Genomic DNA, 144,179 nt, shown 5'->3' with positions numbered 1-144,179 from the left:
GATTTTGGAATAATATAAGTTTAAAAGAGTTTTTAAAACATTTAAAAGAGTTTGACAATATCTGAAAGAGTTTCAGTAATTTAAAGTCGTTTTAGAAATATTTAGAAATCATTTGATTGTAAACACAATATTCTTCTGTTAGACTTGTATTCCCCCCCCCCCTTAAAACAGTGAAAAATAGTAAAAATGCAGGGGTATGAACTCACCTTTAGTGAGTTTCCGGTTGTAGATACGGTGTAGTAGAGCTAAATCCACAAGTTAAAACTCGTAATAAAGACCGAATCCTAATTTATATTAATATAAAATCAAGTATAAATTAGATAGTCTAGAAATGTTTAAAGTGTTAAATAACACTTAATTATTGTAAAAAGACTTACAATAATCCTTAGAATGGTGTGCAAGTGTTTTTCATGTTCTTCGTGAAATCTAATGTATTTTGGTTTTTTCGGCCCAAAATAAGAAGATTGGAAGGTGTTTTTGCAATGAAAACAAGATCAATAGTTGATACATGTAAGATTCTAAGAAGAATCAAGTGATTTTTGTATGTTCTTGAGAGGAGAGAGGTGTTTTGGGTTGAAGATCCTTGAGAGAAAAGGGTTGATTTCGCCTGAATCTTGTAAAAATGAGAGAAGAATTTTGGACTTCTTATATATATATATATATATATATATATATATATATATATATATATATATATATATATATATATATATATATATATATATATATATATAAGTGGGTTTTCGGCTGTAAATGGTTCTCGGTCGAGAACACAAACCGAGGAAAGGGTTTTCGGTTGGGAACTCATACCGAGGAGATAAGATTGCTGAAACCGAGGAGATAAAGTTGTTTAAGTCGGCCTCGCACGTTTTCGGTCTGAGGTTCTCGGCCGAAAACGTGTTTGCAGTCCGAGGAGTTTGCAACCGAAAACAGGATTGTTGCCTTCGGTTTGCTGTCCGAAGAAAGAAAGAATAAGAAGGTTGCGAGGTTTCTCGGTCCAAGCGAGGATCCTCGGTTTTCCTTGGATTTCAACTTCTTATTTCTACAACACTTTTACTAAGTGTTTATATGTATCAAAAACATTAATTTAAATTTATTAAATTAACAAATCAATAAGTTTGACTTTAATTTGATATGTTTGACTTATGTTCACTTTTGTTGACTTTTACAAGATAGTAAATAACGGGTTGTTGCAGACAGTGTCTGAAGAGAAGGACGAACCGATCCGCCAAACCTCAAGAAAAACAACAAACCCTAAGTTCAGAAAACCCAAAACAACGAGAAAACACGATCAATCTAACAAGAAGATCACAAAAAATGAAAAATCAAAGGACTTGAAAAAACAAACCCTAGATTGACAAAGAGATCGATATAACACAGAAAAAACAAGATCGAACAGAAACCCGAACTCGATCTAAACTAAACTCCAAAACAAACACAAACAGGAACAAACCCGCTCTGATACCATGATAAAAAAACAAAACAATTCACAACATCAACATATCTTCTATTGATTGGAACAAGATCCAATTAGTTTACCTCAACTTACAACAAAAATCTCACTACAATCACACTCTCACTCTAATAAAAAAAAAGACTAAGACAATTAGACATTACAAATGACGAACAAGAATTCAACTGAACAATCTAAGAACCCTAAAATCTATATGTGAAAAATGATAAACAAACGGCAGCAAAATGAATGTGAATAAGAGCAACTAAGATGACTGAATGACCAACAAGACCTGCAACACACATTATATACTTTGGGTACAAGACTCAAGTCGGATATGGATTTTATCCATACAAAACCCGAACCATTAAAGATCCGCGTGTTTCTTTCTAAACACGAACAAGAGAACCTAGTTGCACCCTTTGACGTATGATAAACAACCAAACAGTCCTCCTGCATAAATAAATAAATACAAACAAAGAACAAAAATAGAACATATACTTTTATAATGATCTTGAATAATATGCATACTTTTAACAATATATATATATATATATATATATATATATATATATATATATATGTGTGTATATATATATATGTGTGTGTGTGTGTATGTCACACCCCAAAACCGGAACGGCGGAATCGTTTGGGGGTGGAGGACGTCATGTACAGTATCACAACAAAGCATAGTAGTAAACCAGCAACAACATCATCCATTGCATTAATAATATAATTTCATACATGTGTGTTCTGTGAAGTTTATGAGACACCAAAAATGTAAATAAAAAATAAGAGATGAGTCTTGAACGAGCTCCATCTTCTCAAAACCTGGCATCGGTACCTGCCTACTGATGACCTGAGAATACAAGTTATTTTGAAAGAGTTTATCAGCTTTAAAGCTGGTGAGTTCATAAGCATTTTAGTGTCATTGTTTGTATGAAAATGTTTGTATGTACTTGATGTATAAGTTTGTAAATGTTTGAATCTCCTAGAAAATCTATATTTTCTACTAAACGTAGCCTTCTACCAAGGCATCAAATGAAATGTATGTTGGTTTCTTGTAAGAGTGTATATTTTCCCAAGTGTGACTATCATTAACCAAAAATATAGTTTTACATTATCTTTTATGTGAAAAGGTCACAATATGAATGCAATGGGGAAATAATAAAGTACTGTAGTGTTGTATTATAGTAACTACTGCTGTGCTTTCTACCTTAAACCAATTGATATTTAAGATATGATGTGACCTGATTGTACCATACTATCGACTAATAACACGATGATGAAAGACGTCGGAAGGTATGACATTTGGCACCCGTATACTTGCAAGTCCCACTGTAGCGAATAGCAAGGTGTAGGATAGTCAATCCAGTATAGATCTATACACAAATTCACGCTCTCCCTCTAGGAGATTCTGGCTACAAATCGAGCCATGACAGGTGATGCCATGCCCCGAATTATGGTTCACATTTATGTTATTATATACTTGTATATGTAATGTATGTACTAGCTGTATTGTATATTCTCTCTGTCTAGTATGTATGTATGTTCTCTTAGTTTCTCATAATAGTATGTATGTATGTTCTCTTAGTTTCTCATAATAGTATGTATGTATGTTCTCTTAGTTTCTCATAATAGTATGTATTGACTCATGTATGAACTGACTCTTTGTATGTTTCATTGTTCTTGTAATAGTATTAGTAACTTCCTAAACTATACCTATTATAGTTTACTAGTAATGTTGTTTGTATGAATTAACATGATTGTATACCCTTGCTACCCAAAGGTATTGAACTGAATGAAGGAACTTTTATATCTATATACATATACATAATATATAACTAAGATTCAAACGACCTTCGGACAAACAACCGATACCCTAAGCCCACAACCAAACAAGGAACAGGAAGTAAGGTGAGCTATCAGTCCTAAGTCATTTCAATCCTACTTATATAACTATATCTATATAGATACACATTTGACAAAATATAAGTTTAAAAGAGTTTAATAAAAGTATTTAGCATGTAAAAGAGTTTGTGAAACGATTTGAAGTAGTTTGTTTGATAACACAGTTTGAAAAGTAAGAAATCCACTTGTTTGGTAGTTATTAATCACATGTGATTGATATGATAACTATAATAGTTCAACTTGTATTCCTCCCCCCCATAAAAGCATTTAAAATCATTTAAAAGGTTGATTAAGGGGTATGAACTCACCTGTAGTGAGTGGTTTGGATGAACAGATGGTATAGGGTGCTAAGTGTCAAGTGAAGACTTGAGCACACACATGGAGCCTATTTAACTTATAATGACACATATATGTATCTAATTAGTCAATTAACAACTAATTAAGCAAGTGGAGACACCCTAGGACATGGAAAGCACTTTGATTCAAGTGCTAGGAGTACCAAAGGGTTGCATCTAAGGGATGTATGGGCTCACATTGGAGTTTATGGCCAACATGGATGCATCATATGAGTTTACGGCCCAGAGTAATTTCCCCATGAGCTTACGGCCGTAAACACATGGTATTTTGTACCAAGTTGTGTTATAAGGTCTTACAAGTCATAATGAAGTGTTCTATGATCAATTCTAAGCCTTAGGAAGGAATAGTGGCACAAATGCACCACTTTTTAGTGTTTACGGCCCAAGGTGATTGCCTTGGCCGTAAACACCATGTTTTCTTGATTCTTTTGTTGTTTAAGGTCCTATACTCTTCTTGGAAGTATTCTAGACTTGGTTGCAAGGCTTTGGAAGGGATTAGGGTTCATTTGCACCCTTAATTAGGGTTTACGGCCCAAGGAGATTGACTTGGCCGTAAACACCTTTTGATCTTGTTTTTTTTATGTTTTCTAGGTGTAAACTAAGTGATTCAAGCATATACCAAGCTAAGCCAAGAGTACTTACAATATAGAAGCTTGTAAGGGTGTTTAAGGTCCAAGAACACCAGTGTGTGTTCTTGGTGAAATGAAGAAGACTTGAAGATCTATCAAAATGAAGAGATTTCATGGATGAAATCCTGTACAATCACTAGATATTGAAGTATATCAACTAATCAAGGAAGTAAACACTTACAATCTTGAAGATCTTAGTGAAAAATCGGATGATACTTGAGAGAGAATGAGTTCTAGGCTTGAAAGTGGTAAAAATGACTAAAAAGACTAAGTGCCATATTTATACCTTAGAGTTTATGGCCGTAAACTCCATTTTATGGCCGTAAACTCCAAACTCTTGGAGTTTTGAGACTTAAATATTGCACATTAAACTCTAGAGTATACTTCCTATATTTACCTCTTGAAGGTACTAGGCTTTAGAACACTCAAACAGGCTCTAAACAGTGTTAAAGTTAGCAGAAATAAGTCTGACTTAGATTGAAGTGAATGGTTGTACAAGATAGAAATTTCGAGTTGTCACAGTGTGTGTGTGTGTGTTTTGGTGCACTCGTTTTACGATTTACTGTAACGACCCAAAAATCAAGGGTAAAAAAATTCATTTTTATTATAGTCAAAACACATATATCTTTTAAATCCAAGTATTCCAAAAACATTGCTAATTAAAACATTTATCAGAGTTCATCCCAAAATCACATATTGCGGAAACACAGGTGTGCGTTGCGATCAAGGCGGGCCCTTCCTTTCCAAACCAATGATACCTGAAACCATAAACAAAATTGTAAGCACGAAGCTTAGTGAGTTCCCCAGAGCATACCCCACATAATCCATGTAATCCACATAACCACATAAACCATATCAATCACATAGGCCATATCAATCATATAAGCCATGCATATAAACATATAAGGATGCCATGGAAACCCTCCAAGGTCTTACACACATAATCACATAAACCGTATCAACTACACAACTCATGCATATAAACATATAGGGATGCCCTGGAAACCCTCCTGGGTCTTACTTCGGGTGCCATGGGAACCCCCCACATAGTCTTAGCCCAATGCCACATGAATCATATATACAAACATATAAGGATGCCTTGGAAACCCTCCAGGGTCTTACTCCGGGTACCATGGGAACCCCTACATGGTCTTAGCCCCAATACCTCGGGAACCCCCCCGAGGTCTTCGGTTGATTAGGTGTCTAAGCCCATAACTATAATTGGGATGTACTTGACCCGATAGTAGCATGGTCCTTTTAGGTTGCCTTCACACTAGTGACTAGACAGGATGACTGTTAAGGAGAGAGGCTGATTTGTTGTTAAGAATAATAAATTGGAGCATAAATATGATTTATTAATATATTATAAGAATAATATATTAATTAGAAGTCATGTTATTAATTAGTATTTAATCAGAAATTAATTTGGAATTAATTTTGGGATTAAAGGAATTGATTAAAAGTGCAGGGGTTGTTTTGTAATTATTTGATAGTTGAGGATATGGGCCATTGGACCACCTTATTTAGCAAGGGCCGAAAATCCTAGAAGGATCTAGGGGTTTTCGTCCAAGGCTAAAGGGTAGGAGGTCCATGGACTTGCTTAGGCCCTAAGCTAAGGAATTAGGGTTTCCACCCTGAAACCCTAGTTAGCCTCAAGTATAAATAGACCCCCTAGGCATTGGATTTTTGGCCAACCGTCAAGAAACCCTAGGAGTTTCAATTTATAGAGCAAGCCATCCTCTCCCCTTTCTCTTATATTCATCCTTTCACCAAGTATGTTTGTGAGCCATTAGAGGTACTACAATTGTGGTACTTGTTCTCAAGAGCTAAGGAAATTCAAGGAACTAGTTGTTATTACTATATAGCAACAAAGGTATGTATTCTAATCTTTTGTTTGTGTATTTCTAATTTTTAGATGCATGCTAGTGTTTTCTTTTGTGTTCATTTGTTGTACATCTAATAGTGAAAACATAGATCCAAATTAGGGTTGCATGCATACAGAGGATTGTTTGTATAAAACCCATCAGTGGTATCAAAGCCTTTGGTTGTTTGTTTTCAATTAGATTTGATACAAAATTATGAACTTGACTAATTAGGGTTTATGGAAAATAAACCCTAGGGCTTGGATTTTCGAAATTAGGGTTTCAAAACCCTAGTTTTCGAAATTTGTTAGGGTTTCTTGAACCCTTTCCTTTGGCCTCATATTTTCAATTTTAGGGTTGGTTAACCCTAAAGTTTTTGAAAATACCTTCCTCCCCAAGATTAGATTTCAAAATTTTAGGGATTAGGATAATGTAATCTTTGGTAATTATCTTATTAATTGTTTAAGTGGATAATTAAAGATTTTGAAATATCCCTTCCGAAATTTTCGAAATCTAGGGTATAAAGGGATTAGGTTAAATTAATTGTTTAATTTTATGGATAATTCTTTAATATTTAATAATTTAAATTAATTGTTTAATTTTGGATAATTATTAAATCAAAGTTTTAAGATTTAAGATTTTAAAATTAAAAGGTATTAATTTTCGAAAATTTTAAATTTGATTAAAACCCTAGTATTTTGAAATGTTTAAAATACACCCTTATACTATTATAATATTAAAAGGTTAATACCTATATATATGTATAAGATGAGTCAGTCTTACCGTTTGTAGGCCTCATTCACGAAGCCGATCTATAAGGGGAGTATAAGGAAACTGCCTATAAAATGGCGGTTGAATGGGTGTCCACTCTCACCTACCGCTTCCTTGATTAGTGGAGGGTCGTTAGTCGAACGAGTAGGATATGACAAACTAATTCCTCATTAATAAGTATAATGATCTTATAAATTAACTAAATGTTTTCATAAATTCCCAATCTTAGTTACTTTAGGAAAAATGTGAAAATGATGCTATTCCATGGAATTGCACTTTGCACTTTGTCAAGTCGTTAGTGGAGCGTGTGTGGCTAACCGGCACACTAATTTGGGACTAACAAGGGTGGCAAAGGGTAGCTCGATGTTTATCATAGATCAATGGAGTGTGTGTGGTTAACCAGCACGTTGATTAGGTGATAAATGACATCGTGAGTACCAAGCACATTTGCATGGTTATTCACACCTTGAACGTGATCCTCGATATCCCAGTCACAAACTTGAAGGGCATAATCGAGATTGAATCATGCCATTGAAAAGTTCAATGAATCTCAAATGAATCTAGGAATTTCAATTCATCTAAAACTTAATATTCTTTGTCGTTTTTCATGGTGGAAATTGGTAAATCGTTATTTAACCACCTTCAAATATTTTGCAATTGGATTATGACATCGGTCTTCTGAATTGTGAAATGTTGTGTTGGGTCATAGCCTTAATATTTAATTTTGGTGTTATATTAAGGAATCTTATCTAATCTAAACTTTGTCTCTTTTCTTTTTCAGATGTCTGCTTCGAACAACACTTCTGGCTCAAACGCTTCTGGCTCCTTTTCCCTCATGAACTTATGTGGGAGGGTGATCTTCGATGGATCCAATTTTAACGATTGGATTTTTAACATTCGCATGGTCACTCGCTACGAGGACAAGGAGTATGTCCTCGACAAAGAGCTAAAGGAGATTAATGAAGAAACTGCTACTCTCGAGGAAATCGCTGAGTATATGGCACATGAGAAGGACGCGACAAAGGTGGCGTGTATCATGCTTGCCACTATGACTGTTGAACTCCAAAATTCCTACGAGCACTACGATCCTTTCGAAATGCACCAAGACTTGATGGAAAGGTACCATCAAAGTGCTCGACAGGAAAGATATGAAATCATTGCCTCCATGATAACAACAAAAATGAAGGATGGAGAGTCCATCACGGCCCACTTGCAAAAGATGCAAAGGTTTGTGGATCGCTTGCTGAAGTTAAATGTCAACTTTGACGAAGAGTTGGCTATTGACATTATCCTACACTCTTTGCCTCCTTGTTATGATCAGTTCAGAATGACTTATCATATGAACAAGGAGGAAGTCACTCTAAGCAAGCTTCAAGGCCTACTAAGAACAGCTGAGAGTAGTTTAAAAGGCAAGTCTGTTGTACCTACTCTTACCGCTGCTGCCCCTGTCTTGGCCATTGGACAAAGGAAAGGAAAGAAGAGGAAGGCTCCTTCTAAGTGAAACAAGGGAAAGTCCTATGATGGATCCTCTTCTAGTGGGAGCAAAGGTGGTTCTGCTGCTCCTTCTTCAAATCCAAAGTATGCAGAGTGCTTCCACTGTCACGATAAAGGGCATTGGAAACGAAGCTTCCCTAAATACTTGCAGGACATCAAGGATGGGAAGATAAAGCCCACCTTCGCAGGTATTTACACAATTCAATCTAACAACTCATCAAATGCTATTTCTTGGGTCCTTGATACAAGATGTGGTTTTCACATTTGTTCTGATTTGCAGGGTCTAAGAAGTAGGGATGTGTAGCACGGGAAGATGAACTTGATCATGGGGAATAGGAAAGCGTCGCTTGTCGCCACGATTGGAGTTTATTCTTTATTGCTTATTAGTGGGTTAGGGTTAGATTTGAATGATTGTTGCTACTCGTCGGAAATGGCGAGAAACATTATTTCTTTTCACGGTTTATACAGACAAGGTTTTAGATTTTCATTTAATAATGAAATTGGTTCTATAAATGCTTTCTATAATGGTACTTTTTATTTTGAAGCATTGCCTTGTAATGGAGTATATGAAACTGTGAATGTTGTAGATAACTTAGGAAATAATGTGTTTCATATTGATTCGTCCAATGGTTTGGGAAAAGCATGCTTGTGGCATTGTATTCTTGGACATGTCAACAAGAAACACATAGCCAACTCCAAAAGGATGGAGTATTGGAGTCATTTGACCTTAGGGCCGATGACACGTGCGAGTCTTGTTTACTTGGAAAGATGACTAAGTCACCCTTCACTGACACTTGTGAAAGGGGTGAGGGATTATTGGATCTCATACACACTGATGTATGTGGACCCTTTAGATCCACCACAAGGGATGCAAACCGCTTCTATGTGACCTTTACCGATGATTATAACAGATATGGGTATATCTACTTAATCAAGCATAAGTCAGAAACTTTTGAAAAGTTCAAAGAGTTTAAGCAAGAAGTGGAGAATCAATTAGGCATGAAGATAAAGATGCTCCGATCCGATCGAGGTGGTGAGTATCTTAGTATCGAGTTCCACGACTATCTCAAGGAATGTGGAATTGTTTCACAATTGACGCCGCTTAGGACACCGCAGCTGAATGTTGTGGCTGAAAGGCGCAATCGAACCTTATTGGACATGGTTTGTTCCATGATGAGTCGAGCTTCGTTACCTATCTCATTTTGGGGGTATGCCATAGAGACTGCCGCCCATATCCTTAATCTAGTCCCAACTAAGAAAGTTGCCAAAACACCTCACGAGATGTGGACATGGAAGGTTCCCTCGTTAGCACATATCAAGGTTTGGGGTTGCGAGGCTTTCGTAAGACGAGAGACTCACGAAAAGCTCGAACCTCGTAGTGAGCATTGTATTTTCATCGGCTACCCACAAAAGTCCTTTGGATATCTCTTCTATAGACCGAGTGACAATGTTGTCTTCGTTGTGAGGATAGGGGTTTTCCAAGAGAGAGAACTCATATGCCAAGAGGACAGTGGGATGCAAATTGATCTTGAAGAGCTTCAAGAATCAAGTGATGAAGGAACCTCAACACTAGCACTCAACCCGAGGAGGAAACTCCTGTTGAACCAGTTGACGAGTCCTTACCTCTGAGACGTTCTACTAGAGTTAGCGTTCCACCTGAGTTTTATGGTCTCCATATTACTACTAAAGGTGATACGTTTATTAGTGACAGTACACTAACAAATATGGATGAACCTAACAACTAAAAGGAAACCATGACGGGCCCGAAGTCTACAAAGTGGAAAGAGGCTATAAACAACAAGATTTAGTCCATGTATGACAATCAAGTTTGGAACTTGGTTGACAATGTACCAGATCGTAAGACGGTCGGGTGCAAATGGATCTTCAAGAAGAAGACCGACATGGATGGGAAAGTACACACTTATAAGGCGTGATTGGTTGCGAAGGGCTTTACTCAAACTCCTGGAGTTGACTCTGACGAGACCTTCTCACCAATAGCGAAGATAAAGTCTATAAGGGTTATGTTATACATAGTTGTGTTTCATGATTATGAAATATGGCTGATGGATGTCAAAACCACTTTCCTTAATGGGAGGTTGGCTGAGGATGTTTACATGAGTCAGACAGAGGGTTTTATTGATGCAAAGTACCCTAATAGATTGTGTAAGCTTGAGAAATCCATCTATGGATTAAAACAAGCGTCTTGCAGATGAAATCTTTGTTTCGATGAGAAAGTCAAAGAGTTTGGTTTTTCAAAAAGCGAGGATGAGTCCTGCGTATATGTCAAAGCTAGTGGGAGTATAGTGAGCTTTCTCGTATTGTATGTGGATGACATACTGCTCATAGGAAACGACATCCCAACCTTGCAGGAGGTTAAGTCCTGGCTAGGGAAGTGATTCCGTATGAAGGACCTCGGAGAAGCTACTTATATTATAGGGATAAGGATATTGAAATAGGAGTAAAAGACTAATATGACTTAGTGAAAGTACCTACTTGGACAAGGTGTTGAAACTTTTCAACATGGAGAATTCCATGAAAGGAGAATTGCCTATCGAGAGCAATATCAAACTGAGTAAGACTCAGAGACCGAGTACGGATGCCGAAATGGCAGAAATGAGTCGAGTACCATATGCTTCCGCCGTTGGCTCGATCATGTATGCTATGACATGTACTCACCCTGATGTGGCTTTTGCTTTGAGCATGGTTAGTCGATATCAAGGGAACCCCTGGTACAGCTCACTACATTGCAGTAAAGAACATTCTTAGGTACCTACGAAGGACTAAGGACTGTGTCCTTATCCTCGGTGGGAATGATGACTTGAGAGTGCGAGGGTATAGTGACACCAGTTTTCAGACCGACCGAGATAATTTCTGCTCTTAGTCGGGCTGGGTATTTACCCTGAATGGAGGAGCAGTGACTTGGAAAAGTTCCAAGCAGGAGAGCGTAGCTGATTCAACGTGCGAATAAGAGTACATAGTAGCGAACGAAGCATCGAAGGAGGCAATATGGCTAAAGAACTTCATTGGAGACCTTGGAGTTGTACCTTCCATAAAGGAGCCTATGGAAATTTTATGTGATAACGAGGGTGCGGTCGCCTTAACCAAGGAACCGAGGGATCATGGCAGATCCAGGCATATCGACAGAAAATACCACTTCATCTGACATCGGGTAGAAGAGGGACTCCTCGTAGTAAATAGGGTATTATCAGAGGAGAACCCAACAAATCCCCTTATGAAGGGACTGAGTTGGGTTAAGCACTTGCAACATGCTAGGAGTATTGGGCTAAATGACGATATTAGTTTTAGTGATTAGATAGCTATTTAGAAACTTGTAATAGATAAATTGTAATTGACATTTGATGATTAAATAAAGGAGTTTTATTTATTAGTAATGTTACTATCTTGTGTCAATTGTTTACTATTGGTTCATTTTGCATGTTTTGACTTCCAGAATAATAAGATTATTCAAACTATCCACAGCCGATCATACTTTGGAAGTAGGTATTGAGGCAAGACTGTCATGAGTTGGCTTGTAGATTGTCTAAGCGTTTAGACATAGAAAACGTTCGCTGCAATGTTCATGAGTGCTCCTGAAATAAGATTTGAGTATTAGATTAGAACCACACTCACATGAATCACTTCATGGAATTTATCACAAGTGATTGTGAGACGATAATATCGTATAGTTTTTAAACCGAGATATATGAGTTGTTGTTTACGAGTTGGTTGTGCATTAACAATGTGTAAACGCATCAGTAACTTGATGTTATAAAATGTGTTGTTGTGTATGATTTAATGAGTAAATAGTAGAAGCATATAAGTGAAATTTTATCTGTTCCTTTTATCCTAAGTGATTAAAAGCGATATCTTGGGCCCCTCGATAATTTTGTGTTGACTTATGTGTCGTGCCCGGTTAGGACATAATTGATGAGTTCAATTAAGTTCTATGTCAAACAAATCAGAAATTGGGAAACAAACAGTTGGACAATGAGTATGACTCCATTCCATGTCTTTGTCCACATGATATCTTGAAGAATAGAGGATTGTATGATCCCTTATCTAAAGGACGTGTCATTGACTAGGTCAGAGTTCGACAGCGGCTATTTGAGAGCAACGATTGCTAATCAGATGTTGAAGTTACATTGGCAGTTATAGTTATTAGACTGATCCAAGTGGGAGACTGTTGGATTAGGTGTCTAAGCTCATAACTATAATTAGGATGTACTTGACCCGATAGTAGCATGGTCCTTTTGGGTTGCCTTCACACTGGTGACTAGACAGGATGATTGTTAACGAGAGAGGCTAATTTATTGTTAAGAATAATAAATTGGGGAATAAATATGATTTATTAATATATTATAAGAATAATATATTAATTAGAAGTCATATTATTAATTAGTATTTAATCAGAAATTAATTTGGAATTAATTTTGGGATTAAAGGAACTGATTAAAAGAGCAGGGGTTGTTTTGTAATTATTTGATAGTTGAGGCTTTGGGCCATTGGACTACCTTATTTATCAATGGCCGAATATCCTAGAAGGATCTAGGAGTTTTCATCGAAGGCTAAATGGTAGGAGTGCCGATTTCTATAGCCTAGGAGTGTCGATTTCTATAGCAAGCCATCCTCTCTCCTTTCTCTCATATTCATCCTTTCACCTAGTGTGTTTGGGAGCCAATAGAAGTACTACAATTGTGGTACTTGTTCTCAAGAGCTAAGGAAATTCAAGAAACTAGTTGTTATTACTATATAGCAACAAAGGTATGTATTCTAATCTTTTGTTTGTGTATTTCGAATTTTTAGATGCACGCTAGGGTCTTCTTTTTTGTTCGTTTGTTGTATGTCTAATAGTGAAAACATAGATCTAAAATAGGGTTGCAAGCACACATAGGATTATTTGTATAAAACCCATCAGTCTTAACATAGGATGCCATGGAAACCCTCCAAGGTCTTACACCCTAGTGCCTCGGGAACCCCCCAAGGTCTTTACTTAGGATGCCATGGAAACCCTCCAAGGTCTTATACCTAAGTGCCTCGGGAACCCCCCTCCCCCCCCCCCCCCCGAGGTCTTCCATACAAGTATCACAAAGACAATTAGCATATCACATACCACATAATCAACTAGCATACCACATACAACAATATCAACTAGAATACCACATACCACATAATGGGCCGGCCTTGGTGCCTTCGACCCATTGGTATGGTGAGGAGGATCACCTCACACTGCCGAAGTCTCGCAGATAAAACTCTAGCTGCTGGTTGACAGATTCCCGAACTGTCAACATGAAAACAACAACCAATTAATAATTGGGTTCCAATACATAACCATAAGTCCATGCTTGGGGTAAAAATACTACTTTACCCCCAACCTAGCTTGATTCTAAACCAAGGCCCAAACTCACACTCTGAAAGCCCAAAAGCCAAATAATCAACCAAGGCCCAACATATGGCCCAATTTTCCAAATTGGGCCCAAATCTCTACATGGTCTTACCTTAAGGCCCGTCCATTTACTCTAGTCCAAACACTTGGCATTCCGATGGTCCAACATCTCATAATCATCAAGGCCCAATTATGGCCTACCTATGGCCCAAATTTCCAAATTGGGCCCAAGCCTTTCCAATGGGCCTTATCCTAAAGCCCAATAATTTCCTTAGTCCATGAACCTGTTACCAGTTGGCCCATGAAGGCCCACAACAACTTTGTCCAAGAAATGGCCCAACAAGAACCCAAACCCAGTTAGGGTTTTTCACATAAAATGATTACTAGGGTTAAGTGTTCTTACTTAACCCATTAAGGACTTAATCCATAAACTCCAATATTGCCTTAAGTTAATTGCCAATGATTATTAATTAATATTTTAAGTCTAGTACATAGTTCCAGTGCGGGTCCCGATCAATTCCAAAATTAGGGTTTCATGACATTAGGGTTTTCAAAACCCTAATTAGGGTTTCCAACCGAAATACTAGTCAATTAGGTCCAAAGATTAAGATTTAGGCTGATTAGGGTTTCCCCAAGTCGGACACCACCCACTGCCACCTCAGCCGGTGGTGGTCGACGATGGCTCACAGCGGCAACCACCACCTCATGGTGGTGGTGGTTATGATTCTAGTCCAAAACATGTCCAAGCAACTCAATTAACAATCCAATCACACATAAATGAACACCGCCACCCAACACGACAGCTGGTGGGGGCAGAGGGCGGCAGCCACCACCTCACGGTGGTCGTGGTGGTGATTTCCTTGATTATTCCTGCGAAAAATCCGATTATACAACATATTATCCCAAAATAAACACGCACACAATATAACAGACGAACACATACGCTCAACCACCGTTGTGGCGGCACGCGGTGGTCGGAGGCACTAGCCACCACCTCACGGTGGCGGTGTTGTTCCTCTTTTGATTCCTGCTCCCGCAACACACACACAAACACATTTAACGCAATACAGCAATGACATACACACCAGGCTTGCGAGACGCGAACACAACCTCCCTTCACGGCGGCATGCGACGGACATGACCACTCGGAGCGGCGGTGGTGGCAATGGCACGATAACAGAATAAGATGGAGAAGAGACAAGGTGTTGCGGTTCCTTCCGAGTGCAGCAGTAGCAGCGACATAAAAGAACGGCCGCCCACTTGCGGTCCTAGTCGTCGTCGGCAACGAGAATGCGATGTGCAAGACGACGATTCACCATGGCGGCGAGGCGTCGACTGATACCGGTGGTCGATGGAACAGTGACACGCGTAGTCCATCACTCCATAACGATCTTGAGCCATTCCGACGTGGGGAAGGACGAAGGTCGACGGCGGCTCCCTTGGTAGCCTTGACTGATTGGAAAGATGAGAAAAGGAGGTGGCGGCTGAAAGGTCACATATGGAAGGTGGCGGCTGCAAGATAAATTAGGTTTAGGGTTAGGGTATGAGAAGGTGACGGGATTATATGATCCCGTCCAAATTCAAAACTTCGGCCATATTAACGATTTCAGTCCCTCCTCCTGTCATTCTTTTCAAATAAGGTCCATATATTACCATTCAGCCCCTAAGCCTCCAAAATGTATTCAATATAAGTCCAAATGATACCAAACACCCCCTGACTTCTGAAAATCTTTACAAAATAAATCTCGAAATTACACTTTAAACCCCGAAAGTCCAAATTATATTGTTTGGCTCCCCGAAACCAACACCCCGCTAAATATTATGGATTTTATGGCCATTATAAAAAAAATAAAATACAAATTTACATCTTGGGGTTCCGGGTTTATTATTTAATTACACTATTTCAAACGGAGTGTTACATTTACGGATGATCCAGTTTATTGAATTCTATTGGAATGCGAAAATTGGGGTATTACAACTCTCCTCCACTTATAAAGATTTCCTCCCCGAATTCCTACTCCTAGCGCACCTTCACGTTATCTTATCGAAGTTTATCGAGATCAACGCGTGATCTCGTCGACGTTGTCGCATCTACATGTCTCCCAGAACTTTGTTTTCTACCTTAGACGTACAACTGAGCTCCTCGCGAAGTCTTCCGAAAACCGTGAACTCGTCGGTTTAAGGTGGGTTATAACTAGTGGCGAATCCAGAAGAAAACCTAAATGATGTCCATTACACATAAAAAATATATAAAAGTGAAAAATTCTGAAAATTAAGTATTTTTGGGTTTTTTTTTCAGCATAAAAATTATCAATGAGGGGTATTTTATGTATAAATGGGTGCCAAAAAGGTGAGTTTTAGTAAAAAAAAAATTGGAGTTTTTGGAGGTTTATATAGTACTAAATAAGGCACGACCCTCTCTTAAGTGGGTCCATGCATCTCTCCACCACTGGTTATAAGTGGAGAGGATCGACAATGATTCATACGCAACCCATTTAATAAAAGGGTAAATTAGTATAGATCGTAAACGGGTAAACAAACTGAAAATTAAAATCCCAAGCCGTTAAATTTTTACGGGGTTGAAGCGAATCAGAGTCAAAACTCGCCCCATTAACAGGTCTACCAACAATTACAATAATAGAAACTATTAGTTCTAACAAAAATATTAATCATATAAACATCGTGATTTTATTTTGACAAAAAATGAAACTAAATTTTAAAATGGTTTTTAAAATATAACTTTTGACTCATAGTGAATACATATTTGTAGGTGAAATAAATGATTCACAATCAATACGACGCCCCACAATCCTACCTTTGAATTTTAATTTAGATTTTTCCTATTTGTATCTTTTAACAGTTGGCTCGAATAATGACCAAAAGGGTCCATCTCTATGTACGTACGTGTGGCCCGCTATCTATATGAACATTTACTTCCATTGTACTGGTGAATGCCAACCTTGGCAGCATTACATAGTACTCAATTTCAGATTTGCTTAACGGTGGACAATTGATGGAAATGATTATCAGTTTAATTGCATTTTGTTGAAATTCCAAGTTTTAAACAATGCGATAATTAATATTATGAATTAATCACGAATTATTTATAATTGACAAACAAACGAATGGATATATAATATTTATGATTAAATATCCAAAACGTTGTCACAAACCACCAACAATTAATCTTGAATATTTAAACGTCGAGATGTTGCAAGATAATAAATTCAATTATTCATAATGTAAAACCGACTTGTTGATGGCTGGTATTGATTGTAGAAAACTGCAGGGATCACACTCATGTCCTTAAAGGTTTTTACTTTGCATCTATCAGTTGTAAGCAACAGAGTAAAACCTTAGGATTTAATGTAGATTTATCGGTTTTTCAACAGCAATGAAAAACGATAAACTCAAAGTGAATACTCAGAAACCAGGAAGAAATCGTCGAGAGAGAGAGAGAGAGAGAGAGAGAGAGAGAGAGAGAGAGAGAGAGAGAGAGCTGTGAATGTTCGTGTCTGGAATAGGACTCCTAGGGAGTTGTATCTATAAGTGTCCAAACCCTAGAAGGAAGCAAAAAAAAAGCCTTATAGGTCGACCCTATAAACCCTAGGGCGATGCCTTGCTCTTCATGCAATCCGTTTTCTAGGCCTTCCAGAATATTCTGACGCAAATCGCGGTGCGATCCCATCGCCACAACACGATTTCCACGAACCGGATTTGGTCCAACTCTACCAATCCTGAACCTGCTAAAAATAAACGTTCCTTAGTTCACAGCGACCGATGCGTCATGCAAAGTGGCAAGTACGCCTAAATCGTGCCATTTCACACACTCGCATCATCAACTAGGCTAGGTACACATGTTTGGGCTTGGGGCATCTCTTGATCCACATAAAGCCTCTGAAGGCCTATCTAGAGAAAAGCATTATAAACCAATGAAATGTTTCTTCCCCCACCAATGTGAGATAAAGGAAAATAGTCAACTTGCTATTATGTCTTCATAATTTCTAACAATCCCCCACCAAGTTGGATAGTTTCCTTTAATTGAGATAGACGATGTCACTTGGATGTCACAAAGATTAAACCCTAGTATAATAAGGACAAACAAGAAGAGACTGATTTGATGGTATCCTTATAAGTTTAAACCAGAAACTTGATGACCTCTCTAGTTTACCACCACACATCACATTTTGTCTTTGCATTCTCCCTGAGTGCTAATATGATCATGCACTATAAATCCTTTTCATGACCCTTTAGAAGATAAACCACTAATCTTCACTTAAGGCGGCGCCACCTCTTAATCGTATATGAAAACTTTTACAACATCTTTGTTGCTTAGATGTCTCCAAAACTTTGCCAAGAGCAATAACTCAACCTCGTGCTCCACAACGACATACTATCCAACCTCACATATATATCATTAATAATAATACATTCTACAGTTAGTGACTTTGTTGTTACCCTTTAAACTTTAGAATTAGGAGTACTAATATGAAGTTGGGTTTCCATCACTAAGCAATTCTATTGTGGTTTTAGACCCATGACTCTCGTGGTAGATGACTAGATGTAACCTAATCTCTCGTCAGAGGTTTCGTAAGCGGATCTGCTAAGTTCCTACTTGTCTTGACATAGACAACTTTGATGGCACCACTCTCAATTAGTTGTCTAAAAAAATTGTGTCTCGGTCCTACATGTCTCGAATTTCCATTATATAACGCACTGTATACTTCGCCTCACTATCACAGTACATGGGTATATATGGCATTGGTATATCCCACAGACGGATATCCATGAGTATTTTTCAAATCCAATCTGCCTCTTTTCCTGTTGCTGCTAAGTTAATTCGCTCTGCTTCCATCGTTGAATGTGCTATGCATGTTAGTTTCTTTCTCGCCCAAGAAACAACACCCCCAGCGAGAGTATAAATCCAACCACTTGTGGATTTTGAATCATTGGTGTGATCTATCTAGCTAGCATCAGAATACCCTTCAAGTATTCCGTTAGATGACGAATACGTCAACTCAAAGGTACTTGTCCTTTTCAGGTATTCCAATACTCTATCTACCGCCTTCAAGTGTTCCGACCCTGGATTAACAATATACTGACTAAGTTTTCTTAAAGCAAATGCGATGTCACGTTGAGTGCAATTCTTTGCATACATCATGCTAAAAATTACACTAGCATCTTCTAGTTGATTCATTGCTTGACCAGAATTAATGTTTAGTTTCACACATTAATCAAAAGGATTGTTGAATTCCTTAATATTCAAATGTTGAAACTCAGCCAAAATTTTCTCTAAATAATGTGTTGGAAATTACGAAGGCATAATAGCAAGTTAGATATTTTCCTTTATCCCATATTTTTGCAGGGAAGAAACATTTAATGGGTTTATAATGATTTTCTCTTGATAAGCCTTCAAAGGCTTTAAATGGATCAAGAGATGGGCCAAGCCCACACATGCGCTCCTAGCCGACGAAGCGAGTGCGTGAAATGTCACGATTTAGGCACACTTGGCACTTCGTATGAAGCATTGGTCATTGGGGGCTATGCAGCTTTAGTTTTTATTAGGTTCGAGATCGGTCGAGTTGCACCAAGTCCAGTTTGTGGAAATCGCGTCATGATAGTGGTCTCGCACCGTGATTTGTGTAGGAATATTCTGGAAGGCCCATAAAACGGCTTGCTTGATGAACAAGGTTTCACCTTTGGGTTTCTAGGGTCCGACCTATAAAGGTTTTTTTTTGCTGCCTTTTAGGGTTTCGACACTTATAAATATAGCTCCTTAGGAGCCATATTCGAGACACATAAATTCACAGCTCTCTCTCTCTCTCTCTCTCTCTCTCTTTCTCTCTTTCTCTCTCTCTCTCTCTCTCTCACTCTCTATCTCTCCATCTTGGCGATTTCTTTCGGGTTTCTGTGTATTCACTTTGCGTTTATCGTTTTCCATTGTTGTTATAAAACAATACATTTGCATTAAATCCTGAGGTTTTACACTATTGCTTACAACCGATAGAAGCGAAGTAAAAACCATCAAGGACAGGAGTCTGATCCATTCAGTTTTCTACATTCAAGATAAGCCATCAACATGTTGGTTTTACATTATTGTTTCAAATTCAAATGTGTCCAATAATAGGACAATCTGCTTCTACTCCTTTCTTACAATCAGATCTGATCATGAAGGATCATTCTGATTTCTTAAAGAGACCTGGTAATCATAATAATAATAATAATAGTAATTGAATTTTATATCTTGCAACATCTCAACATTTAATACTCAATATTAATCATTGGTTATTTGTGAAAGTGTTTTGGATATTTTAATCATAAAAATTATCTATTCATTCATTTGTTTGTCAATTCTAAATAATTTGTGATTGGTCATAACACTAATTACCGGATTGTTTAAATATGAAGTCTCAAATTTCAACAATATTAAAGGTTTTTAGTGTTATAAATTTCACACTAGTCGACACCCAAATCTCAAATGCTAGTCTCCAACTCATGAACCAAGATTTTGCCAAGCTTTACCGATTCGATATTCAGAACTACATTCGTTGAGCCAACAAGTCAAGTTCATGCTTTATATGCTGAAGCTTGCTTATGTCTTAGACCCTAACTTGACCCCAATTCATGTTGATCCAATTCCTGAAGCGGGGAAGACTGTGGACCCAAAGCTCATCTATGATCTAGAAAAGAAAAAAGTACTTTCTTAGAGAGTCAAAGGAACCGTGTGTGGGTCACATCAAGAACTCACTGTCTGATTAACTCTAAAATATGTGTCGTTCAAATATCCAAGAGTGATATGGAAAGCCTTGGAACTTATGTACAAGGCACATGAGGAAGGTACTAAAAAGTATCTTGTGTCTAAGTACCTAGAGTTTCAAATGGTTGATGACAAACCTATCATGGAGCAAGTCCATGAACTCCAGGTTATGGTCAACAAGCTGAATACGCTCCCCATCTTTATACCAGAACTCTTTCAGGTTGTTGCTATCATCACAAAGTTTCCACCCTCGTGGAAAGACTTCTCTAAGAGAACGATGCACAAAGTTGAGGACTAATCCTTGTATGACCTGATGACACATCCACATTAAGGAGGAAACTCGCATCAGGGACAAGTGCGGTAAAGTCGGATCGAGTGTGCACCACTTGTTAGCTAAGGGTTGTGGTCATAAGTCCAAGTGTGGGGGACATAACAAGAAGAATGATTACATGTGTGAATGGAATGAGATTTTCTGGTTATTCTGTATGTTCAATTTCTTTATAACATAAACATTTAGCACACACTAATGTTAAAAACATTGAAACAATGCAAACTAAATAAATTTTAAAATATGACACAAAAGATTTTGAAAAATGTGAAATTTGTGTGAAATCAAAATTTACAAAGAAATCATTTTCATCAGTTAAGATAAATAAATCATTGCTCGGGTTGATTCATTCTGATATATGTGAATTAAATGGAATACTTACTCGAGGAGGAAAAAAAATTCATCACATTATGTGACGACTCTATTCGATATCTACATGTTTTCTGTTGAGATAAAAAGATGAAGCTTTTGATGCAATTGAAGTGTATAAGGCTGAAGTCGGAAATCAACTAGAAAGACACATTAAAATTGTTTGCACGGATAGAGGCGGAGAATATTTCAACCAAGAGTTTGAAACATTCAGTGAAGTGAATGGAATAAAACACCAAATAACTTCACCCTATAGTCCCCAATGGAATGGTTTTGCTGAAAGAAAGAATAGAACCTTTTGTGAGATGGTCGACTACATGTTGAACCAATCATGTCTACCAAACAAATTGTGGGAGGCAACACTAATGACTGTTTGCTATGTTCATAATAGGATCACTAATTGTGTGATTCCTACAAGTCCTTATGAGCTAGGGAAATGTAGAAAACCTAACCTAGACTATTTGAGAGTGTGTGGGTGTGTTTCCTACTATTGGACACCCGATCCTAAGAGATCAAAATTGGGATCTCGAGCTATGACGAGTGTGTTCTTTGGCTATACTCAGAACATAAAGGCTTATTGATTATTGGATGATGAATCAGATATTGTCGTAGAATCCAAAGATGAGGAATTCTTCGAGGACAAGTTGTAAAAATATGTTGAAAACTCAAATCCAATAAAATTCCCAAGCATTTCTCAAGATAATGTTCAAACTTCTCAAGTTATAGATGAACCAATGTGAATTAAAAGGGCTAGAAAAGAGAAAAATCTAGGAGATGATATTCACTCTTTCTTGAATAAAGGTACTCAAACAAAATTGAGAAGAGAGGTCATTTTTTATCAACTTAGATGATGATCCTAATACATTCATTGAAGCCATGTTCTCTAGAGATGCTCCTTTATGGAAATGAGCCATCAATGATGAAATGGATTCAATTATGGGTAATTAAACTTTAGTAGTTGGTTGATCTAACCAAGGGGAAGAGGCTGATAGGATCCAAATGGATATTCAAGAGAAAATATCATCTAGATGTATCCATATCTACCTATAAAGAAAAACTAGTTGCTAAAGGGTAAATGCAACAATAAGAGATCAATTATTTCCATACATATGCCCAATCTACTAGGATTAGTTCGATCAAAACTCTCATATCAATATCAACTTTAAAAGGTTTGTACATTTATCAAATAGAATGTGAAGACAACCTTTTTGAATGGTTATCTCAAAGTGGAGATTTACTTGGAGTAACTTGAAGGTTTCGTGATACATGGATAGGAAAATAATTTTTGTACACTTATTAAATCCTTATATGGTTTGAAGCAAGCTCCTAAATAGTGGCATGAGAGATTTGACACCACTGTGACTGCTTTCGAATTCCATCACATTGGTACTGACAGATTTATTTATTCCAAATGCACTTCCGAATACACAATCATTATAAGAGGAGCTTTTATTTTAGTAGGTTTGGGATTGCGTCGGAATATTCTGGACAACCCAGAAAATGGATTTCTTGGAGGTGAAGGCATCGCCCTAGGGATAGGCACAGACATTTATAGCTCTTCCTCTTTCTTCTCTCTCTCTCTCTATCTCTCTCTTTAGGTGATTTCTTCTTTGTTTCTTAGTATTTACTTTGCAATTATCGTTTTTCATTACTGTTGGAAGAGCGATAAATCCACATTAAATCTTGAGGTTTTAATCTGTTCCTTATAGTCGATAGAAGAAAAGTAAATACCTTTAAGGACACGAGTCTGATTCGTGCAGTTTTCTACAATCAAGCTTAGCCATCAATATGTTGGTTTTACATTATTGTTTCACATTTAAATTCGTCGAATAACAGGACAATCTACTTTTAATCCTTTCTTACAATCAAATCTAATTTTGAAGGATCATTCTGATTTATGGATGAAACTTGGTAACAATAATAATAATAATAATAATAATAATTGAATTTTTTATCTTGCATCATCTCAATGTTTAATCCTCAATCTTAATCGTTGTTTGTTTGTGAAAGTGTTTTGGATATTTAATCTAAAATATTATCTATCCATTTGTTTGTTTGTCAATTCTAAATAACTTGCGATTAGTTCATCATAGTAGTTATCAGATTGTTTAAATACCAAGTAAGAAATTTCAACATAATGAGATTGACTCAGAGAAATCTGATTGCTTGTCCTATCCACATTGATACCAATAATTTTATCAACTTCTCCAAGATCCTTCATCTTAAAGTTCGAGGATAGGTATTTCTTCATCTGTAGAATACCTTCTAGGCGAGTACCAACGATCAACATATCATCGAAATAAAGAAAGATAACGATTGTGTATTCGGAAGTGCATTTGGAATAAATACATATGTCAGCACCATTGTGCTGGAATCTGAAAGCATTCTTAGTGGTGTCAAATCTCTTGTGCCATTGTTTGGGAGTTTACTTCAAACCATATAAGGATTTAATAAGTCTACACACTTTATTTTCCCGTCCAGATATCACGAAACCTTCAGGTTGCTCCAAGTAAATCTCCTCTTTGAGATAACCATTCAGAAAGGATATCTTCACATCCATTTGATAAATGTAAAAATCTTTCAAAGCTGGTATTTCTATGAGAGTTCTCATAGATATAATCCTAGCAACTGGGGCATATGTATTGAAATGATTGATCCCTTCACGTTACCTATACCCTTTAGCAACTAATGTTTCTTTATAGGTAGATATGGATCCATCTAGATGATATTTTCTCTTCAATATCCATTTGGATCCCATGGGCCTCTTCCCCTTGGATAGATCAGCCGACTCCCAAGTTTTGTTACTTATAATTGAATCAATTTCATCATTTATGGTTGTTTTCCACAGAGGAGCATCTCTAGATGACATGGCTTCAGTGAAGGTCTCAGGATCATCATTAAAGTTAATGGAAAAAATGATCTCTCTTGTCAATTTTGTTTGAGTACCTTCAACCAAAAATGAGTAAAAATTGTCTCCTAGATTTTTCTCTTTTCTAGCCCTTGTACTTCTCATTGGCTCTTTTATAGCCTGAGAAGAAAGAACATTCTCTTGAGAAGTGCTTGGGACTTTATTGGATTTGAGTTTTCACATCTTCTGAAAACTTGTCGTTAAAGAATTTCATATCTCTGGATTCTACGACAACACTTGATTCATCATCCAGTAAGCCTTGCTATTTTGAGCATAACCAATGAACACACTCGTCATAGCTTAAGCTCCTAATTTGGATCTATTAGGATCAGGTGTCCTATAGTAGGCAACATGCCCCCATACTCTCAAATAGTCTCAGTTAGGTTTTCTACCTTTCCATAACTCATAAGGACTTTTAGGAATCACACAACTAGTGGTCCTATTATGAAGATAGTAAGCAGTCAATAGTGATTCCCCCCACAAGTTGTTTGGTAGATCTAACATCCCATTATTTTATGTTTGTAAAGTCAACCCATGTCAACCAAAGTCAACCATGGGTCAACTAAAGTCTTCTTTATTGTTTTGGGTTTTTATTAAGGTTAAAATAATAACCTTTGTTTATTAAAAATCCTTAAAATAATTGTGGTTGAAATAGGAAGGAAAATGCTTAAAAACCTAGAACTTTCGCATCTCATTCTCTTACTTCGCTTCGGACCGCAATCCTTCGGGCCGCAAAAGGATCACGGCCGTGAACTCCTCGGACCGTGAACCCTCGCAGCCGTGATCACCCTAACAGACCTCGCAGCCGTAAACACTTCTCGGCCAGCCGACTTCAGACCGTATACGAGGTTCACAGCCGTGAACCCTTCGGACCGCGAACCCTCGCATACTTATACATTTTAGCCGAATTTTCTTCACTTTTTAAACTTTCAAACACCATTCCAAGTCTTTTTCACCCAAGTATCATCAGCCAAGAACACGAAGAACAACCTCTCTCCTCAAGAACATACTCGGATCATCCTTTCTTATCATTTCAAGTGATAATTGCTAGTTTTTCATAATATCTAACAGGTATCTTTTCATGATCTTGTTATCATTCCAAGAACATCATTCAATCTTCTTATAAACCCGGTAATTTCACTAGTCTTCACGAAGAACACGTGAAGAACACGAAGAACAAGCACCTGAAAAACCTTTGAATCTTCTTAGAAACTTGTCTAGGATCATCAAGTGTTCTTCAATCATTCAAGAACATTGGGTCGTGAACCCTTCAAGCTAGGGTCGTGAACACCCCTCTCCTGGCCGTGAACACCTATCAGCTTCCCCTTTTACTTCTAACACTCCAATTTGTAAGTTATATTTACAAATTAATCCAATTTCCAAACATTCCTATGATTATATTAGCTAATTAGATGCATATATGTTATACAAATTATTATATAGGACTTGTTTTGTTGCGGGATTTCACTTGTGGAACTAAACATCCTATACCAAATCATCATTTGAATCACCCTCCAAAAGGTGAGTTCATACCCCCGTATTTTCATAGTTTTTACTGTTTGAAGGGGGGGGGGGGGAATACAAGTCTAACACAAGGATATTTGTGTTACAAGCAAACGGTTTCAAAATATATTACTAAAATGAATTTCAATTGTTATCAAATCAAATGGTTTTAAATTGTGTTAAAATGACATCAAGTCATCAAAAGTATTTCAAAATGTTAAACTCTTTAAATGATTTTATAAACTTATGTTTTTCCTCAAAAATCATATTTGTATATGTATATTTGTATAAATAAGATTTAAAAGGTTTAGGAATGATAACTCACTTCGGTTCCTTTTCCTTGTTTGGATGTGGGCTTATAGTATCGGTTATTTGACAGAATGTCATTTAAATTTTACTTATATATAATTGTATATGTACTTAAATATAAAAGTTATTTCATTCAGTTTAGATACCCTTTGTAACATGTTGAGCAAGGGGTTACATTCATGAATAGTTAGTACCAATTCAGAAAATGTACATATAAATTATAATAGGTATAATTTATGATTCCCTAGAACATTAATTCACGATTCAAGTCTACTACAGTACACCATTTTACAAGAACAAGGGTTTGATTCAAAACTAATCAAGAATATACATCTTTCATATACATGTAAAGAATACTAATTCAGGAACATACTATAAATCATTTATTTCAGAATGATTGGGTTTTCACAACTATTATACACGTAACGTCTATATGCTTTTTATGAGTCATTTGATTCAGGTTCTTTAATTCATTTAAACAAGATAGTTAAAGTCCTGACATTATAACCAGAATCCCCAGTCGAGGATCGAAACAAGTGGGTATAAATCTATATTGGGACTGACAACCCCGCACTCAGACTGCTAGTTACAGCCAGGCGTACACACCTACGAGTGACAGTTGTTATCAACAGTTTTTAACGCCTTCAAAGCGTTGTTTCAGGCCATCTAGTCTCAGTATGGTTATAATAACTCATTACAAAGATATTAACAATACGGTTAGTGTATAATTAACTAAACACGAGTACATTTTCAAAGTACTGGTTTACCAAAAATACAGTTTACAGTATTACATCTCAGTTTTCAATAACAGTTGGTGAAGCCAGGCACACTCACTTTTACAGTTTATACAAAAAGGATACAAAAACAGAACACTGGTTTACAAATAGAACTGTTTTATGTGATTAAAACTAGTTTTCATATACAACAGGAAATATAGGATTTTCTGGAACAGTTTATTTATTCAAGAAATAGAAAACATACTTTCAAACATAAATACTTGCACTCACTCAACTTTATGTTGATAATCTCTTTTCAAATTACTAGTATTCTCAGGGGAATTAGTAGGCAGGTACTCCCCGAGCTTTTGAGAAGATGGAGCTATTTTTGAGTCATGTCTTCTTCTTTTGTATAACTATTTTGGTGTTGATATACATTGATTGAACACATGTAAAAACTTTTACATATTAATGCAATGGTTGTTTGTACTTTGATTAGTATAATGCATGTGTTGTGATACTACAAATGAAGTCATCCACCCCCGAATGTTTCCGCCGTCTGATTTGGGGGTGTGACAGATTGGTAACAGAGCATTGTTTATAGTGAACTCAGTATATCAATCCATAAAAGATATACAAACTATAAATACATTGGGGCTAAGAGCTCTGACGACAAGTATAGGAAAATAATTTTTGTAGAATTATTAAATCTTTATATGGTTTGAAGCAAGCTCCTAAATAGTGGCATGAGAGATTTGACACCACTGTGAGTGCTTTCGAATTCCAGCACAATGGTGCTGACAGATTTATTTATTCCAAATGCACTTCCGAATACACAATCGTTATAAGAGGAGTTTTTATTTTAGTAGGTTTGGGATTGGTCCATTTGGACCAAATTCGATTCCTGGAAATCGTCGCGTGATGGTGGGCTCTCGCCGTGATTTGCGTCTGAATATTCTGGACAACCCAGAAAACGGATTTCTTAGAGGTGAAGGCATCGCCCTAGGGATAGGCACAAACATTTATAGCTCTTCCTCTCTCTTCTCTCTCTCTCTCTCTCTATCTCTCTCTTTAGGTGATTTCTTCTTTGTTTCTTAGTATTTACTTTGCAACTATCGTTTTTCATTACTATTGGAAGAGCGATAAATCCACATTAAATCTTGAGGTTTTAATATGTTTCTTATAGTCGATAGAAGAAAAGTAAATACCTTTAAGGACACGAGTCTGATTCGTGCAGTTTTCTACAATCAAGCTTAGCCATCAAGATGTTGGTTTTACATTATTGTTTCACATTTAAATTCGTCGAATAACAGGACAATCTACTTTTAATCCTTTCTTACAATTAAATCGAATTTTGAAGGATCATTCTGATTTATGGATGAAACTTGGTAACAATAATAATAATAATAATTGAATTTATTATCTTGCAACATCTCAATGTTTAATCCTCAATCTTAATCGTTGTTTGTTTGTGAAAGTTTTTTGGATATTTAATCTAAAATATTATCTATCCATTTGTTTGTTTGTCAATTCTAAATAACTTGCGATTAGTTCATAATAGTAATTATCAGATTGTTTAAATACCAAGTCAGAAATTTCAACATAATGAGATTGACTCAGAGAAATCTGATTGCTTTTTCTTTCCACTTTGATACCAAGAATTTTATCAACTTCTCCAAGATCCTTCATCTAAAAGTTCGAGCTTAAGTATTTCTTCATTTGTAGAATACCTTCTATGCGAGTACCAACGATCAACATATCATCGAAATAAAGAAAGATAACGATTGTGTATTCGGAAGTGCATTTGGAATAAATACATATGTCAGCACCATTGTGCTGGAATCTGAAAGCATTCTTAGTGGTGTCAAATCTCTTGTGCCATTGTTTGGGAGTTTACTTCAAACCATATAAGGATTTAATAAGTCTACACACTTTATTTTCCCGTCCAGATTTCACGAAACCTTCAGGTTGCTCCAAGTAAATCTCCTCTTTGAGATAACCATTCAGAAAGGATATCTTCACATCCATTTGATAAATGTAAAAATCTTTCAAAGTTGACATTTCTATGAGAGTTCTGATAGATATAATCCTAGCAACTGGGGCATATGTATTGAAATGACTGATCCCTTCACGTTACCTATACCCTTTAGCAACTAATGTTTCTTTATAGGTAGATATGGATCCATCTAGATGATATTTTCTCTTCAATATCCATTTGGATCCCATGGGCCTCTTCCCTTTGGATAGATCAGCCGACTCCCAAGTTTTGTTACTTATAATTGAATAAATTTCATTATTTATGGCTGTTTTCCAAAGAGGAGCATCTCTAGATGACATGGCTTCAGTGAAGGTCTCAGGATCATCATTTAAGTTAATGTAAAAAATGATCTCTCTTGTCAATTTTGTTTGAGTACCTTCAACCAAAAATGAGTAAAAATTGTCTCCTAGATTTTTCTCTTTTCTAGCCCTTGTACTTCTCATTGGTTCTTTTATAGCCTGAGAAGAAAGAACATTCTCTTGAGAAGTGCTTGGGACTTTATTGGATTTGAGTTTTCACATCTTCTGAAAACATGTCTTTAAAGAATTTCATATCTCTGGATTCTACGACAACACTTGATTCATCATCCAGTAAGCCTTGCTATTTTGAGCATAACCAATGAACACACTCGTCATAGCTTAAGCTCCTAATTTGGATCTATTAGGATCGGGTGTCCTATAGTAGGCAACACGCCCCATACTCTTAAATAGTCTCGGTTAGGTTTTCTACCTTTCCATAACTCGTAAGGACTTTTAGGAATCATATGACTAGTGGTCCTATTATGAACATAGTAAGCAGTCAATAGTGATTCCCCCCACAAGTTGTTTGGTAGATGTAACATCCCATTATTTTCTGTTTGTAAAGTTAACCCAAGTCAACCAAAGTCAACCATGGGTCAACTAAAGTCTTCTTTAATGTTTTGGGTTTTTGTTAAGATTAATATAATAACCTTTGTTTATTAAAAATCCTTAAAATAATTGTTGTTGAAATAGGGAGGGAAATGCTTAAAAATCTAGAACTTTTGCATCTCATTCTCTTCCTTCGCTTTGGACCGCAATCCTTCGGGCCGCAAAAGGTTCACGGCCGTGAACTCCTCGGACCGTGAACCCTCGCAGCCGTGATCACCCTCACCGACCTCGCATCCATAAACACTTCTCGGCCAGCCGACTTCAGACTGTATACGAGGTTCACGACCGTGAACCCTTCGGACCGTGAACCCTCGCATACTTATACTTTTCAATCGAATTTTCTTCACTTTTTAAACTTTCAAACACCATTCCAAGTCTTTTTCACCCAAGCATCATCAGCCAAGAACACGAAGAACAACCTCTCTCCTCAAGAACATACTCCGATCATCCTTTCTTATCATTTCAAGTGATAATTACTAGTTTTTTACAATATCTAACAGGTATCTTTTCATGATCTTGTTATCATTCCAAGAACATCATTCAATCTTCTTATAAACCCGGTAATTTCACTAGTCTTCACGAAGAACACGTGAAGAACACGAAGAAGAAGCACCTGAAAAACCTTTGAATCTTCTTAGAAACTGGTCTAGGATCATCAAGTGTTCTTCAATCATTCAAGAACATTAGGCCGTGAACCCTTCAAGCTAGGGCCGTGAACACCCCTCTCCTGGCGGTGAACACCTATCAGCTTCCCCTTTTACTTCTAACACTCCAATTTGTAAGTTATACTTACAAATTAATCCAATTTCCAATCATTCCTATAATTATATTAGCTAATTAGATGCATATATGTTATACAAATTATTATATAGGACTTGTTTTGTTGCGGGATTTCACTCGTGGAACTAAACATCCTAAACCAAATCATCATTTGAATCACCCTTCAAAAGGTGAGTTCATACCCCCGTATTTTCATAGTTTTTACTGTTTTAAGGGGGGGGGGGGGGGGGGGGGAGGAATACAAGTCTAACACAAGGATATTTGTGTTACAAACAAATGGTTTCAAAATATATTACTAAAATGAATTTCAATTGTTATCAAATCAAATGGTTTTAAATTGTGTTAAAATGACATCAAGTCATCAAAAGTATTTCAAAATGTTAAACTCTTTAAATGATTTTATAAACTTATATTTTTCCTCAAAAATCATCTTTATATATGTATATTTATATAAATAAGATTTAAAAGGTTTAGGAATGATAACTCACTTTGGTTCCTTTTCCTTGTCTGGTTGTGGGCTTATAGTATCGGTTATTTGACCGAATGTCGTTTAAATTTTATTTGTATATAATTGTATATGTATTTAAATATAAAAGTTATTTCATTCAGTTTAGATACCCTTTGTAACATGTTGAGCAAGGGGTTGCATTCATGAATAGTTAGTACCAATTCAGAAAATGTACATATAAATTATAATAGGTATAATTTATGATTCATAGAACATTAATTCACGATTCAAGTATACTAGAGTAGACCATTTTACAAGAACAAGGGTTTGATTCAAAACTAATCAAAAGTATACATCTTTCATATGCATGTAAAGAATACTAATTCAGGAACATACTCTAAATCATTTATTTCAGAATGATTGGGTTTTCACAACTATTATACACGTAACGTCTATATGCTTTTTATGAGTCATTTGATTCAGGTTGTTTAATTCATTTAAACGACATAGTTAAAGTCCTGACATTATAACCAGAATCCCCAGTCGGGGATCGAAACAAGTGTGTATAGATCTATATTGGGATTGACAACCCGACACTCAGTCTGCTAGCTACAGCCAGGCATACACGCCTACGAGTGACAGTTGTTATCAACTGTTTTTAATGCCTTCAAAGCGTTGTTTCAGGCCATCTAGTCTCAGTATGGTTATAATAACTCATTAAAAATATATTAACAATACGGTTAGTGTATAATTAACTAAACACGAGTACATTTTCAAAGTACTGGTTTACCAAAAATATAGTTTACAATATTACATCTTAGTTTTCAATAACAGTTGGTGAAGCCAGGCACACTCACTTTTACAGTTTATACAAAAAGGATACAAAAACAGAACACTGGTTTACAAATAGAACTGTTTTATGTGATTAAAACTAGTTTTCATATACAACAGGAAATATAGGATTTTCTGGAACAGTTTATTTATTCAAGAAATAGAAAACATACTTTCAAACATAAATACTTATGCACTCACTCAACTTTATGTTGATAATCTCTTTTCAAATTACTTGTATTCTCAGGGGAATTAGTAGGCAGGTACTCCCCCAGCTTTTGAGAAGGTGGAGCTATTTTTGAGTCATGTCTTCTTCTTTTGTATAACTATTTTGGTGTCGATATACATTGATTGAACACATGTAAAAACTTATACATATTAATTCAATGGTTGTTTCTACTTTGATTAGTATAATGCATGTGTTGTGATACTATAAATGAAGCCATCCACACCCGAACGTTTCCGCCGTCTGGTTTGGGGGTGTGACAGATTGGTATCAGAGAACTGTTTATAGTGAACTCAGTATATCAATCCATAAAATATATATAAACTATAAATACATTGGGGCTAAGAGCTCTGACGACAAGTATACTTTTAAAATTTATGTATTTTACTAGAAGTATACTAACACTCATACCTACAAGTACAGTATCACAGTCATAACAACTTAAAAGTATTTGGATGTTGGACACTACAGTGAACCCTGGGCAGTTATGTAATCATATCTGGGATTAATATAGCCTGATCAACTATATTGTTTGAGATATGACCAACATGTGTTTGGGAGTGATGGTAGTGTTGCGGCATGTCTAAAACTTACCAACTATACATATACAGAAGAACTCTAGAACAGAAAATAAAGTTAAAATACCGTAGGAGTATTTTAGGCACTATTTACTAATAACAAACATGTGAAAACAAAAGAACCATTGTGGGTAGAGCTATAAATATTAAGGGTATATTACAGTTATATATAATTAAAGTTATATAGACTTAGAATATGTGATCTAGCTTCATTTCCTGTTCCTTGTTTGGTTGTGGATTTAGAGCAGGATCATTTAATCGAAGGTTGATTATACCCAAGTTATATATAATTAGTATACACTTTGTAGTTATAGTAGTACCTAGAACAAGTGTTACAGAATTCATTATCTGTTAACTGTAAGTTTCTCTTGTAGAAACTTGTATTCTATATCTCTTATCTCTTATCTCTTATCTATCGTTACTAATTATATTCTATATCTCTTATCCCTATTCTCGCTTAGATATCAATTGCTGGATTCCATCTACACGGAGACCCGTACTTTCCCAATCAGGGAAATGGAGGATGGCTCGAGGATGAGCCAGAAGAGAATCCTGAAATCCCCTTAGATGATGATTTTGCAGAAAATTTCCTGAAGATTCTAATTCGGAATCAGAAGCCTATAATCCACCACAAGTTACCCAGAATCCCAATCCACGACAAAACTTCCAAGGCCCGACGCCTCTATGGGCGATAAACTTAGAAAGGTGGAGTAACGAACAGGGTCAGAACCATCCTTACCAAGGAGACCGAAGCTTTTACAGTTTGGACACAGGAGGCTTAGCAGACAGAGCCCTCCCAGTGTTAGTTTGTTGTGTGGCGCGTAATAATGAACAAGGAAGAGCTGCTATCAACCGAGTCATGCAGGTTGAGGCTGCTACGGGAGTCAACACCGTTCGCATTCGTAACTTAGAGGACGGTAATAATGCGACAAGAGATCGTACTAATTTCTTGATGAGAGAACTAGCGGCATCCCAGGCCGAAGTTAGGGAACTGCGAGAACGACAAAGATCACAAGACAGACGTATGTACGAAATAGAATTCTAGTTAGCTAAATCCAGGGCCGGACCTAGTAGGAAGTAGATTATACTCTACTCGTTTACTACTTACTCTTTTGGTTATAGTTAAGTCTGCAGATAAGTTCTAGTGTTATTTTTCATGTCTTTCAGTACGACCACGGAAATTTCATTTTCGGTAGGTCGGTTTAGTGTCGATGTTTTCCCAATATTTTGGTGTATTCTAGACATGTTTAACATCCAGTTTTCCAAACTTTATGTACTCAATATACCAATATAATCGACATGCATTTTCATACTCTTTGAAAAATAACCACTCAATTTCGTATTATCCTGTTGCAAGTTGTACTTGCAGTAGACTTCTATTTCCAATTCCTTACAAGATTCATATTAAACTAAGTGTTTTAGTTTAGAGATATCATATTCATGTTCATTCTTGATATCTGACTGTCTATTCATCTTATAATTCTAAAGGTGAAAGATGTCTCCACGGAGAAACCCAAGGCGTACTCATTTTAATGAAGCGCCAACACCACCACCACCACCACCTCCTCAATTTGACCCTGCCATGTTTCAAGAGGCGGCGGTCACAGCAGCCGTTGCAGCTGCTATGTCGCATATAACCACCACTGTCGCTAGTGGATCGGGGAGTGGCGCACACCTTCCAATCAGGGTGATAGTCACGGGCACCATCGGGAGTGCACCTACAAGGACTTTTCAAACACCAAACCCAGGACCTTTAAAGGGACTGGAGGAGTGATGGCATTAAGACAGTGGATCGAGAAAACAGAGGTAGTCTTCGAGATCTGCCCCTGCCCGGAGAGTAGCAAAGTCAAATTTGTTGTTTGTACCTTTGCTAATAGAGCCCTAACATGGTGGAACGGCCATGTTAAGTCACTGACCTTGGTAGTGGATAACTCTATAATTTGGGAGAACTTAAATACCATGCTGATGCGGGAGTACTGTCCGCGAGGAGAAATTCAGAAACTTGAGCAAGAGCTCTAGGGTCTTACTATGGTTGGTTCAGACATAACAACCTACACAAATCGATTCTGCGACTTAGCGATCCTATGTCCAAAAATGGTTGCTCTGGAGAGCAAAAAGATCGTGAGGTACATATGGGGGCTGTCGCCCCAAATTCAGGGAAGTGTCATTGCTTCCAGGCCTGTTACCTTTGACGGTGCCAAAGAGTTGGCACAGTCCCTTATCGACAACGGAGCCCGTCAAAACTCAGTGGTTGTTTCCCCAGAACAACCAATGGAAACAACAACAACAACAAAAATAACAACAACAGCAAGAAGAAAGCCTGGAATAAGAGAAAGGGCAAATCTTCTCAGGAACCCTCAAAGAAGCAACAATTAGTGGCGGTTCATGCTGCTACTGTACCTGTTGCTGTTCCTACTAACCCCGCACCAGCTAAGCCTTATGTTGGTAATCTCCCCAAATGCAACAAGTGCAATTTTCACCACAATGGAAATTGTCGGGAAATGCAGTTTCGTAACTGCAACAGAAAAGGGCATACTGCCTGATTCTGTAAATCACCACCCCAACCGATTAACCAAGTACCTGCCGTTGGAGTAGGTCAAGCATGCTATCGATGCGGTGATGTGGGGCATTTCAAAAGAGATTGTCCGAAAGCTGGAAATGCTGGTGGAGTTGGAAGGATTCTGGCATTGGGTCACGAAGAAGTGGTGGCAGACCCTGCGGTGGTCACGGGTACGTTTCTTTTCAACAATACTTATGCATGCATTCTATTTGATTGTGGTGCTGAGAAGAGCTTTGTGAGCCATAATTTCAAACACCTGCTAAATCAAAACTCCCAACCACTAAATGAAACCTTCACAATAGAAATGGCTAATGGGAAATCCGAATACACCAACGATATATACATAGGATGTACCCTTACCTTGAATAACTTTTCGTTCGCAATAGACCTTATGCCGGTCTCTATCAAAAGTTGCGACATCATAATAGGTATGGATTGGTTGTGCCCTAACCATGCTGACATCCTATGCTATGAAAGAGCCATTCTCTTGAACTTGCCAACTAACGAAACTCTTATCATCTACGGCGACAAACCCGGAATGAACCTTCAGATAATTTGTAATGTCCCGTTCCTGGTATGTATTTAATTCATTAAAAGGTTCATTTTATAAGAGCTACTCGACGAGTTGGAAGCCCTAACTCGTCGAGTAGATGCCAGCTTGATCGCGGGGTTTAAGTGGTCTACTCGACGAGTCGAAGCATGGACTCGGCGAGTAGGTCCACCAGGAGGAAACCCTAATCCTTAGGTTTGCTCCCTAATCCTTAGGGTTTGCACCCTATTTAAGCAACATTATAGGTCTCCACCCCAGCCCCCATCACCTCCACATCCCATTCTCGAAACCCTAGCAGCCATTGAGTGTTCTTAAGTTTTTCTTTCCATTTTTGTGTGATTTGAAGCTAGGAGAAGGAAGGAAACCCTTGGTGATTCAAGAAGAGGCAGTGGATCCAGAGATTTTGTTGCATTTCAGAACCTTTGAAGGTATAAAGCTTATAACTTGGCTTCTTTTCACTTAGATCTTCATGAAAGCTTGCTTGTTGTCACTTTTGGGCCATTTCTAAGCTCATTTTCGAGTAGTGAGAATTTGGGGATGTAAGGACTTCAGATCTAGGCATTCATGAGCTCCAGAAGCTCAAAGTTGCCACCTTTATTCGGCTATGTTTCCATTCTATGCATTTAACCTCCATTACTAGCTAAGTTTTGGTGTTTAAGCTCCATATCATCATGCATGAACGTAAAGTTAGCAACGTTACGTGTAAGGCTAACCTAGGGAGTCCAGATCTATGAGATAGAAGCTTTAAAATGGATTAGAATCGACTGAATGGATATGTCACAAGGGGGACTCGGTGAGTCGGGCCATGAACCCTAACTCCTTTTCTGATTTTGAGTAGGACCAGTGAGTTGAGGTGGTGACTGAGTGGGTTGGACAAGGCTAGGACTCGGAAGTTGAAGAACTCGACGAGTCTAAGGAGGGACTCGACAAGTTAGAGTCAATATGTCGCTTTTTCTGATTACGCTAGGACTCGGCGAGTCTGAGGACGACTCGACGAGTCAGTTCGTCCAGTCGCGATGATGGTTAGCTTGAGAATTCGACGAGTCATAGGGTGACTCGGCGAGTTGAGTCGCGAGTTTTAGGGTGTCTGAGTTTTATAACTCGACGAGTCAATAGGCCGACTCGACGAGTTAGGTCAACCGGGAAGGTTGACTTTGACCAGGGGTAAAATCTTGTACCCTAAGAAGGATTATCAGATTTTGATTAAGTGTTGTTTTGGAATTGATAGTCGGAGAGTCGCCGGAGCAGCAGACAGGGATTTCTCACTCGTTTTTCCAGCAGTCAGTCGTACGAGGTGAGTTTTTCCTTCAGTAGGAACGAGTCTAAGGCACCAATGCCGACCCGTTTAAGTAGTTATAGTATGTCGGGGTTAGCCCGATGAAGTCATATGTTTCCGGACTTCGGTTCGATGTCGGGACGGTCCCGAGAAGTAGTTATGTATGCTTGATGTCTCTGTGATTCATGCATGTTGTATGTTATGTGTTACGTTGTGTATGTGTCGGGGTAAGCCCGATGCCGGGGTGAACCCGATGCCGGGGTGAGCCCGATGCCCGATGCCGTCGGATGCTGGGGTCAGCCCGATGTCGGACAGGAGTCCGATGCCAGGTAAGCCGATGTCGGGTTCGTCCCGATGCAACTGGACGGTGTCCCATAGTTGATTTATGTGTGATATGTTATGTGTATGGTATGTGGTAGTTTGGGGGAGCTCACTAAGCTTCATGGTTACAGTTTCAGTTTTGGTTTCAGGTACTTCTGGTAGCAAAGGGAAGAGGTCGGGATGATCGCATGGCACACACCACAACCCCAGCCTGGGAGTTTGCTCTGATGTTTTGTTATGAGATTTTGATTGAGACAGATACTATGATGTTTTATGATACATGGTTTATGATTTTACTCATGACTTTGGAAGGTTTATGATTTAATAATGGTTTTTTTAAAATGAAATTTTTGGGTCATATTTTTGGGATGTTTCAAGTTGGTATCAGATCCTTGGTTTGAGGGATTTGGGCACACTCTCGATAGTGTCTGGACTCAAACTAAGGGATTGGTACGAAAATTTTTCAAAAGAAAATCATTTTATCAAAAGTACTTTAAGAAAAGAAAAGAATTGTAGATAACTGGGAGGAAATTGAAAGAGAAAAAGGGTGTTGTGCATACAATCAGGCGAGCTCAAGTAAGTACTCCCAAATTACCCATACAAGTTTATGACATGTTATGATTATCATCTTTATTAGCACATCATGCTAGATTAGGACTAAGGATCTAGGAGGGATGCCTTATGTGCCTGTTATATGTGTTTCAGCTTTATGAGAATTGCGTGCTAGTACAGAATTGTCAGTAAGATAGCCAGAGTAGTATATGCTTGATTATGTGTACTCAATGCTCGAATGCTGCTTGCTTTGTGCTTTTAGGAGTCTTAGTTATCTCTTACTAACTAGTAAATGAATATGTTACGTTACGTATTATGAGGATTAAATAATTTCAGAAGGTTAGGTCTAGCTCTAATGCGCAACTCTTGTCTGAGTACAACCGTTGTAGGGTAGGATCTCTCATTCGAATAATTATATAGTCTTAGTGATATGTAATAGTATTCGTGAGCTAGTTAGGGGGAGGTAGCAGGGACTTCTTATGCAGCTGATAGCAGAGAGTGGGTTGGTTGTTACCTTAGGACAAGCCTAGGAAGAGTTCAGTATGAGATTAGCAGTAGTAGAAGGGACTTGGTGGAGTCGAGGCAGTTCTTGAGGAAAGTACGGATAGATGTGGAAGGTAGTATGGGCCCGTACTACTGAAAGCAGAGGATCTGTACTCGAATCAACGACGGATGAGATAAGACCAAGAAACTTGTAGTGTGTGAGATCCCTCGAGTTATGTTCAGTATTCTGATATTGTTATGCTGTGTTTTTCAGAATAGTGGTTTTACGCCCTAGACCAGCTGACGACAGTTCAGGTGTTGGAGAGGGATCAGGTTCAGGCTCTAGAGCCGAGCACCTAGATGAGCAGACCAGGGAGTTTCTCTCCTCAGAGATCAATCTCGTTATACTTGAGCAGACCCCGGTGATCTTCGGTTCGATCAAGGAGGGCATTCTGGAGCTTATGGATGAGAGATTGAGTGCGTTTCATACCGAGGTGGTGGCCATGATGGGGTCGCGCACGCTCACCTTTAGGGAGTTCAGAGCATGTAGAGCTCCTGATTATCATGGGTCTCGAGACCCCATTGTGAGTACCAGGTGGTTGGAAGATGTTGTCAACGCGTTCCACACTAGCAGATGTCCCGAGGGGGACAAGGTCAGTTTAGCGTCCTGTCTTCTGAAGGACAGGGCACGAGACTGGTGGGAGGAGGTTGGGAGAGCCATTGGAGATGGCACAGTTCTAGATGCGATGACCTGGGGTGATTTCACGACCAGGTTTAGGGCTGAGTTCGCACCTGTCATTGGGGTGCATCAACTTGCTTGGGAGTTCCAGGACCTCCAGCAGACGACAGAGACTGTGGCGGAGATTACCGCCAAAATTAGGGAGATGGCCCTTCTCGTTCCGCAGTATGTGGCGGACGAGGAGATGACAAAGGCCTGATACCATGAGAAGCTGAGGAGTGACATTAGACAGTTTGTGAGCCGCGCCAGCTGCAAGACGCTGGAAGACATGATTGACAGGGCTTGGGAGAGGGAGTTGGATTTGGAGATGGAGAGGAAGAGGAAACCAGAAGGGGTTCAGTCAGGAGGTTCGGGCAAGAAGCCCAAGGTATCAGATCACAGATCTCGGAGCTAGCATAGCCACGGTCGTTGTGGCAAATGCGGCAGGATGCACGAGGGGACGTGCTAGGCGGGGAGTTCGGGCTGCTACAGGTGCGGCCGAACTGGTCATATGAGCCGAGATTGCGCAGCCACTACCACCACCACGACAACAACATATCTGATTTGCTTTCAGTGCAATCAGAGGGGACACAAGCGGTCCCAGTGCCCGAGTTTAGCAGCAGTAGGGAAGGTGGTAGCACCTTCTCCTGCCACATTGAGGATTACAGATGGCCGTCAGGGCCGGGCTGAGGCGCCTACGGGGCAGAGCAGGGCTTTTCAGCTTACTGCAGAGGACGCACGAGCAGCTACAGACGTGGTGACGGGTATGTATCTTTCTCTTATCTCTATATTTGATATTGTTTATTGCTCATGTTTATGTGTTTGTTCATAGGGTCGTTCTTATTGAACGACATTTCAGCTATGGTATTGTTTGATTCAGGGGCTAGCCGATCGTTTGTGTCGCTTGCACTTAGCAAGTGATTTAGCAGAGCTCATGGGGAGCTGGATTGCCCACTCGACATAGAGATAGCGGATGATAGGACCGTCAGGGTCGCGAGAGTTCATAGAGGATGTACGCTGCGGTTATTCGATGAGCAGTTCGCAGTTGATTTGGTTCCTATTCTCCTGCGAGGGAATAAGGTTATAGTGGGTATGGATTGGTTGAGTCCCAACGGGGTAGTGATTGATTGTGAGCTTCAGCTAGTGAGGGTTCGCACTCCTAGTGGGGGGAGTTAGTGATTCAGGGCGAGAGGCCACAGCGCGAACCGATTCTTTGTTCAGTGATGAGAGCGAGGCGCTACTTTCAGTAGGGTTCCGCATGATATGTCGCCTATGTCATGGATACCCGGGATAAGGCGACAGTCGATGATGTATCGGTGGTGCGAGAGTACCCGGGTGTATTCCCAGAGAATTTGCCAGGGATACCTCCGGAGAGACAGGTTGAGTTCCGGATTGACGTGGTCCCTGGTGCGGCTCCGATAGCCAAGGCACCATATCGGTTGGCTCCTCCTGAGATGCAGGAGTTGTCTACGCAGCTGCACGAGCTGCTAGACAAGGGATTTATCAGGCCGAGCAGTTCGCCGTGGGGAGCCCCGATCTTCTTTGTAAAGAAGAAGGATGGGTCGCACCGTATGTGCATAGATTACCGGGAGCTGAACAAGGTAACGGTGAAGAACCGTTACCCGCTCCCGAGGATAGTGTTGGAATAGTGTCTAGGTCCATAACTATTTTGGTATGTACTTGACCCGATGGTGAGCATGGTCCTTTTGGGTTGCCTTCACCAAAGCAACTTGATAGGATGATTTGTGGAGAAAGAAATTAATTATGATTTATTAATATATTATATGCATAATATATTAAAAGAGAAATCATATAGTTTAATTAATATTAGAAAAGAATTAATTAAGAAATTAATTCTGTGGCTAAAAGAGATTAATTAAACTTGGGGGACTGATATTGTAATTATAAGATAGTTGCATAAATGGGCTAATGGACTCCATAGAAGTTGGAGTGGACGAAATCTATGGGGAAACCCATTAGAATTCGTCCAAGGCTTCTAAGGAGGGAGTCCATGGGCTGCTTGAAGCCTAAGCAGTCAAATTAGGGTTTCCTTGTTTGATAACCCTAATAGTCTCACTATATAATGACCCCTTGGGCACCCAAAAATGTGGCTAAGTGTTCCTTAGGGTTTCTTGGACGTTTTTTTTGGTGCCTCCTTCTTCTCTCCCAAGTCATCCTCTTGCTCTTGGTGTTTGTGAGCCATTAGAGGAGTGACACTTGTGACTCTAAGCTTTCAGAAGCCAATTACAAGGAGAAATTGAGATTGTTATTGCTACATAACAATCAAGGTAATATCTAAACCCTATTCTTATATTAATATCGATTATCACATGCTAGATATAGGGTTTTAAAGTCTTGGATGAATGCATGTACAATAGAGAAACCTAGATCCAAGCATTAGGGTTTGCATGAGCACATATGATGTTCTTATGGCTAAAACCCATCAGTGGTATCAGAGCCTTGATTGGTTTCTATTGTATTGATGCTTTGTGTTTCATTCATGCTTAGAAAATCGAATTTTTGCTCCTCTGATTGACAAACTCGTCGAGTCCCAAAGTGAACTCATCGAGTAGGATGAACTCGGCGAGTCCCTATGGGAACTCGGCGAGTCATGCTGTCAGAAAGACGGATTCTCGGGATTTCATGCCTATTTTGCTGTGGGATAATTGCCAAATCGTTTTTTATTGATAAATTACGAATTTGATTGATATTGGATGATTATCCTTGCCAAAATAAAAGATAATTTCAAATTAATTGAATATTTACTTCCTTATATGATAAATGTTAATTTTTTGGATTATTTGATCATTATTTATGCATGAAATTGAATTAGGTCATAATTAGATAATCTCCAACTAATTGTTTAATTGCCTTATCTGTATTTTGATCTAATAGTTTTGAAAGGTTTCAAAACTTGCCCTCAAGTTTTGGAATTTAAATTTGGATTAAAAGTTTAATTTTTTGAAATTTTAAATTCTAAAACCCTAGTTTTGAAAAGTTCAATTACACCATTATGGTTTTATTAAATTAATTAAAAGTATAATTAAAAGAGAATTAATAAATCCATAATGATATGGTTTATATTTAAAAGTGTAATTTATAAAGTTAAACCACCTAGTATTTTAAAAGTGTAAAATACACCCTTGTAATGTATATATATATATATATATATATATATATATATATATATATATATATGTATATATATAACATTAAAAGTCTAATATTATATATGTATAACTTAAACTGCTAGTCTTACCGTTAGTAGGCCTCATTCACGAAGCCGATTTATAAGGGGGTATAAGGTTATGGCCTATAAAATGGCCGTTTAATGGGTGTCCACTCTCACCCACAACTTCCTTGATTGGTGGAGGGTCGTTAGCCGAACGGGTAGGATAGGGCAAACCCTCTCCTCATTAAAAGTATAATGAATAATTAAGTAACTAAATGTTTTACAAAATTCCCAATCTTAGTTAGTTTAGGCAAAAGTGAATTGATGCAATTCCATGAAATTACACTTTGTACCCTTGCTAAGACGTTAGTGGAGCATGTGTGGTTAACCGGCACACTAAATGGGTTCTAAGCAAAGGTGGCAAAGGGTGACTCGATGTTTGTCATAGTTCGATGGAGTGTGTGTGGTTAACCGGCACATCGAATAGGTGATTGTAACATTGGAGGAACCTTGTATATTTGCATAGTTATTCACACCCTGTTTTGTGATCCTCGGCATCTCAGTCACAAATCGAGGGGCATATCGATATTTAAACATGCCATTGAAAAGTTCAATGAATCTCAAAAGATCTAGGAGTTTTCAATACATTTAAAACTTAATCTTCTTTTCGTTTTTCATGGTGGAAAATTAGTGAATCGTCATTCACTTACCTTCAAATTAACTGCAATTTGGGTTACGGCATCCCTCTCCCAAGTTGTAGCGTATTGTGTTGGGTCCTAGCCTTAATATCTCATTTGGGTGTTTTATTAAGGACTCAATCAATCAATCATCTAACTTGAATTTTTCTCCCGTTTTGTAGATGTCAAAGTATGACAACTATGGTCTTCCCAAATCCCTTGGAACAAGCTTTCCACATGAAGATGATATTCCACGATTCGATCTAAGAACAAGAGATCATGCTTCACTTCCTCCGCCTCCTCCTATTATTCTCCGTAACCCACAAGTTCAAAGGCTTGAAAAGTTCAAGCTCACTCAAGCCCTTTTGGCAAGTAAACATGAAGAAGAAAAGTCAGTGTGTGCACACGTCTTAGAGATGAAATCACACATTGATAGGTTAAGAATGTTGGGGGTCGTTGTCTGTGAGAAGCTGGCTGTTGACTGGGTTCTTCAGTCGCTTCCTGACTCATATAGTGAGTTCGTAAGAGAGTACTATATGATAGACCACGACGTGACCCTCATCGATCTCAACAATTTGCTCGTTGCTGCTGAATCAGCAATGATTTGGCGCACTAGAGAAGCAAAGTTGATTGGTGGATCTACCTTCCAAACCTCTATGGGCATAGGCAATGGCAACGAAAGGCATGCCATGGTCGAAAAGTTTGATCATAAGAGAAAGGCAAAGTCTGAAGTAGTTCCGTGTGTTGTTCCAAAAGAGTCAATTTGCTTTTATTGCTAAGAGAAGGGGCATTGGAGACGAAGTTGTCCTGTCTACCTGAGAGATCTAAGAGATGGGAGAGTCAAGATGTATGGCTCTACTTCAGGTAAAATCCATTAAATAACTCTATAAGTTCCTATTTTTTGATTCTTGATACATTATGTGATAAGATTACATTTTTGATGTTTTGTAGAATCGAAGAAAAGAAAGGAAGCTTAAAGGAAGAAGTGAGCTGAGTTTGATCGCGAAGAAATGGATTTCGATCGCATGGATTCAAAGATCGGATTTTTGAGTTGCTACTTTAGAGTTAGGATAGATTGCTAAGAAATGTAATAGCGTAGTTTTTCATTTGAGTTGCGTTGTAAGGACAAATTTTTCCGCAATAAAATAAATTTTGATTTTGTCTTATTTATTTATCCTTGCAATGACATGTATGAAAAAATGATGTTTGTGTATTTCTATTATTAGCAATGTTGAAATGGATGTGATTCTTAGTTATGTTATTTATGGTAGTGTCATAATTTTCTAAGGAAAGATTCCCATCGCCTAAGTTTCAATTGGACAGAAACTTGGAATCATACAACTTGTATTGTATGATGTATGGAAATCTTGGTACTTAAGTAATTAAGACTAATTCGTTGTTCACATAAGTATGTGAGTTAAGTGAATGACTAAAGGAACTAGTACACAATGTTGTGCACTAGTCAAGTCCACCATAAATAATAACATTATTCGTCATGATTTACTAAAGGTCTAGTAAATGTGGTTGTACTTACAAGATTAAGTGTAATTCTGAATCATTGAAAAAGTTTCAATGAATGGCAGAACGAATAAGTAGAATCAATGAAGGCAGAAAGATAAAAGGTTACTCCAATCTAAGAAGAAGGGAGAGTACTTTTGTGATCGTCTTGGTAATCCTAAGAACCATAACACAATTCATCCTCTAAGGATAACGTAGCGCACTGGTTTGGCTAAGAAGAGGAATGGAGAATTGTTGAAATGGTTAAGTCAATAAGATGTATCGTACTTCGTTCCAAAATCAAGTCTTAGAGTCATACTCCAAGATTGTGACTTGAGTGACATAATCTTAAGTAGGAATGTTCTTACACTTGCACATTTTGGTAAGTTGTGATGTCTTGAATAAGTCAAAGACCAACTAGTACCAAACTGCATGTAGGTTTTGTCTTGATATAGACACACACTAACTCTTGGATATTTGTTTTGTCAAGAAATGTTTCTTGATAAGAGAATCTAATATGTCAAGAGGTCAGTGGGAGTGTAAAGATCTTGAAAAGTTTCAAGAACAAATTAAGAAATAAACCTATTAAACACTAGCACACGACTTGAGGTTTGTAACCTATCGTGTTGACAAAATTTTATTTCTATGCCATTCCGGTAAAGTTACTTATGCATATGAGTTTTACGAGTTCTCAATTGACTGCATAAGGGCAAACACCTTGTTCAATGAAAGTACATTGACTGTCATAGGTGAGCTGGTAAATAACATGGAGGCAATGGTGGGACCCTTGATGGCAAAGAATCAAGTATGAACAAGTTATGTCTATAAGAGTTTGGATTTGTCACAAACATTATCTTATGATTATGGTTATGACAAATTCACATGGATAGGAACACATGCAGCATAAAATCTAAGTGTCATACGGATTCTCTACTTCATGAAAATGATTGTGAGGAAAAGCTTTCACTAAGATAGATTTTAAGGAGATCGCGATTATGAAAATTTCATTCTCAAATTCGATCATGATTACGACATCTCTCTTCATAGTTCGAATTGTGAGATTTGGCAATTAGTCTAAACATTTGGGACTTAGTAATATAAGTTCTGAATTAGTTTAGACGCACATGTGAGCTATCTAAGGAAAGGTGTATGAGTTTGACAAGCTTAGATAAAGGCTTATTAAAGCATATCATATTAGAAAAGATGAACTTTGGAAGTAAATAAGTATTGTTTTCTAGAAGTTTAACTGATTTCTGAATACGTGTCAAAGCTAGTGGGAGCATAAATGTTATGCTGGAATGGATATAATCATCATGATAGTGGGAGCATGATTATTATTTTAAGTGTTGCAGGTTGGCAATATTAATTATAGAAAACAAAAGTTTCACTTTGCAAAGTTGCATGGGTTGAAAAGTTCTTTTGCTATAATTAAGGGAGAGAATGTTGTACTTCGTTTCCAATCTAAAAGCTTAGATCGAGAAATTTTAATTGAATTTAGTCAAGGATATATTTATTATTTGCATTCTCAAAGTTCGATTATGATTACGGCATCCCTCTTCATAGTTCGAATTTTGAGAACACGGCAAATAGAAATATCATGGCAATATTATAGCAAGAAACTGGTAAAGTATCACGTTTTTCATTGCGAATCGTATCTCACACGCTTCGGGTATAGGATCGATTACATATGTTGTAATATTCGACCGTTCTAAAATTTTTCTAAATGCCTAAGGCATTTAGAGGGAAAAAGGGAATAGAACCGGATTTGACTAAAATAATTAAACAACTGTCAAGGACAATCTAAGGTTCGCCAAGGATTGGTCGCTTGTGAGCAGTTGGAAGTATACTAATGGATGGATCATATTGACATTATTATGAATAGACAAGATTCTATTTAGAATGAGTTGTCATATGGCAAATATGGAAATGTTTCCATATTGGGAGTTGAACGTTAAGAATTTATGTCTAGATTAGAAACTTTTATGCAAGAAGGATGTTCAAAGGAATGTACTTTGAATGTGAGACTTCACATCTATGGGATTGTCGTGTAACAATTTCCAATAGAGCACTTTGTAATTTCATTGGCAAAGTCTTGGTGAGTTTGGCGCTAAGATATTACGAAAGGACCATTGCATAAAATGTTAGAATCTAACATATTCTATAAGTGGCAAGAATTTGGTATTCTCACACTTGTGGTAAGGATTGGGAATTATGAAATGAGTGTGATTGAAAATGTTATTCAATTATACTATTTCACAAAGTAAGGACCATAAGTAAACATAGTGTGCATGCTAAGAGCATGGGACAATTGTTGTTATAATTCAAGTAAGAAGTTGACTACCCGAAACAACAAATAATGAGTAAACAATATGGTGATTAAATAAAAGGTGTTTTATTTATACTCAAAGGTTTGGGGCCATATAGGATTAGTATTATTCTTGTGTTTCACTTAGCATGTTTTGACTTCCTGAATAATAAGATTATTCGAACCCTCTACAGTCACTCATACTTTGGAAGTAGGTATGAAATAAGACTGTCATGAATCTGTCTGTAGACTGTCTAAAATGTTTAGACATAACAAAAGTTTACTGCAGAGTTCATGAGTGCTGCTATAAGATTAGAGTATTGGATTAAACCCACGCTCGCTTGGAACGCTTCATGGATTTTATCACGAGTGATTGGTGAGACGGTAATATCTTATATTCTTGAAACCGAGATGTGTGAGTTGTATCTTGCGAGTCGGTTCCCCATTGATAATATGTAAACGCACCGGTAACTTGGTGTTATAAAACATATTGTTGTGTGTGATTTGATGAGTAGATACAAGTGAGCATTGGAGTCGAAGTTTATCCATTCCTTTTACCCAAAGTGGATAAAAGCGATATCTGTGGGGCCCTTCTTCTCTCCCAGGTCATCCTCTTGCTCTTGGTGTTTGTGAGCCATTAGAGGAGTGACACTTGTGACTCTAAGCTTTCAGAAGCCAATTACAAGGAGAAATTGAGATTGTTATTGCTACATAACAATCAAGGTAATATCTAAACCCTATTCTTATGTTAATATCGATTATCACATGCTAGATCTAGGGTTTTAAAGTCTTGGATGAATGCATGTACAATAGAGAAACCTAGATCCAAGCATTAGGGTTTGCATGAGCACATAGGATGTTCTTATGGCTAAAACCCATCAGATAGATGATTTGTTCGACCAGCTTCAGGGAGCATCTTGGTTCTCCAAGATTGACCTACGGTCCGGATATCACCAGATGCGGGTCAGAGATGATGATGTGCTGAAGACCGCTTTTAGGACCCGCTATGGTCATTATGAGTTTGTGGTGCTGTCATTTGGGCTCACCAATGCTCTAGCCGCGTTGATGGACCTCATGAACCGTGTGTGCAGACAGATGCTGGATCGGTCTATAATAGTATTCATTGACGACATCTTGGTTTACTCCAAGACTCAGGAGCAGCATGGGGAGCACCTGAGGGAGGTGCTAGAGACACTGAGGAGCGAGAGACTTTACGCGAAGTTTTCCAAGTGTGAGTTCAGGTTGCGTGAGGTGCAGTTTCTTGGGCACCTTTTCAACCAGAAGGGCATTCTTGTAGATCCGGCCAAGATAGAGGCCGTGATGCAGTGGGAGATTCCGAGGTCTCCATCTGAGATTCGGAGTTTCCTGGGTCTGGCAGGGTATTACAGGAGATTTATCCAGGATTTCTCCAAGATAGCAGTTCCATTGACCCGACTGACCAAGAAGTCGGTGGTGTTTCGTTGGGGTCCTGAGCAGCAGACAGCCTTTGAGACACTCAGGCAGGGATTGTATGAGGCGCCGATTCTCACCCTGCCAGAGGGAGTAGATGACTTTGTAGTCTACTGTGACGCTTCGATCACAGGTATGGGGACAGTGTTGATGCAGCGATGTCATGTGATAGCTTATGCTTCGAGACAGCTAAAGCCTCACGAGGCTAACTATCCGATGCATGATTTAGAGTTGGGGGCTGTGGTGTTCGCCCTCAAGATTTGGCGGCATTACCTCTACGGGGTCTGGTTTACCATTTACACCGACCATAAGAGTTTGAGGTACCTCATGGACCAGCCGAATCTGAACATGAGGCAGCGTCGATGGTTAAACGTGGTGAAGGATTACGACCGTGAAATCCTTTACCACCCGGGCAAGGCCAATGTAGTGGCAGATGCCCTGAGCCGCAAGGCGGTGGCGGCCCCGATCCGAGACATCTGTTTGAGGATGACAATGATGACTCCACTGCTGGAGCAGATTAGGGAGGCGCAGGTTGAGGGCCTGAAGGAGGAGCGCCAAAAGTGCGATAGGATTGTGGGTCGGGTAGCTTTGTTTGATTACGATAGCCGAAGATTGTTCACCCTGCATGGGAGGGTCTAGGTACCGTACTGGGGTGGAGTACGACAGGTGTTGATGGATGAGGCCCACAAGTCTCGGTTCTCCATCCATCCAGGGGCGACGAAGATGTACAAGGATCTTCGACCCGATTACTGGTGGCCTTGGATGAATCAGGGCGTAGCTTGGTACATGGAGAGATGCCTGACCTGCAGAAAGGTCAAGGCGGAGCACCAGAAGCCTCACGGCAAGATGCAGCGGTTAGACATTCCAGTATGGAAATGGGAGGATATCACTATGGATTTCATTACAAAGCTTCTCGGGACCGCACGTGGGGTCGATTCGATATGGGTCATATGTAACATACACGTTCAGTTATCATGTTATGTAATTTTAAAAGTGAATAATATTATGAAATATTATATAATTATGAGTATTGAGTTCTAACGAATTGTTTTTACTAGAAATGAAGTAAAACTATGTTTAGAATCATCCAGAATGTTTTGGAAGCCTTATGAGATTCCGAACAAAAGGCAAATATTGAAATTTAACGAAAATATAAAATCTGAAATAAGTAAACTTTTTATTGAAAGTTGTAAAGAATCTCGTTAGAAACACTTAGGCGAAAACCTCATCGAAATCCAAGTTATAACGAAGAAGTTATGACCAATCGAAGATCCGCGACAAAACCGGCACGATGCCAAATGACGTAAAAAGTGAGTTTTTGATAAACTACTTTTTAGCCTTAGTAATCTAAATGAAAGTCGTAGTATTTGTTAAACCGAGAATTTTCATAAAAAGAACGTCCAAATCTAACTTCGTATGAGGAAGTTATGATTTTTCTAAGTTTCGGGATAGCAATAGACAGCTAAAAACTCGAAATAAAGATCGATTGATATTTAGCCGAAACAACCTAAACGAGAATCGAAGGTATCGGTAAAAGTAGTAGAACGGTAAAAAGACTTACAAAAACGGACGTCAGATAAAGAAGTTATGAATTTTTAACGGATTTTCGTGTCCCGGTCTGTTAAAAATAATAATATTAAAAATAAAGTCAAAATTAGCCAACGAAGTCTAAGCAAAAGTTGTAGAATATATTCTCGCCTACGCGTGCATATAAAGAACGTCAAAAACGGAGCCCGTATACGAAAGTTATGGATTTTAGAAGATTTGGGCACAATTTCCGAGAAATCTCGCATGGATAAGGTCCGGAATAGGCCACGTCATCGGATCCTCGCATGCATGCCCCGTGTCCGACCCGCATGTCGCAACCCTCGCATCCGAAGCGTAGGTCCAATCCGAAGCCGAGGCGTTTCCGACGCGTGTCCTCGCCTCGCGTCCGATCCACCTGGCCTTCGCTGCTGCTGCCGCGTGCCTTCTCCCTTCGGCCGAAGATTAGAGCCTCGCCCCTATAAATAGAAGGGTTGCGGGATCTCCCGGCTAGATTTAGAAATTTGGCATTTTTCACCCCTAAACTCATACTTTCACTATTTCGACTTCCCCTGAAGCCCCAAAATCATTTCCAACACCCGAAACACGCCCCGAAGTGCTCGAGAAGCCCGAGAAATTTACCTTTTCGGTTTGAAGCCCAACCCTCGCAAAGCCCGGTTTTCAAGAAAACTCCCGTTTTTCATTGAAGAAAGTCAATTATAGTAACGAAGTGCTGCCCAAATTACTATTTTAACCCCCGGTTATTTCACGGTGAGTTCAATATATAGGAACAATAGTATGTTATGTGTTATATGTGCTATGTGATTTTCAGTGTTATTATTCCGGGTTATTTTCTCGTGTTATTTTTATTTCTGCTATCTGTGATAGCAAAGCTATACCTTTGACCATGTGATTAGTGAAAGGACTTAGATTCACGGTGGTACTGGTACGTAGCCTCTGGCCATGTAGAGCATGTCTCCGTAAGAGAATGACTTCTATTCTATGGCATTGGCAGAAGGTTAGACAGGGCTATAAGCCTGAAATCTACCAAAATGTTAATCAGAAAATGTATGTCTTCTGTGCCATTTGGGCCGAAGCTTTATTGATGTATATCAACTATGGAAATTGTTATGTCTCATTGATTGTATATCTTTGAATCAAATCATTCATTGATATGGAAAGCTTGTCACATGATTCACATATGCCTTTGTTGTTCCTTGTTCCTCTTTGCTTCCGCCATATTAAAGTATATATATGGAATAACTTTATATTGTATCTATTATTGAACTCAATAAGCGTCACCGTTTACCCCTCTCAGTGTTTAACAATTGCAGGTAATAAGAATCCAGTATAGTCAGATACTGTTGGAAGATTTAGAATAGTTTATACTACTACTTTTGTACTTGGGTTTACGTATGTATAAAAGCTTAAATATCCTGGGTAGTTATGTAATATACTAAAACTTAGTCGGTTTGTATCCAGTCTTTTGTAAACAAATTATCAATGTAAAATATTGTTTTTATGAATATGCAAGTAGCATGTTTTGGAGTAACAATTGTCAAATATGAAAGTGTGGGTCTTTCAATCATGGTATCAGAGCAATAGTTTAAGTGAACTAAATACCACAGATTGGTATTTACACTTAAACTGTTAGAAGTTCAATATATGAACAGGTTCATTAGGAGTATATTGTGACAACCGTCAAATTAAAGTTAAAGTCAACAGGTCAAAGTCAAAGTCAATAAGTCAAAATAAAAGTCAACAAGTCAAATCGGTCAAACTTAATTAGTACTTGTATGTTAAAAGTTATTTTATGTATAAAAATGTGCATTTGTATGTCAAGAATCCAAGTGTCTCGGAGAATTTTTGTGTTTAGCAATGTAAAACCTTAAAAAGGGAGTTAAACGCATCAAAACACGACTAAGGACCCTTTCGCGGACTTAAAACAATCATAAACGAATCATAACGAGGTTCACGAACCTTGCATTACGAGGTTATACGATAATAATGGCTAAGGTTAAATCTCTCCCAAATCTCTCCAAGTATGTGAAATCTCTCCCAAATCTCTCCAAGTATGTGAAATCTCTCCCAAATCTCTCCAATTATGTGAAATCTCTCCAAGTATGTGAAATCTCTCCCAAATCTCTCCAAGTATGTGAAATCTCTCTCAAATCTCTCTAAGTATGTGAAATCTCTCCCAAATCTCTCCAAGTATGTGAAATCTCTCCAAGTATGGGAAATCTCTCCCAAATCTCTCCCAAAATCACTCTCCAACTTTTATAGTCAACCGGGTCATCCCGACCCTTAACTTGGCTAAAAATCACGCAAAACGGGAAGTTAACTTGAAAATGAGCTAAATAGGGCCGAAACCCTTCTTAGGAACCGAACCCTCTTAGAGGGAACCTCTTAGAGTCGAAGCCTCTCAGAACCGAACTTTTCAGAACCGAACTGCTCTCCTCGGACCGAACCTCTTGCACAAGAAGCGAACCCTCCCTTCGGCCCCGAACCTACCTTCGGTCCCTTCTCCCTTCTCTCGGTTCTCACCCCCTAAGGACCGAACCCCTCGCAGGTTCGCTTCCTTCTTCCAGTTTTTGACTACTTTCGCCTCCTAAGCCCGTTTTTGACGGGATTTTTTCACCAAATTCATATTTTTACCATTTTAAACCCCCAAAACTCATATTTTATTTATTTCCCAATGATTTATTAATTAAAAATCATTATTTCATTAATAGAAATATCTAAGGATATTCTACCCCACAAGTGGGTCAAGTGTGCCCACTTGCCTTCCATGTGTCACTTCCTCAATAGTCCAACCCTATCCACATCACACAAACCAAGGCAAACATCCCTTCAACCTTGCAAGTTGCTCCAGCAACATCTATATAAAGAAATCCCTGGAGGATTTCTTGGTTCACTTTGATCAATCCTTCACTTACACACTTCTCAAACCACCTCAAGAAAGCTCTTTTCTCTCTACTTCCCACCACTTTGTGCTAGTATTATTGAGCTACTACTTCACTTTTGGTAAGTATTCCATCTAAACTCAAGTGTTATTCCATGTTTCCATAACATCCTTGAATCATCTACACACATTTTAACACCAAAGAGTCGTTCTTAGGATCATTCAAGCTTTCACGTGTTCATCAAGTGTTCTTGACTTGATACTCCTCATCTTCGACCTTCCACTCCTCAAGAAATCACTCAAGGTGAGTTCATACCCCTACATTTTCACATTTTCTTTAGTTTCCAGGAGGGGAATACAAGTTAAAACACCAAAACATATTTGAAACTTAACTTGACAGCTTACAGCAGAAAAGTTGTGACCTGTTCACGAACTGCTTTACCCAACTTAAACTTAATATTTTTCAAAACTGTTTAATATGCAAATATTTCAGGTTTATACCTTTAAAATAACTACTTTCACATCTCCATACGATTTTTCTACAATTTATGGTGATTTTGACAAAACTGCCTATCACTGCAGCAACAAAATCGGACCAGGTTGTGAAAATGAACATTTTCACACTGGTTTGAGACCACCAAAAATTATAGGAAAATTTATGAACACAGTACACCATTTTTCCAAACTCTCCGAGTTTACGGATTCTGTTTTCGACTTACGATGGTTTTTATATAATATTCTAAAACAGTGACAGTTAAGGGTAAAACTGTCAAAACTAGTTTAAGAGTTATCCACACCTTGTAACATGCTGAGCAAGGTGTGTAGGATTTTATACTTAGTATTTTCAATTTCATTTTATTGAAATACAAAGTCATGCATAAAAAGGTTTCATTTAAAACATAAAACACTCTTGATAAACTATAATAGGTATAGTTTGGACACTTCATTTAACAAAGAAATAGTAACACAATCGATTTACAAAACGGGTATTTCATTACACTCTACGTGAACTTGTTAATAAATAAATTTGTGAGACGTTCTCCTTCGGGGTACTCTTAAGTACCACAGTAAAGTCCTGTAGTTATAATCAGAATCTCTTGGAGGGAGAACGTGAGAGTTGTGTATAGATCTATATTGGGTCTGACAAACCCGCACCCTAAGCTGCTTGCAACAGCTAGACCGCCAGGTCTGGGGTGACAAGTGTCATAACATTCCGACGCCTGAAGAACGTCGAGTACGAGGTCTTCGAGTTTAGTATGGTTATAACATCTCACATGATAAATTAACAAAACACACAGTTCACGAGGATTTAAGGAGTTTTATTTAAATATAAAACCACGCACACACACAAGTATGACGATTTACTTACATACACTAAATCTTGGTTCAGTTAAGACTATAACAACCCATTAGAAAATATTGGATTTTCTGGAAACAAACTTGTAACAAACCAAAAGGAACATCATTCATTTTTCATTCATAAATTGCTTATGAACTCACCAGCTTTATGCTGATACTCTTTCAAAACAACTTGTATTCTCAGATAATCAGTAAAACAGGCAATCACAAGATTTCTGAAGTCAAGACACTAAGGCGTAGATTCTTTTGCTATATTTTGACATCATATGTAATTTATTTGGAAACATATACTTTTGAAACGATGTAACCTTTTAAATTATATTTATGATGGTTGTGTTTACTTTCTTCAATATGGTTATGATACTGAGCATGACGTCCTCCGCCCCCGAACGTTTCCGCGATTCTAGTTTGGGGGTGTGACAGATTGGTATCAGAGCATTGTTAATAGTGAACTAAGTATATCGAACCACGTAAGATATACAAACCATAAATACAACGAGACAAAAAAAATTCTCTGACGTAGCTTTTCAAAAATACTTAAAAATAAAAATAAATATTTTTATAAAAGTATTCATACAATCGCACTTATTAATTCGGTATCATAATGGCAATAACGTAAAAGTATTAAGACAAGTTGGACACCATGGTTCAGCTTCAGGGTATGTAGTCAGATCTTGGATGAATATAGTCTGATCAACTATATTCAGCCAAGGTAGGATCAATCCAACCGGCATTCCCTTCTTGTTCCCAAGATTCTCGTGACATCCTTCTTATCCCTATTCTTGTACAGGCACAATGGCAGGATTTCACTTACCAGGTGATCCCTATTTCCCCAACCAAGGGAATGCCGGTTGGATTGTGGAAAACCCATAGGAAGATTCCGAAGAGGAACCCATGGAGGATGAGGAACCCATGGAAGAGGAATAATCCGTAGATGGTGAAGAGGAAGAAGACTCAGATGGAACTGACTCCGAACCCAAAGTTTACGATCCACACCCTGCCCCTATCCCTCCACAACGCTTCCAGGGCCCGACGCCCCAATGGGCCGAAACTATACATCGATGGAGCCGAGAGCAAGGTCAACGACCTCCCTATGGCATGGAACGAAGATTCTACGATCTCAGCAGGGGAGGGTCAGCCGACGGAGCCCTCCCTGTCATAGTTCACCATGTCACACGCCACGAAGAGCAAACAAGAGTTAACACCTGACATCTCATGGAAGTTGGTGCCACCAGCCAAGTCAACTCCGTTCGCATTCCCCGGTTGGACGACGACCACGGTCGGACTCGAGACCGCACCGAGCTTCTTCGACGGGAAATGGCCACAACCCGAGCTGAAGTGCAAGAACTCCGAGAACATCGAGCCACTCTAGAAGGACGTCTGGCAGAAGCAGAGCGACAAGCGGCGGAATCCAGAGCCGAAATGAGGAACTTCGTGTCTACACTTCGTGATCCTCAGAGCTTCAACCGCCACAAGTAGTGTTTGCACTGCTCGCTTCAGTCTAATCTAGTTTTTCAGATAAATATTACTATCGTTTTCTAGTATTTCATGTCTGATCTCGCGATTTAAGTGTTTACACTTCCGGGATCTATTAGGCGGTCAAAATTTTCCCGTACTTTGATGTAGCATAGACCCCTTGTAAGGTCAAATTTTCCCCAATATTGTATACTAAGTTATATCAATGAAATTGACACGCTATTTGCTTTATTACATCAAGTTCATAACATGGATTGTTTTCAGATTAAATTTACTGGTGTCCGATTTATGATTGTTTGATGTATAAATCAAAGTTATATATGATTAAGACCATGTCGACCTAGAAACGGTGGTTCCGCCTTGGATCCTGTTCCTTGTTTGGTTGTGGGCCCAGGGCAGACCCATTGGATTCGAAAGTTTATTTAAATCTTAATTATATATAAATATTATACATCGAACGATTGATGAATGGGCCCGATATGGATACTATCACAGACATCTCATGTGAATCAAATCTATCAACATTCATAAAGTCTATATTTCATTATCTATAGACCTCTAGTATGAATGGATTCATACAAAAATCTTTCACACCGTGTCACATGCCACGAAGAGAAAACAAGAGTTAACACCCGACATCTCATGGAAGTTGGTGCCACCAGCCAAGTCAACTCCGTTCGCATTCGCCGGTTGGACGACGACCACAATCGGACTCGAGACCGCACCGAGCTTCTTCGACGGGAAATGGCCACAACCCAAGCTGAAGTGCAAGAACTCCGAGAACATCGAGCCACTCTAGAAGGACGTCTCGCAGAAGCAGAGCGCCAAGCGGCGGAATCTAGAGCCGAAATGAGGAACTTCATGTCTACACTTCGTGATCCTCAGAGCTTCAACCGCCGCAAGTAGTGTTTGCACTGCTCGCTTCAGTCTAATCTAGTTTTGCGGATAAATATTACTATCATTTTCTAGTATTTCATGTCTGATCTCGCGATTTAAGTGTTTACACTTCCGGGATCTATTAGGAGGTCAAAATTTTCCCGTACATTGATGTAGCATAGACCCCTTGTAGGGTCAAATTTTCCCCAATATTGTATACTAAGTTATATCAATGAAATTGACACGCTATTTGCTTTATTACATCAAGTTCATAATATGGATTGTTTTCAGATTAAATTTACTGGTGTCCGATTTATGATTGTTTGATGTATAAATCAAAGTTATATATGATTAAGATCATGTCGACCTAGAAACGGTAGTTCCACCTTGGATCCTGTTCCTTGTTTGGTTGTGGGCCCAAGGCAGACCCATTGGATTCGAAAGTTTATTTAAATCTTAATTATATATAAATATTATACATCGAACGATTGATGAATGGGCCCGGTATGGATACTATCACAGACATCTCATGTGAATCAAATCTATCAGCATTCATAAAGTCTATATTTCATTATCTATAGACCTTTAGTATGAATGGATTCATACAAAAATCTTTACAAGTCGGAATCATGATGCATATAAAGAACTAATAACGTTAGTTTTAACTCTCGACTTGTGAGCGCTATCAAAGACTTATTGTCTTTTCATTCTTGATATGACAGAAAATGCCACCTCGTAGAAATCCTAGACGTGTCGGCGTCGCAGGAGCTGCACCACCGCCACCACCACCACCCCCTCAGTTCGACCCAACAATGTTCCAGGCTGCCGTGACGGCCGCAGTGGCAGCCGCGATAGCCCAAATCAACTCCAGTAATTCAGGAGGTGCGGGTAGTGCTGCCTCAAATTCTAACAACGGGGACGGACAGGGACGCTCGAGAGAGTGTACCTACAAAGACTTTACTAACGGCAAGCCCAAATCCTTCAACGGAAGTGGAGGTGTCATAGCGTTGCTACAATGGTTCGAGAAAACCGAGACCATTTTCAAAATATATGCATGCCCTGAAGCAAGCAAGGTTAAATTTGCTTCATGCACATTCTCCGAAAGAGCCCTCACCTGGTGGAAGGGCCACGCCAAGGAACTAACGCTCCCGGTGGCTAATGCGATAACATGGGAAGATCTGAAAACCATGTTAATGAAGGAGTATTGCCCCAGGGGTGAGATACAGAAGCTGGAAGAAGAATTTTGGGGTCTTAAGATGACAGGCTCTGACATCCTGTCATACACCTCAAGGTTCAACGATCTAGCCATGTTGTGTCCCGGGATGGTTCCTACTGAAAGCAAGAAGGTGGAAAGGTACATATAGGGCCTATCTTCCCAAGTTCAAGGAAACGTATTGTCCTCAAAGCCAATTACCTTTGACAGTGCCAAGGAACTGGCACAGAAACTCATCGACCATAAAGCCAGCCATGGCACTGTGACGACCACCTCCAAGCAAGCCAAAAGGGGGACACAACAAAAGGAAGTTCGGGGACAAGAAGAAGGGCCAGCCTACTCAAGACCCTGCCAAGAAACAACAAGTGGTTGCTGTGCACGCTGCCACAACCACTACCAACCCAACTCCGATAAGGCAATACGCCGGGAACCTACCCAAGTGCAACAAGTGCATCTATTACCACAACGGTGCATGCCGTGAAATGCATTGCACCAACTGTAACAAAAAGGGGCACACCACCCGGTTTTGTAGAACTCCGGCCCAACCGAACGCACAAGCTGCCAACGCCGGAGCCAGCTGAACCTACTATGGATGTGGAGAAGCAGGACACTTCAAGCGTAACTGCCCAAAGGCAAGAAACCCTAACCCCGGTGAAGTGGGCAGAGTTCTGGCGATAGGTCATGAGGAAGCGGTCGCAGATCCAACCGTGGTTACCGGTACATTTCTCCTCAACAATACATACGCATGCATTCTTTTCGATAGTGGCGCGGAGAAAAGCTTCGTGAGCCATCAATTTAAACGCTTGCTTAAACAAAAACAACAAACACTAAAAGACACATTCACCGTAGAAATGGCTAATGGAAAAACAGAGAACACTAACGATATTTACACCGGGTGTACCCTCACCTTAAACAATCACTCTTTCCAAATCGACCTTATGCCGGTCACCATAAAAAGTTTTGATGTTATCATTGGCATGGATTGGTTATACCCTCACCATGCTGAAATCCTATGTCACGAAAAGGCCGTTCGCCTTAATTTGCCTAGTGGCGAAACTCTCGTTGTCTATGGCGACAAACCTAGTTCAAACTTTCAGATCATCTCTTGTGTCAAGGCTCAAAAGTATCTCCGCAAGGAGTACCACGCCTTCCTAGCCCACGTCGTAGACAAGGAACAAGGAGGGAAAGACATTAAGGACATCCCGGAGATCTGTATTTTCCCCCGATGTATTCCCGAAAGACCTTCCAGGAGTGCCCCCTCCTCGACAAATCGAATTCCGAATCGACTTAATTCCTGGAGCTACCCCCGTAGCCAAATCGCCATACCGTCTAGCCCCAACCGAAATGCAGGAGTTATCCAGTCAATTAAATGAACTGCTGAGCAAAGGTTTCATTAGGCCAAGCTTCTCGCCTTGGGGAGCACCAGTCTTGTTCGTCAAGAAAAAGGATGGATCGTTCCGTATGTGCATTGACTACCGTGAATTAAACAAACTCACCATTAAAAATCGATACCCTTTGCCTCGAATCGATGACCTCTTCGACCAGCTACAAGGAGCAAGTTTCTGAAGATTGACCTTAGATCTGGGTACCATCAACTATGAGTTCAAGAGGAGGATATTCCCAAGACAGCTTTCAGAACGTGCTATGGTCACTACGAATTTGTAGTGATGCCTTTCGGCTTAACAAATGCACCCACAGCGTTTATGGACCTGATGAATCGGGTGTGTCGACCTTACTTAGACAAGTTTGTGATTGTTTTCATCGATGATATACTAGTCTACTCCCAAAGTAAGGAAGAACACATCCAGCATTTACGTTGAGTCCTGGAGACGCTGAGGGCGGAGAAATTGTACGCAAAGTTCTCAAAGTGTGAGTTCTGGATTCGAGAGGTGAATTTCCTCGGACATGTAGTCAGCAAGGGAGGAATCCACGTGGGCCCTTCAAAGATCAAGGCGATTGAAAGTTGGGCAGCACCAAGAACACCCACAGAGATCCGAAAATTTTTATGACTCGCCGGTTACTATCAAAGGTTCATTCAAACTTCTCTAAAATCGCAAAACCACTCACCACCTTGACTCAAAAAGGAGTGACTTTCGTCTGGGGGGATAAGCAAGAGGCTGCGTTCCAAACGCTGCAACGAACGTTGTGCAGTGCTCCGATCTTGTCCTTACCAGATGGAACCGAAGACTTTGTGGTTTATTGCAATGCGTCAAACCAAGGTCTAGGATGTGTGTTAATACAACAAGGAAAGGTCATTGCCTACGCCTCAAGACAACTGAAGACACACGAGGTAAACTACACGACGCACGATCTCGAATTAGGAGCAGTAGTTTTCGCCCTAAAAATCTGGAGACATTACCTCTACAGCACTAAGTGCACCATCTTCACCGACCACAAAAGCCTTCAGCACATTCTCAATCAAAAAGAACTCAATATGAGGCAAAGACGATGGGTGGAATTACTAAACGATTACGAATATCACTCCGGAAAAGCCAACGTAGTTGCAGATGCCTTGAGCAGAAAAGAATACTCGGGCTGCCGAGTAAAGGTTTTAACCATGACCATCCATTCCCACCTGTACACACAAATCAAAGAGGCTCAGGAAGAAGCCTTGAAGCCAGAAAACGTGACAGGTGAAGCGTTGAGAGGAATGGACAAAAATATTGAAGTCAGGGATGACGACGTTCGTTGTTTCATGAACCGGATCCGGACACCAAAATTTGGTGGGTTCAGGGACGTTGTCATGAACGAAGCTCATAAAACTCACTACTCCGTGCATCCCGGCTCAGCCAAGATGTACTTAGACCTCAAGAAGCTGTATTGGTGGCCGAACATGAAAGCCGAAATAGCTACCTTTGTGGGCAAGTGCCTGACTTGCGCCTAGGTTAAGGTAGAGTATCAAAAGCCCTCGGGACTACTTCAGCAGCCAGAGATACCCGAGTGGAAGTGGGAGCGGATTACGATGGATTTCATTACCAAGTTACCCAAGACAACGGGTGGACTTGACACCATTTGGGTAATCGTCGACAGATTAACCAAATCCGCACACTTCCTACCAATAAAAGAGACAGAGAAAATGGAGAAGCTAACAAGGATCTACATTAAAGAAGTGGTGCGACTTCACGGGGTACCGATATCCATTATCTCCGATAGGGATAGTCGGTTCACGTAACGGTTCTGGCAATCATTGCAGAAAGCTATGGGAACTAGGCTGGACATTAGTACAGCCTACCACCCACAGACAGGCGGGCAGAGTGAAAGAACCATTCAAACGTTAGAGGAGATGCTAAGAGCTTGTGTGATAGACTTCGGTAAAGCTTGGGATACTCATTTGCCTCTTATCGAATTCTCATACAATAATAGCTATCACACTAGCATCAAAGTCGCTCCGTTCAAATCCCTCTATGGCCGTAAGTGCAGATCACCCCTGTGCTAGGCTGAGGTGGGCGATACGCAACTAGAAGAGGACAAGTCCCTAACAGCGCACTCACTGGCCCAGAGATTGTCACACCCCCGAACCAGACGGCGGAAACGTCCAGGGGCTTGTGCGTGACTTCATCTTGAAATATCATTACAGAGTATCTAATTGAAACATAACATCATCATCATCATCACACAGGTAATATAACAACATTCATTGTTTACATCGAGTATTGTATTTGAATATTACATGCCAAAATAGTAAGAGTATGATGACACAAAATATAACACAATATCCATTAGTTTGTTTCGTTCATCCTGCTTCAACGGTTTCCTGAGAATACAAGTTATTTGAAAACGTCAACATATATAATGTTGGTGAGTTCATAAGCACGTTTGTGAAAATGATTTGTATAACTTTGAAAACCACCAGAAAATCCGATATTTTCTGCAAACTGTTTAATATGTTTGTGTCAGATCTTGTATTAATGCATGTATGTTTTTGTTTATTTGACTAAAAGGGTAAAGAGAATGTAGAGAGAATGTAAAGAGCATGTAAAGAGAATGTTCCAAGGCAATCCGATGTTGTCTGTAAAAGAGAAAGCTGCCATACCAACCCCCGAGGTTGAGTACCAGTACGAGAATGTTTCCGAGTAATCCAAAGAAAAGAGAAGGGTCTTCCGTAAACTTCATAACGTTAATTCCTCTAAGTGAGTCGTCATAACCATACTAAATAATGACAATTTCGCCTGTCTTGGCGTTGTTGGACGCCGGTTCTAATTTTTGATTATAAGGTTTTCGTCACCCTAGACTGAGTTAGTCTAACTGTAGCGAACAGCTCAGGTGTGGGTGTCATCCCCGTATAGATCTATACACAAATCCCCGCTCTCCCTCCAAGAGACTCCGGTTATAACTACAGGCTACGGTCGTACACTTAATAGGTGCCAACCGAAAAAACTCACTAGATCCTTAATCGAATTTACGCGAAGAAAGGTATAATCTCATTACAGGCCCAATGAACCATGAAAGTGAACCACTAAGGCATCGCTAAACATGTAAATCATTTTAAGGCCCAAATTGGAATGAAATTATATAACATGGGCCCGGAATATATATATGAAAGGACAACTAAGGCCCATTTCATATGTAAGGTATTTACATGCCCAAATAGCACACAAATAGTATCCAAGGTCCGTCGCACATGTTAATGGGTCAATGAGGCCCAATAAACATATAAATAGTATACAGGACCTATCACACATAAAAATGGGCCACTAAGGCCCAATAACCTAGAAAATGATCAAATTAATCCGTTTGTTAGTTTATCGGTTGTTTTGGTTCAAGTATTCACTAAAATAGCATAAAAGCCCACTTTTTGTAAAAATGACGTTCTTCGCCCAATAAGCCAAAAATTTATAATTATGGCCCAATTTTTGTAAGAATAACACTTTAGTCTCCATTTTGTTCAAAACTTGTGTTGATGACTAGTTTGTGGTAAAAATAACATTTTAAAACCATTTTTGTCAAAAATATCATTTTTGGCTTGATTTTTGTGAAAATACACATTTTTCTGGTTTTGGGCTTTTCCGACCTAGTTTTTGGAAAATTTGTAGAAAAATCATCGTAAGTCGAAAATTGGATCCATAAATTCTGGAAGTTTGGAAATTTTGTCTACTTTATTCACAATTTTTATCATAATTTTTGACGGCCTCAAACTAGTGTGAAATTACTCAGCTTCACAGGTTGGTCCGAAATTATTTCAAATATGATAGGCAGTTTTGTAAAATTTGCCAAAAATTGTAGAAAAAATATTATGAAAACGTGAGAGTAGTCATTTTAAAGGTATAAATCTGAACTTTATCTATGTAAAACAGTTTTGAAAAATATTTCCATTAAGACAGTCAAAACAGCTCGAGATTGGGCTAAAACTTTCCTGTCAAAAGCTAATTTTTTAGTATAAGTTATAGATCTTTGAGCACAACACTCATTTTTGCTATTTTAAGTGTATAATTCCCAGATCTATAAGTTTATATGTAATATATGTGATAAAACATACTTTTCTCAAGGTTCTTATGAAGATCCAAGTGATAAACTTCAAGTTCTTAACATATTTTTAGATTAATGAAGAAATCAACACATAATCACCAAATAATTCATGGAAAACACACATAATCATGCATATACACATAGATCTACACAAAGCAACTTGTATTCTACCCCAAAATCATATGAAAACCGAAAACAAGGGGTATGAACTCACCTTGGGGTTTGGATTTCGGTTTTGATGAAGATAAAAAGAAGGTGGTGTAAGTTATGACTCTAGCTAGCTTCTTGAAGTGATCTTCGAATCTTGATGAGTTCTAGGGAGCATGGTCACGAATTTGAGGTGGTAAGAGGAGTGATTTGAGTTTAAAGATGTAGCAAATCAATTTAGGTTGTGAGATCTTACCAATGATGATGATCTTTGATGAAAACTCCTCTTGAAACCACACACCAAAACTCGAAAATTTAGAGGAAGGAGGATGAGTTCTTTAGAGACTTCTTGAGAGTGTTTGAAGGAAATGAAAATGGTGGGGAATGAAGGGTTTGGCCGAATTTAGAAGAAGAGGGAGGATAATAAGATTGAGGTGATGTTTGCATGGATATCCACCATGCAAACATGAGGTGTCATAAGCAAGATTTTTCTTCTTTTCTCTTTTTTTTGTATAAATGTGAGTTGGGCCTAGATTTGGGCTAGAGTAATACGAATGAAATGATTTGGTGCCTAACCTTGGCCTTGTTCGAAATTTTGTGAAGCTCCAAGCATTTTTCGGCCCATCGGGCCCTTAAGAAGGTTCACGGCCCACTAGGGCAAATGGAACCATTTATGGCCCAACAAGACCTATTAGAGATAAAAATGGATTATTTTAGGCCTATATGGCCCAAAATGCTAAAGTTTTATGAATGTGGTCCATTTGGAATCCAATTAGGGTTCCTAGTACCAAAATTGTCAAATTGAAAATTTATTGGTCCATTAGGGCCAATAAGGGGATCCTAGTCCATAACAAACTTGAATCGGGATTTTTAGGGTTTACAATCCATATGAGATGTATTGTATTAGGTTTTGACTTTAAATCAAGAGTTTTGAATTCAAACGAATGGTTTTGATTAAGCATAGAGTATGATATTCACTTAGAGTACAAGCCTTACAATAGATGATGTTTTGATGAGAATAGAATTTCCTAGCAAAAATGCCAGTTGTGACATCATCCCCCCGTTAGAGGGAATTTCGTCCCGAAATTCTTTCGAAAGGGAGAATCATGAATGAGAGAATAGGTGAGGGTACTTCTACTTCATCTGATCTTCGCGTTCCCATGTGAATTCCGATCTACGCTTGGCGTTCCATCGAACCTTCACAATCAGAATGCGGCTTTGTTTTGTACGCTTTACTTCCCTATCCAATACCTCGACTGGTTCTTTGACGAACAGGAGATTCTCATTTATTTCGATCTCTTCTAAAGGTATGACGAGAGTTTCATCAGATCAGCACTTTTTTAAATTTGGAATGTGGAACACGGGGTGTACGTTGCTGAGCTCTACAGGCAGCTGTAGCCTATAAGTCTTTGGACCAATTCGGGCAAGAATCTCGAACGGTCCAATGTATTGCGGGTTCAGTTTTCCCGTTTCCTAAAGCGAATCATTCCTTTCTAGGAAAGACTTTCGATAGTACCCGGCCTCCGACTTGGAATTCCAGAGGTTTTCGTCATTTGTCAGCATAACTCTTCTGTCTGTCTCGTGATGTTTGAAGTCGAGTTTCGATTTGGATTATCTTCTCTGTCGTTTCGTGAATGGTTTCTGGTCTCGTGAGAGTACTGGCGAGTGATATGTATTTTCGACCATAAGAGTCTCGAAAAGAGCATCCTTGATGCTCGTGCGATACCTGTTATTGCGTGAGAATTCAATCAAGGGCAACCGGGTATCCCATGACTTGCTGAATTCAAACACCCAGGCTCGGAGCATGACTTCGAGTGGTTGAATGGTCCGTTCGCTTTGGCTATTGGTTTGAAGGTGGTAAGCAACACTTATATCTAGCTATGTTGCCATAGCCCTCTGAAGTGACTGTCAAAGTCTTGAAGTAATCCCGTTATCTCGATCCGAGATAGTAGATACCGATATTTCATGGAGTCTCACGATCTCCTTCATATAGATCCAAGCTAATCCTTCCATCTTGTTTGATTTCTGTATTGGCAGGAAATGGGCAGATTGGGTTAACCTATCGACGATCACCCAAATAACGCCCAACTCAACTCTTATAACAATAAGCTTCGTCTTTCGACTTCGAGAGTTTTATCCATCCATGCAGTGCTTTCTTCGCGATATTCTTCGGCTTTGATGCTTTCAAGGCTGGTCGTAGATGCTGACAGTGTTTCGTTCTCGCTTCGTGGGCAGACGAGTATGTAATTGATGAAAATAATGAAAAGGCTAACTAGGAATGGTTGGGAAAACTCGTTTCGTAAGGTTCATGAATACCGTGGGAGCATTCGCTAGACCGAAGGGTATCACAACGGATTTGAAATGGTCGTGACGAATTCGGAAAGCATTTTTTGGAATGTCCTCTTCTCGGACTCGGAGCTGATGGTAACCGGATCTTAGATCTATTTTAGAGAAGCAACTAGCTCCTTGAAGCTTGGTCAAATAGGTCGTCAATCCGAGGAAGTGGGTATTGGTTTTTGATAGGGAGCTTATTCAATTTCCTAAAATCGTTGCACATTCTGAATGATCCGTCTTCTTGACGAACAAGACCGGAGCTCCCCTAGGCGAGAAGCTTGGTCCAATGAATCCTTTGCTCAAAAATTTTCTTAATTGACTGGTTAACTCCAGAATTTTGGCGGAAGCTAACCTATAGGGTGAATTGGCAATTGATGTGGCTCCCGGTATGAGGTCGATTCGAAATTCAACCTGTCTCTCTAGGGTATTCCAGGAAGTTGTTCGGGAATTACATCCAGAAAATCGCATGCTATTGGAATACCTTGTATGCTTACTTCTTCCTTGGTCTTGTCCACAACGTGGGCGAGGAAAACGTAGTTCATCTGGTGCTACGAGATAAGACGAGGATTGGTGCCAGGTTTATCACCATAGATTTTTAGAGTTTCGTGATTGGGAAGGTGAAGGCAAACGGCCTTCTCGTGACACATAGTATCAGCACGGTGGGGTTTAACCCAACCATGCCGATTATCACATCAAAACTCCTAATATTTAGTGGTATTAAATCCATTTTAAATGAATGGTGGTTTAGTTTTAAGGTATACTCTACATAAATATATTTGGTTAATTCGGTTTTTCCCATTAGCCATCTCCACCGTGAAGGCTTCGTTTAGCTTCTGGGGTTGTTGTTTTAGTAAGTGTTCGAATTTGTTACTAACGAAGCTTCACTCAGCTCCACTATCAAGTGAGATGCAAGAGAAAGAGTTGTTAAGTGGGAACGTACCAGTAACAACCGTCGGGTCTTGAATTGCTTCGCATTGACCTAGGGTTAGGACACTTCCTGATCCTTCTGCCCCTTGATTGTTAGCCTTGGGGCAATTGCGCTGGAAATGGCCGGTTCCTCCACACCCATAGCAGGTGTGACTGGCCCCAACATTGATGTTGTTGTTACTGTAGTTGCGATTGTTGTTGTTGTTTGGCTGTTGATTATGTTGTGGATAAGTTCTACAGTATTTGGCGGTGTGACTCTTTCGGTTGCATCTATTACAATACGGCTCCCGACAGGCTCCCTTATGATGGAAATTGCACTGGTTGCATTTTGGAAGGCTTCTAGCGTATGGTCTCGCTGGTGTTGATGTAGTAGGGGTCATGGTCGCATCGATAGCAAAAACATGTTGCTTCTTCAAGAACCCTTGAGTTGGCTGTCCCTTTCTCTCACTTCCTGACTTTCGCTTCCTGCTCTTAAGCTTAGGGTTTGGAGCGCTTAGATAAGTTGTCACTTGTTGGTTTCCGTGCTCGTTCCTTCGGCCGGAACTGTCGATGTTATTCCCGCCTCCATTGGTGTTGTTTGCATTGATTTGTGACACAGCAGCGGTTACTGCCGCTGTTACAGCAGCTTGGAATGTAGCAGAGTCCATCTGCAGGAGCAGTGTCTCGCGGGTGTGCTTGTTATTTCTGCGGGATGGCATTTTCCTGCTGCCTGTTGATAAGCTAGATCGTAAGTAATGATCGCCATTCCAGGTTGTACTCTATAAATTTCGCGCCTTGTCGTAAGATTCTCATTGTTTCCATCTACATCCCTATGATGTATTTACGGTAGTAGGTAATCGCAGATTTGGCACGATCGTTATGTCTATCCTTAGAGTGTATGGGTTGTTTCGGTTTCGAGATCCTTAAGTATCTAGCGGTTTTGAGGGTTCGGTTGTGCATATAATTGAATTTATGTAGTAATCTGAAATAAAGATAACACATAATTGTTACATTGGTAAGTACCATCTTAGTACACGAAAGAGAGTCATATCGGATAGTAGGGGAAAAAAGAAAAGGTTGATCCTAATTGTGGCGGAAAGTGTCTGGTGGTGGTGCTGATGAAGTGGATGCGCCTCGGAGACGAGCTACTTGTTGCTCGGTATCTCATAGTCGTACCTCCCAAACTAACTGTCTCGCTCGGGAGTCTCCGATCACTTCCTGTGTTTGTCTCTCATCTCTCTCAATAGCAAACTGCATTTGTTCCGTTCGATTTGGGGTGTCCTGAGCTTGGTTATCAATACCTCGGGTGCGCCGGACCATGACTGGGAGGGCCCGGTCAGCTGGTCCTCTATGACTAAGGTCGAAGAGACCTCGGTTCCTACCGTAGTGTGGTCGTATCCCCCGCTGGTGACTCTATCTCCAAATATCGTGTGCCCATGGGGGCATGGGGCCACCGGGGCCCATACGATAAGTCGGTACTATGGCTTTACATGGAGGATTGATGACATCGGATTCTGCATCCGAGTCATCATCATCATTGCCCTTGGGCACTTCCTCTTCGAGGTCCACTTATTGATTCGGCGGGTCCATCTGCAAGTTCTACTTCGTGTTCCTCCTCTGGTTCTTCCTCTGAGTCGAGCCACCCTGCTATTCCCTGACTAGGGAGGTAGGGGTTTCCTGGCTAATGATACTCGTCTATAGTGTATTGCACGAAGGGGTATAAATACTAGAAATAAATAGCATACCAATTACTCCTATAGTAATTTAAATTTTGTTTAGGTTTGGTTCTATTAAGCTCTTTGGATAATTAAATGGTATGTTTTTGATTCATTGTTCATCACAATTACTCCCGAACACATGTTGGTCATATTTTGAATGAATGTAGTTGATCAGGCTACATTCACCCCCAATACGACTACATAACTGCCCGAGTTTAATAGCGATGTTCAAATCCTCCAAAGACTTTTACCGTTCTTGTTGTGTTATTATTCTAAAATGCACACATAGGTTTGTATTTTAATTATTATGTTCAAAGTTGTTTAGTTCCATTGTATTTATAGTTGCATATCCTGTATGATTAGATATGCTAGTTCACTATAAACAATGCTCTGATACCAATCTGTCACACCCCTGAACCAGACGGCGGAAACGTCCGGGGGCTTGTGCGTGACTTCATCTTGAAATATCATTATAGAGGATATAATTGAAACATAACATCATCATCATCACACATGTAATATAACAACATTCATTGTTTACATCGAGTATTGTATTTGAATATTACATGCCAAAATAGTAAGAGTATGATGAAACAAAATATAACACAATATCCATTAGTTTGTTTCGTTCATCCTGCTTCAACGGTTCCCTGAGAATACAAGTTATTTGAAAATGTCAACATATATAATGTTGGTGAGTTCATAAGCACGTTTGTGAAAATGATTTGTATGACTTTGAAAACCACCAGAAAATCTGATATTTTCTGCAAACTGTTTAATATGTTTGTGTCAGATCTTGTATTAATGCATGTATGTTTTTGTTTATTTGACTAAAAGGGTAAAGAGAATGTAGAGAGAATGTAAAGAGCATGTAAAGAGAATGTTCCCAGGCAACCCGATGTTGTCTGTAAAAGAGAAAGCTGCCATACCAACCCCCGAAGGTTGAGTACCAGTACGAGAATATTTCCGAGTAATCCAAAGAAAAGAGAAGGGTCTTCCGTAAACTTCATAACGTTAATTCCTCTAAGTGAGTCGTCATAACCATACTAAATAATGACAATTTCGCCTGTCTTGGCATTGTTGGACGCCGGTTTTGATTTTTGATTATAAGGTTTTCGTCACCCTAGACAGAGTTAGTCTAACTGTAGCGAACAGCTTAGGTGTGGGTGTCATCCCCGTATAGATCTATACACAAATCCCCGCTCTCCCTCCAAGAGACTCCGGTTATAAATACAGGCTACGGTCGTACACTTAATAGGTGCCAACCGACAAAACTCACTAGATCCTTAATTGAATTTACGCGAAGAAAGGTATAATCTCATTACAGGCCCAATGAACCATGAAAGTGAACCACTAAGGCATCGCTAAACATGTAAATCATTTTAAGGCCCAAATTGGAATGAAATTATATAACATGGGCCCGAAATATATATATGAAAGGACAACTAAGGCCCATTTCACATGTAAGGTATTTACATGCCCAAATAGCACACAAATAGTATCCAAGGTCCGTCGCACATGTTAATGGGTCAATGAGGCCCAATAAACATATAAATAGTATACAGGACCTATCACACATAAAAATAGGCCACTAAGGCCCAATAACCTAGAAAATGATCAAATTAATCCGTTTGTTAGTTTATCGGTTGTTTTGGTTCAAGTATTCACTAAAATAGCATAAAAGCCTACTTTTTGCAAAAATGACGTTCTTGGCCCAATAAACCAAAAATTTACAATTATGGCCCAATTTTTGTAAGAATAACACTTTAGTCTCCATTTTGTTCAAAACTTGTGTTGATGACTAGTTTGTGGTAAAAATAACATTTTAAACCCATTTTTGTCAAAAATATCATTTTTGGCTTGATTTTTGTGAAAATACACATTTTTCTGGTTTTGGGCTTTTCCGACCTAGTTTTTGGAAAATTTGTATAAAAATCATCGTAAGTCGAAATTTGGATCCGTAAATTCTGGAAGTGTGGAAATTTTTTCTACTTTGTTCACAATTTGTCTCATAATTTTTGATGGCCTCAAACTAGTGTGAAATTACTCACCTTCACAGGTTGGTCCGAAATTATTTCAAATATGATAGGCCGTTTTGTAAAATTCGCCAACAATTGTAGAAAAATCTTATGAAAATGTGAGAGTAGTCATTTTAAAGGTATAAATCTGAACGTTATCCATGTAAAACAGTTTTGAAAAATATTTCCATTAAGACAGTCAAAACAGCTCGAGATTAGGCTAAAACTTTCCTGTCAAAAGCTGATTTTTGAGTATAAGTTATAGATCTTTGAGCACAACACTCATTTTTGCTATTGTAAGTGTATAATTTCCAGATCTACAAGTTTATATGTAATATATGTGATAAAACATACTTTTCTCAAGGTTCTTATGAAGATCCAAGTGATAAACTTCAAGTTCTTAACATATTTTTAGATTAATGAAGAAATCAACACATAATCACCAAATAATTCATGGAAAACACACATAATCATGCATATACACATAGATCTACACAAAGCAACTTGTATTCTCCCCCAAAATCATATGAAAACCGAAAACATGGGGTATGAACTCACCATGGGGTTTGGATTTCGGTTTTGATGAAGATAAGAAGAAGGTGGTGTAAGTTATGACTCTAGCTAGCTTCTTGAAGTGATCTTCGAATCTTGATGAGTTCTAGGGAGCATGGTCACGAATTTGAGGTGGTAAGAGGAGTGATTTGAGTTTAAAGATGTAGCAAATCAATTTAGGTTGTGAGATCTTACCAATGATGATGATCTTTGATGAAAACTCCTCTTGAAACCACACACCAAAACTCGAAAATTTAGAGGAAGGAGGATGAGTTCTTTAGAGACTTATTGAGAGTGTTTGAAGGAAATGAAAATGGTGGGGAATGAAGGGTTTGGCTGAATTTAGAAGAAGATGGAGGATAAGAAGATTGAGGTGATGTTTGGATGGATATCCACCATGCAAACATGAGGTGTCATAAGCAAGATTTTTCTTCTTTTCTCTTTTTTTTGTATAAATGTGAGTTGGGCCTAGATTTGGGCTAGAGTAATAAGAATGAAATGATTTGGGCCTAACCTTGGCCTTGTTCGAAATTTTGTGAAGCTCCAAGCATTTTTCGGCCCATTGGGCCCTTAAGAAGGTTCACGGCCCACTAGGGCAAATGGAACCATTTATGGCCCAACAAGACCTATTAGAGATAAAAATGGATTATTTTAGGCCTACATGGCCCAAAATGCTAAAGTTTTATGAATGTGGTCCATTTGGAATCCAATTAGGGTTCCTAGTACCAAAATAGTCAAATTGAAAATTTATTGGTCCATTAGGCCCAATAAGGGGATCCTAGTCCATAACAAACTTGAACCGGGATTTTTAGGGTTTACAATCCATATGAGATGTATTGTATTAGGTTTTGACTTTAAATCAAGAGTTTTGAATTCAAACGAATGGTTTTGATTAAGCATAGAGTATGATATTCACTTAGAGTACAAGCCTTATAATAGATGATGTTTTCATGAGAATAGAATTTCCTAGCAAAAATGCCAGTGGTGACAGAGCTAATAAGGGAAGCAACCGAAAAGATTGTCCAAAATCGAGAACGAATGAAGGCTTCGCAAGACCGACAAAAGAGCTACGCGGATAAGAGACGAAAACCTTTGGAGTTCCAAGTTGGGGGTCGAGTACTTATAAAAGTATCACATTGGAAGGGATTAATACGTTTCGGAAAACGTGGGAAACTAAATCCAAGGTATATCGGACCATTCGAAATCCTTGCCAGGATTGGTCGGGTGGCATACAAGCTGCGATTACCCCAGGAACTTAATCACGTTCATCCTACCTTTCACGTGTCAAACTTGAAGAAATGTTTGTCTGATGAGACCCTCGTCATTCCTTTGGAAGAAATTGAGATAAACGAGAACCTCCGCTTTGTAGAGGAACCTTTAAAATCATGGACCGAGAGGTCAAATCGACGAAACAAAGCCGCATTCCCATCGTAAAGGTCCGGTGGAACGCCAAGCGAGGACCCGAATTTACTTGGGAACGTGAGGACCAAATGAAACACAAGTACCCACATCTATTCCCCAACCCTTGAAGTCCCACTCGAAATGCAAATTTCGGGACGAAATTCCTTCTAACGGGGGGATAATGTGACAACCGTCAAATTAAAGTCAAAGTCAACAGGTCAAAGTCAAAGTCAAAGTCAACAAGTCAAACCGGTCAAACTTAATTAGTACTTGTATGTTAAAAGTTATTTTATGTATAAAAATGTGCATTTGTATGTCAAGAATCCAAGTGTCTCGGAGAATTTTTGTGTTTAGCAATGTAAAACCTTAAAAAGGGAGTTAAACGCATAAAAACACGATTAAGGACCCTTTCGGGGACTTAAAACAATCATAAACGAAGCATAACGAGGTTCATGAACCTTGCATTACGAGGTTATACGAAAATAATGGCTAAGGTTAAATCTCTCCCAAATCTCTCCAAGTATGTGAAATCTCTCCCAAATCTCTCCAAGTATGTGAAATCTCTCCAAGTATGTGAAATCTCTCCAAGTATGTGAAATCTCTCCCAAATCTCTCCAAGTAAGTGAAATCTCTCCCAAATCTCTCCAAGTATGTGAAATCTCTCCCAAATCTCTCCAAGTATGTGAAATCTCTCCCAAATCTCTCCACGTATGTGAAATCTCTCCAAGTATGGGAAATCTCTCCCAAAATCTCTCTCCAACTTTTATAGTCAACCGGGTCATCCCGACCCTTAACTTGGCCAAAAATCACGCAAAACGAGAAGTTAACTTGAAAATTAGCTAAATAGGGTCGAAACCCTTCTTAGGAACCGAACCCTCTTAGAGGGAACCTCTTAGAGCCGAAGCCTCTTAGAACCGAACTTGTCAGAAGCGAACTCCTCAGAACCGAACTGCTCTCCTCGGACCGAACCTCTTGCACCAGAAGCAAACCCTCCCTTCGGCCCCGAACCTACCTTCGGTCCCTTCTCCCTTCTCTCGGTTCTCACCCCCTAAGGACCGAACCCCTCGCAGGTTCGCTTCCTTCTTCCGGTTTTCGACTACTTTCGCCTCCTAAGCCCGTTTTTGACGGGATTTTTTTCACCAAATTCATATTTTTACCATTTTAAACCCCCAAAACTCATATTTTATTTATTTCCCAAGGATTTATTAATTTAAAATCATTATTTCATTAATAAAAATATCTAAAGATATTCTACCCCACAAGTGGGTCAAGTGTGCCCACTTGCCTTCCATGTGTCACTTCCTCTAAGTTCAACCCTATCCACATCACACAAACCAAGGCAAACATCCCTTCAACCTTGCAAGTTGCTCCAGCAACATCTATATAAAGAAATCCCTGGAGGATTTCTTGGTTCACTTTGATCAATCCTTCACTTACACACTTCTCAAACCATCTCAAGAAAGCTCTTTTCTCTCTACTTCCCACCACTTTGTGCTAGTGTTCTTGAGCTACTACTTCACTTTTGGTAAGTATTCCATCTAAACTCAAGTGTTATTCCATGTTTCCATAACATCCTTGAATCATCTACACACATTTTAACACCAAAGAGTCGTTCTTAGGATCATTCAAGCTTTCACGTGTTCATCAAGTGTTCTTGACTTGATACTCCTCATCTTCGACCTTCCACTCCTCAAGAAATCACTCAAGGTGAGTTCATACCCCTACATTTTCACATTTTCTTTAGTTTCCAGGAGGGGAATACAAGTTAAAACACCAAAACATATTTGAAACTTAACTTGACAGCTTACAGCAGAAAAGTTGTGACCTGTTCACGAACTGCTTTACCCAACTTAAACTTAATATTTTTCAAAACTGTTTAATATGCAAATATTTCAGGTTTATACCTTTAAAATAACTACTTTCACATCTCCATACGATTTTTCTACAATTTATGGTGATTTTGACAAAACTGCCTATCACTGCAGCAACAAAATCGGACCAGGCTGTGAAAATGAACATTTTCACACTGGTTTGAGACCACCAAAAATTATAGGAAAATTTATGAACACAGTACACCCTTTTTCCCAACTCTATGAGTTTACGGATTCAGTTTTCAACTTACGATGGTTTTTATGTAAATATTCTAAAACAGTGACAGTTAAGGGTAAAAATGTTAAAACTAGTTTAAGAGTTATCCACACCTTGTAACATGCTGAGCAAGGTGTGTAGGATTTTATACTTAGTATTTTCAATGTCATTTTATTGAAATACAAAGTCATGCATAACAAGTTTTCATTTAAAACATAAAACACTCTTGATAAACTATAATATGTATAGTTTGGACACTTCATTTAACAAAGAAACAGTAATACAATCGATTTACAAAACGGGTATTTCATTACACTCTACGTGAACTTGTTAATAAATAAGTTTGTGAGACATTCTCCTTTGGGGTACTCTTAAGTACCACAGTAAATTCCTGTAGTTATAATCAGAATCTCCTGGTGGGAGAGCGTGATAGTTGTGTATAGATCTATATTCGGTCTGACAAACCCGCATCCTAAGCTGCTTGCAACAGCTAGACCGCCAGGTCTGGGGTGACAAGTGTCATAACATTCCGACGCCTGAAGAACGTCGAGTACGAGGTCTTCGAGTTTAGTATGGTTATAACATCTCACATGAGAAATTAACAAAACACACAGTTCATGAGGATTTAAGGAGTTTTATTTAAATATAAAACCACATACACACACACATAAGTATGACGATTTACTTACATACACTAAATCTTGGTTCAGTTAAGACTATAACAACCCATTAGAAAATATTGGATTTTCTGGAAACAAACTTGTAACAAACAAAAAGGAACATCATTCATTTTTCATTCATAAATTGCTTATGAACTCACCAGCTTTATGCTGATACTCTTTCAAAACAACTTGTATTCTCAGGTAATCAGTAAAACAGGCAATCACAAGATTTCTGAAGTCAAGACGCTAAGGCGTAGATTCTTTTGCTATATTTTGACATCATATGTAATTTATTTGGAAACATATACTTTTTAAACGATGTAACCTTTTAAATTATATTTATGATGGTTGTGTTTACTTTCTTCACTATGATTATGATACTGAGCATGACGTCCTCCGCCCCCGAACGTTTCCGCCATTCTGGTTTGGGGGTGTGACATATATGGATACAAACCATAGTAAAGATTTAAGCGGGGTGTTGGGTAGTGATAAACCGTAGTATTTTAAAATATTAGGTTACTTCAAAGTTTTTAGAGAATTAGTTTAAGTGAACTAGGAATTTTCAATTTCGAGACTTAAACATGGATTGTTAAGTGATGATGATACGATGTGTATCATGTAGACTTTAGGTTGAATACCTAAATGGACAAGCACTAGAATATTAGAGGAGATATGCCTTATATTCTAAATGAACATAGCGTGCCTTAGGTTGCTTACCTATATTGCTATTACTTGAGAAAGTTTAAGGTCTGTTGCCGACCATAGTATGGAAGAGGAAATTTTATGTATTGCAAATTTAAAAATTTCTATATTAGAACTGATATGAAACTTTTCGAAGGTATAAAAAGACTTATAATAGTCGACATCGATAATGTTAAAGATAAACGATCAATGGATAACGTAAAATAATACTTATCAAGTGATATCGTAAATAGTGTATTAATACCTATAGAGTGGTGTTGTACATTCAAACTATGTTTAGTGAAATAATAACACCGTTGGAAGAATGTTATTCGAAGTACATTCGGACGAGATGAATGTTTTGGCATAACCAATGAAGTTGTTCCACCGCTGTCCAGATTGAAGCAATAATTGCTTATAGAGTAGGAAGAACCGAAGATGGTGATCAATACTTCGGCAGTATCGAAATTGATGTTGTGCAAGATTTAGAAGAGTTAAATGGAGATCAAAGGAAAGGCTAATGAAGTTTTCAGACTCAATAGGCCAAGACTTTGTCAAAACATTGTGATGTAGTATGCAGTTTGAGTAGTAACACTATGCAGGATGCTCAGACTTAGTATTTAATAATACTGAGTGACGATTTACTTCTATCACATCCTTATGGAAGTTCCATTGTGTGTTAAGCCGACTTTAACATACAGAATTAGGATGGTGAAATAGGTTATTTGGTTGTGAAAAAGCTAAGTAACTTACTTGTGTAAGTAAGGTAGAATGCTTAGTTGAAGAAGATATACACTTATAGTGTTGTATGAGAAGAGATGTTGTAGTTAGGAATGAAAGAGAACTAATTTGAAAGTAGTAAAACATGCTGAGATGCAGCTATAATGCAGACCTCTTTAAATAGACTCCTATGAATAAGACTTAAAAGATACAACCATGAGAAGAAGACTTTCTCATATACAGGAATGACGATGTCATAGAAGGATAATGAAATAAACAAATATGCATGATGACTTACATGAGTTAGAAGATGATACAGGTAGTTGGAAACCGTTTGTCTCCACACTGCTAGAATAAATTTTGGTGTAGTGTGTCTTGCAGAGTAGAGACTACCTGAGGTAGAATTTCTATGAAGAATTTGGAAGTGAAATTCCTATCGATCTAGGAAAAGTATTAGGATATACTAAATCGAGCATATGCGTAAAAAGGATTCTAGAAGGCGAGTATAAGAAATCCAAGATATGTTTGATAGAAATGTGAAATCCCTAGTTGATTCTAGGAGAAATTGTAGTATGTACTTGTTTGAACACATTCATGTGTGATAAGTCACTTTGTGAAAACTTTTGAATGGTGACTTGGTAACTGCGAGACAATACTTGGGACGAGTATGAGTAGGTGTGAATAGTAGTAGAGCCCTATACTACTGGAAGCACATGAATCACACTTGGATCAGGGAAAGTCACAAGGTTACCAAGAAGCTAGTAATCGATTTCGTTTTTGTTCGAGTATGTCATTACCTTCGTTTCGGTGATGACTAAGAAGATGATTTTCGTTCAGACCTAAATGGTGGTACTGGTACGTAGCCTCTGGCCATGTAGAGCATGTCTCCGTAAGAGAATGACTTCTATTCTATGACATTGGCAGAAGGTTAGACAGGGCTATAAGCCTGAAATCTACCAAAATGTTAATCAGAAAATGTATGTCTTCTGTGCCATTTGGGCCGAAGCTTTATTGATGTATATAAAGAAGATTTGGGCACAATTTCCGAGTAATCTCTGATGGATAAGGTCCGGAATACGACAAGTCATCGGATCCTCGCATGCATGCCCCGTGTCCGACCCACGTGTCGCAACCCTCGCATCCGAAGCGCAGGTCCAATCCGAAGCCGACGCGTGTCCTCGCCTCGCGTCCGAGCCACCTGGCCTTCACTGCTGTTGCCGCGTGCCTTCTCCCTTCGGCTGAAGATCCGAGCATCGCCCCTATAAATAGAAGGGTTGCGAGATCTCCCGACTAGATTTAGAAATTTGGCATTTTTCACCCCTAAACTCATATTTTCACTATTTCGACTTCCCCCGAAGCCCCAGAATCATTTCCAACACCCGAAACACGCCCCGAAGTGCCCGAGAAGCCCGAGAAATTTATCTTTTCGGTTTGAAGCCCAACCCTCGCAGAGCCCGGTTTCAAGAAAACTCCTAATTTTCATTGAAGACAGTCAATTATAGTAACGAAGTGCTGCCCAAATTACTATTTTAACCCCCGGTTATTTCACGATGAGTTCAATATATAGGAACAATTGTATGTTATGTGTTATATGTGCTATGTGCTTTTCAGTGTTATTATTCTGGGTTATTTTCCCGTGTTATTTTTATTTCTGCTATTTATGATAGCAAAGCTATACCTTTGACCATGTGATCAGTGAAAGGACTTAGATTCACGGTGGTACTGGTACGTAGCCTCTGGCCATGTAGAGCATGTCTCCATAAGAGAATGACTTCTATTCTATGGCATTGGCAGAAGGTTAGACAGGGCTGTAAGCCTAAAATCTACCAAAATGTTAATCAGAAAATGTATGTCTTCTGTGCCATTTGGGCCGAAGCTTTATTGATGTATATAAAGAAGATTTGGGTACAATTTCCGAGAAATCTCGCATGGATAAGGTCTGGAATAGGACACGTCATCGGATCCTCGCATGCATGCCCCGTGTCCGACCAGCGTGTCGCAACCCTCGCATCCGAAGCGCAGGTCCAATCTGAAGCCGACGCGTGTCTGACGCGTGTCCTCGCCTCGCGTCCGAGCCACCTGGCCTTCGCTGCTGCTGTCGCGCGCCTTCTCCCTTCGGCCGAAGATTCGAGCCTCGCCCCTATAAATAGAAGGGTTGCGAGATCTCCCGGCTAGATTTTGAAATTTGGCATTTTTCACCCCTAAACTCATATTTTCACTATTTCAACTTCCCCCGAAGCCCCAGAATCATTTCCAACACCCGAAACACGCCCCGAAGTGCCCGAGAAGCCCGAGAAATTTATCTTTTCGGTTTGAAGCCCAACCCTCGCAGAGCCCGGTTTTCAAGAAAACTCTCAGTTTTCATTGAAGAAAGTCAAGTATAGTAACCAAGTGCTGCCCAAATTACTATTTTAACCCCCGGTTATTTAACGGTGAGTTCAATCTATAGGAACAATTGGATGTTATGTGTTATATGTCCTATGTGCTTTTCAGTGTTATTATTCTGGGTTATTTTCCCGTGTTATTTTTATTTGTGCTATCCATGATAGCAAAGCTATACCTTTGACCATGTGATCAGTGAAAGGACTTAGATTTACGGTGGTACTGGTACGTGGCCTCTGGCCATGTAGAGCATGTCTCCGTAAGAGAATGACTTATATTCTATGGCATTGGCAGAAGGTTAGACACGGCTATAAGCCTGAAATCTACCAAAATGTTAATCAGAAAATGTATGTCTTCTGTGCCATTTGGGCCGAAGCTTTATTGAAGTATATAAAGAAGATTTGCGCACAATTTTCGAGAAATCTCGCATGGATAAGGTCCGGAATAGGACACGTCATCGGATCCTTGCATGCATGCCCCGTGTCCGACCCACGTGTCGCAACCCTCGCATCCGAAGCGCAGGTCCAATCCGAAGCCGACGCGTGTCCTCGCCTCGCGTCCGAGCCACCTGGCCTTCACTGCTGCTGCCGCGTGCCTTCTCCCTTCGGCCGAAGATCCGAGCCTCGCCCATATAAATAGAAGGGTTGCGAGATCTCCCGACTAGATTTAGAAATTTGGCATTTTTCACCCCTATACTCATATTTTCACTATTTCGACTTCCCCCGAAGCCCCAGAATCATTTCCAACACCCGAAACACGCCCCGAAGTGCCCGAGAAGCCCGAGAAATTTATCTTTTCGGTTTGAAGCCCAACCCTCGCAGAGCCCGGTTTCAAGAAAACTCCTAATTTTCATTAAAGACAGTCAATTATAGTAACGAAGTGCTGCCCAAATTACTATTTTAACCCCCGGTCATTTCACGATGAGTTCAATATATAGGAACAATTGTATGTTATATGTTATATGTGCTATGTGCTTTTCAGTGTTATTATTCTGGGTTATTTTCCCGTGTTATTTTTATTTCTGCTATTTATGATAGCAAAGCTATACCTTTGACCATGTGATCAGTGAAAGGACTTAGATTCACGGTGGTACTGGTACGTAGCCTCTGGCCATGTAGAGCATGTCTCCATAAGAGAATGACTTCTATTCTATGGCATTGACAGAAGGTTAGACAGGGCTATAAGCCTGAAATCTACCAAAATGTTAATCAGAAAATGTATGTCTTCTGTGCCATTTGGGCCGAAGCTTTATTGATGTATATCAAGTATGGAAATTGTTATGTCTCATTGATTGTATATATTTGAATCAAATCATTGATTGATATGGAAAGCTTGTCACATGATTCACATATGCCTTTGTTGTTCCTTGTTCCTCTTTGCTTCTGCCATATTAAAGTATATGTATGGCATAACGTTATATTGTATCTATTATTGAACTCACTAAGCGTCACCGCTTACCCCTCTCAGTGTTTAACAATTGCAGGTAATAAGAATCCAGTATAGTCATATACTGTTGGAAGATTTAGAATAGTTTATACTACTACTTTTGTACTTGGGTTTACGTATGTATAAACGCTGAAATATTCTGGGTAGATATGTCACAAGGAGGACTCGGCGAGTTGTTCTTGGACTCGGTGAGTCGGGCCGTGAACCCTAACTCATTTTCTGATTTTGAGTAGGACTAGTGAGTTGAGGTGGTGACTCAGTGGGTTGGACAGGGCTAGGACTCGGAAGTTGAAGAACTTGATGAGTCTAAGGAGGGACTCGACGAGTTAGAATCGATATGTCCCTTTTTCTGATTACGCTAGGACTCGGCGAGTCTGAGGATGACTCGACGAGTCAGTTCATCCAGTCGCGATGATGGTTAGCTTGAGAATTCGACGAGTCATAGGGTGACTCGGCGAGTTGAGTCACGAGTTTTAGGTTTTCTAAGTTTTATAACTCGACGAGTCAATAGGCTGACTCGGCGAGTTAGGTCAACCGGGAAGGTTGACTTTGACCAGAACGTTGACTTTGACCGGGGGTAAAATGGTCATTGTACCCTAAGAAGGATTATAAGATTTTGATTAAGTGTTGTTTTGGAATTGATATCCGAAGAGTAGCCGGAGCAGCAGACAAGGATTTCTGACTCGTGATTCTAGCAGTCAGTCGTACGAGGTGAGTTTTTCCTTCAGTAGGAACGGGTCTAAGGCACTAATACCGGCACGTTTAAGTAGTTATAGTATGTCGGGGTTAGCCCGATGAAGTCATATGTTTCCGGACTTCGTTCCGATGTTGGGACGGTCCCGAGAAGTAGTTATGTATGCTTGATGTCTCCGTGATTCATGCATGTTTTATGTTATGTGTTATGTTGTGTATTTGTCGGGGTAAGCCCGATGTCGGGGTGAACCCGATGCCGGGGTGAGCCCGATGCCTGATGCGGTCGGATGTTGGGGTGAGTCCGATGCCGGACAGGAGTCCGATGCCGGGTAAGCCGATGTCGGGTTCGTCCCGATGCAGCTGGGCGGTGTCCAATAGTTGATTTATGTGTGATATGTTATGTGTATAGTATGTGGTAGTTTGGGGGAGCTCACTAAGCTTCGTGCTTACAGTTTCAGTTTTGGTTTCAGGTACTTCCGGTAGAAAAGGGAAGAGCTCGGGATGATCGCATGGCACACACCACAGCCCCAGCCTGGGAGTTTGCTCTGATGTTTTGTTATGAGATTTTGATTGAGACAGATACTATGATGTTTTATGATACATGGTTTATCATTATACTCATGACTTTGGATGGTTTATGATTTAATAATGGTTTTTTTTAAACGAAATTTTTGGGTCATATTTTTGGGATGTTTCATCATTTCTTGCATCAAGGCACAAAAGTACCTTCGCAAGGAGTATTGTGCTTTCTTGGCTCACATGGTAGACAAAAAGCAAGAAGTGAAAGACATCGCGAGCATTCCTGAGGTCTGCAACGTTCCCGACATATTTCCCGACGATCTTCCAGGTGTGCCTCTCGAACAACAAGTCGAGTTCAGAATCGACTTAATCCCTGGGGCCACCCCTGTAGCCAAATCCCCCTATCGTCTTGCACCTTCTGAGATGCAGGAATTATCCATCCAACTTAACGAACTCCTTAGCAAAGGTTTTATGAGACCAAGCTTCTCACCCTGGGGAGCACCGATTTTGTTTGTGAAGAAGAAAGATGGATCATTCCGTATGTGCATAGACTACCTCGAGCTAAATAAACTTACCATCAAGAATCGATATCCTCTGCCTCGCATTGACGATATGTTCGACCAACTTCAAGGTGCGAGCTACTTCTCGAAAATAGACTTAAGATCTGGGTATCACCAGTTACGCATTTTGGAGGAGGACATTCCCAAAACCGCGTTCAGAACTCGTTATGGTCATTACGAGTTTGTAGTGATGTCATTTGGATTGATGAATGCACCTGCTGTGTTCATGGACTTGATGAATAGAGTGTGTCGTCCATTCCTGGACAAATACGTCATAGTCTTCATTGACGACATCCTTATCTACTCAAGAATTGAAGAGGAGCATGGCCAACATCTCCGGCAAGTATTGCAAACTCTCGGAACAGAAAAACTCTATGCGAAGTTTTCAAAATGTGAATTTTGGATCAGGAAGGTAGATTTCCTGGGTCACGTGGTTAGTCAAGAGGGAATACATGTGGACCCATCCAAAATAAAGGCAATTGAGAACTGATCAGCACGTAAAACACCTACAGAAATCCGTTAATTCTTAGGTCTTGTTGGCTACTATCGCAGATTCATCTAGAATTTCTCCTGAATTGCTAAACCTCTTACCACCCTAACGCAAAAGGGTGTAACTTTTAGCTGGGGAGAGAAACAAGAAACAACATTCCAAACGCTGAAACGAGCTCTGTGCAGCGCACCGATCATGTGTCTTCCTGAAGGGACAGAGAATTTCGTAGTGTACTGTGATGCTTCTAATCAAGGGCTAGGATGTGTTCTTATGCAAAGAGGAAAGGTTATATCCTACGTCTCAAGACAACTAAAGACACATGAGGTGAACTATACAACACATGACCTTGAACTAGGAGCAATGGTATTTGCTCTGAAGTTCTGGAGACATTATTTATATGGCACAAAATGCACAATATTCCCGGCCCATAAAAGTCTTCAGCATATCTTCGACGAGAAAGAGCTGAACATGAGGCAACGTTGGTGGGTGGAGCTACTGAATGACTACGAATGTGAGATTCTTTATCATCCTGGTAAAGCCAATGTAGTAGTTGACGCCCTTAGCAGAAAAGAATATTCCGGACGCCGAGTAAAGTCGTTGACTATGACAATCCATTCACATCTGTCCACACAGATCAGAGAGGCTCAACTCGAGGCCTTAAAACCCGAAAACGTGGCAGGTGAAACCTTGAGAGGAATGGATAAAAACTTTGAAGTCGGGGATGATGGAGTCTATTGTTTCATGAACCGGATCTGGACACCAAAGTTTGGTGGTTATGAATGAAGCACACAAAAGCCGATACTACATTCATCCAGGTCCAGACAAGATGTATCTGGACCTCAAGAAACTGTACTGGTAGCCTAGCATGAAGGCTGAAATCGCTACCTTTGTGGGCAAGTGCCTTACTTATGCCAAATCAAGGTAGAGTACCAGAAACCTTCAGGTTTATTACAACAACCTGAAATCCCTGAATGGAAGTGGGAGCGGATTACAATGGATTTCATAACTAAGTTACCCAAGACATCGGGTGGTTATGATACTATTTGGTTAATCGTTGATAGATTAACCAAATCCGCACACTTCTTACCAATAAAAGAAACCGACAAGATGGAGAAGCTAACAAGAACTTACCTCAAAGAGATTGTTAGACTGCATGGTGTGCCAATATCTATTATTTCTGACCGAGATAGCAGTTTCACCTCTCGTTTCTGGCAGTCTTTACAAAAATCTGTGGGAACTAGGTTGGACATGAGTACAGCCTACCATCCACAAACTGACGGACAAAGTGAGGGGACGATTCAAACTCTAGAAGATATGTTGCGAGCTTGTGTGATAGACTTTGGAAAGGCATGGGATACTCATTTACCCCTTGTCGAATTCTCTTACAACAACAATTATTACACTAGCATAAAGGTTGCTCCTTTCGAAGCCCTCTATGGCCGCAAGTGCAGATCACCTCTGTGCTCGGCTGAAGTGGGTGACACACAGCTAGCTAGAGGCCAAGTTCCTGACAATACTCTCACTGGTCCGTAAATCATTCGTGAAACTACGGAGAAAATCGTACAAATTCGAGAGCGACTTAAAGCTTCCAGAGATAGACAGAAAAGCTACACTAACAAAAGGAGAAAACCTTTGGAATTCCAAGTGGGTGACCGCGTCTTGTTGAAGGTCTCACCCTGGAAGGGCCTGATACGCTTTGGAAAGCGTGGCAAGCTGAACCCAAGGTACATAGGACCATTCGAGATTCTTGCTAGAATTGGTCCAGTAGCTTACAAACTCCGACTACCCCAAGAACTAAGTAACATACATCCTACCTTCCACGTCTCTAACTTGAAAAAGTGTTTATCCGCCGAGACTCTTGTGATCCCACTCGAAGAAATCGAGGTTAACGAGAATCTCAACTTCGTGGAAGAACCCGTAGAGATTTTAGACAGGGAAGTAAAGAGAACCAAACAAATCCGTATCCCGATAGTGAAGGTTCGCTGGAATGCAAAACGGGGACCGGAATTCACTTGGGAGCGATAGGATCAAATGCAACAGAAATATCCACATCTTTTTCCCTAGTCTTTCTGTATCTCTTTAATACAAATTTTGGTACGAAATTCTCTCTAACGGGGGGATAATGTAACATCCCGTTAGTCAACCTAGTCAACCAAAGTGAAACTTGGGTCAACTAAAATCTTCTTTATTGTTTTGGGTTTCTATTAAGGTTAAAATAATAACCTTTGTTTATTAAAAATCCTTCAAATAATTATGGTTGAAATAGGAAGGGAAATGCTTAAAAACCGAGAACTTTCGCATCTCATTCTCTTCCTTCGCTTCGGACCGCAAACCTTCGGGCCGCAAAAGGTTCACGGCCGTGAACTCCTCGGACTGTGAACCCTCGTAGTCGTGATCACCCTAACCGACCTCGCAGCCGTAAACACTTCTCGGCCAGCCGACTTCGGACCGTATACGAGGTTTACAGCCGTGAACCCTCGCATAGTTATACTTTTCAGTCAAATTTTCTTCACTTCTTACACTCTTAAACACCATTCCAAGTCTTTTTCTCTCAAGTATCATCAGCCAAGAACATGAAGAACAACCTCTCTTCTCAAGAACATACTAGGATCATCCTTTCTTATCATTTCAAGTGATAATTACTAGTTTTTCACAAGATCTAACATGTATCTTTTCATGATCTTGTTATCATTTCAAGAACATCATTCAATCTTCTTATAAACCCTGTAATATCACTAGTCTTCACGAAGAACACGCGAAGAACACAAAGAACAAGCACCTGAAAAACCTTTGAATCTTCTTAGAAACTGGTCTAGGATCATCAAGTGTTCTTCAATCATTCAAGAACAATGGGCCGTGAACCCTTCAAGCTAGGGCCGTGAACACCCCTCTCCTAGTCGTGAACACCTATCAGCTTCCCCTTTTGCTTCAAACACTCCAATTTGTAAGTTATACTTACAAATTAATCCAATTTCCAATCATTCCTATGATTATATTACCTAATTGGATGCATATATGTTATACAAATTATTATATAGGACTTGTTTTGTTGCAGGATTTCACTCGTGGAACTAAACATCCTATACCAAATCATCATTTGAATCACCCTCCAAAAGGTAAGTTCATACCCCCGTATTTTCATAGTTTTTACTGTTTTAAGGGGGGGGGGGGGTGAATACTAGTCTAACACAAGGATATTTATGTTACAAGCAAAGGGTTTCAAAATATATTACTAAAATGAATTTGAATTGTTATCAAATCAAATGGTTTTAAATTGTGTTAAAATGACATCAAGTCATCAAAAGTATTTCAAAATGTTAAACTATTTAAATGATTTTATAAAACTAAACATCCTATACCAAATCATCATTTGAATCACCCTCCAAAAGGTGAGTTCATACCCCCGTATTTTCATAGTTTTTACTGTTTTAAGGGGGGGGGGGGGGATACAAGTCTAACACAAGGATATTTGTGTTACAAGCAAATGGTTTCAAAATATATTACTAAAATGAATTTCAATTGTTATCAAATCAAATGGTTATAAATTGTGTTAAAATGACATCAAGTCATCAAAAGTATTTCAAAATGTTAAACTCTTTAAATGATTTTATAAACTTATATTTTTCCTCAAAATCATATTTATATATGTATATTTATATAAATAAGATTTAAAAGGTTTCGGACTGATAACTCACTTTGGTTCCTTTTCCTTGTTTGGATGTGGGCTTATAGTATCGGTTATTTGTCCGAATGTCGTTTAAATTTTACTTATATATAATTGTATATGTATTTAAATATAAAAGTTATTTCGTTCAGTTTAGATACCCTTTGTAACATGTTGAGCAAGGGGTTGCATTCATGAATAGTTAGTACCAATTCAGAAAGTACATATAAATTATAATAGGTATAATTTATGATTCATAGAAAATTAATTCACGATTCAAGTATACTAGAGTACACTGTTTTACAAGAACAAGGATTTGATTCAAAACTAATAAAGACTATACATCTTTCATATACATGTTAAGAATACTAATTCAGGAACATACTATCAATCATTTATTTCAGAATGATTGGGTTTTCACAACTATTATACACGTAACGTCTATATGCTTTTTATGAATCATTTGATTCAGGTTGTTTAATTCATTTAAACAACATAGTTAAAGTCCTGACATTATAACCAGAATCTCTAGTCGGGGATCGAAACAAGTGTGTATAGATCTATATTGGGATTGACAACCCCACACTCAGACTGCTAGCTATAGCCAGGCATACACGCCTACAAGTGACAGTTGTTATCAACAGTTTTTAACGCATTCAAAGCGTTGTTTCAGGCCATCTAGTCTCAGTATCGTTATAATAACTCATTAAAATGATATTAACAATACGGTTAGTGTATAATTAACTAAACACGAGTACATTTTCAAAGTACCAGTTTACCAAAAATACAGTTTACAATATTACATCTCAATATTCAATAACAGCTGGTGAAGCCAGGCACACTCACTTTTACAGTTTATACAAAAAGGATACAAAAACATAACACTGGTTTACAAATAGAACGGTTTTATGTGATTAAAACTACTTTCATATACAACAGAAAATATAGGATTTTCTGGAACAGTTTACTTATTCAAGAAACAGAAAACATACTTTCAAACATAAATACTTATGCACTCACTCAACTTTATGTTGATACTCTCTTTTCAAATTACTTGTATTCCCAGGGAATCAGTGGACAAGTACTCCCCAAGCTTTTGAGAAGATGGAGCTATTTTTGAGTCATGTCTTCTTCTTTTGTATAACTATTTTGGTGTCGATATACATTGATTGAACACATGTAAAAACTTATACATATTAATGCAATGGTTGTTTGTACTTTGATTACTATAATGCATGTGTTGTGATACTACAAATGAATTCATCCACCCCCGGACGTTTCTGCCATTTGGGGGTGTGACAGTAGATCTGATTGGTTTAACATGACGACCATCTCACAAAGGGTTCTATTCTTTCTTTCAGCCAAACCATTTTGTTGGGGACTACATGGTGAAGTTCTTTCGTGTTTGATTCCATTCTCTTCACTGAATATGTCAAACTCTTGGTTGAAATATTCTCCACTTGTATCCAAGCGAACACTTTTAATGTGTCTTTCAAGTTGATTTTCGACTTCAGCCTTATACACTTTAAATGCATCAAAAGTTCATTTTTTGATCACAACAGATAAACATGTAGATATCGACTAGAGTCTTCACAAAATATGATGAAATACCTCTTTCCTCCTCGAGTAAGTATTCCATTTAATTTACATATATATCAAAATGAATCAGCTCAAGTAATGATATATTTCTCTTAACTGATGGAAATAGTTTCTTTGTAAATTTTGATTTCACACAAGTTTCACATTTTTCAAAATCTTTTGTGTCATATTTTACCATTCCTTTAGTTTGAATTTTTTTCAATGTTTTTAACATTATGTTTATGCTATAAAGAAATTGAACAAACAAAATAACCAGAAAATATCATTCCATTCACACATGCAATCATTCCACCAGTCACATCATTCCTAACATCACTAGATGCATTTTCAATGCTTGAACCGCTACTCTTAACACTAGGCCTACTCGCACTACCCTTATCACTAAGCAAAAGATGATACATTCCTGAACAATTTTTCGCCCTCCCAACATACATTTTTCCTTTAGAGATCACAATTCTGCCTTTCTCAAGCTCTATAATGAACCCATCCTTGTCAAACATGTTTGCAGAAACCAACCCCTTCGAGATAGTAGGGACATGAAGAACATCTCAAATGGTAACCCAACTTCCACATGTGAACCTCAAGAGAACATCACCTTTCCCTTGAACTTCAGCTCTATGACCATCTGTACAAACCACGACTGTCCCTGGTGGTGCTAGACGGTAAGTGCAGAAGCTCTTGTTGGATTAAGGTATCTAAGCTGATAACTAAATTGGTATAAACTTGCAAATAGAAGCAAAGTCCTTTTGGGGTTACGCTCATAACTAGAAATAGATTGAATGATAGGCTTGGCAATTCTCGACATGACCCACGACACGACCCACAACACGACATGAAATAAACAGGTTTGGGTTGAGTCTTTTAACCCACCAACCCATTAACCCGTTTCTTAAACAGGTCATATATGGGTTTCTCAAAAAATATACGGGTTGACCTGCCAACCCCATTTATAATTTTAATAAAAAAATTATATATTTTTTAAATGTATTAAGTATTATACACTATACAGTTTAAATTTTATACTAGGATAGGATACCCGATACCATTAACCATTTGACATTTAGCGTTTTCCCTAAACAATCTTAGTATCTCACAAACAAAATCGAATAAGCCCTCTCTCGCTCTCCCCTCTGTGATGAACGATAGAACGAACTCACAAAAACGGCGGCATGAATGATTGAATCATTATAGAACGACGTTGACGCCTGAACGTGAATGATGGGCGCACAATGCAGTACACAATCGATTTGTTGCGATCCAACCCACGAACAAACGAACCCAAATCTGACCTACGTACCTGCAAACCTATAAACATGTATAAATAAGTGGGTTGACGGGTTATATATGGGTTTATGTTCAAAACCCGCCAACCCGTGACCCGACAACCCGTGATCTGTATAGTTATATGGGTCGTGTTCGGGTTGATATATTTTGACCCGCCAAACTGAACACGACACACCAAGCCTAAGAAATGATATTAGGAGAGAGAAATAATTTGTTAATATATTATCTAATTAATATATTAACTGGAAATAAATAGTTTATTTATTAATTTATTATGTGATTAGTATATTAATATGAAATCAATGGTTAAATAATTGATTTGTTAATTTATATGGTTAATAAATTAATAAGAAATCAATTAGAACTAATTAATTGTTAATCAAAATTAATCTAAAATTAAGGGATTAATTGGAATTAAGTAAAGGTGCAAGGGATGAATTGTAATTCTTCAATAGTTGAATAAAAGAGGCAATTCTAGAACCATCCAAGGGTGGACGGTTTCAGGAGCTCTTCTAGGGTTTCCAAAAGCCTCATGGATGCTAATAAGGAAAGAATTTGAATTGAGATTACATCTATTATTTAATAAATTCAAATCTTCCTTTGACTGCAAGTTACCTAAACTATATATAGGGCCCCTTGGGCATCAAATTTCGTAGATACCTTTATATAAAGGCTTAGGTACGAAATTATATTCCTCCTCTATCTCTCTTCCTCATTCTAAGGTTTCTAGGGTTTTTGGTGCGAGCCATTAGAGACATCTTAATTTTGTTGCTTGTATTCCAGGCTTTTGAAGAAGGAAATTGTTTTGATTACTTGCAATAATATAGTAGAGACTCTTTAGAGCAATCTTAATTTTGTTGCTTGTAGAGACTCCATTTTCAAGAGGTATGTAAACCCTAATCTCTTGTAAATTTCAATTATAGTAGAGACTCTTTAGGGTTCTTGATGTTCATAGGTTATTTTCTATCAATATAGAAAACATAGATCCAATCTAGGTTGCATGTAAACTTAAGGGTTAAGTTATTTCGCCTCATGTAATTTTTTTAACCTAGAAAACCTATCAATGGTATCAGAGTCATAGTTTTCTAGTTGATTGAGCCTAATAATTAATAGATTAAAATTAGGGTTTATACAAATTAAACCCTAATGGTTTGAGTTTTCGCATAAGGCTAAGGTTCTTGAAACCCTAGCCTCCACCCTTATTTTCGAAATTCCTTGGGTTCCCTTAGGATTTTCCTGTTTCCTTAATTGTTGTTTTAAAAGCCTTAAAATTTGAATAATTAAAATTGGATACCCTAAACCCTAATTCGAAAATTAGAAGGGTTTTGGATTAGGATTAAATTTGAATTAATTAATTAATTGTTTAATAAAAAAATAATTATTTAATCCGAAATGATTTAAATTAATTTAATATAAAGATTAAATCATAATTGGTTTAGTTTTAATTGAATTAAAAGTCTAATAATTAAAAGTTTAAACCTTATATTTTGAAATGTTTTAAAATACACCTTATACTATATATGATTAACAGTTTAATATACTATATGTATAATAAAAGTCAGTCAACCATTAGTAGACCTCATTTACAAAGCCATGATATAAGGGGGTATAAGGAAACGACCTATAAGATGATCGTTGAATGCGTGTCTATTATCATCCACCGCTCCCTTGTGTGGTGGAGGGTCATCGGCCGAATGGATTGATAGTACATAACCTCATTAAAAGTATAATATATAAAGTACTAGAAGATCCTTTTAAAATCTCACTCTAGTTACTATAAGAAAAATGTGCAATTGTATCCTAATCCATGAAAATGCACATCATTTCTTTATGAGTCGTTAGTGGAGCGTGTGTGGTTAACAGACACACTAATTTGGGACTATAAATATGAAATCATAAAACAACTCGTGTTTATAATTGTTGATGGAGTGTGTGTGGTTTACCGGCATATCAATGAGATATTATAAATTGATCGGGGTGTTTGAGCGGGTTTGCATGGTTATTCACATCTGGTTTGTGATCCTCGGCATCCCAGTCACAAAAGTGACAGCATAATCTGAGAGTAACATGTCATTGATAAGATTCAATGAATCTAAAGATCTAGGAGTTTCATAACATTGAAATTGGAAAAAGCCTTGCCTACCTAAAATACATTCGCAATTTGATTACGGAATCCCTCTTCAAAGTTCGAATAAAAAATATGGATCCAAGCATTAATTTAAATTTTGGGTTAATAGTTAACGATTAAAATCAACTAACCTGAATTCTCTCTTTTCCTAACTTTTAGATGGCTTATGAAGATAGAAATGGTCTTCCCCGTTCTTATCGAAATGGTTTTACTCAATCTTCTAGAGATGGTCTTCCAATTTCAAATCAAGGTGAAATTGTTTTCCTCTTCCTTAGGAAATGGTGGAACTGGACATCGTCTCTCTTCAACTCTTCCACCACCTACTCCTGTGATTCTCTCAATGTCACATTTTTTTCTCAAGTTGAAAGATATGAAACTACTCAAGCTCTATTAGCATGGAAATACAAAGATGGAATTTATGTGTGTACGTATGTTCTGAAAATGAAATCGTACATTGACAAACTGGGACGAAATTGGTATTGAATTCTCGAAGGAGCAAGCCAATGATTTGGTTCTTATCTCACTTCCTAAGTCATATGGTCAGTTTGTTGAAAACTTTCATATGAGGAATCTTGATGTGACCCTAACTGATTTGACTTAGATGTTGATAATTATAGAAGCAGAAATTCTTAAGAGTTCAATTGAAGCAGAAATGCTTGAAGGATCTAATCCTAAAAGCTCATTGGACGTTGACAATAGTAATCAATAAAAGGTTTCTCTTCCTAATAGAAAGGGATCGGCCAAGGTCAAATAGTTTGATCGAATTGTAAAGAGAAAGGCTTGTTCTGATATCGTTCCACGTGTTGAACCCAATGAGTCCATTTTTTTCTATAACTAATTGAAGGGACATTGAAAACAAAGATGGCCAAAATACATGAACGATCCTAAAGATAGTAAAGTCAAGTCATGTGATTCTGCTTTAGGTACAACCATTATCTGACTCCGTTGCCTTATAAGTTCCTATTCATAGACTCTTAATACATGACATGATAATCACAATTATATGGTATTGGAGGAGCTAAGAGAAAGAAGGAAGCTTGAGCAAGGTGAGCTAAATTTGATCGTGAGAAATGGAATTTTGTTGCATGGTTCAATGGTCAGAATTTTGAGCTACTACTAAGGAGTTAGGATAATTAATAGATTGTTATTCAAAGATGTCTAGAAACATAGTTTTCCATTTTATGCATTGTAAGGACTAGTTCTAAGTTTTCGGTTATATCAATAAAAGTGAAATTTTGGTTTATGAAGTTGCCTTATCTTATAGTTCCTTACAATGGTATTAATGAGTATGCTTCCAATAATAGCAATATTAATTGTGGATGTTATTCTTATAATATGGTTTTTGTGGTCTTATCAAATTCGACCAAGTAAAAGGAAATCTCATCACCAAGTTTCAATTGGTTAGAAAATTGGAGTCATACAATGAAAATTTGATGATGCATGAGAGTTTTTTTCATTGGAGAAATTATGATAGAGTTATTATTCACATGTTTATGTGAGGCAAGTGATGGATTAATGGATCTTGTATATAAAACTCTTTAGATCCACCACAAGGGACAATAACTGTATTCGTCATTATTTGATGATGCTTTAGTAAATATGGTTGTGTTTATAAGATTAAGCATAACTATAACACTTTCAAAATATTCAAATAGTAGCAGAATGAATAGAAGAATCTATTAGAAAGAAAGATAAAAGATTCTCCAATCTGAAAGGAAAAGATGTACTTTAGTTCTTGTTTTATGATCATCTTAGTAATTGTACAATTGTATCACAACTGATCCTCAAATACATCTTAGTGCACTTGTATGACTAAGAAGAGGTATCGGACATTATTGGAAATGCTTCGATCATAGATGACTCACACTTTGTTCCAATCAAGTTTTAGAGCCATTCTATAGTAACACTCATTTCAAAATAAGAAGGATGATAACACCTTGTAATATATGGAGTAAAAAACGATTTCATTACTCTAGCACATTTAGAATTGGAGTTTTGATGTTTTTCGTTGATCGAGAGAAAAAGATAAACTGAATCCTATTTTATGAAGTGTTCTTTTGTTGGGAATCTGCACGAACTTTTGAATATTTGTTTTAGCTTATCAAGGAATGTTCCTCGAAATAAAACTCATATGGCAAGAAGTCAGTAGGAATCGTATTGATCTTGATAGTTGCAAGAGTCAACCGACAATGCTCCTCATAGTTATCAATAGTGTGCAACCTGAGGTTGAAAAATTGTTGTGTTGACACATTCTTATTTTTGTGCACTTCCAGTTAAGTCGGCATTGCTTATGAGTACTATGTTTTTCATTTAACTTCAAAAACGAAGTGTGTTGGTCAGTCAATGTATATTGATCAATACGAGTGAGCTGCTAACAGAAACGGAAGCACTGGTGGGCTTTGAGCTGCTAAAGAGCAAGAAATAAAGAATAGTGAAGTTCAATCCATGAAGGAGACCTAAATGTGATTTTGGTTTTTCTTAAACCTTCTCTTATGACTTTAGGTTGAAAATGAAAGTTCTAAATGCATGGGAACGTATGTACCTTCAAATCTAGGTGGCAAAAGGTTTCACTTCAATTCATGAAAATGGTAATGAGGAAATAATTTCGCTAAAAGATTTTAAGGATCTGATAAAGATCAATATGGATATTGCTTGTATTACTTTCATTCTCAATCTCACAATATGATTACATTATCCCTCTTCATATTTCGAATTTCGATGAATGGAAAGGAATTGTTTAAACTTTCAGGATATATGTTTATCACGTCTTGATGAAGATAAAGTGCTTAAGCTTAAAAATCCTAATTAGAGGCTCGATGAAGCATTGCGAAATAGAAATCTGCACTTCCATGATAAATTCAAAGGGTATTGATTTCTAGAATTCCAGTTGATTTCGAAGTACATGTCAAAGCTAGTCGGAGCATAATTTTTACTCTAGTATTGCATGTTGACAGTATTATTCATAGGGAACAATGTCTCTAGTTTGCAAGTTGCAAAAGTTGGGAACTGTTTTGCTATAATGGACTTAAGGGAGAGGACACTCATACTTCGTTACGAATCTAAAGGTTTAGATCGTGTAGTTTAATAGGACTTAGTCAAATACATATGAATTTAATGTTAAACTATTTCAAAATAGTAAATTCAATATATGTGGAATATTACAGCAAGAGATTGAGCAGATATCAAATCCTTATGTAAGACATAATGAATCGAGTCTCATATGCTTCGGATATAGGATCAATCATATGTGCTATAATATTCACTTATTCTAATTTTTCAAATGCATTCAGCATTGAGAGAAAAGGGATTAGAATTTTGTGTGACTAAATTTGTTAAGCAACTGTCAAGAACATTCTAAGGTTTTACCGAAGACTGGTTGCTTGTGGACAGTTACAAGTGTTATATTATTAAGGAAGACCATAGTGACTTGTTTCTGTATTGAGATGATTCTTGTTCAGAATTGATGGTCATATGGAAATATGTAAATGTTTCTATAATGGGCGATGCTTATAAAATCTACATATGAGTTGCAAACTTTGATGCAAGAGAAGTATCCAAGGAATGTGCCTTGAGTTTGAGACTTCATTACCATGGAGTTGTTTCTAGTAACAAAGTTCCAGTGGAATAATTTGTAACATTGAAGATTCAGTCTTTGAGACTTTGGAATCTCGATATCATAGAAGATCAATGCATGTAAAGTTGGAATTCAACCACATCTTCAATAGTGATAAGAATTTGGAATTGTGAAATGAGCATCATTGGAGTAATGTCCAATTGATTTGTTCACAATCAAAGGACCATAGAGAGGCATAGTATGCATGGAATGACTGATGTTATTTAATTCAAGTCGTTAGTTGATTACACGAAACAATATACAATGAATAATTTTTTAACGGTTGTGGTGATTAAATAATAGGGATGTATTTGTAATCAAAGTGTTTGATTGTAACGTCCCGAAAATCACAATAAAATTTTAATTTTCAATTTATTAAAAATCATCGTTTCAATCAAAACCCAAGTTATAAGAACCTAATATCTAATTACAAATATCCCAAAATCATACTATCATAAAATCTTGAAAACATATCACTGAAGGATGTGTACGATCACACCTTTGCTTTGCCCCGTCATCAGAAGTACATAAAACATAACTCCTAAATTATAAGCCAAAGCTTAGTGAGTTTCCCCAAAATAGCACACACAACCAAAGAGATAACAAATTGCATATACGAGCCTTCAGCATGACTGGACCGCCTCGTAGGGCCTATAGCCTATCTGGACTGCTCTCTGAGCCTTCGGCCTGACTGGACTGCCTTGTAGGGCCTACAGCCTATCCGGGCGACTCTCCGGGCTCTCGGCCTGACTGGACTACCTCGCAGGTCCTATAGTCTATCCGGACCACCCCAAGTATCTCGGCGTTTGGCACAAAGTAGGACCGCCTCAACCCAACAGTAGTAATAGCATGTCGACATATACAGTCACATTCAATCTCCAGCAAATACAGGTAATCAAACATATCTACCAATCCATTACATATCCAGTAAACACAGGTAATCATACAAATCTACCAATTTATCATAAAACCATCATCACATCATCCAATAACTAGGATACATAATCCAGTAGGCCGACATTGGTGTCTTCGACCCACAAGTACAGTGAGGAAAACTCACCTCAGGGTTTGAAATATAGTTGAATAGATCACTACTCCAACAGCTGATTCTACTGATCACCTATACAATAAATAGTGACATAAACTCAAACTACTACTAAAAATACCCAAAATACCCTAAGTCAAACTTGGCCAAACCCATAGTCAAAAGTCAAAGTCAGAAAGTCAAACGTCAAAGATGGTAAACTTAAACTGAGTATGTCATGTGTACTCAGTCACTACACCCAGCGTAGTGCACCATTGGCCAAATTATGGGGCATCAGTCAGGTATGCGCAACGTACCACCAGGTACGCCCAACGTACGCAGATGGTTCCCTTTTTCTCTATTAAGTGCTTAATCCATGAAGACCTCATGTCCAAAGCTCAGATCTAGTCCCAAATATCATTCTAAGTCATAAAGTTTCCAAATTTATGACTTTCCAAGGTCTAGAATGAGTCCAAAAGCCAAACCTTAACTTCATACACAAACCAAAACCTCATAACTCTTGCCTGGAGGAAAGAAGGGGGCCAAGGTCACATTTTATGGTTCCTATCACTCAAAAAAGTCTGAAAGGATGAATCTTATGGTTTTGAGTAAGCCATACTCCTGAACACCAAGAATATGGGACTAAAATGCATAAAACTCAAGAACAAGCAAGATACAAGGAAAACATTCATCACGTTCCAAGCTTTATACCTTCAATGGATGCTTGAGGGTGAGATACTTCTAGATATAAGTTGCCTTGAGCTTTCAATATGGTCTGCCACCTTCTTTCTCCTTCACAAGCCTAAGATTACACTCTTATCAAGCTCAAAATCACACAAAAGGAACTAGGGTTTGCAAGGGATGTTGATGGGAGATGTAGGATGATGAAGGAAAGGGTTTTGAGGGGATAAGGATGCTTAAATAGTGCTCAAACCCAAAAAATAAGGGTTTGTTCACCAGCCACATACACCCAGCATACTCACAAGAACACGCATTCCTTTTTGAAGAGCTACGCCAAGAATACGCCCGATGTACGCATGACGTAAGGACCAAAATTCAACATATTTGTCTTTTGGGTTAAAAATAAAAATACATGATGAAGGTGTGTTACAATTCTCCCCCACTTGAATCAGACTTCGTCCCGAAGTCCGATGCTGCGAATAACTCAGGGTGGTGCTCTCGCATATCTGCCTCAGGTTCCCAAGTCCATTCAGAACCCTTCTAAGTTTGCCACTTAACTTTGACCAATGGGACCACCTTGTTGCGTAAGGCCTTCATTTTCTTTTCCAAAATCTCCACCGGACTCTCAACATAGTTCAGGCGATCATCAACCTGAGTATCGTCCAAAGAAACCGCTGTTGAATCATCAGCTATACGCTTTCGTAGCTGAGAGACATGAAAGGTGATGTCAATCTGCCTGAGCTCCTCAGGTGGATCCAATTGACAAGCTACCCTACCCACCCTGGTTGATACTTGAAACGGCCCAATATATTGGTTCCCCAACTTACCCCTCTTCCTAAAGCATATTACACCCTTCCAGGGTGATTACTTCAGCAAAACCCTATCGCCGACCTGGAACTCAAACTCGGATCGATGTTTGTCAGCATAACACTTTTAACGACTCTAATTTGTCTGCAACCTCTTCCTAATCTGTTGCATAAGCTCTGGTATCTAAAGAAGTACCTTGGTCTTTCTTATGTCCTTGTGACCGGCCTCCCCCTAACAAATTGGGGTACGAAACTTCCTCCTATAAAGAAGCTCAAATGGCGGCACACCGATACCAGAGTGGTAGCTGTTGTTGTAAGAAAACTCAACCAGACAAAGGTAGGATTCCCAACTCCCACTGAAATCTATAACACAGGCCCTCAACATATCCTCGAGCGTCTGGATTGTCCGCTCGCTCTGGCCATCAGTCTGCGGATAATAAGTAGTGCTAAAGTGCAATATTGTACCCAGTTCCTCGTGAAACCTCTGCCAAAGTCGAGAAGTAAAATGAAAATCTTGATTAGATACAACGGAAAGAGGAACATCATGCCAAGCGACAATCTCACGCACATACACATCGGCCAATTTCTCGGCCGGGGAGCTCTCCCAAATAGCTAGAAAGTGGGCACTCTTGGTCAACCGATCCACAATAACCCGTATCACATCAAACCTACTAAACCAATCCATCCCCATTATCATTCATACATCCCCCATATGGATAGGGATCAAGTTAATCGGATAAGACAACCCGAAAATATCCAACATACAACCCTGAAAAATGCTTGATGCAGAAATCTCGTGCTCGTTGGCGATGGAAACTCGGAACGGGCACTCCAACTCTCCAAGAGACATATCAAAACCCCTACTAAAGGACAGAGACACAAAAGACCGACTCGCACCCGATTCAAAAAGCACAAGAGCAGGCAAGGAGTTCACTAAGAAGGTACCTAACATAAATACAATCATAAGCATACAATAAAATAACTTGACAGAATCATAAATGAAAACATACCAGTAACGATGTCCGACGCCGCCCTCGCCTCCTATGCTGTGAGCTGAAAGGCACGAACCTTGGCCCTCGGGGCCTCATCTCTCCTTTCCATCTATTTGTAGGCCTCAAAGTACCTGGGGTTGGTGCATATACTGGCCTGACAGCAAGCAAAGGACACTAGGCCATCACGTGGCCCACCTGATCACAATGGTAACAAATCATAGTACTCGGTATTGGGGCCTGCTGACGGAAATCCATCGCAAATTGCCCCTCCTTGCCACATTTTTGGCACCTAGTAGTTGATAGACAAAACCCCTCATGCATCTCCCGCACTACCCACAAGTGGGGCAGCTCTGACCTCCAGATCGTGAATACGCGGGCTTGAACTTCTTTGCCGCAGTCTGTGGCTGCACCGGAGCCCGCCTCTCCTCCCTCGTCTGGAACTCATTCTTAATCTCCTACCTCCGCATGGCATCTTAAAGCTCAGAAAGGGTACTATAACGCTGGGTAGACACAAACTATCGAATCTCTGTCTTGAGCATGCTCAAATATGGTGCCATCTAGGCCTACTCTGAGGCAGAATACTCAAGATAGGAAAGGACTCTCTCATTAAACATCTTGGTGGTCTCAGTCACCGACTGTAACATCTGCCTCAACACTAGATACTCCTAGGCTAATCTCTATCTCTCTCTCTCTCTACCAAAGGAACATATTCTGAGCGAAACATCTCCCTAAACTGCCCCCAAGTAACAGAAACTCTCTGCTCCAAAGTATAAGGACCTGTCACCAGGTTCCACCAGACCTTCGTTCCCAAAAGAAGAAGGTTCATGGGGCACCTGACCTTCTAGTCCTATAGACAGGAACAAGTGAAGAACCAACCCTCCACATCAGACAGCCACCTCATAGCCACAATTGGGGTCCTTGACCACATCAAACTTCGGGGGCTTTGTGTTGCTGAAGGCCCGATATTGGAATGCTCCTCTCCCGTGTACCCCCATAACAACAACAGTTGTAGTAGTTGCAGCGGCAGCCTCAACCACATCGACGTACCACTCATCAAACAGGTCAATCATCGCAGTCTTGATAGACCCAAAAACCTCCGGGATGGCACCCCGAACAGCCACAGCCACCTCAGTGGCGATCAACTCGTGAATTTCATCATATATTAAACCTGGCCTCTCCAGACCGCCAGTTCCAAAACCAGATCCTCTCGTAAACATCATACTGAAAATGAACCAAAATATATCAGAAACGCCACAATTCATGATATTACAACTACTATAGAAAACTAAACCCTCAGGGTTTGTGACTTCATTGCTACACGTAGAGGTCGTAATGTTCTAGTAGTACGAGCCTATACTACCTTCCACACCTACCCGTATTTGTCTCACTGGATCGTCATAGACCACCCAAATACAAAACCCCACGACTATGATACACATACATCCTAAACTCACTCTCTCAAGAGTGGCTAATCATCCCTCAAGTTGGCCTGCTACCATCATACAATCATGGAACTTCCACCAACCCTGCAGCCACTCGTGCATGCTAATCATGCATAACGTTGGATTCTATAGATGGTCGAATACTTGATTCTACCCTAAAACAAAAACCAAACAAGGAACAGGAAATAAGGCTAAATCAAACATTAACATGCTATTAAATCTTAGTTATGCACAATTATGATGCACACACTAAGCAACTACAGTAATAAGGTCAATTCCATCTAACATATAAGAAGTTCTCCTAGGCTATTAGGCATCATACATTAGGCAAATCTATCATGCAATTCCTGAAGACCCGTAGCCTACTACTAGCATGTTGTTCTATCATAATCATCAAGAAAAAATAACAGTGTGGGTAACTTGGGCTATACCTTCCTGCTCCGGCTGATCGTACACATCTCATCCTTCCTTGGTTATTTTTTATAACAATTTTGAAAACTTTTACAAATCCTTAGTTTGATTCTAGGTTCACACGAATGCTCATCCAATTCTCCCAAACCAGGTCTCTAATACCAACTTGTAATATCCCGAAAATCACAATAAAACTTCATTTTCAATTTAGTAAAAATCATTGTTTCAATCAAAACCCGAGTTATAAGAACCAAACATCCAACTAGAAATATCCCAAAATCAGACAATCATAAAATCTCCAAAACATATCACTGAAGGATGTGTACGATCATGCGTTTGCTTTTCGCCGATCTTCAAAACTACATAAAACATAACAGTTAAATTGTAAGCCAACGCTTAGTAAGTTCCCCCAAAATACCGCACACAACCAAACAGATAACAACATGCATATACGAGCCTTCAGCATGACTGTACCACCTCGCAAGGCCTACAACCTATCTAGACCGCTCTCCGAGCCTTCGCCCTGATAGGACCGCCTCGCATGCCCTATAACCTATCTGGACCACTCTCTGGGCCTTTGGCCTAACTAGACCGCCTCGCAGGGCCTACAGTCTATCCGGACCACCCCGGGTATCTTGGCCGTCAGCGCAAAGTTGGATCGCCTCAAGCAAACAGTAGCAATAACATGTCGACATATACAGTAACATTCAATAGCTAGCAAATACAGGTAATCATATAGATCTACCAATCTATCACATATCCAGTAAACACATGTAATCATATTGATCTACAATTATATCATATAACCAGCATAACATCATCCAATAACCAAGATACAGAATCCAGTGGGCCGACATTTGTGCCTTCGACCCACACGTACAGTAAGGAAAACTCACCTCAGAGTCTAAAATGTAACTGAACAGAGCATTGCTCCAACTAATGACTCTATCGGTCACCTATACAATAAATAGTGACCTAAACTCAAACTACTACTTAAAGTACCCAAAATACCCTAAGTCAAACTTGGTCAAAACCATGGTCAAAAGTCAGAGTGAAAAAGTCAAAAGTCAAAGATGGTCAACTTAGACTGAGTACGCCCTGCGTACTCAGTCACTACGCCATGCGTAGTGCGCCCTTGGCCAAATAATGGGCCATCAGCTAGGTACACACAGTATACCACCAGGTACGCCCAACGTACTTAACTGGTTCCCCTTTTCTCTATTAAGTGATTATTCCATCAAGACCTCACATACAAAGCTCAGATCTAGTCCCAAATATCATTCTAAGTCATAAAATTTCCAACTTTATGACTTTCCATGGCTAGAATGAGTCCAAAAGTCAAACCCTAACTTAATACACAAACTAAAACCTCATAACTCTTGCATGGAGGAAAGAAAGGGTTCATGGTCACATTTTTATGGTTCCTAGCACTCAAAAACATCTGAAAGGACAACTCTTATGGTTTAGACTAAGCAATACTCATGAACACCAAGATTATAGGACTAAAATTCATAAAAATTCAAGAACTAGAAGTATAAACAGAAAACATTCATCAAGTTCCAAGCATTATACCTTCAAGGGATGCTTGAGAGTGAGATACTTCTGGAGATAATTTCTCTTGAGCTTCCATGATGATCTGCCATTTTCTTCCTCCTTCAAAAGCACAAGATTACACTCTTAGCAAGCTCATAATCACACAGAAGGAACTAGGGTTTGCAAGGGACGTTTTTAGGAGATGGAGGCTGATAAAGGAAAGGGTTTTGAGGGGATAAGGGTGCTTAAATAGTGCTCAAACCTTAAAAATTAGGGCTTGTTCACCAGCCACGTACACCTAGCGTACATATGAGTACACCAAACGTACTCACAAGAAAACATGTTCCCTTTTAAAGAGTTATGACATGCGTACGCCCCATGTACGCATGGTGTATGGAGCAAAATTGTCACACCCTCGGCCGGAGGCGGAAACATCGAGCGACGCGACGTTAGGATGTTGGATCACAGATTACTAAACAAACATTGAACAGTACAAAACAATATGTATAACATAAATATCACTTCCATTATAGATAAAAATGTAACATTAGAATATGTTTCTGTAATACTAGAATCTCTAATACAAAATGTGTCTTGACACTTAGGCATAACTATAACAATAACTAGTCTTCGGTAGCTTCGTCGATCAACCATTGCTTCTAGAGGTGCAATATTCCATCACTCCATTTCCTAGGAATACATGTGGTTTTGAGAGGTCAATATAATGTTGGATAATTCATAGGTTTTGTATATTACTCTTTGAAAATACTTTTTCTATATAACTTTGTTATGTTGTAAAAGTATTATGATTCTTTGAAAATAGCGTTCTACTATTCCTAGGTACTAGGGTTTCCGTAACTCTCTTTCATCTTATATACTATTAGTGTATCCATATATAAAGGGTATACTTGAGGAAAGGAGTACTTTTAAGAGTAGACTAACAGGGAATGACCTCAACGTAGGTTAGTTATGTAAGGGTCGAAGACCTGTTGTAATATGTCGAAGACATAAGTTTATTTTACAAGGAATATATGTAACGAAGATTAGATGTTTAGTCCTTGTAGTTTTTTGTGTGCTTTCATACTTCCTATACATAGGGATATTACTTAGAGTTAGATAAGAGTCTTTGTATGAACTTGTCTATTTTCTCTCTGTAACATTTGAAAGCATAATAGAGCTGAAACCAGATCATATTTACATCGTGAGTTCAATCTACATTCGTTTAACTTTGATTTGATTCATACTTGATTCTACACTTCTTCAATTGGTATCAGAGCAGGTTTCATACTCTGAGATCTAATTTTCACTCTGATTCAAAAGGTTTTTGAATCAAATTTCTGGTTCAAAAAGTTCTGTACCTTTTGACGTGAAAAAGCGTTCCAGATCTTCAGTTGTGATTTGATTCTGCAACTGATTTGTTGAATCGAGTATTCTATTTGATATTTCTGTTCAATTCAGAAATTTGCTTTCAAATTCTCTTTGATTTCTCAAAATTTCTCAAAAATTTTCTTCCATACATCAATGGCGAACTTCAATCTCAACTCGATGACTTCATACTCTCATCTGCTAGGATCTTCAACTAAGATTCTTATGCTCATTCCGGAATACTATGATCAGTGGTTTGATCGTATGCAAGATTACTTGAATGGACTCGATGAAGAGCTTTGGTCTTGCATCTCTGGGAATGTTACTCTTCCGACGAATCTTCAACCAATTTGATCGTCGTCTGGTACTACGAGTGTGGATGCTCAATCTGATCGAATGGAGAAACATGAAAAACGATGCATAAGGGAGTTACGTGGTGCATTGCCTCCAGTCGTGTATAACTATGTCAGAAGTTGTGCAACTACAAAAGACATCTGGAATAATCTCAAAGAAAAATTTCAAGGTAGCGAGAAGACGAAAATCAATTCAGTTAAGCAATGCTTGATTGAATTGAAAGATTTCAAGCAAAAAGATGGTGAAACGATTGAAAGTTACTATGATAGGCTGAACGAGCTGATTTACAAATGCAATCGTTATGGAATCACGAGGTCTGCCATGGAATTCAATCTCACCTTTTTATGGGACTTCGTAAAGAATGGAGGAGTGTTAGCATGATGGTGAAAAATCAACAGAGTTTCGACACATCTTCTTTGAATGATTTGTACAATTAACTGAAAACTCACGAAAGTGAAGTGAGAAAAATGGCAGAAGAGTCGAAGCGTAGTCTGGGAGGTCCATTAGCACTTGTCTCTAAAGTGTCTGAAAAGGAAGCAGTCAAAAAAGGTGATTCTGATGATGAAGAGGGGTTTATCATGAATTCGGATGATGAGGCAATAGCTTTTTACTCAAACAACTGAGTCAAAAAGTTTTTCAAGAAACCGTTTAATCCAAAGGTGAAACAAAGTAAGGGGAAAGGAAGTTTCGTGAACAAGGCTGCATGAGAAGAGAAGAAGAAGTATGAGAAGAATGATGGGAAGGGAGCTGAGGAGAAGAAAGAGAAGAAACTGAAAGGAGATTCTTGTATGGATTGTCATTATTGCAATGGAGCAAATCATCTAGTAAATGATTGCATGCTTCGAAAGAAGGATGAGAAAAAGAATAGAATAAAGGATGAAGCGTATTATGTGGAGAGATTGGAAGAGGTGCGTACGAAGGCAAAAAATTTGTCTTTGGTGGCTCAAGGTGAACAGGAGAATGATGGCACATATCAAATTTGTTCTTCGGGCTCCGATGATGAAGAAATGCGTAATCCTACGCATGGAGCCATGTATGCGAAGCTGGAGGAAGATTCGGACGAAGAGGTAACGGGCCGATGCTTTGTGTCAAAGTCTGCTGATAAGTCTCCAATGAAAACTAAGGTACGTAATATTCTTCAATCTTTCAATATTCCTTTGAGTGCATATGATTCTGAAATTGTTGCTTTTGATGATAGTGTTGCTTATTTTGATAATTTGGTTGTTTCTGCTAGCAATGAAGCTAAGAAATTAAGCAATCAATTGTTAGAGACTCAGAAGAAGTTAGATTCGAAATTTGTCAAGATAGAATGTTTAGAATTGCAAATAACAAACATTATGTGTGATCGAGATTCGTTGTCTAGTGATGTAAAACACTTTTAGCTCAATGAAATATCTACTGCAATTCTGCTAAATGTCTATATGGCAAGTTAACTGCATTGCATCATTCGTGTGAAATTAGCAAGGAACAACATAGGAAATTATTACCTTTTCTAGCATATGAGAGAGCGAAGGTTGATAATATTTCGTATGATTGTGAGAAAAATATTGTTGAGTTTGACAAAATTCCTGATGATAGACAGGCTTATGGAATTGTGAAAATTGACGAATGTCTTGATTCAAGTGAATTAGTTACAATTGTGAATGATACTTTGACAAAATCAGAACAAATCAAAATTTTGAAAAAGACGGAGAATTCAACATCTGATTCTCAATCTAATTTTGCCAATATTGAAGATAACTCTGACAATATTAGCGAAATTAGTGATATTGAGGATGTTGATTGTTCTCAATTGTCTGTCATTAATGTTGCATCAAAATCTAAAGGAAAAGAAAAACTTATGGATTTGATGGTTAAGATTGACACTGACAAACCTTCAACTTTGAAAGTTTGTGATCCCGAGTTTGTGGATATCCGAGACAGTCAAACGGATAGCAGTGATGATGAAAATGATGAAGATGATTCGCACAAAAAGGTCTCATGAAACAAAGATTTGAAAGAAACTGAAATTCTGCGTGTTGTTGTTGATAAAGTGTTCGATAAAGTGTTGTCTGAAAAAGGAGCCCATTATTTGGAAACAAATCAAGTGGTGTATTCAAATTTCAAGTGTACTGATAATGTTGTATTTCCAAATCAAGTGTTTGTCACAACTGGAAATGTTGAGAACATTAAACCAGAATTCACCAAAATGGTCAAAGATGACAACAAGAAAACAACATATGAAGGATTCTTTTCAAATCAAAGCACCGTCGAAAATAATCTAACAAAGAATTCATATGTTTTTCAAAGACAAAAGCCACAACGCAAATGGGTTGAAAAATCGAAAATTTTGAAAGAAGTTACAAAAGAGGTTGTTGTGGAAAATGAAACTGTTGTCAAATTAAATTCCAAAGAATTTAAAGAACAAATTGAAAAGTTTTCAAAAGAAAATGCAATTTCAAAAAGACAAGCTCGAAAGAAGATTTTTTGCCAAACCGTGGAGTTTCGAAATCAACAAAATGGTTTGACAATGAAAACAACTGAAAACACAAAGACTAAATCTGTTGAGCACAAGTCTTCACATTCAACAATTCATTCAGATCAAAAGATAAATCCCGCTCAAACAGATAAAACTAAATTTGAATTTAATCCAAAAATAAAGTCTTCAAAAGTTCCAAACTCATCATTTTCTAAAGATAAAAAAAATACCTCAAAGAGTGTTCAAAATCAACCATCAACACAACGATTTTCTTCTAATCAACAAACAAGGTTTTCTCAAAAACAAAAATTTCAAAATCGATTTTCTCAAAATATAAGTGTTGGAAACAATGATGGAAGTCGATATGCAATGGCATTTCGACCTAAATCAAATGTTGATTTCTTCCCACAAAAAATCGAATTTTCCAAATCCTACAGGGAAACAAACCTTAAAAGTTCCGTACACAAAAGGGTTGTCTCGTGACAAAAACATCGATCATTGGCTTGAAGGAAAAGGACGAAAATATCAATCAAGGAAATATTCTCAACAAAAAATTCACGAAGCTTATGAGAATTATGTGAATACTTCGTCAACTGAAAGCTCATCTTTAAAAGATTCGAATGTTTCGGTAAAATCTTGGCAACCAGTTTCAAAAGAAAAGCATGATCATACACAATCTAAAAAGACGAAGGCATGTGTCAGTGACAATCCCAAACTAACAAAAACTTATGTTTCTGTTCCTTTACCTAGTGATGTGGACTTAATTGATAGTCTCAAAACTAAAGTTTGTGATTGGGTTAAAAGTTCTTCATTTCATTCTATTTTCAAAACTAATTTCCAAGGACCCAAACAGCCTTGGGTACCTAAATTCTTTCATTGATCGCAGGTATTATGTGACGAGCAATATGATGAGAAATGGTATATCGATAGTGGTTGCTCACGTCACATGACTGGACGAAAGGAAAATCTGAGAGATTTTCGAAGCTTGGAAAATGCAGGATTTGTGAAGTTCGGCAACAATCACAAGTGCCAGGTGAAAGGATATGGCAAAGTCACGAATGGAAAGTTCATTGTTAATCGTGTTGCTTATGTAGAAGGTCTTCAACATAACTTGATAAGTGTTTCACAACTTGTTGTGGGCACTGGCAATCAAGTGGTGTTTAACGAAGAAGGCAGCATCATTTCGAATGTTGAAACTAACGAAGTTTTGCTCAAGTCTAAACGACATGGTGGCATGTTTACTCTTGATATCAAACCGATCATCGGCAAACCCTCAGTGTGCTTACTTTCGAAAGCTTCCTCAGACATCAGCTGGCTATGGCATCGATGTTTATCACATTTAAACTTTCGAAATCTGAATAAATTGGTTGTTGATGATCTTGTTCGAGGTTTACCTGCACTAAAGTTTCACAATGATACCTTATGTGCAGCTTGTGAATAAGGGAAACAGCACAAGAAAGGACATCCAATTGTGATAGATTCGAAAATTGTGGAACCGTTGGAACTTCTTCACATTGACCTTTGTGGACCATCAACTGTTGAAACTCTCAACAAGAAACGGTACATTTTGGTTATTGTTGATGATTTTTCACGATTTACTTGGGTATATTTTCTCAGGTTAAAATCTGAGGTTTCTCAAACAATGGTCGAGTTTATAAAGAAAATTGAGATAAGTCTGAAGAAAAATGTTCGAAAGATCAAAAGTGATAATGGGTCTGAGTTTAAGAACAAAGTGTTGGATTCGTACTTAATCGAAAAAGGAATTTCACATAACTTCTCTTCGCCCTATACACTTCAGCAAAATGGTGTTGTTGAAAGACGAAATAGGTCACTTTGCGAAGCAGCAAGAACTATGTTGACATATGCGAATCTTCCTCAATATCTATGGGCTGAAGCAGTTTCGACAGCATGTTTCACTCAAAATCGATCTTTCATTCATCGTCGATTCAATATCACTCCGTATGAAATCATCAATAACCGAAAACCTAATGTCAAATTCTTTCATGTTTTTGGTTGCAGGTGTTTTGTAATGAATCTTAAAGATAGCCTTTCAAAATTTCAAGCTAAGGCTGACGAAGGCATATTTTTGGGATATTCGCACAATTTGGTTGCATACAGAGTGTTAAATAAGCGCACACAAAAAGTCGAAGAGACATTTAATCTTACTTTTGATGATTATTATGTCAAACAAGTTGAAAAGCAATTTGAACAAAAACCAATTATTAATGAATCATCTGATGAAACTGAAGAATCAAATTCATCTGACTTTGATTATGATTTAATTTTTGGTATTCCTGACAGGGCTGTGGATGCTGAAGTTCATGTGAATGATAATCATTACTCTGAATCTTCGAAGCATACTGATGACTTGGAAATTCCTCAAACTATTGTAGATGTTAATTCAACAACGAATTCTCCAATAGTTGGCAAAAGTATGCATAATAATCCAGTGGAGGGAGAGCACTTGGATTCGAATACTCTGGTTGAAGGGGAGCATTCTTTCGAGGGGGAGAATGGGAGAATGGATGAATTTGTTGAGGGGGAGCATCTTGTTGAGGGGGAGCTTCAAAATGATAATCGTGTTGAGGAGGAGCATGAAGACACTGATACAATAAATATTAATCAAAATGCTGAGTTTCATGATCTAAATGATAATGTTTCTGTTGTAGGATCTGAAAATGAAGAGATGTACGAAGATGCACCTTTGGAATTTGATCCGGCATATCCACCGTTAGAGAAATGGACAAGGACTCATCCGAAAGATCAAGTCATTGGGAATCCTCAAGATGGAGTATTAACAAGAGCTCAAATTTGTGAAAAGAATGAGGTATTAAATACTCATCAAGAATTTTGCATGTTCAATGTTTTCATCTCGAAAATTGAACCAAAAACAGTTAAGGTTGCAACGGAACACTCAGATTGGGTTGTTGCAATGCAATCTGAACTGGCTGAATTCGATAGAAACAAGGTATGGAGATTAATTCCTAAACCTGAAAATGTTTCGATTGTCGGGTTAAAATGGATTTTCAAAAACAAAACTGACAAGGATGGAAATATTGCACGAAATAAAGCACGACTAGTTGTAAAAGGATATTCGCAACAAGAAGGGATTGATTATGAAGAAACCTTTGCCCCTGTCGCAAGACTCGAGGCTGTTCGAATATTTTTAGTTTATGCAGGTCATAAGGATTTCGATGTCTATCAAATGGATGTGATATGTGCTTTTCTCAATGGTGAACTTGAAGAAACTGTTTACGTTGAACAACCTCCAGGTTTCGTAAATGAAATGCATCCTGATCATGTGTACATTTTAGATAAAGCGGTTTATGGGTTAAAACAAGTACCAAGAGCATGGTATGGAACTCTTACCAGTTTCTTAAAACAGTCGAAATTTAAACAAGGATCAGTTGATCCCACATTATTTCGAAAGAAAGTTTGGAATCATCTAATGCTTGTTCAAATTTATGTTGATGATATTATTTTTGGCTCTACTGACCCTGCTTTGTCTAGTGAATTCGAAAATTTGATGAAAAGGCAATTCGAAATGAGCATGATGGGTAAAATCAATATTTTTCTTGGCTTAAACATTTATCAAAGCAGAGAAGGCATTTTCATCAATCAGGAAAAGTATACAAGGAATTTACTCGAAAAATTTAGAATGACAAATAGCACGAAGTTAAGAGTACCAATGGCAGTTGGAACAAGGCTATCCCCTTCGTTAGAAACGCCTGCGGTTGATCTTACCTTATACAGGAGCATGATAGGTTCATTGCTTTATCTTACTGCAAGTAGACCTGATATCATGTTTTCTGTATGTAATTGTGCTAGGTATCAAGCAAATCCACGAGAACCACATTTAATTGCTGTGAAGAATATCTTTCGTTATCTCAAGGGAACAATTTCGTTAGGATTGTGGTATCCTTCGAAAACAGGATTTTTTATTCATGCATTTTCAGATGCAGATCTAGGAGGATGTACTTTGGATCGAAAAAGCACAAGTGGTGGTTGTCAATTTTTGGATGGAAAGTTGGTTAGTTAGCAGTCGAAGAAGCAGACGTGTGTTTCGATTTCTACAGCTGAAGCTGAATATGTTGCAGCTGCTGCTTGTACTTCACAAATTATTTGGATCCAGAGTCAGTTGAGAGATTATGCCATTAATATGAAAAAGATTCCATTGTATTGTGATTCACAAAGTGCTATACGCATTTGTCATAATCGAGTACAACATTCGAAAACAAAACATATAGCTCTTCGTTATCATTTTATCAAATATCATGTGGAAGATTGCAATATAGAAGTCCATTTTGTAAAAACAACGGATCAGCTTGCTGATATTTTTACAAAAGCTTTGGATGAAAAATCATTTGCTCGAATTTTGACATGATTGGGAATGATCGAAGCAAGTTCAGTTCCAGGAATGATTTCGAATGTATAACAACGAAGTGTTATATAAATATGACGATTCAGAGGTCATCATGATTCATTCATAGGCTGATAGTTTTAACCATTCAAAGGTTACTGTTCATAGAGAATGCTTCGACATGCTTCGTCTTCGTTACATTGAGCATTTTGGTTTGGAGTAACACTTTTCGTTAGATTTCCAAATTTCTTTTGTATCTTAGTTTTATTTTCGAAAAATCAAAAATGACAAAAAGATTTTATTTCTGTTTTGTCATTTTATTTTCGAAAAATCAAAAAAAAATACAAAAAGATTTTATTTCTGTTTTGTCATTTTATTTTCGAAAAATCACAAAATCCAAAAAGATTTTTTTTTGTTAATTGTTTCTTTTAGAAAAATCAAAAATATCAAAAAGATTTTTGTTATTTTGTTCTTTATCTTTTGTATGTACAGATTTCACGAAGGTTATAAAAGGGTCATGCTTGCGTTTCTCTGGGAAGGTACAATTTCTACAACTTTGTACTAGTTAGAATGTCCCTAGAATCATGATGCAGCATGTCGACCCAAGCCTCCATAGACTAAATGTGTGTTTACGAAAGCCTTAATGAAATTTTTCATACGAAAATTTCTTCCCAAGTCAGGCTTATATTCACATTAGTCAAATGAGCTACCTTACTCTTCTCAAATGAGTTAAGAGTTGTCTGTTTGGTCCAATCATAACAGAGGTACAAGTGTTTTCGTGAACCAATATTTTTCATCACCAAATTTCTTACACTTTCACACACGAAGACATATGTCCAAGAGATCTTTGATTCAACCCATCAAGATTTAGACATATCAAAATTCTATGTTAATGATCTGACATCATGAGGCCGTGATGAAAGTGAAACCTAAAATTCTATCTTCGTAAGGAATTGACGGGGAACTATGTTCTAGTTTTGACGAAACATTTGTTTCTGTACCACTTTTCGAAACTCCAAATCATATTCATTTCATATGAGTGGTCTTGATGAAACTATCGAAGCCCACGATGTTTGTTACCCAATAGGATTCAATATCAATTTTGTTTTCATGAATATGATTTCCGTGTGAGTTTCCTTTGCTTTCAAAGTCATTTTCAAAATAATTCAAAGCATACTTGTCACTGACTACACCGGTCAAACAGGTAATTTCGGTTACAATTACTCACCTTATGTTTAGGTTGATATGTAACGAAATTGTAAACTACCCATGAAGCCTTATAAAATAAGCCCTTCGATACTTCTCTATTTGTAATCGATTGTAATTCATGGGAACATACACAAGCAGTTGATTATCTCTCTTGATAATTAACGAAGTAACCTTTGCCTGGGGTTTATCTGCTTTTGTGTCGAATATTTCTGTATTTGACATCACATATCCAAATTTTCGTTAATTTGCTTCTTATCTTATCTTTGGAACACTGCACTCACGAAATCCTTGAGGTTCTGAGTAATACCAACTCAGGCTGATGATTTCAAACATCTGGCACATGACTTCGCTTTTTATCCCAAAAGTGAAAGAGTCTTACCTCCATCCAAAGATTGGTAACGGTTACAATTCAATTGGGATAAACGATCAGACTGTTTGAAAAGACGTTTTGTATTCAGTCCGGGTTTCTAGGTGATGTGACAACTACTTTTTGACGCATGGCTACTTTATCGGCAGAGTGGCGCGAGATTCAAGGTGCCACGTCGGATCTCATTTAATGCATGTCCCACTTCAAATTCAAACACTAGGGTTACATATAAAAGGGGAATCAAAGGGTTATATCAGTTGATGCTTTCAAACGTAAAATTCACAACTTTTCTCTGAAAATTTCCGATTGTTCTTCAAAGCTTCAACTAACCCTAATCATGGCCAATTCTACTGATGTCGTTGTTCAATCACAAAACACTGAAGATGTTACTTCCCAACCGATAATGAAGATTCAAGGCACAAACTATCAAGTAGAAGATGATGTTTCTCTTTATCCAGACGAATTGAAGATGTTGGTAGTCGTATTGAAAAGTTCTGTTCTTTCAACTGCCATGTTCAATTCCTTTGTTGTTCCACTTTCATGGCTTTCACAAGCAGGATCTACTGGTGAATGAAAAGAAGATCTGATTGTCCAAGAAGATTTTTTGTCAGATTCTTGATATTCCTAATTCTCCAATATATACTGATCTTTCTTCTGCACAAGTCATCCACATGTTAAATGAGATGGGTCATCAACCCCCACTCACCAAGATCAGTGATTTCAAGAAGTCTGGACTTCCGACTGTTTATAATTTTCTCTTCGGAATCTTTCTACGTTGCTTGACTGGTCGCAGTGTTGGCTTGGATAAAGGTCGAATGGAGGTTTATGCAATGGTAGATGGTGTGTACTATGATATCAATGTGGATTATTCTACACAGTTGTGGAAGGAATTTCAGAAGAGTGTAGAAAACACGAATGTTGTTCAAGGAATTTCGTGTGCAAGGTATTGGAGTTTAATTCTTCGATATTTCTATGCTAAAGAAGGAATTGAGGTGCCGACTGGTGAGGAGACAGCTTAATTTATGAAGTATCAGTTTCCGAAGGAGGTTACTGATGAAGCTGAAATCTTTACGCACATTGCAAGAATTCTAGATGCAATATTACAGCGTGTTGATCCAACAAACTTGGTTCTTATGGAGTATTTAGAAACAATCAATCCTGATGATGGGTCTGGGAAGTTGTTGCCAAAAGACACAGCTGGTCCTTCGAAGAAGTCACGTAAATCAAAGAAGGATGCAACAATTACTCCTGAGAAACCTGTTCAGGAGCAAAAGAAAAAGAAATCACCACCGAAACAGACGAAGCCAGAAGCACAAGTTTCGACTGTTGTGGTTGAGCCGGTCGAGCCTGTTATTAATGACCAAGCAAAGGAAACAATCCCATCCAAATCAGCTATTTTTTGAAGAATTAAGAAAAAGTCTTGTGGTTCACGAAAGCTTTCAGATGGTTCGTTTAAGTCTTCTTCTACAATGGTTCGTAAACCATATCTGAATCACCAAGGAATTCTCATTCGTGAGGTTCCAGCTCCTGTTTCTCCTTCATCCAAGAAACGAAGAGCTGAAGATGTTGCTACACATATTTCAAAGAAGAAGTTAAAGAAAAGAAAGTTGGTTCTTCAAGTGGAATCATCCGAAGGGGAGAAAGTTCCTGAAACACCTGAAGCTACTATTCTCCAATCAACATCTATTCCTGAGAAGACTAAGGTCACACCACCCGAAGTTTCGTTAACTGAGTCAATTATTGAGGAGGTTCGAACTTCAGACATCAATACACACGTATCTGATACGGATGTAAATGTCACTATGGGTTAAGGAAATTCGAATAAAGAAATTGTTGTTTCCACTCAAGGTATTCCTGCATTTTCTGATACTTTTGTTTCTTTACCTCCGTTCATTGTTCCTATTTCGAACACTACCAATTCACCCACTTTTGAAACCATTCTCACTCAACCCATCACGACTTTGTTCTCATCTCAAACCACTGATCCACTTCTATCTACTAAGGATACTGATATTAAAGAAGAGGGTTTTGGAGGAACATTTGAAGAGATGGAATTTGATGAAGAAGAAGGAACTTTCCCCGACAATATGTTAATGACGATGAAGCAATTTAAGATTCTGAATAAGAAGATGAATTCAATTATTCAGTCTCAAGTTGACATGGGGGGAAGTCAATCTATTTCAAGTTTGGAACTTGATGTTATGCTCAAAGCATTCGAAGCCAAGATGGTTAGTAAACTTTCTGGAATGATTCAAGATTTTGAATCTAAAATCTTGGAGAAGGTGGATCAAAATGATAAGTGTAATGAATTACGAGTGAAGTCTCAATCTTTGAATTTTGTGAATGAAGTTCAAGATTTACGAAGGGTGGCTAAAGGACGACATGTTTTGTTTATCAAAGATGTGAAGCAAGTACGCGAAGATGTCAACCTCAAGCTTCAAGAACTTCGTGAAGATATGATCAAAGATATTGCTAGTGCTCAGCAAGACTATGCATCTCTCAATCAAAAGGTGGATATTATTTGTGATGTTGTCACAAAGTATGTCAAGCTGTATGAAAACTTGAGTTCTCAAGTAACTCAACTTCTACGGATAACAGTCGAAGCTTTGTGGAGCTTACTTCTTTGTTAAAGGAGTTGAAAGACTTATCTACCACACCTGTTTCCTCTTCGATAATAACCCCAGAATTCTTATCTCAAAAGTTTTCTCAATTCGAGGCTGTGTTGCATAAACAGTTGGCTCCGTTATCTAAGTTTTCAAGTCTTCTACCAACAGATGCCCCACCTGTTGTCACAGGGGTCAAGGGGGAGAAAAGAAGGTTGGTAATGTGAAAGTTGGTGAGGTTTCGCATGAATCTGGGAAAACTGTTGGGAAAATTTTTCAAACAACAATTCCATTATCAAAGCCAATTGTCTCAACTGTTGGGCCTGTTACTTCAACAGTTGTTACAACAATGCCAATTTCCACGAAGCCAATTCCAAGACCAATTTCTAAAGGAATTATGATTAGGGAAGGTGGTGGTAGTTCGAAGCCCAAAGAAGTTCTTGATAGTTCTTCGATCAAAGACAAAGGGAAAACAATTTTGGTCAAAAAATCAAAAGAGGAGAAGAAAGCCGAAGCTGTAGCTGAGCTAGAGAAATTAAGAGTAGTTCAAAGCATTTTAAGTCTTCGTGCAAATGATCCACCTGGAATGAACAAGGGTGATCATGCGAAGCATTACAACTACGAAACAATTGAAGCAAAAGTTGCGTATAATCATATGTATGCTTTTGAGAAGAAGCCGAAGCAAATCTATGTTGTTATTAATTCTGATATGAAACAACTGGATTTCCCGGTGAATGAAATGATGTTCATCATGGCTCAGTACAAGATTGCTGAGAAATTTGATAATGATGATGATTACACATACATGAAGCTCAGGTTTCATGCTGTTCTAGGGAAACTTCTAGACGAAATATGGTCACTTGTGAAGATAAAGAAGGTGATCAGTATTAAGAAGGATGTTTTGTTCGAGAACATGATGCGAAACCTTCGTTTTTATGTTGCAAAGGAGAATGGTCAGGAATGTGATTTTTCTGTAGCTGATTTTCCACTGATGAACTTGTATGATCTTATACAAGTTGCATTACTTTTGAAAGATAAAAATGCTTCATATCTTCGAGAAAATGATCTAGAAGTTTTTCGTCTTGGTCTTGCTCACATCAAAATATTCATAGATAACTACTATGAGTGTTTGGCTCTAACAGATGTGGAGTTAGCAACTGCGAAGGGGTTGGAAGTGAAAGTACCCATGGAACCAACGAAGACTCAACCTGAGTTAAAGAAGTATGCTGATGTGGAGATTTGCTTGAAGCCATTCGGTTTGGTATTCGCAGGAAAGGATAAAAATGGAAAAGCCAAGAGATTCTTATTCCAAGCATGCGAAGGGGAAAGATACACAGCGTCCCAGTATACGAACTTTATTGTTCGTATGAATAGCTGCAAGAAGAATAACGAAGGGGACAAGAAAGAGTTAAAGAAGATTATTTCTTGGTACTCTGAAATCCGAAGGGTGATGATGTATGCTATATAGATTCTTTTGAACTGAAGATGGTCGACATTATTACAAAGGGGGAGAATGTAAGGGTCGAAGACCTGTTGTAATATGTCGAATACATAAGTTTATTTTACAAGGCATATATGTAACGAAGCTTAGATGTTTAGTCCTTGTAATTTTTTGTGTGCTTTCATGTTTCCTATAAATAGGGACATTACTTAGAGTTAGATAAGAGTCTTTGTCTGAACTTGTCTATTTTCTCTCTGTAACATTTGAAAGCATAATAGAGCTGAAACCAGATCATATTTACATCGTGTGTTCAATCTACATTCGTTTAACTCTGATTTGATTCATACTTGATTCTACACTTCTTCAAGTTAGATACAATACGTCCTTTTCTTATATAAATATATACTCATGACATGAGTGGAGTCTCAATGCATTATTTTATAATTATTATTATTATATAATTATATTCAAATAGGTAATCGTAGTAAAGCCAACTGCGGGATTGGTAATATAACTATTATTTGAGTTCAGTGACGGTATAACAGACTACAGTTATCCGTTTGAAATTGGGTGTAGTGAGGGCATAATATACTATTATCCGTTGGAATTGAGTATAATGACAACATAATATAATAATATTATCCATTTACGTTGAGCGTAGTGACGGCATAATATACCACTAATATCCGTTTTAGTCGAGCATAGTGACAGCATAATATATTACTATTATCCGTTTGAGTCTAACGTAGTCACGACATAACATACTACAATTATCCGTTTTAAATTAGGTGTAGTGACGGCATAATATACTATTATCCATTGGAGTCGAGCGTAATGACAACATAATATACTACTATTATTCGTTTGAGTTGAGCGTAGTGACGGCATAATATACCAATAATATCTGTTTGAGTCGAGCGTGTCGATGACATGATATACTATTATTATCCGTTTGAGTCGAGCGTAGTGATGGCATAATACACAACTATTTTACGTTCGATTTGGGCGTGGCGACGACATAATATACTACTATTATCCGTTTAAGTCTAGCGTAGTGACGGTATAATATATTACTATTATTCGTTTGATTCGAGTGTAGTGACGGCATAGTGTAAACATTATCTATGAGTATTTGGCAGAATAATGACTAGGTATAGTGTTTTCCTAGAGAGTTAGATAGAGTGACGACTAGGTATAATGCTATCCGAGAGATTTGGCCAAAACAAAGGCTAGGCACTAAGTTACCCTAGAGATTTGGCTATATTAACTACAAGAGTATCGGTGTTTCCTGGCAACTGGCCAGCGTAAGAACTAGCTATGACGTTTTCTATCAGTGTGAGGCAATATTACAACTAGGCATAATGTTATCTTTGATGTAAGGTAGAATTCAGAAGTCTGGAACTCGGGAGGTGCTCGGGATCGTCCGGACTCGAGAGTACGACCTAATGATAGCTATAATATATAAATATAGGGTTTTTATAGGGATATTTCGAAGTAGAAACAAGAGAAAGAAAGGAATTGAGGTGTGAGAAATGGATCTGTCGGGACCTGCTATTTATAGCAGTTTTTGGAGTGTACACCTTGCACTTGCATGTCGCATAAATGCGCGCACAAATGCGCCTGAGCCACAAGAAATTGCCAAGTGTCCCCTTCTAGAAGCTTCTAGAAGTGCCCGACGTGCACCCACGCGTAGTACGCGCCGTGCAATACGTTGATTTTGTAAAATCCACAACTTCCTCATACGAGCTCTGTTTTCTACGTTCTTTATATTCACGCGTAGCTCTCGACAAGTACTACAACTTTCCTTTCGGTTGCATTGGCTAATACTGATTTATTTTTAGCCCTTAATTTTATAAGATTTAATGATTTTGCAAAAATCATATCTCTCTCGTATGGACTTTGATTTTTGCATTATTTTTCTCTAAATGCTTATCTCGACGAGTACTATGATTCTCCTTTTGGTGACTTTAGCTAAAAGTAAATCATTTTCTTCCTAGATTTTTGACGTTGATATTTTATCTGTACGGTTGATTTTTATATCTTCTAAAATTTATAACTAATTTATACAAAGTCGGATTTCTACAAAATTTATATTCTTAGGATCACATCGACGTGTACTCTCAAAATAATATATATATATATATATATATATATATATATATATATATATATATATATATATATATATATATATATATATATATATATATATATATATATATATATGTGTGTGTGTGTGTGTGTGTTTCATCACACTAATTTTTACGATTTACGGAAGATTTTGTTGATTTTTCCTATTTATCTTAATACGAAACTTGTATTTTTATCGTAGTGTGATATATACTACGCATTACCTCTATTATACTTGACATTTGTTTCCTTTATCGATTTAATGATCGGTAACAATTTTTGCACTTGTTACTCCCCCCCCTCCCCCCCCCCGCTTAGGGAATTTCGTCCCCGAAATTCAATTTGTAGTGCCAAACGCGGATGCACTATTAGGAGGATTTTAGTGAATTAGGATTTACATTAATATCTCTTATTGTTGTAATTATACTTATTTATCATACTTATATATAATAACATGGTGTTTGTTAGTGAAAATTTGGGCAGAGTAATGACTAAGTATTATGTTCATCATTATAGTTTAGTTTTACAGAGAGTAATCGACTCCCTATGGTTCACCTTCGAAATGAAATCTTAGAATCGATTTGATTTTTGTTGTGAGATATAGTGAGAGTGTCATTACACAAGTACTTTCCGATACATAGTGGTAGTGATATTTCCCTTAGACAAGTACTTTCCGGAACATAGAGTGGTAGCAACATCAGTCAAGTACTTACTGGAATATAGAGAGGTAGTGACATCAATCAAGTACTTACTGGAACATAGAGAGGTAGTGACATCATTCGAGTACTTACTGGAACATAGAGTGGTAGTGGCATCAGTCAAGTACTTACTAGAACATAGAGTCAAAAGATATTCATATGATATTTCAAAGGGTTTTCGAAACAATTAATTCTAGAATTCTCGAGGGATTCCTAGTGTTACAATGATCTCTACTTAATTTTATCTAATAACCTGGGGAATACTGTTGCATTCTGTCAAAATTAAACAGTTTTTCAACCGTGTGATTTCTCCCTATTACGGCTAGACTTAGACGAGAGTTGCGCAATAGAGCTAAACTATACTTTCTATAACTATTTCATTCTAGAATCACGTAACCTACGTATCCTCCTAGTAATTAATGACATGTGTTTCTTAGCTTTTATCAATTTTCTGTTTTAACGAGTGTTTAAATCTAGTGTTCACAAAACTATATCGTCATTTTAGTTTGTACGCAAGTTACTTAGTGAGGCCGTACCAATTTCTAAGAGTGGGTTCTGGGTAGCGTTATTTATTCCAATGAAAAGTTCTCTTCCCCGAGCGTTACCCCCTTAATTTGCCAATCTAGGGCTATCTCTTTTGAAGTGGCCAATTTCTCCACATTCATAGCAGTTGCAATTTCTAGTTCTCGGGTTTGTGGCGTGGGTTAGGCTTCTACAGGACTTAGCGGTGTGGCCCTTCCTACCACAATTGTCTTAGTGGAGTGGGTGATGGGATGGCTACTAGGTAAACTTTCCCTAAGTCTTTTTTTCTCCTTAGTGGTTGTTCTGAGTCATCATCAGACTTCCTCTTGCTATTTCCAAACTTTAAAAGCTAGTCTCTTGGCAATATTGTACGTAGTTGGTCTGGATGAAGTGACCAACCCCTGAATAGGTTGAACTTGATCCCCATATGTACTTTTTGACCTTTTTGGGCTCCGGGGTGACAAGTCTATGGCAGAAAATAGTGAGATCATTAAAGTGGTTGCTATAAGATGCAATGTCTACATCTTGCATGGCAAGGTTCCATATCTCTTGCTCAAGATTTTGCATCTCCTCTCTGGGACAATACTCCTTAATCATCAGCTACTTTAGTTTATCCCAAGAGATGGCATTAGTTGTGCTAATTCCCATGGTTTTGACTGTAACATCCGGACTTCCAGGTATATTATTGTGTGATTAATATTGAGATTTATGGAGTGACTCGACGAGTTGTGAGTCTAACTCGTCGAGTAGAGTCGAGTGTCCACGTGGGATTAATGATTGGACTCGACGAGTCAGAGAGCTGACTCGCAGAGTAGGTGCTGGGCAGAGAAACCCTAATTTCCTAGGTTTGGGACCTATTTAAAGGAACTTATAGCCTCATTTGTGGCTACCCTTCCTTGAGAGCAAACCCTAAACGTGTATAGAGAGCCATGAGAGTCTTAGAAGCTAAAACTTGGAGTAGACTAGTGCATCTCCTGAGGAGAAGAGGAGATCACCCATCAAGGGAGCTAGAGAATCAGTGGATCTGGTGTAACTTCGTGCAAGGGCTTGAGTAAGAGGTAAAAGCTTGCACCTTTCTTGTTATTTTGCGTAGATTTTGTAAATATGGAAGATTAGGGTTTCTTCCACCATTGTTGGGACTTTGTACGCATAAGGTCTCTCTTGAGGCCCAGACTTCAGATCTGGACCTTGTGAGGTCCACAGAGTCCATAGATTATAGCTTTATTTAACCATAGAAGAGTTATTGTGGTTAATCATCCTTGTTAGAGTTATATTGGCATTATGAGCCTTATATGCCATGTTTAAACGTAAAGCTTACAGCTTTACGTGACAATCGATCCTTAGGATGGTAGATCTAGTGTTTGGGGTGATGGATCTGCCTTAAATCGTTTGAATGAGGAATCTGACCGAAGGGACTCGCCGAGTCCATGGCCTGACTCGACGAGTCGGTGAGGGTTTGTCCCGATGGGTTGATTGAGTGATAACTCGGCGAGTTGGGTGTCAACTCGACGAGTTGAGCTAGACTTTTCGAAACTTTTGAGGATACGAGGGGACTCGACGAGTTGCAAGAGTGCACTCGACGAGTCGGGTCAAACTTGGACTGTTGACTCGAGTGTTGACTTCTGTTGACTATGGGGTTCTGGTCAACATGAGTAATAAGGACCATGGAGGGGTAAAATGGTCTTTTACCCACGTCAAAGAGTTATAAAGAGAGAGAATAGTCTTCGGTTGTTTGAATTGTGAAAAGAGTATTAATTAGTGATATTCATCCCTTGTGTTAGGTGGAGGCTAGTTCAAGATTCGGGTGCGAGGTTATTTACTAGCAGCTTGTCAGGTGAGTCTTCTCACTATACGTACCTAGAGTGGTAATATGAGTTGTGTGTGACTGGAGGGTCCTATGTGTTTATTTGAGTAATGTGATAACATGCTTTATGTCTTTGTGATATATGTTGTGGATTATATTGAGATTATTGAGTTGAGGGACCGGAGGGTCCAACGGAGTTGTCGGACCGGAGGGTCCCACTGAGACACATTGACCGGAGGGTCTTATTGAGTTATAGCCTCGAGTGGTTAACGAGCTGTTTGTGGTATTTTGGGGAACTCACTAAGCTTCGTGCTTACCGTGTTATGTATATGTGTTTCAGGTTCCTATTAGGAACCGCGGGAAGGCACCGGCTTGATTGTACACACATCTGAGTTGGCGATATGTCTTTGGAGGATCCTGGAGTTGTGACAAACAATTTTGAAATGTGTTGATAAATTAATACTTGTGATTTTTGAGAAAATGTGACATGTGATTTATTGTGTTTAAAATGAAAATTTTGGCTTGAAAATTTACGTCGTTACATTGACATGGTTGTTCCACCACGACAATGATGTATCCTCGAAGGTACATGCAGCAAATTTTACTTTGCATTTTTCAGTATAGAAGCTGATCTCAAGTATTGACTCCATATTCTCTAGCCAGCGAGTCAGTCCTACTACTACTTCATTTCCGTAGAAGGTTTATGGCTTACAGTTCATGAATTCCTTATAAGTACATGCCCTTAGGTGACATCCGTTACCAAACTAAGTATTCTCTCCTCCGGTTCCCCCTCCTTGTTCGGATCCAGCATTTCTATTGGTTTCAAGGTTAGCTAGGACTTTTACGACTCGTTGGGAGATCAGTGCCTCGATTGTTGTTGCATCCATGGTTATTGGGCCAAGGTTTGGTTGTGTCCTAGGGTTCCTTTTGGTGACTCTTCTCTGAGGCACGTTTGGATCCTATTATAGTTTAGTGAAAAAGGGAGTGTTAGTCAACGATGCCTTTTTGTAGATGCATGTAGTATCCATTTGACGCATGAGTTAGTATAAAACAAATATCACAAAATTTTCTAGGTTATGAGTGGAAAACTTCGATGTACTAAAAACATGGTAGCCATGATATTGCTTTCTTGCATAAATGTACTTCTTATAATCCGTAGATCTTAGGGCATAACTTGAAATCCTTCCGTACTAAGTTAGGGAACTATTGTTGAGTTGATCGAGTTCTTATCTTTGTCATACAGTCTCTTGCCTTTGCGGTGATGACTTTTTATCTGCAACTTGTGTCTAGATATTCAATCGTTTTATCCAGTATTAGCTCCTCATCTAACCTTTGGATCATATTAGACCAGATTATGGTGCTTCGTTAGATGATTCCCAACTCATGATTGATTTGATTGATGTGACGCATAGTGCAAGTGGCTAGGATAGGTATGACGAAACTATATGACGTTTCTAAGGAAAGAGGTAAGTAATGAATCCTATGTTGATTTCTAGCCTTCTTATAATGCGAGAAATCAATTTCTTACTTGATGGGATCTGTCACCTCCTCAGCAGGATCGTCCTCATCGGAGGACTCCGAAGGGTCCTCGGAGGGATCTTATGATGATTTAGTTCGCTCTCTAGTTTCTTCCGAGGAATCGTCCTCCTTGTGGTGATCCTCGTCGGGGGTTAAAAAAATAGAGGTCTAGGAACCTTAGTATAAATGGGTATCCTTGGTCTTAAGAGGGAATGGTACAACTTGATCTTTCTCTGGAAATGGTTTCATTACCTTGTTTCTGAGATCTACCATTTCTGCGCGATAACCGTGCTATCTTTCGTAAATAGTGATGGTCTGAATCATTGGGTTCTAAACTCTATGGGATTCTCTAGAGTTTAGTTAATCAATTGTCATATCCAGGATTAGTTGTATGTCGGTCTAACCATAATTAAGCTTAGGTGTACAGGTTATGCCTAGTCGTGGTTTGGCCCACATATTGTGCCAATATTAGATATTGTAGTTGACCTAAACTCTTAAGTTTGGGTTTTTATATATTTCGTGGTATATATTAAGGTGTTTTCACATCGATGGATTGGGTTTATTTATATAACTCTATATCTGAAGTTTTTTTGTGTGTTCCATTAAGTCTTATTTTGTACTTCAAGACTATCAAGTAAGGATCGGCCAGGTGAGAAGTGTCGGAGGGCAGGACCATTTTAGCATATAGTCGTTCTAAAATCCAACAACCCAAGGGACAGTTCAAAGTAGACACCTCTCCCATAAGTAGTCTATCAGTAGTGTACTTAATAATAATACCTTTATTTGTAGGTTTGAGGATAAACCTAATCGGAGTATAAGTCCCTAGGCTATAGTCGTAATTCGTAAGGAAGTACTAGTTCGCTATAGCCAATAGCTCTGATACCAATCCGTCACACCCCTGGTCGGCGGCGAAAACGTCGGGCAGCACGACGTTAGGATGTTGGATCTCAAATTATTGAACATACACTAAACAGTACAAAACAATATATATAACATAAATATCACTTCCATTATGGATAAAAATGTTACATCAGAATATGTTTCTGTAATACCAGAATCTCTAATACGAAATGTGCCTTGACAATTAGGCATAACTATAACGATAACTAGTCTTTGGTAGCTTCTTCGATCAACCACTGCTTCCGGAGGTGCAATCTTCCATCACTCGGTTTCCTAGGAATACATGTGGTTTTGAGAGGTCAGCATAATGTTGGTGAATTCACAAGTTTTGTATATTACTCTTTAAAAATACTTTTTGTATATAACTTTGTTATGTTGTAACAGTATTATGATTCTATGAAAGTAGTGTTCTACTATTCCTAGGTACTAGGGTTTCCGTAATTCTCATTCATCTTATATACTATTAGTGTATCCGCATCTGAAGGGTATACTTAAGGAAAAAAGTACTTTTAAGAGCAGACTAACCGGGAATGACCTCAATGTAGGTTAGTTGGATACAGTCCAACATTTTCTTAAATAACTATATACTTATGACATGAATGGAGTCTCAATGCTTTATTATATAATGATTATTAATATATAATTATATTTAAATAGGTATTCTTAGTAAATCCAACTGGAGGAGTGGTAATATAACCATTATTCGAGTTAAGTGACGTCATAACATACTACAGTTATCCATTTGAAATCGGGTGTAGTGATGGTGTAATATACTATTATCCATTAGAATCGACCGTAATGACAGAATAATATACTACTATTATCCACTTAAGTTGAGCGTAGTGACGGCATAATATACCATTATGATCCATTTGAGTCGAGCGTAGTGACGACATATTATATTACTATTTTCCGTTTGAGTCTAACGTAGTGACGGCATAACATACTACAGTTATCCATTTGAAATTGGGTGTAGTGACGTTATAATATACTATTATCCGTCAGAATCGAGCGTAATGATGGCATAATATACTACTATTATCTGTTTGAATTGAGCGTAGTGACAACATAATATACCACTATTATCCGTTTGAGTCGAGCGTAGTGACGACATAATATATTACTATTATCCATTTGAATCGAGTGTAACAACGGCATAATATATTTCTATTATCCATTTGGTTTGAGCATAACGACAAAATAGTGTAAACATTATCTATGAGTATTTGGCAGAATAGCGACTAAGTATAGTGTTTTCCTAGAGAGTTGGCCAGAGTGACGACTACGCATAATTCTATCCGAGAGATTTGGACAAAACAAAGGTAAGGTACTAAGTTGCCCTAGAGATTTAGCTATATTAACTACAAGAGTATAGGTGTTTCATGGCAACTGGCCGGCATAACAACTAGGTATATCATTCTCTATCAATCTAAGGCAGTATAACAACTAGGCATATGTTATCTTTAAAAGGTGGACAAAGTATCTATCAGGCATAATATTATCCTAATGTTATGAGTATAATTATCTAACTAGTCTTATGCAATTAGTAATAGCTATGTAATATGTGTATTTTAGCATGTATTCCCCCTAAAAAGTTTGGAAAATAGGGTCGTGAACTCACCCTTGAAGCGTGAAACCGTTGATGTAGGTTAGAATTTGGAATTCTGGAACTCGGGAGGCGCTCGGGATCGACTGCACTCAAGAGTATAACTTAATGATAACTAAAGTATATAAATATAGGACTTTTTAGGGTTTTTCTAGGGATATTTTGAAGTAGAAACGAGAGAAAGAAAGGAATTGAGGTGTGAGAAATGGATCTGTTATGACCTGTTATTTATAGAATTTTTTGGAGTGCGTGTCGTGCAAGTGCGCCTGAGCCACAAGAAACTGCCACATGTCGCCTTCTGGAAGCTTCTGGAAGTGCCCGACACGCAACCGCGCGCACTGTGCGTCGCAGAAAATGTTGTTTTTGTAAAATCGATAACTTCCTCATACGAGCTCAGTTTTCGACGTTCTTTATATCCACGCGTAGCAATCGACAAGTAATACAGCTTTCCTTTAGGTTGCATTGGCTAATTTTGGCTTTATTTTTATCCCTTAATTTTATAAGATTTAATGATTTTGTGAAAATATTATCTTTGTCGTTCGGACTCCTATTTTGGCGTTCTATTTCTCACAATTCTTATCTCTATGAGTACTATGATTCTCCTTTTGGTGACTTTAGCTAAAAGTGAACCAGTCTCTTCGTAGCTTTTTGACATTGAAATTTTTTCTGTACGATTTATTTTTATGTCTTCTAAAATTCATAACTAATTCATACGAAGTCGGATTTCTACGAAATTTATATTTTCGGGATCACATCGACGTGTACTCTCAAATATATATATATATACATATATATATATATATATATATATATATATATATATATATATATATATATATATATATTGGTTGACTAATTTTTACGATTTATGGATGATTCGGTTGATTTTTCCTATTTATCTTAATACGAAACATCTATTTTAATCATAGTTTATTAGATACTACACATTAACTCTATTATACTTGACATTTGTTACTTTTAGCGATTTAACGATCAGTAACAATTTTCACAATTGTTACGAAAATGCAATATATTTGTCTTTTGGGTTAAAAAGGAAAATACCAGAGGTCGGGATGTTGCATTGATGTCATAGTTAATTAATTTATTATTGTGTTTAGTTTTCATGTTTTACTTCCTGAATAATTTGATTTATTCAAACTCCACATTCGTTCATGCTTTTGGAAGTAGTGAATTAGGACTGTCATGAATGGTTTGTAGATTGTCTTTTGAGATTAAGACATTGCACTTAGAATTGCTACGATATTCATAAGTACTTGGAAAATGGAGATTTTATGTATTGGATAAACCCATGCTCAGATAATTACTTCATGAATTATATCATGAGTAATTCTGAGACGATAATATATTTTATTCATCAAATGGAGATATATAAGTTGTAATTTACAAGTCGTTTATGCATTGGTATTGCAAAAACGCATCAGTAACATGATGTTATAAAATGTAGTATCATGTATGATTTGGTGAGTAAAGGATACAAGTATATAAGTCAAATTTTATTCGTTCCTTTTGCCCTAACAGGAAAAGCGATATATTTGGGCCCCTCGATGATTTGATGTTGACTATATAGTTTTGGCTAACCAGGACTGAATTGATATGTTCAACTAGTAGTCTTGTAAAGTCTTTACAAATCAGAGATCGAGAAATAGAATCTTGGACAGAAGATTGATTCTAATCCATCTCTCATGTCCATATGATATCTTGTAGAAGGAAGGAATACCTGGTCACTTATCTTAGGGCCAATTCCTGATTTAATTCATAGTTTGGCAGTGGCTTTGGAAAGTACTCTTTGCTGTTTGGTTATACTTGCAATTGTAGTTATAGACTTATCTAAGTGGGAGACTGTTGGATTAAGGTGTCTAAGCTCATAACTAAATCAGTATAAACTTGAAAATAAAAGGAAAGTTCTTTTGGGGTTGCCCTCATAACCGGAAATAGCTAGAAATGATATTAGGAGAGAGAGAGAGAGAGAGAGATAATTTGTTAATATATTATGTGATTACTATATTAATTGGAAATAGATAGTTGATTTGTAAATTTATTATGTGATTAATAAATTAATATGAAATCAATGGTTAAATAATTGATTTGTGAATTTATATGGTTAATAAATTAATAAGAAATCAATTAGAATTAATTAATTGTTAATCAGAATTAATCTGGAATTAATTGAACTTAATTAAAGGTGCGAGTTGTGAATTGTAATTGTTCAATAGTTGAACAAAATATGCAATTCTAGAACCATCCAAGAGTGGACGGTTTTGGGAGCTCTTTTAGGGTTTCCATATATATGAGATTAAATCTATTATTTAATTAATTCATATCTTGCTTTGCCTACAAGTTACCTAAACTATATATAGGACCCATTAGGCATCAAATTTCGTAGACACCTTTATCTAAACACTTACGAACGAAAATTCTATTCCTTCTCCTCCTCCTCTCTCTCTCTCTCTCCTCTTCATTCTAGGGTTTCTAGGGTTTGGGGTGTGAGCCATTAAAGGCATCATAATTTTGTTGCTTGCATTCCAAGACTTTTGAAGAAGGAAATTGTTTTGATTATTTTCAATAATAATCAAGAGGTATGTTAACCCTAATCTCTTTTAAATTTCGATCATAGTAGAGACTATTTAGGGTTCTTGGTGTTCATATGTTATTTGCTATCAATAGAGAAAACGTACATCCAATTAAGGTTGCATGTGAGCTTAAGGGTTAAGTTATTTCGCGTCATGCAATTTTTATAACCTAAAAAACCTATCAGCTCTCTCATTGCCCATAAACATGCGTAGTGGCTCTAGTATCTACGAACCATCCTCAAGAGCATATTGCGTGGTTAAGGGAAAGGACCTTGAAAATCCCTCCAAGGTTCACACTTGCCACCATATCGGTAACTTGATCGACTGCATGTGATGTCGGTCTTCGTTTGCAATCTTTGCATTCTCTCGCAAAGTACCCAATCTCTCAGCAGATGTGGAAAGGGTCATCCCTCTTCGAGTTTGAGTTAGTATTCTGATGACCCGGTTTCTTGAAGCTTTGTTTCTTGTGTCCAAAATTCCTCTTGTTATGTCCACCGAACTTGGTCCTATGACCAGAACCCCTAGCTGACAAGTGGTGCACACTCGATCTGAATTTACCATAATCGTACCTGATGCGAGTTTCCTCCTCAATGCAGAGGTGCCTCATCAGATCCTACAATGAGTAGTCCTCAGATTTGTCCATCGTTCTCTTAGAGATCTCTTTCCACGAGGGTGACAGTTTTGCGATGATAGCACCAACCTAAAAAACTTTCGGTATAAAGATGAAGGGCGTATTCAGCTTGTTGACCATAACCTAGAGTTCATGCATATAACAACCCAAATTTTCAAAAGAAATTTTTTCATTTTTAAATAATCAAAACATTTCCAATAAACCACAAAATCTCAAGAATAATTGTTTTCAAATTCATAATATCAACATTTTTATTTCAAATATCAGAGTGTCCCCATAGAAATGTGTGAGAGAGTGTGTTCTGCGCCATCAAGACTTGCCATTGCCCTTAGGCTCAGAAGTACCTGAAACAATCAACAAATTGTAAGCTAATGCTTAGTGAGTTCCCCAGAGCATACCCCACACAATCCACATAATCACATAATCCATATCAGCTATAAAAAGCTACATAAACCATATAAGCCATGCATAAAACATATAGGGATGCCATGGAAACCCTCCAGGGTCTTACTCCGGGTGCCATGGGAACCCCCACATGGTATTAGCCCACTACCATATAAATCAGACATACAAACATATAAGGATGCCATGGAAACCCTCCAGGGTCTTACTCCGAAAGCCATGGGAACCCCCACGTGGTCTTAGCCCAAGGATACCATGGAAACCCTCCAAGGTCTTACACCCAAGTGCCTCAGGAACCCCCCGAGGTCTTTACTAAGGATGTCATGGAAATCCTCCAAGGTCTTGCACCCAAGTGCCTCGGGAACCCCCCGAGGTCTTTCATGCAATTACTACAATTACAACTAGCATACCACATATCCCATAACCAACTAGCATGTCACATAACAAATAATGGGTCGGCCTTGGTGCCTTCGACCCATTGGTATGGTGAGGAGACTCACCTCTCGAGAATGTTGAACTGATACGATAAGATCAGATAAGTCCCAACGCGCAGCTCCAACTCAACAGCCTCAAGATGGTTGCCAATACAGAGTAGATGTCGGATATACTACTTATCTCTTTACTCCTCCTTCTTCAAGCTTCAAAATCCTTCACAGCCACACCAAAATCACTCTCCAAAGCTCTCTCACACACTCAAGAAGGTATAAGGCTCGAACTAGGGTTTCTCTGGGCTGGAACAAACGTTACAAATCTCCCCTACTTGAACTAGACTTCGTCCTCGAAGTTTCCTGACGTGAACAAATCCAGATAATGATCTCGCATCTCCTCTTCTGGCTCCAATGTCCATTCGGAGCCTCTTCAGTCCAGAAAAACAACAGTGGCCCCGTCTTTTACACACTTCTGGAGCTGATACACATGGAAGGTGTTTTGTATCTGGCTAAGCTCGTCTGGCAGGTCCAAACGATAGGCCACCTTGCCTACCCGGGCAGTAATCCTGAACGGTCCAATATATCGGGGCCTTAGCTTGCCCCTCTTCTGGAACCTAATGACACCCTTCCATGGTGACACTTTCAGCAAGACGAAATTCGCCACCTGAAACTCAAGATCCGATCGGCGCCGGTCAGCATAGCTTTTCTGACGGCTCTATGCAAATCGTAGCCTATCACGCACCTGCTGAATCAACTCAATAGTCTTGAGCACCACATCGGTGCTCCCCATGACTCGGTATGCTACCTCACCCCAACAAGCAGGGGTCTTACACCTCCGACCATACAACATCTCAAACGGTGGTCGGTCGATACTAGCATGATAACTATTGTTGTTTGAAAACTCTGCTAGTGGGAGGTATGTGTCCCAACTCCCTCCAAAGTCCAACATGCATATCCAAAGCATATCCTCGAGTGTTTGGATCGTCCTCTCACTCGGTCGATCTGTCTGGTGGTGGTACGACGTGCTTAAAAGTAACTGAGTGCCCAGCTCCTCATGGAACTTCTTCCAGAATCCAGATGTAAATCGGACTTCCCGGTCAAAGACTACTGACACTGGCACCCCGTGCCTAGCCACTACCTCTCGCACGTAAATATCCGCTAATTTCTCAGTGGAGATGCTCTCGGAGATCGGAATAAAGTGGGCACTCTTTGTCAGTCTATCCACAATAACCCATATGACATCCACACCCCTCGTTGTCCTCGGTAACTTCGTGATGAAGTCCATAGTGATCTCTTCCCACTTCCACATCGGAATGGGTAACGGCTAAACCTTTTCGTGAGGCCTCTAATGCTCGGCCTTGATCTTCCTGCAGGTCAAGCACCGCTCCACGAACCATGCAATCTCCTGCTTCATGCAGGGCCACCAGTAACTCAACCTCAGATCCCTGTACATCTTTGTGGCCCCCGGGTAAATAGAGAATTTGGATGTGTGTGCATCCTCCAAAATCTTCTGCCTCACACCCCCAGTTACCGGTACCCACACCCGACCACACTGTGTCAGAAGACCTCGGCTATCCCGAACAAGCAAGGGATACTGACCCCGAATCCGCTCTATCTTCCAATTCTCTTTCTTCACACCCTCGACCTAAGCTTGCTTGATCATATCCAGCAATGGAGAGATCACCGTCATCCTGAAACAAACATCCCCGATCAGTGCACTTGCCGCTTTGCAGATCAAAGCATCAGCCACGACATTGTCCTTCCCTGGATGGTACAAGATCTCGCAATCATAGTCCTTCAATACATCCAACCACCTCCTCTGCCGCATGTTCAGGTTCTGCTGATCCATCAACTACTTCAAACTTTTGTGATCAGTGAAGATGGTGCACCGAACTCCATACAAATAGTGCCTCCAAATCGTAAGGGCAAACACCACTGCCCCCAATTCCAGGTTGTGAGTGGGGTAGTTCGCCTCGTGAGTCTTCAACTGCCTCGAGGCATACGCGATCACATGTCCTTTTTACATCAGTACAACGCCTAACCCCGAGATAGATGCATCACAATACACCACCAAATCATCCAACCCATCGAGTAGTGCTAAAATCGGGGACTCACATAACCTCTGTCTCAAGGTCTCGAAAGCCAACTGCTGATCTGGGCCCCATCGAAATGTCACATTCTTCTTGGTAAAGCGGGTCAAAGGCACAGCAATCTTGGAGAAATCCTGAATGAATATCCGGTAGTACCCTGCCAGACCCAAGAAGCTACGTATCTCTGATGCATTCTTCGGCACCTCCCACAGCATCACTGCCTCAATCTGTTGGATTTGGTGTCTAAGCCCATAACTATAATTTGTATGTACTTGACCCGATAGTAGCATGGTCCTTTTGGGTTGCCTTCACCGGAGCAATTTGATGGGATGGATATTTGAGAAAGAGGTTATTTGTGATTTATTAATATATTATATGAATAATATATTAATTGAGAAATCATATTATTTAATTAGTATTGATCGAGAATTAATTTGTAATTAATTTAGTGATCAAAAGAGACTAATTAAATTTAATGGGACCGATTAGATAAATCAGTGATACTTATAGTTTGGGCCAATGACCCATGATTAGGGATGGACTAAGTCTATGTGAGAGTCCATGGAGAGTTCGTCTAAAGGGCCTTTCTTATGGATCATTGGAATACTTACAGGTTTAAGTAAATTAGGGTTTTATGTAAGAAACCCTAAGGATTCCACACTATAAAATGAGCCCCTAGCCTTCCTAAAATCGGCCACTCTATTCCAAGGTGAAACCCTAGCTGATTTTTGGTGCTTCCTAACCTCTCGCACAAGCCTCCTCTTGCTTTTGGTGTTTGTAACACATTAGAGGTATCACACTTGAGGTACTAAGCTCTTGAAAGGCCAAGAACTACAAGCTACAACAAAGAGGTATTCATCTAACTAGTTTTTATGTCGTATATCTCCGATAGCATGCTATCTAGGGTATATGCTTTGGGTAAAATGAAATTGCATGTATAACTTGAGAAAATATAGATCGAAAGCATCTAGGGTTGTATGTGCACCGTAGGATTGTTATAGTGCTCAAAACCCATCAGTGGTATCAGAGCCTAGGGTGTTTTCTGCTATATTGATGCATTGGTTAATTGTTCAAAGCAAAAGGAAATCATTTTTTGGAAACTGCCTGATGACCACGACGTGGTCAAAGTTACCACGACGTAGTGTATCATCTGTTTGCAGATTTTCGAGTTTTTTGGCCAATTTTGGATTAGGATCATTACCACAAATTGTTTTGACTGTTAAAATTCGACTTTTCTTAAAAGGTAATGATTATCCTCATCCAATTGAATGATGATTGTCAAATTTTAAGATAATTACTTGATTTTGTGAAAAACTAATTATTTATAGAATTTGATATGAATCATCTTGCTATATGACATTAGATTAGGTCAATTTTGTGATATAGTTAATTATATGATTAATTTAATTGTTGTCAAATTGATCTAAGAGTTTTGGAATGTTTCAAAACTTGCCCTCAAGTTTTTGGAATTTAAAAAGTTGATTAAAATGTTTTAATTTTGAAATATTTAAATTCTAAATCCTAGAGTTTTAAAAGTTTAAAATTCAATCCTTATACTATTATAATATTAAAAGCTTAATACTTATATATATATATATATATATATATATATATATATATTGTTGGTAATAAGTCCGAGATGACGAATGCGGAATATCAAGAACAATCAAGAATCAATCACCATAATATGCAAGTAATCTAATAAAGGGTTTTTGTATGTTGATTATCTCATGAACGTACAAAGAAAAACCCTAATCTGGTAAAAAGGTTTCACCAAAAGTAAACCTAATGATTATTTATAGGGAACAATAAATAACTACCATAAATATAAAATAAATGCCTAATATAAAACCAATGCCTTAGCAGAGCTCGATTAAGAACTTCTACTGTAAAGGCACCGTAGGGAATCATAAAATGATTAACCCTAAAAAGGCTTCCCTAAATAACCAAATATGTCATATCAGTTTCAATATCTCAAATACTCAACAATCTCCCCCTAGATGTTGAAACTGATGAAGATCATGATTTCCGATCTTCTTGGCATTTCTCCCCCTAAATTGTGAGAATCATCAGTACATGGGGTCTTCGAAGCGAGAGAAATAAGAATAATCTTCCAAATACGAACTCCCCCTTGAATAATCATCACTCCCCCTTGAATCTTCAACTAATACCATGGAGAGAATCCGGAAAGTTAAGAAGAATCACGAACAATCTTCAAAACCCGTCAGATATGATGAAATAAATCGCTTTAGCAAAAACCCAATCTTCAAAACACGAACAATTTTGTATTTTTCGATTTTTTTTTAAATTTAGACAAAAGAATAGAAAGAAGCAATTATTTAGAAGAGTTTAAAAATAATAAGACCAAAGAAAGGAATAAGAAATGAAAATATTTTGGTAAGAAGGGGGTAAAAATGGTAAAAATCCGAGAAATTTAAAAAAATTCGGATATAGGGTTGAAATTGCGAAGGTCTGAAAGTTAAGGGACTAAAATGAGAAGTGTGCATCATACACCCCTTCATCTGTGATAATTTCTGGAAATTGATTAAAGCGGCCAAGTCACAAATATTTAGGGACCATAACCGTCAAATTCCTGAAGTTGCAGGGACCAATAGTGAATCATTGAGTCTTCTTCTCCATTTAGACGTCTGATTACAAGAACGAACGGCGACTCAAATAAAACCTTCAAATGTTCGTAAACGAAAACCACAAATCTGATTCCAATCAATTTCATAACACCGATCAACCCTTTCCTTCCGAGCACGTTCGCAGATCAACTGCTACGAAACCCGGTACAGGTTCGCTGCTAATCAAGGCACCCCGAATCCTTGACCTTTCGCTATGAATCAAGCGATTATAACCCATTGCGAATATCTAGTATAACCAAATCTGCACACAGGTTCGCTGCATCACAGTTTCAATTTTGACTTTCTCAATTTTGACCATCTGATCGACAATTGTACATCACAGGACCCAAAAATCTGATTTTTAAACCTCCGATTCTAGAACTACCAAATCGATTGCAATATTGAAGTATGATATTAGTACCGATTTAAGATTTCCAAATCCGTGTTCAGCGAGTCAATTCCGAGCATCAAGTTCGTTTCCGATTTAGATTTGAGTTACAGGAGCGAATCCTTCAATGTCGACTGTGAAGCGACTCCTTCATGAACCGAAAGCAAAACTCAGGTTCGCTTCTTCAAATACAGTTGCAGGTTCGCTTTATCAATGACACAACCGGTTTTAACATAAGCCACGTTTCCAAGATCCATAGCACAGCGAACCAGATTTCAATTCCACATTTCTTCACAACCCAATCAATGAGCACTTGGTCCCGTTTGTCCAAATCGATCAGACACAGTTCCGATTGCGAATCCAATTCCATTTGTTCCAATCGATTGAAGCCCTGATTGCAAGACTCACTTGATGATTGCGAACAGGTCTTGTTCCTGTAGATGTAGATGAGAACACGAGCTTTAGCCTTTACGTTCGCTTCTAAAATTGATGATGAACCGAAAGCTAATCAATAACCGAAAGCGAATTGCAGGTTCGCTTCAATTCCAATTGCAGGTTCGTTCCCTTGATTACACAACCGAAAGCGAAATCAACCGAACGTTCGACTGTGAACAGTAGTTTCGGGTTCGGTTCTTGTGGGTTCTGTTGTTAATCGTGAGTTCGGTTCTTTAATTGTGAGATTCGGTTCTGTGACCTTCGCTTCTTGATCTTGAGTGTTAATCTTGAGTTACGCTTGTATGCTTGTGACTGCCTTCGCTTCAAAGAACAGGATCGACAATGAAGAAGCGAAACTAACTCCAATTTTTAAGAGACTGCTAATCTGACCCTCCTGATACAATAGACTGACAGTTTGTATCTTTTTAGCAAAAAAGTGTCAGATTTTAGCCTTCTTTCTGCAGGAAAATCACTATTCACCCCATCTTTGTCAACTTTTTCAACCTTTGTCATTTCCAACACAAAAAAAACAATAAATCTGATTTCTTCAACAAGATTTCATATCTTTGACCCAATATTCACCAGATTTCATCAAGATTTTGTCCCTCTTTTTTTTTTTTTTAAATAAAGGACAACTTTTATGGGACTTTTGGTACCCATTTAAGGTTCAACTTTGAAGTTGGTTTCTTGCATACCCACTTATTTGAAGAAAATCTTTCATCTTCTGAAAATAATACCCTCTTTTTAGTTGGAAAACAAAAATTTCCAAAAACTTCATTGAACAAACCAAATACTCTTTTCTCTTTTCTCCAACTTTTACCATATTCATCTGAAGAAAAGTTTGAATGGAATTTCTTTTGAACATTCTTGACTTCAGCTTTCTGAACTTTTTCACAAGCATTGGGCACTTGTACTTTGGGCATCCAAACTTTCTTCATTTTACTATTTTTCTTCTTCCTCTTCTTCCTTCTTTTCTTATTTGTTGGTTTCATAAACAAATTTCTGATCTGAACAACCTTTTCATCTTTCTGAATCTGATCATCTATAGTTGTTCCAATAGAACAAAACTCCTTCACTTTCACGATTTTAGAAGATTTACTTTGAGATTCTTCTTCAGAACAACTAGATTCGGATTGTGAAGCTTCTGAAAAACTTGAAACACTTGACTCCCCCTCAATAAGAACATCTGGAGTCGCTTTTTCTTCAGAAACTTAAAGAACATCATGAACTTCTTCAAGAACATCAAGAACATCTTCTTTTTCTTTTCTTTCTTTCTCTGACTTCTGTTGTATTTGCTTCAAAAGTAAGTATTCTTTGATAATGATAAATTGTTTTAACAAATCTTTATCTTGCTCTACACAATTACTTTTAAATCCACCACTAGAGATCTGTGTAAAATCACCAATCTTCTCATCAACATAGAGATTATACATCTCAATGGCATTCTTCAACATAGATTGTTCAGGAACATCCCAAAACAAATATCCTTCTTTAAAACGAAACTTTGGAACTGTAACTTTTAATCCTAGTCTCTTAATTTCTTTTAACACCTTATAATCCGCCATTTAATCTTCAACAAGAAAGAAAACTTGAAGAGAGAGAAAGTAGATCTGATGAGAATACTAGAGAGATAAAAACAGATCTGAGATGGTTTCTAGAGAGAGAAAACAGATCTGAAACGATTTTTAGAGAGATAAAGTAGATCTGAACCCGAAAATTCAAACAAACACAAAATTTTCTTCTAACTCTCTTCCAAAACTCGATTCAAGAACAAATCAGATGACATATTGAGTTGAAGAAAATAGATCTGAACAAGATTTTCAACAAAAAAACGAGATATAGACTTTTTCTTTTCAGAAAACTTACAAAACTTGAAGAACAAGGTGAGATTCATGATAAAATATCGCCATAAACAAGATCGATTCTTGCAAAAATCGTTGTGATCTACAAGAACCCGCTCTGATACCACTTGTTGGTAATAAGTCCGAGATGACGAATGCGGAATATCAAGAACAATCAAGAATCAATCACCATAATATGCAAGTAATCTGATAAAGGGTTTTTGTATATTGATTATCTCATGAACGTACAGAGAAAAACCCTAATCTGGTAAAAAGGTTTCACCAAAAGTAAACCTAATGATTATTTATAGGGAACAATAAATAACTACCATAAATATAAAAAAAATGCCTAATATAAAACCAATGCCTTAGCAGAGCTCAATTAAGAACTTCTACTGTAAAGGCACCGTAGGGAATCATAAAATGATTAACCCTAAAAAGGCTTCCCTAAATAACCAAATATGCCATATCAGTTTCAATATCTCAAATACTCAACATATATATATATATATATATATATATATATATATATATATATATATATATATATATATATATATATATATAAGACAGTCAGTCTTACCGTTAGTAGGTCTCATTCACAAAGCTAGTCTATAAGGGGGTATAAGGAAATTGCCTATAAAATGGCGATTGAATGGGTGTCCACTCTCACCCACCGCTCCCTTGACTAGTGGAGGGTCGTTAGCCGAACGGGTAGGATAGGACATTAATACTCATTAAAAAGTACAATGATAATTATAAAAGTATCTAAATGTTTTTCATAAATTCTCAATCTTAGTTACTTTAGGAAAAATGTGAAAATGGTGCTATTCCATGAAATTGCACTTTGCACCTTGCCAAGTCGTTAGTGGAGCATGTGTGGTTTACCGGCACACTAATTTGGACTAACAAGGGTGGCAAAGGGAAGCTCGATGTTTATCATAGATCAATAGAGCGTGTGTGGTTAACCGACACATTAATTAGGTGATAAATGACATTGAGAGTACCAAGCAAATTTGCATGGTTATTCACACCTTGTTTTTGATCCTCGGTATCCCAATCAAAAACTTGAAGGGCATAATCGAGATTTAAAATGTCATTGAAAATTTCAATGAATCTCAAAAGAACTAGGAATTTCATAAAACTTAATTCTTTAAAATTTTAGTTTTGGGTGGTGAAATTGGTAGATCGTCATTTACCTACCTTCAAATATTTTGCAATTGGATTACGACATCCCTCTTCTGAATTGTGAAATGTTGTGTTGGGTCCTAGCTTTAATATTTCATTTGGGTGTTATATTAAGGAATTTCTATCTAATGAAACTTGTCCTTTCTTTTCATATGTCTACTTCAAACAACGTTTCGAACTCAAATGCTTCTGGCACTTTCTCCCTCATGAACTTATGTGGGAGGGTCATTTTTGATGGATCGAATTTCAATGACTGGATTTAAAACATTCGCATGGCCATTCGATACGAGGAAAAGGAATATGTCCTCGATAAAGAGCTAAATGACATTGATGAAGAACCTGCTACTCCTGAGTAACTGGCTGAGTATAGGGCTCATGAGAAGGACGCGACAAAGGTTTCGTGCATCATGCTCGCCACTATGACTTCTGAGCTTCAGAAATACTACGAGGACTTTTGGCCTTTCGAGATACACCAAGACTTGATGGAAAGGTACTATCAGAGTGCTCGACAAGAAAGGTATGAAATAATTGCCTCCATGATAACAACAAAAATAAAGGATGGAGAGTCCATCACGGCCCACTTGCAAAAGATGCAAAGATATGTGGACCGCTTGCTAAAGTTGAATGTCAATTTCGACGAAGAGTTGGCTATTGATATTATCCTACACTCCTTGCCTCCTTGTTATGATCAGTTCAGAATAACTCATCATATGAACAAGGATGAAGTCACTCTAAGCAAGCTTCAAGGCTTACTGAGAACTGTTGAAAGTAGTTTAAAAGGCAAGTCTATTGTACCCACTCCTACTGCTGCCCCAGTCATGGCAATTGGACATGTGAAGGGGAAGAAGAGGAAAGCTTCCTCAAAGAATCACAATGGAAAGTCTCATGATGGATCCTCTTCTAGTGGGTCCAAAGGTGGTTATGCTGCTCCCTCATCCAATCTAAAGGAAGCAGAGTGCTTCCATTGTCATGAAAAAGGGTACTGGAAACGAAGTTGCCCCAAATACTTGCAGGACATTAAGGATGAGAAGATAAAGCCCACCTTCGCAGGTATTTACATATTCAATCTAACAAATCATCACATGCTAGTTCTTGGGTCCTTGATACCAGATGTGGTTTTCACATTTGTTTTGATTTGCAGGGTCTAAAAAGAAGTAGGGATGTGGAGCACGGAAAGATGAACTTGATCATGGAGAATAGGAAAGTGTCCCCTGTCACCAATATTGGAGTTTATTCTTTATTTCTTAGTAATGGGTTAGAGTTAGAGTTGAACAATTGTTGCTACTCGTCTAATATATGGCAAGAAACATTATTTCTTTTCATGGTTTGTATAAACAAGGTTTTAGGTTTTCATTTAACAATGAAATTGGTTCTATTAATGCTTTTATAATGATAAATTTTATTTTGAAGCATATGAAACTGTGATGGTTGTAGACAACTTAGGAAATAGTGTGTTGCATATTGAATCGTCTAATGGTTTGGACAAAGCATGCTTGTGACATTGTCGTCTTGGACATGTCAAAAAGAAGTGTATAGCCCAACTCCAAAAGGATGGAGTGTTGGATTCCTTTGACTTAAAGTCAGATGACACATGTGAATCTTGTTTTCTTGGAAAGATGACCAAGTCACCTTTCACTGGTACTTGTGAAAGAGGTGAGGGTTTGTTGGATCTCATACACACTGATGTGTGTGGGCCCTTCAGATCCGCCACAAGGGATGTTAACCGCTTCTATGTAACTTTTACTGACGATTATAGTGGATATGAATATGTCTACTTAATCAAGCACAAGTCGGAAACCTTTGAAAAGTTCAAAGAGTTTAAGCAAGAAGTGGAGAATCAATTGGGCAGGAAGATAAAGATGCTCCGATCCGATCGTGGTGGTCATTATCTTAGTATCGAGTTCCACGACTATCTTAAAGAATGAGGAATTGTTTCACAATTGATGCCACCTAGGACACCGCAACTTAATGGTGTGGCTGAGAGGCGCAATCGAACCTTGTTGGACATGGTTCGTTCCATGATGAGTCGAGCTTTGTTACGTATCTCATTTATGGGTATGCCTTAGAGACTGCTGCCCATATCCTTAATCTAGTCCCAACTAAGAAGGTTGCCAAAACACCTCATGAAATGTGGACATGGAAGGTTCCCTCGTTAGCGCATATCATGGTTTGGGGTTGCTAGACTTTCGTAAGATGAGAGACTCACGACAAGCTCGAACCTCGTAGTGACCGTTGTATTTTCTTCGTCTACCCACAGAAATCCTTTGGATATTTTTTCTATAGACCTAGTGAGAATGTGGTCTTCGTAGCACGAAGGGGTGTCTTTCATGAAAGAGAACACATATGCCAAGAGGATAGTGGGAGGCAAATTGACCTTGAAGAGATTCAAGAGTTAAGCGATGAAGGAACCTCTAACACTAGCAATCAACTTGAGGATGAGACTCTTGTTGAACCAGTTGACCAGTCCGTACCTCTGAGACGTTCCAGTAGAGTTAGTGTTCCACCTGTGTTATATGGTTTTCATATAACAGTTGAAGGTGATACATTTATCAGTGATAGCACACTGATAAATTTGGATGAACCTAACAACTACAAGGAAGCCATGGTGGGCCAAGAGTCTGCAAAGAGGAAAGAGGCGATGGACAGCAAGATTCAGTCTATGTATGAAAATCAAGTTTGGAACTTGGTTGACAATGTACCAAGTAGTAAGACGGTCTGGTGCAAATGGATCTTCAAGAAGAAGACCGACATGGATGGGAAAGTACACACATATAAGGCGCGATTGGTTGCGAAGGGCTTTACTCAAACTCCTGGAGTTAACTATGACGAGACCTTCTCACCAGTAGCGAAGATTAAATCTATAAGGGTTATGCTAGCCATAGCTGCGTTTCATGATTATGAAATATGGCAGATGGATGTCAAAACCGCTTTCCTTAATGGGAAGTTGGCTGAAGATGTTTACATGATTCAGCCCGAGGGTTTTGTAGATGCGAAGTACCCTAATAGAGTGTGTAAGCTTGAGAAATCCATTTATGGCTTAAAGCAAGCATCTTGCAGATGGAATCTTTGTTTCGATGAGAAAGTCAAAGAGTTCGGATTTTTGAGAAGCAAGGATGAGTCCTGCGTATATGTCAAGGATAGTGGGAGTATAGTTAGCTTTCTGGTATTGTATGTGGATGACATACTGATCATAAGAAACGATGTTCCAACCTTGCAGGAAGTTAAGATCTGGCTTGGGAAATGTTTCCCTATGAAGGACCTCGGGGAAGCTACTTACATTCTAGGGATAAGGATATTGAGAAATAGGAGTAAAAGACTAATAGGACTTAGTCAAAGTACCTACTTGGACAAGGTGTTGAAACGTTTCAACATGGAGAATTCCAAGAAATGAGAATTGCCTATCCAGAGCAATACCTACTTTTCGGGCTGGGTATTTACCCTAAATGGAGGAGCAGTAACATGGAAAAGTTCTAAACAAAAGACTATAGCTGATTCAACATGCGAATCAGAGTATATAGCAGCAAGCGAAGCGTCGAAGGAGGCAATATGGCTAAAGAACTTCATCGGAGACCTTGGATTTGTACCAGCCGTAAAGGAGCCTATGGAGATTTTCTGTGACAACAAGGTTGCGGTCGCCTTAACCAAGGAACCGATGGATCATGGCAGATCCAGGCACATCAACAGAAAATATCACTTCATAATACATCGAGTAGAACAGGGACTCCTCGTAGTAAAGAGGTTATCGTCAAAGGATAACCCAGCAGACCCCCTTACGAAGGGACTGAGTAGGGTTAAGCATTTGCAGCATGCTAAGAGCATTGGCCTAAGGGACGATATTAGTTTTAGTAATTAGATAGGCAATTAGAAACTTGTAATAAATAAATGTAATTGACATTTGATGATTAAATAATAAAGGTTTTATTTATAAGTAAAGTTTACTATCTTTTGTCAATTGTTTATTTTATGTTTCACTTTTGCATGTTTTGACTTCCAGAATAATATGATTATTCGAACTATCCACATTCAGTCATACTTTTGAAGTAAGCTATGAGGTTATACTATCATGAATTGGCTTGTAGATTGTCTAAGGTGTTTAGACATAGCAAATGTTTGCTACAATGTTCATGAGTGCTCCTCAAATAAGAATTTGAGTATTCGATTAAATCCACGCTCACATGATTCACTTCATGGAATTTATCACGAGTGATTGTGAGACAATAATATCATATAGTCTTCAAACCAAGATATATAAGTTGTTGATTACGAGTTGGTTGTGTATTGATAGTACGAAAACGCATCAGTAACTTGATGTTATAAAACGTGTTGTTGTGTATAATTTAACAAGTAATTAGTACAAGCGTATAAGTCGAAGTTTATCTGTTCCTTTTATCCTAAGAGGATTAAAAGAGATATCTTGGGCCCCTCGATGATTTTGTTTTGACTTATGTGCCGGGCCCGGTCAGGACTCAATTGATGTGTTCAATTTAGTTCTATGTCAAACAAATCCGAAATGGGGAAACAAGTTGTTGGACAATGAATATGACTTTATACCATGTCTTTGTCCACGTGATATCTTGAAGAACAGAGGATTATATGATCCCTTATCTAAAGGACGCGTCATTGACTATGTCAGAGTTTGACAGCGGCTTTTAAGAGCTACAATTGCTAATCAGATTTTGAAGTTGCATTGGCAGTTATAGTTATTAGACTTATCCAAGTGGGAGACTGTTGGATTAGGTGTCTAAGCCCATAACTATAACTAGTATATACTTGACCCGATAGTAGCATGGTCCTTTTGGGTTGCCTTCACCGGAGCAATTTGAGAAAGAGGTTATTTGTGATTTATTAATATATTATATGAATAATATATTAATTGAGAAATCATATTATTTAATTAGTATTGATAGAGAATTAATTTGTAATTAATTCAGTGATCAAAAGAGACTGATTAAATTTACAGGGACTGATTAGGTAAATCAGTGATACTTATAGTTTGGGCCAATGGCCCATGATTAGGGATGGACTAAGTCTATGTGAGAGTCCAGGGAGAGTTAGTCCAAAGGGCCTTTCTTATGGATCATTGCAATACTTAAAGGTTTAAGTAAACTAGGGTTTTATGTAAGAAACCCTAAGGATTCCACACTATAAAATGAGCCCCTAGCCTTCCTAAAATCGACCACTCTATTCCAAGGTGAAACCCTAGCTGATTTTTGGTGCTTCGTAACCTCTCTCACAAGCCTCCTCTTGCTTTTGGTGTTTGTAACACATTAGAGGTATCACACTTGAGGTACTAAGCTCTTGAAAGGCCAAGAACTACAAGCTACAACAAAGAGGAATTCATCTAACTAGGTTTTATGTTGTATATCTCCAACTGCATGCTAGCTAGGATATATGCTTTGGATAAAATTAAATGCATGTAGCTTGAGAAAACTTAGATCTAAAGCATCTAGGGTTGTATATGCACCATAGGATTGTTATAGTGCTCAAAACCCATCATAATCTTGGCTGGATCAACCAAAATATCCTCTTGGTTGATGATGTGCCCCAAAAATTGCACCTCTCTCAACCAGAAATCGCACTTTGAGAACTTGGCATAAAGCCTTTCCGTCCTTAATGTCTCCAATACCTCCCTCAGATGCTGCTTGTGCTACTCCTCGGTCTTAGAATAGACCAAAATATCATCGATACACATGATCACTGACCGATCCAACATCGGCCTACACACCTTGTTTATGAGATCCATGAACGCTGCTGGGACATTAGTGAGCCCGAATGGCATCACCACAAACTCATAATGCCCATACCGAGTCCTTAATGTTGTCTTTGGTATATCTTCATCCTGAATCCTCATCTGATGGTACCCCTACCGAAGATCAATCTTGGAAACCAAGACGCGCCCTGCAGTTGATGGAACAAATTATCAATCCTCGGAAGCGGATAACGGTTTTTCACCATTAACTTGTTCAGTTCTCGATAATCAATGCACATCATGTGTGACACGTCCTTCTTTTTCACTAATAGGATCGTTGCTCCCCATGGGGAACTGCTCGGTTGGATAAACCCTCGGTCTAGCAACTCCTGAAGTTGCGTAGACAGCTCCTGCATCTCGCGCGGAGCTAGCCGGTACGGTGCATTGGCTATCGGAGCGGCACTCGGCACCAAATCAATGCGAAACTCCATTTGCCTCTCCGGACGTACTCCAGGTAACTCCTCGGGAAAGACATCTCGAAAATCTCGTACAACTGGCATAATTCCCAAATTTGTCGAGGCCTTAACCCTCGTATCCGAGATATATGCCAAAAATCCTAAAGAACCCTGCTGCAGAAGTCTCCTGGCCCTCGCAGCTGAACAGAGGGTTGGCCCCTGCGAGGCCCTCTCTCCATGAATAACTAGTTCTCCCCCACTTGGGGTTCGAACCCTCACCAGCTGGCGCTCGGAATCGATCATGGCCCCATTGGCCCCCAACCAGTCCATCCTGACGATCACCTTCAGCCCTCGCAACGGTATCGGGAATAGATCAACAAGAATCCTCTCCCCAAGCACATTCAGCACACAGTCCCGATACACTCTCGCAGCACTCACAGTGGGCTCATCCGCAATCTCAACCTCAAGCGGGGACTCCAAAGTCCCCAACACATCCCGGAACTTCTTCCTAAGCGCAAGAGATACAAACAATCGGCTAGCACCCGAGTTAAATAGGACGTGAACCGACATACCATTGACCAAAAAGGTCCCTATACACGAGCATATATATATAAATATATATATATATATATATATATATATATATATATA

Source organism: Lactuca virosa, chromosome 3 (genome assembly GCF_052849685.1).
Source record: "Lactuca virosa cultivar CGN04683 chromosome 3, Lactuca_virosa_CGN04683_v6, whole genome shotgun sequence".
Taxonomy (NCBI): Eukaryota; Viridiplantae; Streptophyta; class Magnoliopsida; order Asterales; family Asteraceae; genus Lactuca; species Lactuca virosa.
Note: the sequence above shows the minus strand (reverse complement) of the source record.